General features: G+C 61.1%; 8 protein-coding genes across 17 annotated transcripts; 4 read left to right on the top strand and 4 right to left on the bottom strand.

The window, feature by feature from the left end:
* Positions 1-2,035: 2,035 nt before the first annotated feature.
* On the bottom strand, positions 2,036-12,304 carry TFAP4 (transcription factor AP-4). Its single transcript, XM_054081046.1, has 7 exons — positions 12,021-12,304; positions 6,893-7,058; positions 6,277-6,375; positions 5,572-5,742; positions 5,152-5,289; positions 3,311-3,469; positions 2,036-3,195 (listed from the first exon to the last, which is right to left on the bottom strand). The coding sequence occupies exons 1-7, from the start codon at positions 12,107-12,109 to the stop codon at positions 3,001-3,003; spliced, it is 1,017 nt and encodes a 338-aa protein (XP_053937021.1). The 5' UTR covers positions 12,110-12,304; the 3' UTR covers positions 2,036-3,000.
* Positions 12,305-19,967: 7,663 nt separating this feature from the next.
* GLIS2 (GLIS family zinc finger 2) lies at positions 19,968-29,775 on the top strand. The gene is made up of 6 exons (XM_054080185.1): positions 19,968-20,111; positions 25,299-25,665; positions 27,097-27,273; positions 28,410-28,543; positions 28,754-28,872; positions 28,976-29,775. Exons 2-6 carry the CDS (start codon positions 25,315-25,317, stop codon positions 29,761-29,763), a joined length of 1,569 nt encoding a protein of 522 aa, XP_053936160.1. The 5' UTR covers positions 19,968-20,111; positions 25,299-25,314; the 3' UTR covers positions 29,764-29,775.
* A 1,945-nt stretch (positions 29,776-31,720) lies between these two features.
* On the bottom strand, positions 31,721-33,895 carry PAM16 (presequence translocase associated motor 16). The gene is made up of 5 exons (XM_054080186.1): positions 33,765-33,895; positions 33,080-33,164; positions 32,396-32,535; positions 32,012-32,077; positions 31,721-31,877 (listed from the first exon to the last, which is right to left on the bottom strand). The coding sequence occupies exons 1-5, from the start codon at positions 33,765-33,767 to the stop codon at positions 31,791-31,793; spliced, it is 381 nt and encodes a 126-aa protein (XP_053936161.1). The 5' UTR covers positions 33,768-33,895; the 3' UTR covers positions 31,721-31,790.
* An 887-nt stretch (positions 33,896-34,782) lies between these two features.
* CORO7 (coronin 7) lies at positions 34,783-76,934 on the bottom strand. 2 transcript variants are annotated; one of them, XM_054080182.1, is made up of 28 exons: positions 76,778-76,934; positions 72,461-72,557; positions 71,871-71,945; positions 69,940-70,010; positions 69,417-69,600; positions 68,762-68,838; positions 67,433-67,483; positions 58,807-58,893; positions 58,539-58,621; positions 41,323-41,377; positions 40,595-40,652; positions 40,366-40,511; positions 39,077-39,172; positions 38,871-38,990; positions 38,619-38,751; positions 38,351-38,526; positions 38,169-38,277; positions 37,992-38,078; positions 37,736-37,878; positions 37,561-37,665; positions 37,378-37,463; positions 37,161-37,302; positions 36,958-37,047; positions 36,766-36,882; positions 36,549-36,684; positions 36,344-36,435; positions 36,175-36,261; positions 34,783-34,920 (listed from the first exon to the last, which is right to left on the bottom strand). In XM_054080182.1, the coding sequence occupies exons 1-28, from the start codon at positions 76,835-76,837 to the stop codon at positions 34,915-34,917; spliced, it is 2,769 nt and encodes a 922-aa protein (XP_053936157.1). In that variant the 5' UTR covers positions 76,838-76,934; the 3' UTR covers positions 34,783-34,914. The 2 variants fall into 2 exon arrangements, with proteins under 2 accessions (XP_053936157.1, XP_053936158.1); XM_054080183.1 differs by lacking the exons at positions 69,417-69,600; positions 69,940-70,010; positions 71,871-71,945; positions 72,461-72,557; positions 76,778-76,934 and adding an exon at positions 59,309-59,388 and having other exon boundaries at positions 68,762-68,829.
* On the top strand, positions 44,368-58,497 carry VASN (vasorin). The gene is made up of 2 exons (XM_054080184.1): positions 44,368-44,444; positions 48,898-58,497. The coding sequence occupies exon 2, from the start codon at positions 48,908-48,910 to the stop codon at positions 50,921-50,923; it is 2,016 nt and encodes a 671-aa protein (XP_053936159.1). The 5' UTR covers positions 44,368-44,444; positions 48,898-48,907; the 3' UTR covers positions 50,924-58,497.
* Positions 76,935-77,510: 576 nt separating the features above from the next.
* LOC104068174 (zinc finger protein 501) lies at positions 77,511-81,562 on the top strand. Its single transcript, XM_009571023.2, has 2 exons — positions 77,511-77,872; positions 79,547-81,562. The coding sequence occupies exons 1-2, from the start codon at positions 77,800-77,802 to the stop codon at positions 80,731-80,733; spliced, it is 1,260 nt and encodes a 419-aa protein (XP_009569318.2). The 5' UTR covers positions 77,511-77,799; the 3' UTR covers positions 80,734-81,562.
* Positions 81,563-82,551: 989 nt separating this feature from the next.
* Positions 82,552-92,823, top strand: HMOX2 (heme oxygenase 2). 3 transcript variants are annotated; one of them, XM_054080481.1, is made up of 6 exons: positions 82,552-82,653; positions 87,738-87,848; positions 89,121-89,238; positions 90,411-90,902; positions 91,868-91,988; positions 92,069-92,822. In XM_054080481.1, the coding sequence occupies exons 2-6, from the start codon at positions 87,766-87,768 to the stop codon at positions 92,194-92,196; spliced, it is 942 nt and encodes a 313-aa protein (XP_053936456.1). In that variant the 5' UTR covers positions 82,552-82,653; positions 87,738-87,765; the 3' UTR covers positions 92,197-92,822. The 3 variants fall into 3 exon arrangements, with proteins under 3 accessions (XP_053936456.1, XP_053936455.1, XP_053936454.1); XM_054080480.1 differs by lacking the exon at positions 82,552-82,653 and adding an exon at positions 87,484-87,547 and having other exon boundaries at positions 92,072-92,823; XM_054080479.1 differs by lacking the exon at positions 82,552-82,653 and adding an exon at positions 87,484-87,547.
* A 583-nt stretch (positions 92,824-93,406) lies between these two features.
* Positions 93,407-115,946, bottom strand: CDIP1 (cell death inducing p53 target 1). Of its 7 annotated transcripts, XM_054080483.1 has the most exons (7): positions 104,847-105,160; positions 104,156-104,766; positions 97,676-97,776; positions 97,000-97,093; positions 96,048-96,194; positions 95,178-95,442; positions 93,407-94,661 (listed from the first exon to the last, which is right to left on the bottom strand). In XM_054080483.1, exons 4-7 carry the CDS (start codon positions 97,082-97,084, stop codon positions 94,550-94,552), a joined length of 609 nt encoding a protein of 202 aa, XP_053936458.1. In that variant the 5' UTR covers positions 97,085-97,093; positions 97,676-97,776; positions 104,156-104,766; positions 104,847-105,160; the 3' UTR covers positions 93,407-94,549. The 7 variants fall into 7 exon arrangements, with proteins under 7 accessions (XP_053936458.1, XP_053936457.1, XP_053936462.1 ...); XM_054080482.1 differs by lacking the exons at positions 104,156-104,766; positions 104,847-105,160 and adding an exon at positions 115,692-115,946; XM_054080487.1 differs by lacking the exons at positions 104,156-104,766; positions 104,847-105,160 and adding an exon at positions 115,197-115,366.
* Positions 115,947-116,289: the final 343 nt, after the last annotated feature.

The following is a 116,289-nucleotide window of genomic DNA, read 5'->3' as shown; positions in this document are numbered from 1 at the left end:
CACCTCATCCTGGGCTGATTTTGGGGACCCTTGAGCCACCACTGGACACCAATCCTGGCTGTGCCATGTACCTCAAGGGCAAGGGGACAGGTCCCCTCCGTGTGTCCCCAGCGCCACACAGGCAGTGTGGCCCAGGGGATGATGACAGCAGGACTTGCAGGGTCACCGGGTTCCATCATCCTCGCTTGCGGGGGACGGCCACCCAGCACTGTCCCCAAAGCCTGGCCATGGCAGAGGGCACATCCTCAGCACCGGAGGAGCACCTCCGGGGGGCCCTGGCCCAGCTTTTCCTTGGGGAAGGGGCCAAGAACATGGTTTAGTGGCCAATAGGAACGGTTGGACTCGATGATCTAGGAGCTCTTTTCCAACTTAGTAATTCTATGATTCCATGAAACCGAGAGACAAACGATGCCTCCCCATCCCCTGAGCCCGGCAAGCGTGGGAGCAGTGGGAGACCCCAGCCCCAAGACGGGGGGCGGTGGGGAGGGGACAATGGCTGGGGAGCAGGCGGGAGCCGGCCTCGGCTGGCACCGCAGAGGGGCAGCGGGAGAGACCCACAGCTGTGGGGGATGCTGAGGGGTGGGTGGAGAGTGAGGTGTCCCCCCGAAAAGCCATCGAGAGAGATCACAGAATCATAGAATCACCAGGTTGGAAAAGACCTCTTAACTCATCGAGTCCAACCATTCCTATCTGCCACCAAACCATGTCCGTGACCACCGCGTCTATCCGCCTTTCAAAGGATGAGTGCCCCCACCCCAACAGAGCTGTGAGACACGCCAGGAACCCCGTGGAGAACCGTAGGGAGAGACGGGTGCCCCCTCCCCACGCGTGGGGGCATCCCCCAACCTGGGGCACCGCAGGGCTGAGGGGACACAAAGCCTGAGCCCAAACCCTCACGGTGAAGAGGCCTCACTGACTCCAGCCTCAGACCCACCCCCCATCTCAGCAGTGAGTTGAGCCCCGACACACTCATGGCACATGTCGGCAGCACTGGTGGGGATGAGCCTTTAAATACAGCCCAGATGCTCAGCAGGAAACCTCGCCAGGACCGGCATCCTTCTGCCTTTGCCCCCTGCCCACCGAGGGGCTGCAGATCACGGGGGGCAGGAATGGGATGAGGGGGAACAGTTTGGAGCTGACAGAGGGGAGACTGAGGGGAGATCTTGGGAAGAAATGTTTTGCTGTGAGGGTGGAGAGGCCCTGGCCCAGGTTGCCCAGAGCAGTGGTGGCTGCTCCATCCCTGGAGGGGTTCCAGGCCAGGTTGGATGGGACTTTGAGCCCCTGATCCAGTGGGAGGTGTCCCTGCCCATGGCACGGGTGGGATTGGATGGGCTTTGAAGTCCCTTCAACCCAAACCATTCCATAATTCCATGACATGGAACAGAAACGTGAGACAGGCTGAGAGAGTTGGGGTTGTTCAGCCTGGAGAAGAGAAGGCTCCAAGCAGACCTTAGAGTGACCTTCCAGTACCAGAAGGGGCTACGAGAAAGCTGGGGAGGGACTTTTACAAAGTCTTATGGCAATAGGATGAGAGGCAATGGGTATAAACTGGAGAGGGGCAGATTTAGACTGGACATAAGGAGGAATTTCTTCACCATGAGGGTGGGGAGGCCCTGGCCCAGGTTGCCCAGAGCAGTGGTGGCTGCCCCATCCCTGGAGGGGTTCCAGGCCAGGTTGGATGGGCCTTGGAGCCCCTGATCCAGTGGGAGGTGTCCCTGCTCATGGCAGGGGGTGGGACTGGATGGGCTTTGAGGTCCTTTCCAACCCAAACCAGTCCATGATTCCCAAAGCAGCCAGTGCTCCCCTGCCCACCCCGCAAGTCTGATGTCCCCGAGCGGCTGCATCCATCCCCCTCCCTGTCCCCCCCACAGACGTTAACGCTGGGGCCGAGCTTCTAAAAAACCAAGTACAAACTTTATTTTGTTTCTTTACAAAGGCACGAGCCTCTTTTTTTTTTTTCTCCACTTTCTTAACAAAATAGAATAGCTTCTCAATCAACACAAAGACCTGAAAATCGTAAAAAAAAACACAAAAAAAAACAAAAAAAAAAAGGGGGAAAGGAACCGAGAAAGAGCTGCGGCGGGGGGGGAACCTACCAAATACCACTGAGGCTCTACACACGACTGGCCTAAAACCCTACAGCCGGGCGGGGGGCGGCAGGGGCGAGGGGGGGACACACAAAGCAGGGACCCCCTTGCCCACCACAACAGATCCAAGCGACACAATCACAAAGTAGAAAAGCTCTTCCGAGCTGACGGACCCCGCAAACCGGTTTAAGTGCTTAAAGGAGGGATGGGAGCGGGATGGGGGGATAGGGATTGGGGTGTAAAAATCAGCCCCCAAACCATCATTCCCATGCCGAGGAGGTGGGCGGTGGAAACTCCGGGGGTGGCACGTGCCAGCCCTCCTGCCAGTTGTCTGATGGCATAATCCCAGGATGATTTTACTCTCCAAAAGGGTTTTCCCTGCCCCACGTGGGGTGCAGGAGCTGAGGTGGGGCTGTTTGTACCCCAAAGCCAGGGATGCCCATCCCGCATTTGCTGCCGTGTCACTTTGGCATCTCCCCGCTGCTTAGAAACTAACATTTAATTCAAAACAAAACACAAAAGAGGAGGGGGGGGGTGTGAAAAATTAAGATCCCAACTGAAGGCCCTATCCCAAGAGAAGGCCAAGGCTGCCATTGGCTTGGCAGCATTCCCAGTGGGTTGGCAGGTGGGGGGGCTGCTAAAAAGGGGTTGGGGGCTGTGACCACCCTATCCCTACCCCCCTACTGTGTCCCAAGCCCCCTGTTTCCCCACTGTGGCCCTCCTCGAGCACCCGCCCCCCGCCCCCCCAGGAGCTGCAGGGTGACCTTTGCCTGCCTCTAGCGCTCTGCTTTACAGTATTGGAAAAAGGTCATAAAAGAGACCCAAATCGCGTTGTATTTTGTAAAAATTTCAGCATATTCTCTGACGTTCCCCCCCTGCCCCGGCTCCCCTCCCCGTCTGCGGGCGGGGGGTGTCAGGGCAGCTCCCCATCCCCCGAGGGCTCTTCTTTGCTCTGGTCCATGGAGTCACTGTCGTTGCCCTCAGTGTCAGAGGCAGTGTCAGAGGCAGAGGGCTCGGGGCAGGCACGCGCCGGCGTCACGATGACAGCGCGTCTCTGCTCCTCTTCCTGCAGCTGCTTCTCCTGCGTCCCCTCGATGTGCTGGATCGCCTGCCGAGGGCAACCACCAGCCATCAGGACATCGTGTCCCCCAGCTCCGATGCGCTCAGTGAGGTTAGTGACCCACCAGAGCCACCACCACCACCCTCCCCAGTGCCCTCCTTACCTGAACGATGGTGTCCAGGTTTTGCCGGGATGTGGAGACCGTGTTGATGACCGAAGATGGGCCCATCGTGACCACAGTGACGTGATGGGAGGGAGGTGGTGCTGGAACGATCACGGTGGGGTGGTGGGTGGGCGCTGGGGGAGCATGTGATGGCAGGAGCTGGGGAGAGAAGCAAAAACAGCCCCCCGAGGTCAGCAGGGTCTTGGGTATAGCAGCGATGGGGAGAGCATCCCGCTTGCCCCAACTCTGAGAGCCTGTAAAAGCTGAAGCAGTAGCTCAGCTGCTCCAGTTCAGCCATCCCTCATGGACTCGAGAAGATGCCAACTGAAAGAGGGGGGGTTGAGATGAGAACTTAGGGTGAAAAGTTTTTCTGTGAGGGTGAGGAGGCCCTGGCCCAGGTTGCCCAGAGCAGTGGTGGCTGCCCCATCCCTGAAGGGGTTCAAAGCCAAGTTGGATGGGGCTTGAAGCCCCTCATCCAGCGAGAGGTGTCCCGGCCCATGGCAGGGGGTCGAACTGGATGGGCTTTGAAGTCCCTTCCAGCCCAAACCAATCCATGATTCGACGAAAGCTGCCATCACCTTAGCTTTGGCAGAGCGGATCAAGGATTCCTTGTATCTCGAAGGGCAAAAGACTTAAGGCTTTTAAGCCAAGAGAAGCAAGTGCCAGTCCTCCCATCACCTGCACAGCTGCCGCACCCCTTGGAGATCCTTGCTACAACAGCGGATGGGAAAATCCACCCTAGCAGGAGGCTAAGGAGAGTTCACCTAAAAATAGGCTGAACTTCCCCAGGAGGCGGCCAGCAGGGATCCTGCAGGGAAGCAGCTCCACAGAAGCCAATGCTGGGAGGAAGCTGGTTTTTCTCCCTCCCTTTGAAGCTCCCCAGGCTGGTGTCCCCCAGGCTGAGCTCGAGGGCAGCAGTGAGCAAGGACCGCGTGCCAGCAGCGAGCAAGGACTGTGCTGGCCTCCCTGCTGTGCCGGTGTGAGGCTCCCCCCACCGTCAGCAAATCCCAACTGTGCCGGGGGAAAAGGCTGCAGGCTCTCGTCCCTGCAGTCCTGCCACATCTGCCCAGTAGCACCACCTGCTCCCCTTTCCCAGCATGGTGGGTGACAGGGAATGGTTTGGGGGTCCCCAAAACTCAGCAGGAGTGAGAGATGAGCCTGGAGAGTGAGGTTGGCCTCCACGCTGCTGCAAACCACCTGCTCCGGCACGGGGAACACAACCTGCATCAACTGCTGGCAGCCGTGCTGTCGTGACTGCTGGCATCACCTGGGCAGATGCCCGCCCATTCATCACCCGGACGTGAGGAATCGTGTCTTGTGGGAGCAGGAGGAGGACTACGGCTCACCAGAGCCACCCTCCACCCATGCCCAGTGAGTAGCGGGAAGGAATATGGTGTCTGGGGGGATGAGTCAGGGGCAGCTGCATCCAGCATCTTCCGGCACGGCCTTGGAAAGCCCCTGGCTCAGTAGCACTAAGCTGAATCCCCGTCAACCAGAAAGCAACCTCCCCTGTACAAAGCCCAGAGTGCTGGGGAACGGAGCCACTTGGAAGCTGCTGGAGCACGGTCCAAGCCGCAACCACCTCCACGAAACAGAGGGTGCCTGTGAACGCAGCCCCCTGAGCACAGGGAGAGCTGCGCACCAACCCCTTCCCGATTTCCCAAGGGCAAGAGCTTTGCTAGGACGCCACTGTCCCTCCCAGCCAAGCCTAGAGGACAGGAGGTGCGAAACGTATCACTGAACCACACCAGCCCCCCGTATTTCACTGCCCACATGCCCAGCTGCACGCCTGGAGGCCACCGGAATGTCCCCATGGGCTGGGGCAGCATCCATGTGCTCACCTGGGTTCGGATCTGCTGCTCGCGCTCTAGCTTCTCCTGGTGTAGCAGCCTCACCTGCTCCTGCTGCTGCTGGAGCTGCACTTGCTGAGCGATCACCTTCAGCTTCTCAGGGTACATGTGGGCCTCCAAAGAGCGAACCTGTCAGCCAAAAGAGCCCCGATGTCAAAGGGGAGCCCAGCCGGCTCCCAGCATGGCACCCCCTGATCCCTGCTGGGCAGAGTCCCCACGGGGGACACACGGCAGAGCTGGGGAGCCCACGGCCAAGCGTGGAGCGCGGTGGCCAGAGCAGATGGCCCGTGACACCACAGCAGCACCAGTGTCCCTGGGGCACTCTAGCACGGTGAGCTTACCTCTGCGTGGCCAGCACGGTGCCACACAGGTGGCAGTGCCACAGCCAGATCTGGCCCCGTGTGTCCTCACCTGCTCCTCCAGCATCATGCGGACCGAGCGCTCCTTGTCCAGCTGCTGCCGGAGCTCGATCATCTCCCGCCGCAGATCCTCAGCCTTCTCGTCCTCCCAGATATCTGGTGAGCCAATCCCCTCATCTTTGTCTTCTGCTCGTCGCCGTTTTGGGGAGGAACCGCTGAACTCCTGCCACAGGGACATGGTTTCAGGGTACAGGGACCAGCTCCGATGCTCTCCCCTCCACCTGGACCACATCTGGGTTGTGCCAACCCCTTGGCCACCCCCAACGCAACTTCCTGCAGGGAAGGGGTTTCCCGGAGACATGGGCAGCGCAAGGGTCCCTGCTTGCGGATGGATGGGCTCCTGGACCCTGTATGTGCCCACTCTCTAGGTCCTCATCTCCCCCCCAGCCTTGTGCAAACCTGCTCCTCACACTGTGACACTCTGGGCTATCCCAGAGCCAGAGATGCCACCACGCCGTACCCCAATAAATCAAATGGAAAACAGGACTCCAGCCCTTCACCCCCTGCCCGGTAGGTGATGCTGGGTTGAACCACGCTTCCCAGCCCAGCCAGGAGGGTGCAAAACACCTCCACCCCCTGGCTTATTCGGACAGAGGATCTCGCCATCACCCCAAGGAACAGCGATAACATCCCCTTCCCAGCCAGCTGGCACCATCCCTTCCCATCCTGTCCCTTGGGACGCGCAGGCAGGCGCTACCTGGATGAACCGCTTGAGCTGGGTGTTCTGCTGCAGTAGCCGAGTCTTCTCCTGCTCCAGGGAGAAGATGTACTCGGCCGTCTGCTGAAGGATGGCTGCCTGTGGGAGAGCCAGGAGGGCACGCTGAGGCAGGAGAGATGCTGGCAACCCCCTGAGCCCCTCTCTTCCCAAGCTCCCTCCCTGCCTCGGAAGCAGCAGCACAGCTCCTTGCCCAGCCCCGGCGTCTCCACCCAGGGTCTGCTTCACCTCTAGGTTTTCCCTGACTCTTCCACCATGGTGAACCATCAATGCATCCACCCCAGGAACCCAACCTGCTGCTGAGTGCCACCCCCCTGCCTCACTCCCCATCGCAGCAGAGCCACTCTGTCGCCTGGGCACAGGCCACCCTGCTCTCGGAATGCTCTCACACGTACCCAGCCTGCTCCCTGACACCAAGTTTGCAACGCACACCCACTCCCACTGAGGAAAATTCCTCAGGAAAGACCATCAGTGAATTAGCATCTGCAAATACGCCCAACTACTCTCTCAGCTCCATCCTGCCAACACTAAAAACCAATACATGCAGGACTAGCGTCTGCATCCCACATCACCGCAGCCCTGGTGACATCCTGCTCACCTTGCTGAGCTTCTCCCCGTCCGTGTGTGGGATGAGGGTTTTCAGAGACTGGAAGCCAGCATTGATGCTCTGCATCCGCCGCCTCTCGTTGCTGTTGGCAATTTCCCTGCGTATCCGCCGCTCCTGGTCCCGCTGGGTCTCTGGAGTCAACGGGATGTTGGCCAAGCTGCGAGAGAGGTACAAGGTTATGGAGGTGGGGACTGCACTCCTGCCACTGTCTCAATCCCACCACATCCCCCTCACTTTGAAACGATGATGCCGAGCTACCAAAGGGATAGGAAACACGGAGGGGATGATGGTTGCGGTGCTGGTGGGCATGGAAGTGGGTGGGTAGGTTTCTCCAGCCCTGTATCCAATGCTCCGAGGGATGCATTGACCAAACGGTGGCCCTGCTGTACCCACCCAGGTCCACCGAGCTTGGCCACGGGCTGCCCAACGCCAAGTCCGGGCGAGGGGCGCCAAGGGGAAGGCAAGGCAGGGCAGGGACCCCCAGGAAGGCACAGGAGGCTGCAGGCCAGCCGGCTGGGTCCCTGTGGGGCTGGCCGGCGTGTGTGGCCCCGGGAAGGCGGCTCCCTCCCTCCCACCCTGCTGATGGCTTCCAGATGACAGCTCCCAGCAGAGAAGCCCCCGTCCCACCCCAAGCCACAGCTCCCGCCTGCTTCCTGCCGCCGCCCCCCGCGCCCTTGCCCCACAGATGGGCTGGGAAATGCCTCCTCGAGCCGGCAACGCCGCCGGCATCAAACTGGGACGGTAGTGGAAAGGGGTCTCTCGCTGGCCAAGGCGGAACCGTGGGTCCGTTGGTGCGGAACACCAGCACCATGAGCAAATCCCACTGCCGTGGGGGTCCAGCTTCTTCACCCACGCTCCGCTTCTTCCCCAAGAGCCCAGGGAGCAGCGAGGCCGAATCCCAACAAGGGTTTTGGATTGCGGGGACAGCGAGTGTGGCAGGCAGTGGCCAGCATCGGCAATTTATAAGCCGAGTGGCAGGGAGATAGCTGGCCGTTACACCAAACCAAGGTGACCACCAGCCCACGCTGTGCCGGTGGCCGTTCCTGTCAGCAGCAGCTCCCTCCCAAGCGCACACAGACACCCAGCACCCACGGGCTGCAAGTCAGGACACCAGCGCCAGGGACACTGCGTGGCACCAAAGACTAAACACAAGGGCCAGGCTGCTGGCATGAGGCAAAATAAGACAGGCTTCAGCCTCCCACCCGGGTGCCAAAAGGCTCCAGGATGGGGAGACAGGGCCATCATCCCACCCTGCACCTCCTGACACCAGGCTGGAAAGGCAAAGCCCAGCGTCCTGCCATCCTGGTGAAGCCAGGGAGGAACTGTGGAGGTTTAAGAGCCCATGGGTGAAAGCAGCAAACCAAGCCCTGCAGCAAAAGCCACATGCCCAGGCAGCACCCGGAGTCTCCCACAACTCCAAGACACACAGCGGTGTCCTAAAACGACAGGGAAGGAGCCCAGTACATCCTGGAGGGACGGGGAAGGAGCCCAACTCAGTCCAAGGGGATAAGGAGTGATCCCAGCTCAACCCAGAGCAACAGGGAAGGAGCCCAGCGCATCCTAGAGAGACAGGGAAGGAGCCCAGCTCAGTCCAAGGGATGAGGAGTGATCCCAGCTCAGTCCAAGGCCATGAGGAGTGATCCCAGCTCAGCCCAGGGCAACAGGAAAGGAGCCCACCATGTCCCAGAGAGACGAGGAAGGAGCCAAACTCAGTCCAAGGGGATGAGGAGTGATCCCAGCTCAGCCCAGGGCAACAGGAAAGGAGCCCACCGTGTCCCAGAGGGACGAGGAAGGAGCCAAACTCAGTCCAAGGGCATGAGGAGTGATCCCAGCTCAGCCCAGGGCAACAGTGAAGGAGCTCAGCTCATCCCTGGGAAGACATTTGTCCCTGCCGCCAAGGCAGCATCTCAGTGCAGGCTGGTGTTGGGTGCCAAGCACCTGCTGCACTGTCCCAGTGGGATCCGGGGGCTTTGCTCCACTCGTGGGGAGCAGCCATCTGCTGCGTGAAGCAAGATGGGCTGGCAGCAGGATGGTGGCACTGGGTTCCTCTCTGCTGGTGGCCGTCACCCATCTCCCTGGTCCTGCCAAAACCAGCCCCAGACTTGTCCCCAGAACATGCCAAACCCCAGCAGGTCTCAGGGACGCTGGCCCTCGGTCCAGCAGGGTCTCTCCCCTGGCACAGCAATGCCCGGGTGGGGCGGGGAGGTGGCTGGAGTGCCGCTCCAGGATGTCCAACCACCAACCACGGCTGTGCAAAGGGAATGGGATGGAGAGGCCCAGGACCAGGCAGCGCGGAACTGGTTTCTTAAATACCGGGGAAGGAGGAAGAGCCTGCTTCCTCGCCGGCAGACCTCCCGCAACCTGCCCCAGCTGCTCTTCCTGAGAAGAGACCCGAGAAGTGACAGCTACATATGGAAAGGGGGGAAAAAAAAACCCATGGATTCAATAGCCAGCCTGGCACCCAGCACCACATGGATGGGCAGGACAGAGGCAGGGGAGCAGTTGGCATCTACCAAAGCCCTGGTACAGGACAGAAGCCCCTGGGGTGTCCCCAGCCCCACACCAGCACTGTGGTTTGAGTCAGGTGAGCAGAATTTGGTCCATCTCGCCCCACCAGTGTGGCACCTCCCAGCACAGCCCAGTGGGGACATCACACTCACTTGGACTCGGAGAGAAGCAAACACATGGGGGTGTCAGAGCTTGGTGGGCCCATGGCAGGTGCTGCTCTGCCCACTCGTGTCCACTGCTGCCCACGAGGGCTGCGGTTTGTGCTGGCGGCCAAGGGAGGCACACACAGGCAGGGCGTCCCCAAGCTCATGGGCAGGGTGTCCCAAGCTCCTTGATGTCACAGCCAGGGTGTCCCTGAGCTTGCAAGCAGGGTGTCCCCAAGCTCGCTAAACTTGCATGAAGGGTATCCCTGAGCTCACAGGAGGAGCAGCCTCAAGCCTGCAGGGAGGGCATCCTGCAGCTCCTGGAGCCTGAATGTAAGGTGTCCCCCAGCTCCTGGATCTCAAAGGCAGGGCATCCCGGAGCTCCTGGGTCTCAAAAGGAGGGCATCCTCCAGCTCCTGGAGCTTGCAGGCAAGGTGTTCCTGGAGCTCAAGCAGGCAGGGCATCCTGAGCTCGAGCAGGCAGGGCATCACCAAGCTCCTGGACCTCGAGCAGGCAGGTCATCCTCGAGCTCCCACAGCTCCTGGACCTCAAGCAGGCAGAGCATCCCTGAGCTCCCTGAGCTCCTGGAGCTCGAAGACAGAGCAACCCTGCGCTTAGGGCACTGGAAGGGCAGCGAGGCTCCCTTAGAGCTCTGCCCCACGCCCAGGCTGAGTGTGGGGCTATGCAGCCCCCCAGCCCTGGGCAGGGCACCTGTGTTTCCCTGCTCCCGGTGCTTAATCTCCCTCCTGGGCCATAAGCCCACACTGGGCCACAGTCACCTGCAGTGACTACCATGGGAGACCCAGGCAAAGCTGCCCCACTGCAGGAGTTCCTGCCCCACAGACACGTCCTGTGGGGCACTCAAGTGTGGGTACACCCTGAGCATCACTGAGGACGCAGCCCTCTCGCCCCGATGAGAACCAGGATGCAGCCCCCCCCCCCCAAGCATCACCAGGATGCAATGTGTGTCCCAAGGATCACTGGGATGAGCCCCCCCTGTGCAGCACCATCAGCATGCAGCGTGTGTGTGTGTATCCCAGGCACCACTGGGATGCTGTGCGTCGGCATTGTCCCCCCAAGCATCACCGGGATGCAGCCCCCTCCTCAAGTGTCACAGGGATGCAGCCCACTCCCCCTTCAAGGTTGAGCTAGTGGGGCAGGGCCATGGGCCCCCCAGAGCCCCAGAACGCCCACTGGGACGCAGCCTCCCCTCCTCAAGCATCACCAGGATCCAGCCTCCGCTTCTGCAATGACAACCGGGATGCAGCCCCCCTCAAGCTGAGACGGTGGGAAAGGACTGTGGGCCCCGCAGTGGGATGCAGCCCCTTCACCCCCCCAGCATCACTGAGATGCAGCTCCCTCCCACCCCTCATCCCGAGCATCACCGGGATGCACCTCCACCCTAAGCTGAACTGGTGGGAAAGGACTGCGGGCCCTGCACTGGGACGCAGCTCCCCCTCTCCAGGCATCACCGGGATGCAGCCCCCCTAAGCTGAGCCCGAGAGGCAGAACTGCAGGCCCTGCACCGAGATTCAGCCCCCCCTTCCCTGACCATCACCAAGATGCGCCCCCCCTTCCTGAGCATCACTGGGATGCAGCCCCCCCCCCCCCAGGCATCAGCGGAATGCAACCCTTGAACCCCCCAGCATCACCGGGATGCAGACCCTCCCCCCCATCCTGAGCATCAGCGCGATGCAGCCCTTGACCCCCCCAGCACCACCGGGATGCAGACCCCCCCCATCCTGAGCATCACTGGGATGAACCTGTGGGGCAGGACTGTGGGCCCTGCACTGGGATGTACCCCCTCCTTCCCAGCATCACCGGGATGCCTCCCCGCCCTCAAACGGAGCCGGTGGGGCAGACCCATGCCCCCCCATCCCCGTGCCCCCCCCATTTCTATGTCACCCCATCTTTATGGCCCCCCCAGCGGGTCAGAGCCCGCCGAGGAGGGGGGGGTTCCCCGTGCCACCCCCATGTCGCACAGCTCGGCTGCCTCCCCACATGGCCTGCCCCCTCCCACGGCCCCACAGCTGCCGCAGAGGGGGGGTCCCCCTCTCTCTTTGTGCCCCCCCCCCCGCACTACATGTCCCGGCAGCCCCGCCGCGACCCGCCTCCTCCGGGCGGGCTGCACAGTCACGGCCAGGCCCTGCAGTAAACACCCCCCAACTCGCACACACGCACCCCCCCATAGGACCCCCCCTCTCCCCTTCCCCTTCCCCCCCTCCCACCCTCGGGGCCCCCCCGTAGGGCTCGGCGGTAGCTCCCAAACGCCGCCCCCCCCCCCCCGGCGCGGCTCCATGTGCGCGGCCGCGACCACGTGCGGGCGGCGGCGGCCCCGCCGCTCCCCCCCGGCACCCCCCAACCCCGGCACCCCCCAACCCCCGCTTATACCTTTCTCCCACCCCGCACCCCCACCCCCCCCCCGGTGCCGGTCCCGGTGCGCCCCCCCCCTCGCCGCCCCCCCCCACCTGCAGAGCCCGCCGATGACCTCCTTCTCGGATTTCCTGAAGTGCTGCAGCGAGGGCACCTTCTGGGCGGGCACCATGAAATACTCCATGCCGGGGGGGCCCCGGGCGGCGCGGGGCGGCGAGCGCGGCGGCCTCGGGCTGCGGCTCAAGGCGGGAAACAGCTGGGGCGAGCGCGGCTCCCGCCCGCGCCTCCCCCCGCCGGCGCCGCCCCCGCCGCACCGGCCGTAAACAAAGGGCGGGGGCGGGGCGGGGCCGGCACGGGCCGCCAGGGCCCCTCCGAGCCTGCCCCAGCCCGGCCGCCAGCGGCCCTGCGCCCTGCCCCGGCCGATCCCAGCCCGGCCGGTCCTGTCCCCATCCCGTCCTATCCTACCCCTATTCTATCCTATCCCTATCCTACCCTATCCTATCCCTATTCTATCCTATCCTATCTTATCCTGAACAGTCCTGTCCCCATCCCAGCCGATTCTATCCTATTCTATCCGATTCCTATCCCTAATCCTATCCTATCCTATCCCTATTCTATCCTATTCTATCCTATCCCTATCTTATCCTGACCAGTCCTGTCCCCATCCCATCCTATCCCATCCCATCCCATCCCATCCTATCCCATCCCATCCCATCCTATCCTATCCTATCCTATCCTATCCTATCCTATCCTATCCTATCCTATCCTATCCTATCCTATCCTATCCCATTCCCATCCCATCCTATTCCTTTCCTATCCTATCCTATCCTATCCTATCCTATCCTATCCCTATTCTATTCTATCCTATCCTATCCCTATCTTATCCTGACCAGTCCTGTCCCCATCCCAACCTATTCTATCCTATTCTATCCAATTCCTACCCCTACCCCATCCCATTCCTATGCTATCCTATGCTATCCTATGCTATCCTATGCTATCCTATGCTATCCTATCCTATCCTATCCTAACTCATCCCATTCCCATCCCATTCCTATCCTATCCTCTCTCATCCCATTCCCATCCCATTCTTATCCCATCCTATTCCTATCTCATCCCATACCATCCTATTCCTTTCCTATCCTATCCTATCCTATCCTATCCCATCCCTATCTTATCCTGACCAGTCCTGTCCCCATCCCATCCTATTCTATCCTATTCTATTCGATTCCTACCCCTACCCCATCCCATTCCTATCCTATCCTATCCTAACTCATCCCATTCCCATCCCATTCCTATCCTATCCTATCTCATCCCATTCCCATCCCATTCTTATCCCATCCTATTCCTATCTCATCCCATCCCATCCTGACCAGTCCTGTCCCCATCCCATTCCTATCCTGTCCCTATCCTATCCTATCCTATCCTATCCTATCCTATCCTATCCTATCCTATCCTATCCTATCCTATCTAGTCCTGTATCCATCCCACCCTATCCTGACCAGTCCTGTATCCATCCCATCCCTATCCTATCCTATCCTATCCTATCCTATCCTATCCCATCCTATCCCTATCTTATCCTTACCAGTCCTGTCCCCATGCTATCCCTTTCCTTTCCTTTCCTTTCCTTTCCTTTCCTTTCCTTTCCTTTCCTTTCCTTTCCTTTCCTTTCCTTTCCTTTCCTTTCCTTTCCTTTCCTTTCCTTTCCTTTCCTTTCCTTTCCTTTCCTTTCCTTTCCCTTTCCTTTCCTTTTCCTTTCCTTTCCCTTTCCTATCCCTATCCTATCCCTACACTATCCTATCCTATCCCTGCACCATCTTTATCCCATCCTATCCTACCCTATCCTGACCTGACCTGACCTCATCCCAGTCCTATCCTATCCCATCCCATCCTATCCTATTCCTGAATTATTCCTATGCTATCCCATCCCATCCCAACCCACCCTGGCTGAGGGGCCTGAGGGTGACCAGGGGGTCACAAGAGACTTGGGGACTGCCATGGGGCTCAGGGCGTTGGGAGGAGACAGGGGTGGTGTGGCTGTCAGGGGGCTGCTGGGGGTTTGGGGGGCTCTGAGAGGGCTCTGTGGGGCTGGCGGGGGTTTGGGGGGCTCTGAGAGGGCTCTGTGGGGCTGCTGGGGGTTTGGGGGGCTCTGAGAGGGCTCTGTGGGGCTGGCGGGGGTTTGGGGGGCTCTGAGAGGGCTCTGTGGGGCTGCTGGGGGCTTGGGGGGCTCCGAGAGGGCTCTGTGGGGCTGGCGGGGGGGTTTGGGGGGATCTGAGAGGGCTCTGTGGGGCTGCTGGGGGTTTGGGGGGCTCTGAGAGGGCTCTGTGGGGCTGGCGGGGGTTTGGGGGGCTCTGAGAGGGCTCTGTGGGGCTGCTGGGGGTTTGGGGGGCTCTGAGAGGGCTCTGTGGGGCTGGCGGGGGTGTGGGGGGCTCTGAGAGGGCTCTGTGGGGCTGCTGGGGGTTTGGGGGGCTCTGAGAGGGCTCTGTGGGGCTGGCGGGGGTTTGGGGGGCTCTGAGAGGGCTCTGTGGGGCTGCTGGGGGCTTGGGGGGCTCTGAGAGGGCTCTGTGGGGCTGGCGGGGGGGTTTGGGGGGATCTGAGAGGGCTCTGTGGGGGTGCTGGGGGTTTGGGGGGCTCTGAGAGGGCTCTGTGGGGCTGCTGGGGGCTTGGGGGGCTCTGAGAGGGCTCTGTGGGGCTGGCGGGGGGGTTTGGGGGGATCTGAGAGGGCTCTGTGGGGCTGCTGGGGGTTTGGGGGGCTCTGAGAGGGCTCTGTGGGGCTGGCGGGGGGGTTTGGGGGGATCTGAGAGGGCTCTGTGGGGCTGCTGGGGGTTTGGGGGGCTCTGAGAAGGCTCTGTGGGGGTGCTGGGGGTTTGGGGGGATCTGAGAGGGCTCTGTGGGGCTGCTGGGGGTTTGGGGGGCTCTGAGAGGGCTCTGTGGGGCTGGCGGGGGGTTGGGGGGCTCTGAGAGGGCTCTGTGGGGCTGGCGGGGGGGTTGGCAGAGGAGCCTGGGGACTCTGAGGGGCCTTAGGGGGCTGGCAGGAGGCTTTGGGGCTCTGAGAGGGTTCAGAGAAGCTGGCACAGGGGCTCCACAGCGTTGGCAGGGGGGCTTGGGGGGCTGGCAGGGGGCTTGATGGGTCTGGAAGGAGGGCTTTGGGGTTCTGGAGGGGTCTTTTGGGGGGCTGGTGAGGGGTCTTGGAGGGCTGGAAGGTTAGCTTGGGGGCCTGGCAGTGGCCATGGAGGGCTGGCAGGGGGGCACAGAGCTGGCAGAGGTCACAGGAGGGAGCTGGCAGTGGCCATGAGGGTGTGGGGGCTGGCAGGGGCCACAGGGGGCTGGCAGAGGGGTCTGGGGGCCGGCGGGGGGGGGGACAGGGCTGGCGGGGGGAGGCTGGGGGCTGACAGAGGCCATAGGGGGTAGCTGGCAGCGGTCATGGGTGGGGGAGGGAGGGGTCTGGCAGTGGAGCACAGGGCTGGCATGGCCATGGGGGGCTGGCAGGGGGTCTGGGGGCTGGCAGGGGGTCTTGGGGTTGGCAGAGGCCATGGGGGAGGGGGCTGGCAGTGGGTCTGGGGGCTGGCAGGGGGTCTGGGGGTTGGCAGAGGCCATGGGGGGGGCTGGCAGTGGGTCTGGGGGCTGGCAGGGGGTCTGGGGGTTGGCAGAGGCCATGGGGGGCTGGCAGTGGGTCTGGGGGCTGGCAGTGTGGTCTGGGGGCTGGCAGAGGCCATGGGGGGTTGGCAGTGGGGTCTGGGGGCTGGCAGAGGCCATGGGGGGCTGGCAGGGGGGCTGGGGGTTGGCAGAGGCTATGGGGGGCTGGCAGTGGGGTCTGGGGGCTGGCAGAGGCCATGGGGGGCTGGCAGTGGGGTCTGGGGGCTGGCAGAGGCCATGGGGGGCTGGCAGGGGGTCTGGGGGCTGGCAGAGGCCATGGGGGGCTGGCAGTGGTCTAGGGGCTGGCAGAGGCCATGGGGGGGCTGGCAGTGGGTCTGGGGGCTGGCAGAGGCCATGGGGGGTTGGCAGTGGGGTCTGGGGGCTGGCAGAGGCCATGGGGGGCTGGCAGGGGGGCTGGGGGTTGGCAGAGGCCATGGGGGGCTGGCAGTGGGGTCTGGGGGCTGGCAGAGGCCATGGGGGGGCTGGCAGTGGGGTCTGGGGGCTGGCAGAGGCCATGGGGGGTTGGCAGTGGGTCTGGGGGCTGGCAGAGGCCATGGGGGGCTGGCAGGAGGGTCTGGGGGCTGGCAGAGGCCATGGGGAGTTGGCAGTGGCCGTGCAGGACCCCAGGGAGCACTCAGCTCTGGGATGGGGTGGGTGGGGCAGCGACCCCCTACTCCCCTCTGCCCAAAGCCCCCCCAGCCCAGCCTGTGTGGGGCCAGACCCAGCCAGGGCCACCAGCCCGGGGCTACTGCGAGCCACCATGGGCGTGGAGGGGGGGCCCCCAATAGCCTAGAAGTCAGGGTGGGCGCCCCCCCTTCCCTGAGCCCCCCAGTGCGGCCCCTGCAGAGCTGCAGGACAGGTTTTGCCTGTCCCGGGGGGCCCTGCCCATCCCTAACCAGGGGGCCTCGTTTGGGGCGGGGGGGCTGCAGCCTCCCCCAGGATGTGGGGACACCTGTGTGTCCCCCCTCGTGTCCCCCCAGGCTGGCACAAACGGAGGGGGGGGGGGACACACCCCATCATGGCCTCTTCCATTCACCCCACATTGTGCCAAGCAGACAGGGGTGGGGGTTCCAAAACCACTGCCCCTGCCTGCCTGGGGGGGGTGTCCCCGAAGTGGAGGGGGGGGGGGTCCCTAGAGTGAGGGGGGGGATCCCCAGAGGTGGGGGGACATCTGGGATGATTTATGGATGTGGGGAGCAGGGTGATGTTGGCCACCAGAGATGGGGCACTGGTAGCCCAAAGGGAAGCCAGGTTGGGGAGGCATCCAAGTTCCCCCCCCCCGAGATGTGCTCAGTCATTTTCGGGGGGGGGGGGGGGGGCAGAAATATGGGGGTTCAGCCCTGCTCTTTACATTTTGGGAGGATAAACCCTCTAAAAAGGGGAATAAAGGATAAAAAAGTGGTGGCAACTGCCTTGCAGCCACTGGCGCGGGCGGGGGGGGGCACTGCTGGGGACACAGCAGCCCCCCCCGTGAATAAAAACACGGAGGAGGGTATGATTTCAGCCCCCACGTTGGACAAAGCTGCCACCCCCCAATAAAACCATGGATAGGGGGGTGAATTTGCCCCCCCAGCAAATAAAAACTGGGGTGGTGGGATTAATTTGCGCCCCCTCCAAGTAAAAACATGGGGGGGGGAACATTTTGCCCCCACAAATAAAAACACAGGGGGGTGATTGTGGCCCCTACGTGGGACAGAGCTGCCCCCCTCCCCAGATAAAAACACGAGTGGGGAATGATTTCGACCCCCCCAAATAGAAACACGAGTCGGGGATGATTTCTCCCCACCCCCTCCCCCCGCAAATAAGAATCTGGGTGGGGGTGATTTTGCCCCCCTCCCAAATAAAACCAGAGATGGGGGGTGACGTTGTCCCCCCCCGCCAATTAAAACATGAGTGGGGGGGATTATTGTGCCCCCCCGCTAATTAAAACAGCGGTTGGGGGATTATTGTGCCACCCCCCAAATTAAAACAGGGGTGGGGGATTATAGTGCCCCCCCTGCAAATTAAAACAGAGGTGGGGGGATTATTGTGCCACCCCCCAAACTAAAACAGCGGTTGGGGGATTATTGTGCCCCCCCAAACTAAAACAGGGGTTGGGGGATTATTGTGCCCCCCCAAACTAAAACAGGGGTTGGGGGATTATTGTGCCCCCCCCAAACTAAAACAGGGGTGGGGGGATTATCGTGCCCCCCCAAATTAAAACACGGGTGGGGGATTATAGTGCCCCCCCTGCAAATTAAAACAGAGGTGGGGGGATTATTGTGCCCCCCCCAAACTAAAACAGGGGTGGGGGGATTATTGTGACCCCCCAAATTAAAACACGGGTGGGGGGATTATCGTGCCCCCCCAAATTAAAACAGGGGTGGGGGGATTACTGTGCTCCCCACAAATTAAAACACGGATGGGGGGATTATCGTGCCCCCCCGCAAATTAAAACACGGGGGGGGGGGGATTCCGGCCCTCCTTGCAAATAAAAGCGGTGGAGGGGGGTGATTTCGCCCCCCCCAATAAAAACACGGGGTGGGGTTGGTTTTGCCCCCCCCAAAAGAACACGGGGGGGGATTCCGTCCCCCCCCATATAAACACGCGTGAGGGATGGCTCTTCCCCCCCCCCCCGGGAACAGAGCAGGGCGGTCCCGCCGCCGCCCCCCCCGGCCCCGCCACATCCTGCCGCCGGAAGGAGCCGCGGCCCCGGGACACCCCCCCGGCGGTGACGTCATGCGGGGGCCCCCGCCAGGCGTGACGTCAGCCGCGCGCTGTGACGTCACGCGGCGGGCGGGTTCCCCTCCCTCCTCCCGTGTGACAACACCCCCTCCCCCCCCCCGCCCGCCTCGCCACGTCCCCGGGGGGGCACGGGGGGGGGGGGCATGGATGGAGGGGGACTTGGGGGGGGGACAAGGATATAGGGGGGGACATGGATATAGGGGGGGATATGGAAACAGAGGGGGGAACATGAGCACGGGGGGGGCATGAACATGCGGGACATGGATATGGGGGGAGCATGGACACGGGGGGAGCATGGGGGGACATGGACGAGCATGGACATGGGGTGGGGACATGGATATGGGGGTCATGGGGGGACATGGACATGGGGGGGCATGGGGGGACATGGACATAGGGGGGCATGGGGGGACATGGACATAGGGGAGGACATGGACATGGGGTGGGGACATGGATATGGGGAGCATGGATGACATGAATAGAGGGGGAGCATGGACACGGGGGGGGCATGGACATGGGGGAAGACATGGATATGGGGGGGACATGGATATTGGGGGGCATGGACATGGGGGAGGACACAGACACGAGGTGGGGACACGGACATGGAGGAGGACATGGATATGGGGGGGACATGGATATGGGGGCATAGATATAGGGGGGTCTGGATATGGGGGGGATATGGATATGGGGGGGCACGGACACTGGGGGAACATGGATATGGGGGGGACATGGACGTGTGGGGGGACGTGGATATGGGGGGGGGACATGGGAACGGGGGGAGACACATGGACACACCCAGGGAGGAGACAAGAGGAAGGGGGGGGGGGAATGGAGGCACCGGGGGAAGGGGAGCACACGGATACACCCGGGGGGGACATGGGCACAGCGGGGGTGACACGAAGGGGGAGGGACATGGGCACAAATAGGGGGGCACACCCGAAGGGGGGGAAGGGGACACACACCGCGGGGGGGACACACGGACACACCCGGAAGGGGACACACATAGGGGGGACACATGGACACAGTGGGGGGGGACACGGACGGGGGAAATGGACACAGACGAGGGGGGACACGGTCACACCCGGGGGGAGAGAACGGAGGGGGGGTCACAGACACAGCGGGGGGGACACGGAGAGGGGAAACGGACACAGACTGGGGGGGGACACGGTCACACGGGGGACATGGACACAAACTAGGGAGGACGCGAAGGGGGTACCTGGACACAGCGGGGGAGACACGGGGGGGGGACATGGACACAAATGGGGGGGGCACAGACACCGCGGGGGGGACACGGAAGGGGGACCTTGGACACGACGGGGGGGTGACGGAGCCAGCGGGGGGGCGACACGAAAGGCGGACATGGACACAGCCGTGGGGGTCACGGAGGGGGGAAACGGACACACGGGGGGGGGGGGGGGGGGCATGGACACAAATGGGGGGGACACGGTCACAGCCGGGGGGGGACGCGGATGGGGGGACACGGTCACAGCCGGGGGGGCAGGGCGGACACCCCCGCCGCGGCGGGGTCCGGGCTGTGCCGCAGCGCCGGGGTGACCTTGCCGCTGCCGGGGGGTGTCCGGCCATGCCCCCCCGGCCCCCCCCGCCCCTCAGCTCCCCGCCGGGGAGGGGCCGCGGCCGCCCCCGCCCCGCCCCGCCCGCAGCGCCGGGGCCGCTCGGTGCGGGGCGGCCATAAATCAGGGCGGGCAGAGCCCCCGCCCCGCCGCCGCCGGGGGGGACCGGGCAGGGGGGGGGCAGAGCCCCGAGCCCCCAGCCCTGCGGAGCGGCCGGCAGCGGGGGGGCCGAGCCCCGAGCCCCCCGAGCCCCCGCCGCAGGTAACGAACGGGGGGGATGGGGGGGGGGGGATGGTGGTGCCGCCGCAGGGAGGGGGGGGACGGACGGGACCCTCCCGGGAAGATCCTACCCCGCGGGGGGGGGCACCGCGTCCGCGTTCCTGTCGGGTGGTATAACCGGGTCCCCCCGGGAGGTATAACGGGGGTCCCCGCTTCGCCCCCCCAGGGGGTATCACGGGATTCCCACTCTCCCCACACCCCTCGGTGGGGTGCGGGTCCCCCCGGGGGGGCAGCACGGGGTCCCTATTGCCCTCTCCGTTCTCTCCCCGGGGGGGGCAGCGTGGGGATCCCACCCCGGGGAAGGCATCGCGGGGTCCCCGTTCCCTCCCGGGGGGGGGCATCGCGGGGTCCCCACTCCCCCAGACCCTCGTGGGGGGCAGCATGGGGTCCCCACTCCTTCCCCAGGGGGTGTCACGGGGTCCCCATTGCCACCCCGGGTGTGTGTGTGGGGGGGCAGCATGGGGTCTGTGCTCCCCACTTTCCCACCCCGGGGGGAGTCAGTGTTGGGTCCTTATTCCCCTCCCCACATCCCCCGGGGGGGGGGGGGGGCAGCATGGGGTCTCCCCTTCCCCTCCAGAGGACATCATGGGGTCCCCGTTCTCTCACGGTGGGGGTGGGCAGCATGGGGTCCCCATTCTCCCTTTCCCTCCCGGGGGGGGACAACAGCATGGGGTCCCCCCTCCCTGCGGCAGCAGCGGGTCCCCACCCCGGGGGTACGGGGAGGGGGTGCTTTGGCTTGGCACCTGCAGCCCCCCCGCCGTGGGGAGGGGGGATGTGGCCCCACTGCCCCCCCCGGGGCACAGGGAGGTGTGGGGAAGGGGGGGAGCGATGGGACAGAGGGTGGGGGTGCAGAAAGGGGACCCCCCGCTGTCCCCTCCACCCGCTGCCCTGACCTTGGGTGGGGGCCGGGGGGGCTCTGTGTGGCTTTGCTGCCCCCGGGGACCCATTTGTGTCCCCAGTGTTTGGGGGGGGCTTTGGCGGGGGTCCCCCTGTCCCCATCCCTGGGGGTGTGGGGGGTCACAAATGATGCTCAGTGTCCCCAAGTGATGTCCCCTGTTCCTCCTCTTCCTCACGCCTTTGTGTCACCCTGCGGTGACCACATCCCCTAATCTGGGGTCCCTGTGTCCCCCCCAAAGGTGAGACGCCCCCCCCCCCCCCCCGAGGGGACAATTCCGGTGTGTCCCTGTGTGGTCCGGTGGTGTCCCCGCATGGAGGTGGCAGGTGTGGGTGCTGGTGGCACCGCTGCCAGCGTCCCCTCGGATGGATGGGAGGGGTGGTGGCACCACCCTTGGTTTGGGGACCGTGGGGCAGAGGCATGGCCACCCCCGGGGACGCCTTTGGGGGTGCGTGGGGTGACGGGTGTGGGGATGGTGACAAGCAGGAGCCACCAGCAGGATGTGACCCCCCCCCTTGACGGGGTCTGGTGAGGGGTGGCAGTGCCAGCGCCGGACGAGATGGGGCAGCGGGTGCCGCGATGGCCGTGTTCCGCCAGCGGCTGCGATGTGGTGGGTGCTGAGGGGATGGTGACAAGCAGGAGCCCCCCAAGGTGTGTGTCCCCCCCAGACCCCAGTAGGCACCATGGGCTCCGGGGAGTGCCAATCTGCCGTGGGGTGAGATGGGGCAGCGGGTGCCGTGGTGGCCGCGTCCTGCCAGCGGCTGTGGGGACGGTTACCCTGGTGGCAGCAGGGCCGGATCCTGCACCCCCCCTCCCTGTTCTCCGGTTCGGGGGGCTCCCGGGGCTGCCCGACCTTGGCGGCGGTGCCAGCCTGCTGCTGCCAAGAGCCGCGGCGGGGGGGTGAGCCCTGCCTGCCCGCAGCGCTGGCACCGCTCCCGGCTCACCAGGCCTTGGGGTCACCGTCCCCTCGTGGGGCCTGGCGTTGGCATCTCTGGCCACCACTAGCCCCGAGCTCCCCGTGCCCGGCGCTGGCATCGCCCACTGCCATCTCCATGCCTGGTGTTGGCATCCCTCTCCACCATCCCGGAGCCTCCATGCCTGGTGTTGGCATCCCTCGCTGCCGTCTCCATGCCTGGTGTTGGCATCCCTTGCCACCATCCCCAAGACTCCGTGCCTGGTGTTGCCATCTCTCACCAACATCCCTCAGCCTGGTGTTGGCATCCCTCACCGCTGTCCTTGAGCCCCTGTGCCTGGCGTTGGCATTGGCATCCCTCGCTGCTATCTCCATGCCTGGCGTTGGCATCCCTCTCCACCATCCCTGAGCCTCCATGCCTGGCACTGGCATCCCTCGCTGCCCCCCACGGCCCTGGGGGTTCTCTGCCCCACGGCCCTATTCCTGGTGGGATTTGTGCTGCAGTGGGGCGGAGGCTGAGGGGACCCCCCCGGCCATGGCGGCAGCTGGCACCGCGCCGGCTGCACCGGGGTCACCGCAGGTCCCCAAACGTGGGGGGTCTGGTGGCCCCAGGGGACCCCAGCCCAGCCAGCGGAACTGGGGGGAGCTCTGGACTGGGAAGCCGTGCGCCAGACTGGCTTGAACTGGTGTGGCGGGGGTTGCTCGCCGGCGGTAAGCGGGGTTGGCAGCGCCTGGCGCGGGCAGGAGGGGAAGGGGGGGCAGCAGGGGCCCCGCGTGGGGGCTGCAGGTGATGGGGGTCCCACCAGGGCCCCCCGATCCCGAGCGGGGATGCTTCCCAGCAGCGTCGGCGGCATCGAAGCCGCGTGGTTTGGCAGCTGCCCGCCTGCTGCCCGCGCTGCGAGCCATGGCCGCGGCACCCGGGGGCCCTCTCCCACCCATCCGGCACCACCCACACCAGGACCCCACAAAATCCATCCCCTGGGGACACGGCCACCACGTGGGACCAGCCCTGACACCTCCACTTAGGGGATTCCGGTCTCTGGGGGACTGCTGGGGCCCCGTCCCCCTTCCTCGGCTTGTGGGGGGGGTCACACTCCGACATCCCGTCTGTGGGGGGCTGCCCCCCATCTGTCCCCTGTCTGTCCTCCAGCTGTGCCACCAGGCTCTGGGGCACATGGCGGGGGTCTGGAGCCTGAGAACCAGGGTGGCTCGGAGGGGGGATGCCCTATGGGGCAGGCCCAGGTGTGGGGTGCAGGGTGAGGACACCCTGTGGGGCAGGGACACCGCTATGGGGCAGACGCCATGGCTGGGGGGGGGGTGTGGGGGTGTGTCAGGGAGATGCTTCCTGTCCTGCTATGGGGCAGACACTGCTGTGGGGCACAGGGTGAGGACCCTCTGGGGGCCAGGGACCCTGCTGGGGGGCAGACCCCATGGCTGGGGGTGGTTCAGGGTAGTGCTCTCTGCCCTGCTATGGGGCTGGCCTGGCTGTGGGGCACTGGATGAGGAACACCTGGGGAGCAGTGACTCTGCTGTGGGGCAGACCCTGCTGTGGGGCACAGGATGAGGACCCCTGGGGCCAGGGACACTGCTATGGGGCAGACCCTGCTGTGGGGCACAGGATGAGGACCCCTTGGGGGGCAAGGATCCTGCCATGGGGGAGACCCCACGGCTTGGGGAGAGCTCGGGGGGATGCTCCCTGCCCAGCTATGGGGCTGGCCTGGCTGTGGGGTGCAGGATGAGGAACACCTATGGGGCAGATCCCATGGCTGGGGGTCTCGGGGAGATGCTCTCTGCTCTGCTATGAGGCAGCCCCTGCTGTGGGGCGCAGGATGAAGACCCCGCTATGGGCCAGGGACTGTACTGTGGGGCAGACCCCATGGCTGGGGGTCTCCGGGAGGTGCCCCCTGCCCTGCTATGGGGCGGCTCCTCCAGCCGTGGGAGCTCAGCACACGGACCCCTGCCATGGGGCCAGCCCCACAGCTGGGACGGGGGCAGCTCTGCCGTGGGGGGGGTGCAGGCAGGGGGGTCCCCCCTGTCCGGGCCCCCACGCCCCCCGCAGCTCCTCCGCATTCCTCAGCGTCTGAGCCGGGCTGGACCCCCGCCAGCACAGGGGGCCCCGGGCAGGGCGGGGGGGGCCCCCTGGGGTGGGGTGGGGTGGGCGCGCTGCCACGCCTGCTGGGTGCCCCCCGAGATGGCCCCTCGGCCGCCCCCACACCGTGCGGGGGGACGGAGGCGCCGAGCGGGGTGCAGAGGCTCGGGTTTGGGCACCCACTGCTGCACCGAGCTGCCCGTTCTCAGCCGCCCGCCAGATGTGTGGCAGTCGAGCCGTGGGGGTGACAGTGTGGGGTGGGGACACAGGGGTGGCAGGAAGCGCCGATCGGGGTGCTGAGGGTCAGGTTTGGGCGCCCACTGCTGCACCGAGCTGCCCGTTCTCAGCTGTCTGCCAGATGTGTGGCAGTCGAGCCAGGGCGGGGGGGGGGGGTGGTGCAGTTTGGGGAGGGGACATGGGTGGGGACATGGGTGGCTGGAGGCGCCCATCAGGGTGCTGAGGGTCAGGTTTGAGCGCTCACTGCTGCACCGAGCTGCCCGTTCTCAGCCGCCTGCCAGATGCGTGGCGGCCGAGCCATGGGGGTGGCAGTTAGGGGAAGGGACGTGGGTGGGGACAGGGGGGTGGCTGGGCGACTGTGGGGCTCTTGGGGGGCTTGGGGTCCCCCACCGCGGCCTGGAAAATTGAGGGGGCTTGCAGGCAGCTCCATGCCGTGCCACGCCACGCTGCGCCACGCTGTGCCATGTGCGGTGCCGTACAGCCGGCAGCCCCTGCCTGGCCCCGGCGTTGGCCGGCGGCGAAGGGGCCCCAACTGGGGAGGAAGCTCTGCCGCCTCCGGGGCCACGGCCAACGGGCTTGGCCGCCCGGGTCACCGCTGGGCTGGTGGCCGCCACCGCCCTCCAACGCCGCTGGGAAAGGCCTCGCCAGGGCAGGCCCGTGGGGACAGACGGACGGGGGGGACAGAAGAGGGACACCGCAGCCCCATGGCCATGGGTGCCCGCGGGGTTTGGCAATCCCTGGCGGGTTTGGTAGCCGGCCAAGGGGCTGTGCCGGCTGGCGAGGTTGGCGGCACGGAGAGGACACACTGGGGACACTGTGGGGCCAGTGGGGGGGTCCGGTGCCGTGCCCTTTGCCCGCTGCAGGAGGGGGGCCCGCGGCAGGGTGGGACAACGCGGTCACCGTGCCAGTGTCGTGGCCGCCAGCACCCGCGTGGCCCCCCGGAGACGGGCATCGCCGCGTGGCCAGGCTGGGGCGATGCTGCGGGCGGCAGCCGTGCCCCCTATCCCTTCGGTGACCCCCGCGTGTCCCCCGCAGCCCCCACCCCGCCACCATGCATTCGCTGGAGGAGCCGCTGGACCTCAAGCTGAGCATCTCCAAGCTGCGAGCCGCCCGGGAGAAGCGGGGGATCCCTGGTCCCCGACCCCGAGCGCCCCAGCGCCCCGACGCCCCGCCGGCCGGGGATGGCCGAGGGGGCAGCCGGGGGGGTCGCCGTGCTGTGCCGTCTCCCAGCCTCCTGACACACTCCAGGCTGGTGGAACCACGGGATGGACGCTTCCCGGCCATGCCGGTGGTGGATCTCAGCCTCTCGCCCCGCTCCGGTGGGGAGTCTCCGGCCGGCAGCACCTCGCTGTCCCCCGAGCGCCAGGGCAGTGGGGACCTGCCTGGACCCCTCACCCCCCACGTAAGTATGGCCGTGTTGTGTGCCCCCACCCCGCGGTGTCCCCAGCGGTGGGAACAGTGCTCCTGGTCTCGGCATCGTGCCCGGTGCTGTTGGTGACACAGTCCCTCCGCGGTGTGTACACACACCCTGGGGTCAATGTCCCCCCGGGGTCCCCCTTCCTGTGCCCCACAACCCCAGCAGGATCCCCAGAGGGGCTATGGGGGGCATTGAGGGGGCATGGCGGACTCTGGGGGGGGGTTGAGGGGGGCATTGAGAGGGTATGGAGGGGGAATTGGGGGGCTGTGGGAGCATTGAAGGGGTATGGGGGGGCTCGAGGGGGGCATTGGAGGGGTGTGGAGGGGGAATTGAGAGGCTGTGGGGGGCACTGAGGGGTTGTGGGGGGCAGTGAGGGGGTATGGAGGAGACCTGGGGGGATATTGGGGTATTGAGGGGCTATGGAGGGGGTCTAGAGGGGCTGTGGAGGGAATTGGGGGGCATTGGGGGGTATGGGAGGAGGCTATGGGGGGGAATTGAGGGGCTATGGGGGGCATTAAGGGGGTATGAGGGGGTCTGTATGGGGCATTGAGGGGGTATGTGAGCATATGGAGGAGAATTGAGGGTCTGTGAGGGGAGTTGAGGGGCTGTGGGGGGCATTGAAGAGCTATGGAGAGGGCCTGGGGGCTATGGGGGGTATTGAGGGGCTATGGAGGTGATATGGGGGGGCTGTGGGGGGCATTGAGTGGGTATGGAGGGGGCCTGAGGGGCTTTGGGGGGAGTTGAGGGGCTATGGGGGGGGTCTAGAGGGGCTACAGGAGGAATTGAGGGGCTGTGGAGGTGATCTGGGGGTCATTGAAGGGGTATGGGGGGAGTCTGTGGGGGGCTACGGAGTGGGCATTGAGGGGCTATGGGCGGCATTGAGGGGGCGTGGGGGGGGGTCTGCGGGAGGCATTGGGTATGGAGGGGCCTGGGGGGCAATGGGGGGCACTGAGTGAGTATGTAGGTGATCTGGGGGGCATTGAGGGGGTCTAGGGGGGCAGTGGGGGCATTGAGGGGGTCTAGAGAGGCTGTGGGGGGAATTGAGGGTATATGGAGAGAGCCTGGGGGGCTGTGGGGGGAATTGAGGGGGTATGAAGGTGATCTAGGGGGGCATTGAAGGGCTATGGAGGGGGTCTAGGGGGGGCCGTGGGGGGAGTTGGGGGGCTATGGAGGTGATCTGGGTGGAGGCATTGAGGGGGTATGAAGGGAGTCTATTGGAGGCTGGGGGGCATTGAGGGGCTATGGAAGGGGTCTGGGGATCTCAGGGGGGCATTGAGGGGCTACAGAGGCTCTCGGGGGGGTTGTGGGGCATTGGAAGTCTCTGGGGTGCTATAGGGGGGTGGTTCTCGGAGGGTCTTCACCTACCTTGTCTCCGTCCCTTTCCCTTAACGCCCCCCACCCCGGGCTCTGCTGCAGGATTTCCAATCCCTGCGCTACATCGATGGCCTCCCCAGCTCCTTCCAGTTCTTCCTGCCGCTGGGGGCCGGGGGGGGCCTGCACCTGCCCCCCGCTGCCTTCCTGCCCCCCAGCAAGGAGAAGCGCCTGCCCCCCGAGCTGCCCCTGACCAAGCAACTCGTCTGCCGCTGGTCCAAGGTCAGCAGGGAGGCATGGGGGGGTCCATGAGGATGCTTTATGGGACTGGGGGGGGTGATGGGGGCGGGGGGTGCCATGCGGATGCTTAATGGGGCTGGGGGGGGGTTAAGGGGCTGGGAGGGGTGATAGGGGCTGGGGGGGGTTGTTAAGGGGCTGGGGGCCCATGCGGATGCTTAATGGGGCTGGGAGGGGGTTAAGGGGCTGGGGGGGTCCATGCAGTGTTTTAAGGGGCTGGGGGGGGTGATAGGGGCTGAGGGGGGTCCATGCAGATGCTTAATGGGGATGGGGGAGGTTAAGGGGCTGGGAGGGGTGATAGGGGCTGCTGGGTCCATGCAAATGCTTTATGGGGCTGGGGGAGGGGGGGTGATAGGGGCTGGGGGGGTCCATGCAGGTGCTTTATGGGGCTGGGGGGATGATAGGGGTTGAGGAGGGGTGATAGGGGCTTGGGGGCGGTTGTTAAGGGGCTGGTGGGCCCATGCAGGTGCTTAATGGGGCTGGGAGGGGGTTAAGGGGCTGGGGGGGTCCATGCAGATGTTTTTAGGGGCCGGGGGGGGTGTCCATACAGATGCATTATGGGGCTGGGGGCGGTTAAGGGGCTAGGAGAGGTGATAGGGGCTGGGGGGGGTTATGCAGATGCTTTATGGGGCTGAGAGGGGCAGTTAAGTGGCTGGGGGTTAGGGTTAAGGGGCTGTGGGGGTCCATTCAGATGTTTTATGGGGCTGTGGGGGCGATAGGGGCTGGGGGGGGGCATGCAGATGCTTTGTGGGAGTGGGCGGGGGTGATAGGAGGCTGGGAGATGAAGTAGGTGCATTGTGAGGGTGGGGGGAGGGCACATTGGGACACTTTGTGGCTGGTGAGGATCGGTGGGGCTGGAAGGCCATGGCAGAGCTCTGTGGGGCTTGGTGGGGGCCATGTGGGGGTGATGGAGAGCTGGGGGCCACACAGGGGTGCTGGGGAGGCGATATGGGGCTGGGGGGGTTGTGCAGAAGGCCATTCCCATCACCGCAGATGCTGGTGCTGCTGCCCACGGGGTGTGGGGAGGAGCTGGAGGTGTGGTGGGGCTGTCCCTAGGGGGGTCCCAGTCCCCTCTGTGCCCACCCCACCAGGCCCCCTCACCCCTAGCCTCCTGCCCACAGTGCAACCAGTTCTTTGACCTCCTACAAGACCTGGTGGACCACGTCAACGACTTCCACATCAAACCTGAGAAGGACGCGGGGTACTGCTGCCACTGGGAGGGCTGCGCCCGCCACGGCAGGGGCTTCAATGCCAGGTGGGTGGGGGGCTCTGGGCACCTGGGGGGCTCCAAGGCCCTTAGGGGGGCTGCTCTGGGTCACCTGGGAGAGGTCTCCATCCATCCAGCCCTCTGGCGTGGGGTGTGAGGTCCTGGGAGGCCGGATGACTGCGCTGGCCTGGATGTCCCTGTCCCCCTCATCCCATAGACAGGGCATGGGGATAAGGAGATGTGCCCCCACCCCGGCAGGTACAAGATGTTGATCCACATCCGAACGCACACCAACGAGAAGCCGCATCGCTGCCCCACCTGCAACAAGAGCTTCTCCCGCTTGGAGAACCTGAAAATCCACAACCGCTCGCACACAGGTCAGCGCCCACCACCGCGTTCGCCTGGGGCAGTGGGGAGGGGGACACAGGGGACGTGGCAAGGCTGGCCGCGCCCCGCTGACCCAGCACTGCTGTCCCACAGGCGAGAAGCCCTACATCTGCCCCTACGAAGGCTGCAACAAGCGTTACTCCAACTCCAGCGACCGCTTCAAGCACACCCGCACCCACTACGTGGAGAAGCCCTACTCCTGCAAGATGCCGGGCTGCCACAAGCGCTACACCGACCCCAGCTCCCTCCGCAAGCACATCAAAGCCCATGGCCATTTCGTCTCTCCCGACCACCCGGAGATGCTCAAGGTCCACCCGCCTCCCAAAACCCCCCTGGCTTCGGCGGAGGTGCCCTATGTTAACGGGGCGCAGCTCGTGATCCCCAACCCTGCCGCCCTCTTCGCTCCCCCGGGGTTGCCGGCATTGCCAATCCCTTTGGCGCCGGCACCGCTCGACCTCAGCGCCTTGGGCTGTGGGGCTGCCAGCGCCCTGCCCGCCCTGCCGGGCCCCATCCTGCCCCTCAACGGTGGCCCCTTGAACTTGGCCAAGAGCCCGCTGCTGCCCTCGCCCTTCACTGCGGGGCTGGGGCTGCCGGTCATGTCGCTGCTGGCCGGCGGGGCCAAGGCCGAGGGGCAGAAGGGCAGCGGGGCCGAAGGGTGGCCACCCAAGGTGGGCAAAGGGCCTGAGAGCCGGAAAGAGAGGGGTGAAAGGACTGAGCCGGGGCGGGCGCGGGCACCCCCGGAGAGCCTGGCGCTGCTGCCAGGGGCTGTGCTCGACCTCTCGGCCGGTGTCAGCTCGGGGGGCAGTCCTGAGGCGCTGCCACCAGGCTGGGTGCTCATCCCCCCCGGCTCCCTGCTGCTCAAACCCGCTGCCGTCAACTGAGGGGCCCGACGATGCCCGCGGCCAACCGCCGGCCCCACGGGCAGATCCTGCTCCCCAGGATGGGGGGCATCGTCCCCTCCTCGCCCTGCAGCCCCCCAGCCCTGGCGGGGCCTCGCTTGTGCTTTTAACCATCACGAAAGAAGAACGGACTCTTCTGAGAAAAGCAATAATCCCTCGGCAGCCGGAGCCAGCCGCGACCCTGCACCGGGGGCAGCCCTGGGGGTACAGGGGGTCCCCCTGCTCCCCTCGAGCCCGGGCAGCCGGAGATGCCACTATTTATTTCTCGACCAGCCCCCTGTTCTGACGGGGCCCCAGTTGGGCTCATCTGCTGCCGCTGACTCGGTGTCTCCCTGCCTTGGCACTGCCAGTGCCGGCACAGCCTCCCTCTGCAAGGACAGTGGGGTGACAGCTTGGGGACCGACCGCTCCCCCAGCCCCGAGCTGTGCCCGGCCGTGCTGTCCAACTGGCACAGCTGCAGGCAGCGCCGTGGCCAGGGCTCCTTGGCACGGTCCCTGCCATGCCAGGCCCAGCTGGCTGGGCACATGCCGGCCTGGCGCCTGCCCGCATCCCTCCCGCTCTGTGGCCGCTCTCGCCACCTCCCCGGCCCTTCCCCATGACAAGGCACACAGCCGCGTGTGCCGCTCGCCGCACCGGCTCCGTGCCGGGGCAGAGCCACCCTGTTTAGCTACGTTCATACCTAACCATGTACCGCAAGCGCATGCAGGCAGCGGGCAGGACTCCAGGCGGGCAGAGCCGCTGCCGGTGGCGCGTTGGGCTGGCAGGGCACCCGCTCCTCGGATCCCCTCCCCGGGACACGCTGGGGCGGGCAGGACGCTGCCACAGTGCCAGGAGCGGGCAGCGTTCCCAGCTGCTGCGTGGGCAGAGCCCGCAGCCTCTCCTGGCACACGCAGCGGTGTCCAACACCACCTCCCGCTGCTGGGCAGGACCCCCAAACCGGGGTGGAGGTCTCCCTGATCCTGCCCTTTTCCCGCTGGAAGGAGCCCCTGGCCACGCGCGCCCCGCGGGGAGCCGGTCTCCCTGCCCTCACCCTCCTGGGGCCGGAGCGCGGCATCACCCAGCGCTGCCAAAGCCCCGGCACAGCCGCGGGCCATCGACCAGGCCGCCCCGGCCGGTGTACGTCTCCTCGCTCCTTCGTCGGTTTGTTGTTGCACATTCCAGGACATCAGTATTTTAACGGTCTCAAAGTGCCTTTCTATCGTAGTTTCTGGGTTGTTTTTATTTTCCTCCTGTCGGGCTCCATCGCTGTTAGCGTAGCGTTTAAGGACTGCAGGCGTAAGAGATAAGCTAACAACTATAACACTATATTCCTCCAGGGGAGAGGAAGTTTATTAAGAAAACAATAAAGTGAAGTTGAAGTAAGTTCCTGTTTCAGTCCATGATAGTGGCGAGGGCCACAACGAGCCCGAGGTGGGGAACAAAGCCAGGGGACAGAAGGATGCGGGAGGTGACAGGTGCGATCTCGGGGGCATGGCTGGCTCTGCCTGACCCCTTGCACATCCCCATGCTCCCAGCTGGCAGCCTTGGTGCCAATGAAGCCCTGCCTGGAGGATGAGGCACGGGTGGGGACAGTGTCCCCACGGCCCCTCACCACTGCACCCTGACCCAGCGGCCATCCAGCAGCGGCAGAAGGGTCATGGCACAGAGCTCCCGGCTTTCCCTTGGTACGGAGCCAGAGCTATCCACGTGCTCAGGCCAAGAGCATCTGAATCCACCACAGAAATAGCTCCCGCAGCCTCCCTGTGTGCCATCCAAGCCCTGGCAGCCCTCGGTGCTGCGGGTGCCACCCCTTCTTCCGCAGCCACCTCCCTTCTCCTCCTCCCCAGGGCAAACCCAGCCCCACCAGCCCCTCGCAGGGGCTGATCCCCTCTGGGGCAGCAGGGAGAGGTGGGCGAGTCCCCTCTCCCTCCCCGGGGCGCAGAGCAGCCAGGCCAGGCGCTGGACACACAGCATTTATTGGCTACCTATAAGTTAAGGGTGAGGGACAGAGGGCGTGGGGACGGCAGGAGTCACGTCTCAGCTTTCCAGCCCTTCTCCTTTTCATCCCTGGCCTGGATGCGGAGCTCCTCATCCAGCCGCTCCTTGGCTCTCACCACCTGTGGGACATGGGGACAGGGTGACAGGGATGGACAGGACTGTCCCCTCCCAGCTCCACCTCACCAGGTTCTCCCTCTCCTGATTCCCAGGCAGGGGAAGGTGTTGAGGGCAGGGCTGGGGGCCCTTTGCTCACCTTGGACTGCAGGTAGAAGGAGCCTCCTACTGACTTGTCGTTCACCTTGAACAAGTGGTCGTAGTTCTGTGGAAGAGGAATTCCTGGTCAGATTTGTCCTCTCTGCCCTCCCTGGTGGCCTCCTGCTCCCCACAGCCATGTCAGGCACCTCCATGGAGCCCCTGTCCCCTTCCCTGAGCAGCGCCGCTGGGTAAATGCCAGGGCCAAGCCTGGCAGCCTGCGAATGCCTACCAGCTGCTCCATGCCACAGTTCCAGCTGGGGCTGGGAAAACACCAACTGGGATTAACTGGGTCCAGGACAGCACCCATGGTCCCTTTGGGAACCAATCACCACCCATGTGCCACCCTGTGCTGGGGTGTCCTCAGCTCCGAGTGAGCCTTTACCTTCTGGATCTCTTCTGGGTTGAGGCTTGAGACGTTGAGGATCTGCTGAGCTTCTTGAAGGCTGATGCCGGTGATCCTGGAGGCAGCAGCGGACTGAGGCCTCTCTGAGCGCCCTCGTGCATCTGCTGCTGCTCGGCTCGCTGCCCGGAGACACCGAAGGTGTGAGCCCCCAGGCCTTGGGCAGCGGCCATGCAGCAAAGCTCATGGGCTCCGAGGAGCTCAGATCCCAGTTTCAACCCTCCGCCCTCCTCACGCAGCCCATGGGGATCACTGGGACGAGGCCCCAGGTGCTGGGGGGGTGGCAGGAACTGGGGGGCACCTGTTTGCTGTTGGTGCCCACAGCGAGCCAGGCAGAAGCAGATGGGGAGGGCTGGGGCTGCTGTGTCCCAGGGAACCATCTCGCTCTGCCCTTTGGGGCCGCCGGAATGTCTTGGAGCTTGGCAGTGGTGCCGGCTCTGAGCTCGTGCCTGGGATGGCTGCAGGGAGTCCGGCTCGAGCCGAAACACCATTAGGTTGACACGAGGATGTGGGTGCCAACTGTCACCCTGCAACGAGCCTGGGAAACATCCCCTGTGGGAACAGCCCAGAGGAAGGGGATGGGGACATCAAGCAGAGCCCGATGGGGTCAGAGGAGTGGTGGGCTTGCTCAGCACAGGGAGTGGCGACCCCACACCAGGCTGGTACCTGCAAACTCCTGGCGCAGTGCCCGCACGAAGGCCCGTCCGACCACCTGGGCTCCCACCAGGATGATCTGCGCCAGGTACTTGGCCTGGGGGGATGGCCTGCTGTCACCAGCACTGTCACCAGGCCTCTCCCGGGCCCTGTGCGGCCAGACATGGCCCCTGGGACCCTGCCCAGCCTCTTCCCTGGCTCCTGTCACACCGTGGCCCTGCCAGCCCCGTCTGGTCCCCACTCCCCAGGCCCTGGCCCCCACCTTGGGCCATGTTCTCTCTCCCCAGGCCCTCGCCCCCTCCCCAGGTCCTGACCCCTTCACTAGGCCCTGTCCCTGCACCCTGGGCTCTGTCCCCCCTCTCCAGGCCCAGTCCCCCTGCCCAGGCCCTGTCCCTCTCCTTGGAGAACAGTTCTGTCCCTCCACCTTGCGTCCTGTCCCCCTCCCCAGGCCCTGTCCCTTCACCTTGGGCCATGTTTTCCCTCCTCGGGCCCTGTCCCTCTCCCTGGGCCCTGTCCCCCTCTCCAGGCCTTCTCCCTGGGCCCTGTCGCCCCACCTTGGGCCCTGTCCCTCTCCCTGGGCCGTACCCCTCTCCAGACCCTGTCCCCTCTTCCACAGCCATGTCCCCTCACCCTGAGCCCTGTCCCCTCTCCCCCGGCCCTGTCCTCCCCAGCCCCCGTCCCCCCAGTCCCCTCTCACCATGTCCCCCCGCCGCTTCCGCCCCGCGGTCACGTGATCCGGGAGCGAAGGCCGCCGCGGGCCCCGACACGGGAGCGGCGCCCCCTGGCGGCGGCGGCGAGAGCCGCGCCCCGGCCCGGCCGGGGGTCCGGACACGTGTGCCGCCGTGTGCCCCCCGCCCCGTGTGCCCCCCGCCCCTTATGCCCCCCCATGTGTCCCCCCATGTGCCCCCCGCCCCGTGTACCCTTCCTCCATGTGCCCCCCTCTGTGTGCCCCCCAATCCCATGTGCTCCCCCAGTTCCAGTTGCCCCCACCCCGTGTCCCCCCCGCTCCCGTGTGATCCCCCTCTTGTACCCCCATTCCCATGCCCCCCATTCCCATGTGCCCCCCCAGTCCTGTGTGCCCCCAGACCCCTATTTCCCCCCTCTGTGTGCCCCCCTCCCGTACCCCCAACCCCGTGTGCCCCCCAGCCCCATGTGTCCCCCTATGCTCCCCTTGTCCCCCCAATTCCCGTGATCCCCCCAATTCCCTCCTCCATGCCCCCCAGTCCAATGTCCTTCCAACTCCATGTCCCTCACAGTACTCCCCTCCAGCCCCATGTGCCCCTCCATGCCGTGTCCCCCCCAGCCCTGTGTATCCCCCTCCATGTCCCCAATTCCCGTGTGCCCCCAGTCCCCTATTTCCCCCCTCCATGTGTGTCCCCCTCCGTGCCCTCTCCAACCCCGTGTGCCCCCCTCCATGTGCCCCCATCCCCGTGTGCCCTAAGTCCCGTGTCCCCCCCATATGCCCCCAGTCCTAAGCCCCCCCCATATCCCCCTATTCCCAGTTGCCCCTCATTCCCAACTGCCACCCATTCCCAATTGTCCCTCATTCCTGTGTTCCCCCCATTCCTGTGTCCCCCCATTCCCAATTGCCCCTCATTCCCGTGTGCCCCCCATTCTTGTGTGGCCCCCATTCCCAATTGCCCCCTATTCCTGTGTCTCCCCCGTTCCCGTTGCCCCCCCATTCCCGCTGCCCCCCATTCCTGCTGCCCCCCATTCTCGCAGGCTTTCTGGGTGCAGGGCTTTATTTGCGGGTCCTGCCCGCGCTGGGCTCGGGGCCCCCCCTCCCCTCGGTGCTCCCCAACGGCTGCAGGGTCCTCGCCGTGGCTCTCCAGGTGCCGGGGTCCGGCTCAGTCCTGCGGGAGCTCCAGACAGGTGAGGGGACCCCCAGGACCTCCCCAGTCCCATTCCTTCCCTCGGGGTCCCATTCCTTCCCTCGGGGTCCCATTCCCCCAGTTACTTCCCCAGGATCCCGTTCCCTCCCCCGCCCCGGGGTCCTGTTTCCCCCACTCACCTCCCCATGGTCCTGTTCTCCTCCCCGGGGGCCCATTTCCCACCCCCTCGTTAGCTCCCCAGGATCCTGTTCCCCCATTACCTCCCTGGGGTCCCAATTCTCCCCCTTTACCTCACCAGGGTCCTACTCGCCTACCTGGGGTCTCGTCCCCTTCCCCATTCCCTTTCCAGGATCCCATTCCCCTCCTCAGGGTCCCATTCCACCCCGTTACCTCCTCAAGAGCCTGTTCTCCTTCTCAGGGTCCCATTTCCCACCCCCCCACCCCATTACTTCCCTCGGTCCCGTTCCTATCCCCAGAGTCCCATTCGCCCCTGTTATCCCCCTGGGGTCCCATTTCCCCCCCCCCCATTATCTCCCTGGGGTCCCATTCCCGCCCATTATCTCCCTGGGGTCCCATTCCCCCCCCCGCATTATCCTCCTGGGATCCCATTCCCCCTGTTATCCCCCTGGGGTCCCATTCCCCCCCCATTATGCCCCTGGGGTCCCATTCCCCCCGTTATCCCCCTGGGGTCCCATTCCCCCCCCCCATTATTTCCCTGGGGTCCCATTCCCCCTCCATTATCCCCCTGGGGTCCCATTCCCCCCATTATCCCCCTGGGGTCCCATTCCACCCCCCCCATTATTTCCCTGGGGTCCCATTCCCCCCGTTATCCCTCTGGGGTCCCATTCCGCCCCCCCCCCCATTATCTCCCTGGAGTCCCGTTCCCCCCCGTTATCTCCCTGAGGTCCTATTCCCCTCCATTGTCTCCCTGAGGTCCCATTCTTCCCCATTATCTCCCTGGGGTCCCATTCTCCCCTGTTATCCCCCTGGGGTCCCATTCCCCCCCCCCCCATTATCCCCCTGGGGTCCCATTCCCCCCGTTGTCCCCCTGGGGTCCCATTCCCCCCCCCCCCCCAATATCTCCCTGGGGTCCCATTCCCCCCCATTATCTCCCTGAGGTCCCATTCCCCTCCGTTATCCCCCTGGGGTCCCGTTCCCCCCCATTATCTCCCTGAGGTCCCATTTCCCCCCGTTATCTCCCTGAGGTCCCATTCCCCTCCGTTATCTCCCTGGGTTCCCGCTCCCCCCCCGAGGTCCCGTTCCCCCGTTTCCTACCCACTCATCCTCGTCCACCCCCTCGAAGGAGTCCTGAGGCAGTGGGTCATCCCGGTTGCCCAGCCGGGCCACCATGGCCGTCAGGAGCTGGGGGGCAGCAGGGCAGAGCGGTGGGGCTGTGCCCATCACCCCCAGCCTGGGTCTCCTCGCAGGGCGCCCCACCACTCACCTCCTCCTTCTTCTGCTCCTCAGACTTCTCCTCCAGGTACACAGACGCAGGGACGAACTTCCTTGCTGGAGCCTCCTTGGGTGCCTCGCTCACTGTGAGAACGGCGTTGCCGTGGGGCAAAGCCCTCCTGCCCCACGGCTGACACCCGCTGCCCTGTGCCCATCCCCGTGGGCTCGGGGCGCTCACCTTGTCCCTTGTCACCCACCTGGCCTCATGTCCGCTGGCCGCAGGCTGGCACGGCGCTGCTGCCCATCCTCGCCCACCAGCCAGGCTCTGCCACCTAGGGCTGGCTCCCACCAAACGCGGGTTAGCGGGAAGACATCGTCTTGGAAATACTCCTTCTGCAGGGACGAGGGATGCTGAGGGGGGTCCCCGACCTCCTGTCACCCCTCCCCAAACGCAGCGGGTGCCTCACACTCTACCTTGACGCGTGGCACGCAGAAAGCCACCGGCTCGAGGGTGCTCTGCCCGAGGCGCAGCGCACGGGCAAACTCCACCTCTCGCACCTCGCAAGCTGTTTTGGGCAGGAAGACGAAGCCCTGGTGGGGTGGAGGCGTGAGTGGGTCTGGCAGCGCAGGTGGGAGGTGTCAGGGAGAGGCAGGGCCCCCCTTTACCTTGTGGGGTTCGCTGGAAGTGAAGCTGTTGCACTCGAGGAAATAGGGGGGCTCGGGTGTCACCTCGTAGAGGAAGACTCTGGTGTCACCCTGGGGATGCAGCGAGATGGGAGCTGGCAGGAGGTGCGTGGAGGGTCCCTCCATGGGTTTGGGGTGCTGTAGGCAGGGAGCCCCCGCAATTTATTTGTGGGGCAAAGCTTCACCTTGCCGGTGAGGAAGACGACGCTGGTATCCTCATCGTAGAAGGGCAGGAGGGTTGAAGGGGCCATGTCAAGGCCAACAACAGACAAAGCTCCCTCGGACAGAGCCTGTGCCCGATACAGGAGGATCCTCCTCTCACTGCGGCTGTGGGGAGGTGACAATGAGGGGAGCACGGTGTCCCCTGGGGACCTGTGCCCCGGCGTGCGTTCCTCTCCTTACCTATCAAAGCCGGACACCAGGAGGTAGTCACCACCGCAAACCCAAACCAGGCGTGCTCCACGGCTCCCCTCGGGACCTGGACCCTCCTGCATGGGATGAAGGTCACTCAGCCGGCTCGGAGACATCTGGGGGCGCGGGCAGGGGCCCCAGCTCTCCCCCCCATCCCTACTGCCATGGTTGTACCTGCTGAGGCTGAGGACTGCGGCGGGGCTCGTAGAGTCGTAACCGGCCGTCCTTGCTCACCGTCGCCAGCTTCTTCCCGTCAGGGCTCCAAGCCAGACTGAAGATCTGGGGACAGGGATGTTGTGGCCTGGCCAACCCTGGCTCCTCGAGGGTCCCAAGTTGTGTCATCCCTTACCTGATCGGTGTGTCCCTGCAGGCACAAGGCTTCCCGCCCGGCACTCAGCTCCCAGATCCGCACCGTCATATCGTAGGAGGAGGAAACCAGAAGATCAGACGCCACAGGGTGGAAGCGGATGGAGTAAATCTTCTCCGTGTGACCTGGTAAGGTTTTGCAGTGTGTGGTTATCCCCACCTGCACCAGATGTGGACACCATCGGGCTGGCTTGTCCCCAAGGCGGGGTGCTTGCTGTGCCTCCCCACGCACCCCTCACCTCGGAGGATGGCTTCGGGCTCCTGCAGTGTCTCCTGCAGCCCTCCCTCAGGGATTCGCCACAGCCGGATCTTGGCGTCTTCACCCGCTGCGGCACCAAAACGGATGGGCAGTGGTTAAGCCAGCGATCTGGCGTGCCTGCTGCCGGGGAACAGCCCCTCGGGGGTGGCGTGCGTACCAACAGCAAGGCGCCGCGCGTCGAAGGGGTCCCAGGAGAGGTCGGCCACTGCTGCGCCGTTCTGGATGGTGGGCACGGCTGCATCGGGGAGACGGCCGGGCTTGGAGAGCTGCGGGAGAGAGCCAGGGCGGTCACCTGCGTTGTGCCTGCCAGTGCTGTGCTGGCCACCGTGCCAGGGTTACCTCGAGGATGGCGATCTGGCCGCCGGCAGAGAGCAGGGGGAGGGCGACGCGCTGGTGGTTGGCGCAGAAGCCGTCGCACTCGCCCGGCGTGGTGAGGCTGAGCCCCCGCAGGTTGGTGAGGTGGGTGTCGCGGTGCAGCACCCTGCCCTGCGTGTGTCGGAAGCGGGAGCTGGGCCCTGGCGCAGGCGGGGGACGGGTGAGCGCCCCGGGTTCCCCCTCGGCACAGCCCCAGCTGGGGGACACCGAGCACGCCCCACCGCCCGCTCACCCAAAATGCTCTGCAGCGACTTCTGGCTGGGGCTGCTGGCAAAGCCGCTGGAAGGGCCGGTGCTGGCCGAGAGGGAGGTGGTGGCACTGCCTGGCGAGGCCAGCGAGGACGGCGAGGAGTAGCCACTGCCCTCCTGTGGGAGAGAGAACAGGTGGGCAGGAGTGCCAGTGTCCCAGCCATCCCCCTTCCCTGCAGGACGAGGGTGGTGGGGACCCCCCCGACGCCTCGGCACCCCCGGCACCCCATGCTCACGCTCCGGTCGGCATCACCAAGGCTGGTGTCAGCTGCTGGCGGTGTGTCGGTGCAGGTGATGACAGGGGAGCTGAAGGTCTCTGTGGGTCTCCGGGCAGGGTGCAGGCTCACCCTTCCCACCTGCTGGCAGGCAGAGCGGTGGGAAAGGGGTGGTGGCAGCCCCGGCGATGCCACCAGCAAGGGCACCCCCCCCAGGTGACACTGACCTGCTGGTTGTCCCCTGCCCACCAGGCCTGGGCACCGGTGGCTGGCAGCATCCCCGCACAGTCAGGGAATAGATCCTCATGGAAGTCCTGGATGGACTGTGGGAGAGAGGACAGGGCAAGGTGAGTGTTCCCAGAACCCTGCAGCCCGTGTTCTGCTGCCAGCTGGCCTGGACAGTCCCTGGCACTCTGGCATTGCAGCCCTGTCCCTGTGAGCCGAAACTGAAGCTTGTAGGTGTCAGACACTGCCCAGTGCTGGGCTGCTCCGTGCACCCCTGAACACAGCCAACAACACCCAGCACCCCACCTCCCGCAGCCGGGATGTTTCAGCAGCCAGCATTCAGGATCTGGCACCCAGGATCCTGCCTCCAGCACCCCAACTCTGCTACTCAGCACCCCAGCTTCAGAAGCTCTAAGCCAACTGAAGCACCCAGCATTCAGGATCTGGCACCCAGCACCCACTGCACAACAGCACCCCGCTTTCAGGATCTACTCTCCAGCACCCAGCAGTTTGCACCTGGTTTCCCAAATGTAGCACCCAGTAAACTCAGTCTCCACTACCCACCATCAGCACCCAGAAGCCAGCACCCACCTTCCAGTCTCCACTACCCACCATCGGCAGCCAGCACTCAAATTTCAGCCTCCTGCACCCAATCCCTACCATCCAGCCCCTGCTACCCCTGTCAAGGCTCAAATTCCAGCCTCCAGCACAGTCATAGAATCACAGAATCACAGAATCATGGAATGGTTTTGGCCGGAAGGGACCTTAAAGATCATCCAGTTCCACCCCCTGCCATGGGCAGGGACACCTCCCACTGGATCAGGGGCTCCAAGCCCCATCCAACCTGGCCTTGAACCCCTCCAGGGATGGGGCAGCCACAACTTCCCTGGGCAACCTGTTCCAGTGCCTCACCACTCATTCTTCCTTATATCAAGCTTAAATCTGCCCTTCTCCAGTTTGTACCCATCCCCACCTTCCAGCTTCCAGCACCCACCTCCATTACCCACCATCAGCACCCAGATTTGAGTCTCCAGCACCCAGCATCCCCCCCACAGCCTCCGTTACCCTGTCAGCACTCAGATTTCAGCCTCCAACGCCCACCCTCCTGCTCCATTACCCTCCCTTAGCACCCAGGTTTCAGCCCCGAGGTTTCCCCCCTCTCCCCCCCCAGTCTGGGGATGGAGATCCCGAGATCCCCCTGCACCCGCGTGCCCTTCGCCACCCAGCGAGGTATCACCCATGAGATGGTACCAGGCACCCGTGACACAGTGCCACCCGCAGCCCCCCTTACCTTGCGTGGTACCACGTAGCTGATGGGGACGAGGGCGGTGTCAGTGAGCTGCAGGACACGGAGCACCTCACAGGCCATGACATCCAGGGCCAGGCGTGGCACGGCGGCCAAGCCTCGTGTGCTGCCCTCCGTCCGGCACTGGGTCACTGGGGATGGACAGGGCAGCTGTGGGGCAGGCAGCGTGGAGCAGGCAGTGAGGGCAGCGCAGTGCGGGACGTATCCTGCTTACCCTGTGTGAGTGCCGGCTGCGTGGGTGCCACCTCGAAGCAGTATAGGAGGTTTTCTCCCTGGAAGAGAGATGGAGGAGAAAGGGCATGAGCTGGGCTGTGGGGAACACCCCACTGTACCCACGTGCACCCTCCTGCACCCCACATGCACCCCATTGTAACTGCTGCACCCTCTGCATCCTCCTACCAACCTTGCACTCACATGCACCCTGCTGCACCGCCCCCCATCCTCCTACACCCATTGCACCCTTCTGCATCCTGCTGCACCCACACGGACCTCACTGCACCCTTCTGCATCCCACCCATATGGACCTCGCTGCAGCCCCCTGCATCTTCCTACACTCACTGCACCCTTCTGCATCCCGCCGCTCCCACAAGGACCTCACGGCACCCCCCGTATCCTTCTACACCCATAGCACCCTTCTGCATCATGCTGCACCCATATGGACATCGCTACAGCTCCCGCATCCTCCTACACCCATTGCACCCTCCTGCACCCCATTGCAATAACATGAGCCTCCCTGCAGCTCCCTGCATCCTCCTACACCCACTGCACCCACATGGACCTCACTGCATCCCCTGCATCCTCCTACATCCATTGCACCCTTCTGCATCCCGCTGTACCCACACGGATCTCACTGCACCCCCTTGTATCCTCCTGCACCCACTGCACCCCCTGCCTCCTCCTGCACCCCCCTGTATCCTTGCACCCCCTGCCGTGGGACCTCACCTTCCCCGCCAGCACCAGCAGCCCCGTGTCGGCGTCGTACAGCGGGATAGCCACCCTGCAAAGGAAGGAGGAGGGTGCTGAGCACCCATCAGTGCAGCATCCTGGGGGCCACAGGGTCAGATCCTGCTCCTTGCCCCACGGGTGCACCCGCCAAACCCTGCCCAGGATCAGGCCCTGCCAGCGGTGGGAGGTGCCAGGGGGTGCCCTTGGCATGCTGGGCTGCTCCCCACGGCACGTCCCTCGCTGTCCCACCCTGGGGTGACGGCTTTGCAGCCGGACAGCACCGCTGGCACCGCCGGCCGCTTCCAGCCCTGGCTGCACGGTGCCGGCTTCGCCCAGCCGCAGGGCACCCCGCTCGCAGCCCCGCACCCCGCGCTGACGCTCAGTCCCGCTCGGGAAGGTGCCGGCACCCCCAGGGGAGCCCCGGGGCTCGCTGGGCTGGCTCGGCCAGTTGGGGATGGGTGCGTGGCACACCCTGGCACGCCGCCTGCCTCACCCGGCACCCGCCGTGCCAGCCAGCCCCGGGAGCGCCCTGTGGCCGTGGCTGTGCCAGCTGGAGCGTGTCCCTGCTCCTGTCCTGCACCCTGTCCCAGGCTGTGACCCAGGGCTGCTTGGTGGCCGGAGGGGCTCATGGCTGGGGGGACTGGCAGGGACACCGACCAAGGGGGTGCTTGGTGCTGGAGGGGCCCATGGCTTGGCGGCTGGAGAGGACGCTGTCCTTCCCTCGGACGGAGCTCCGCAGGCAGAGGACACAAGAGCAATCTATTACTTTTGGGTTGACGTCTCTCCGGCTGTGCCGTATCAGTGTTTTACACCATGAAACCAAGGCTGTGCCACAGGTCACCATGGCAGCGACCCCCCGGTGCTGCCGCAGGACGGCACAAAGGACGGCCGCGGCCAGGACAGCGTGATCCTTCCCCGGGACTGTTGGCACAAGGCAAGCAAACACTGCCGGGGTGGCTGTGGCAGCCAGCAGGGTCCCCTGTCTGGTTGCAGTCACCGTCACCAGCACTGCCACTGCCGCTGGGGCCCAGGGTTGGGACAAGGGCACCTCTGGGTCCCTGGCGGCCCCAGCCCAGCCCATGCCATCCCTGCACTGCTGAACAGGAAGCGTTATCCTGTGGTGCTTGGCACAGCTCTGTCACGACCGGGGCCACTCACTGTCCCTGTCCCCCAGCGGACAGTGGCAGGGGCTCTGCGGATGCCAGGGGTGCTTGGGTTCCTGGTTATCCTGGGTACGCTGGATATGGGGGTCTCGGGGTGACGAAGATGCCCAGCCCCAGGTGGAACCAGGGGTGTTGAGGGTTCCATGGATGCAGGGGATATGAGGAAAATACCCGCACCCACACCTACACCCACATCTATGCACAGCAGGGGTGCGGGGATCCCAGGGTCCCCAGTCCCAGGGATGCTGGAGGTCCTGGGGGGGTGGGGGTGGTGTTGGAGGGTTTCAGGGGTCCTAGAGTGGCCAGGAGTCCTGGGGTCCCAGGGGTCCCTCTATCTCTGGGGGCTCCTGGAGATCCTGGGGGCTCCTGGAGCTGCTGGGGGTCCTGGCGGTTCCAGGGGTCCCTATATCTCTGGGGGCTCCTGGAGATCCTGGAGATCCTGGAACTGCTGGGGGTCCTGGCGGTTCCAGGGGTCGCTGTGGTTCTGGGGTTCCCAGAGGTCCTGTGGGTCCCTGTGGTTCTGGGGACCACAGGGAGTCCTGGAGGTCCTGGGTGTCCCTGTGGCTCTGTGAGTCCTGGGGGGTCCCGGGGGTCCCTATGGCCCTGGGGTTCCCAGGGAGTCCTGGGTGTCCCTGTAGCTCTGGGGGCTCCTGGAAGTGCCGGGGTCCCAGCAGTTCTGGGGGGCCCCAGGGGTCCCTGTGTCTCCAGGAGTCCCGAGTGCCCCTAAATCTCTGAGGGTCCTTGTGTGCTGGGGGGTCCCAGTCTGGGAGTCCTGGGGGGCCCTGGGGGTCCCTGTGGCTCTGGAGGTCCCAGGGGTTCTTGGGTGTCCCTGTGGCGCTAGGGGCTCCTGGGACCACCGACGGTCCCAGCAGTTCTGGGGGGGTTCCAGGGATCCCTGTGGCAAGAAGGGTCCCGGTGGTCTCTAAGTCTCGGGGGCTCCTGGGTGTCCCTATGGCTCAGGAGGTCCCGGGGGTCCCTATGGCTCTGGAGGTCCCTATGGCTCAGGGGGTCCCGGGGGTCCCTATGGCTTTGGAGGTCCCTATGGCTCAGGGGGTCCCGGGGGTCCCTATGGCTCTGGAGGTCCCTATGGCGCAGGGGGTCCCGGGGGTCCCTATGGCTCTGGAGGTCCCTATGGCTCAGGGGGTCCCGGGGGTCCCTATGGCTCTGGAGGTCCCTATGGCTCAGGGGGTCCCGGGGATCCCTATGGCTCTGGAGGTCCCTATGGCTCAGGGAGTCCCGGGGGTCCCTATGGCTCAGGGGGTCCCGGGTGCCCCTATAGCTTTGGGGTCCCCGGGATGCCTGTGTCTTGGGGGTTCGGGTGCCCCTACAGCTCTGAGGATCCAGGGTGCCCCTCTGTCTTGGGGGGGCCCCGGGGGTCCCTCTGGCTCTGGAGGTCCCTATGGCTCAGGGGGCCCCGGGGGGTCCCTGTGCCTCGGGGGGGGCCCTGGAGTCTCTAAGTCTTGAAGGACTGGGGGGCCCCTATGGCTTTGGGGATCCCAGGGGGTCCTGGGTGTCCCTGTAGCTCTGAGGGCTCCTGGAACTGCCGGGGGGGACAGCAGTTCTGGGGAGTCCCTACGGCTTGGGGGGTCCCGAAGGTTCCTGTGGCTCGGGGGGTCCCGGGTGCCCCTATAGCTCTGAGGATCCCGGGGGTCCCCATGTCTCGAGGGGTCCCGAGTGCCCCTATGGCTGTGGGGGTCCCCGCCCCCCGCCGGGCCCCAGGTACGCAGGGGGCGTGACTTGCGTGCCAGCGGAGCCCCGCCCCTCCTCCCGCGCAGCCAATAGAAACGAGGCGGGAGTGTAGGCCCCGCCCCTAACGCCAGGCGCAGCCAATGGCAGGGCAGCGTCTGGGCAGGCCCCGCCCCGTAGTTTTAAAGCCGCCCCCCGCGCCGGGCGCAGTCAGAAAGGGGAGCGCCCGCCCGGCCGCCGGCTGCTGCCATGGAGTGAGCGCCCTCCCCGGTGAGTCCCGGGGCTCGGGGGGGGGGCGGGCTGGGACCCCGGGGCAGCCCCCGCTCTGAGCAGAGACCCGGGGGCAGCTCCACTGCAGCCCCGCTGCAGGCAGGGACCCAGGGGGAGCTCCCACTGCAGCCCCCGGTCTGGGCAGAGACCCGGGGGCAGTTCCACTGCAGCCCCCGCTGCGGGCAGAGAGCTCCCACTGCAGCCCCCGGTGGGGCTCAGTGTGCCCCGCTCCCCCTGTGCTGGGGCACCCACCGCCCCCGGCCCAGGCTGGCGATGAGGCTTTGGCCAGGCTGGGGTGCCAGCCCTGCGCCGGGCACTGTCCTTGTGCCCTGTGTCCTGCATGGGATGCGCCAGGCTCTGTCCTGGGGACCTTGGCTGCTCTGGTCACCAGGAAGGGATGTCGCTGGGGCTGATGCAGAGCCCATCTCCCTCCAACTGTGCCTGGGTGGCTGCATCCCACTGTGCCAGCAGAAGGGCTCCAGGACCCACACAGTCCTGAGTTGGCCCCATGCTTTCTGTGTTGCAGCAGACGTGGCAGCAGGGCTTGCCCCTTGGAGCTCGGCAGAAGTGGGAGCTGCTGGCAGTAGTGGAAGGCTCAGTTGGGCTGGGATTTGGCTGCCCTGGCCCAGCCTGTCCTTGGGGGTTGGTGTCCTGGCTTGCTGACCCGCCGTGGGGCTGAGTGGGAACCCCGGGCAGTGCTGGCACCCTGGCTGGTGCAGAGGGATGGGTGACAGCACAGTCACCGGCCAGCCTGGCCGGCAGGGATGCCCACCTCTCCTGCTGTTGCCTCCTTGCACGCTTCATCGCCACCCGACTTGCGTTGGGTGGATTCCGGTCCTGTCACCCTCTCTAGGTGTGACTTCGGGCCCACCGTGGGGTCAGTGTCCCCTCTTGGTCCATCTGAGCCACAAGAGCCAGCGCATCCCAGCAGAGATGCTCCAATTCCAAAATCCCTCTCTTCCCAACCAAAACCCCAGACTCGTGTTCCTCCACACACCCACTTCTGCCGACGTGCCCCATGCCGGCAGGTCTCATCCTGCTGGGACTGGGACAGCTGGACTGGCCTGACCCAGCCGGGGCTGTGCCGCTGCCCACACGGCGCTGGGCAGTGCCGCCATCAAGGATGACACTAATTACTATTTTTCCCTGCACCACACCAAGGCCGAATGGCCTTGCCGGGTGGCCCTGACGCAAGCGCTGCCGGCCTGGCTGGCTCTGCCGGCGGGACGCGGCAAGAGGAAGCACTCGGGGACAGCCGCGGTCACCCTAGTCACGCCGTAGGAATCTGCCCGTGCTGCCGAGGACGCGCGTGGCAGCATCACCAGCCTCCTCCCAACTTCTGCGGGCGTTGGGGTTCCTCCGGAGGCGGTTTGGCTGCCCGTAAAGCAGCTCTGCTGGTTTTTCTCCTTGGCGGCACCTGAGCCGAGGAGCGCGGTCGGGTCAAAGGGGCAGAAGCGGGATGGAGGGGCAGGCGAGCACCCTGGGGAATGCAATAACCAGGCCTGCATTCCTCCGGGGCTGCTGCGGAAACTTTAATTAAATAGAGAGGGAGCCCGGGAGGAGGTGGGAGCTGCGGCGGCACAAGGTGGGTTGAAGGGGAGGAGGATTAAGGGCTTAATCTTGCATCCCTCTGGCTTGGTCTCGGGAGGGGGCACGTGCTGACATGGGTTTGTTCTGTGAGGCCGTCGGGGAGGGGAGCAGCATCTGCATCCCACCCGCCAAAGGCACCGTGTCCCTCCCTGCGGTGACAGGGACGGGGCCCAGCTTCATGCGGGCCTGCTGGCAACAACGGGGGCTTTGTTTGGCTGCGGGGCCTCGCTTACTGGTGCGGGAAAGGACATCCTGGGGAGAACAGCTGCATCCCCAAGTGACAGGGAAGGGCAGGGACCCCCAGAGGGCTCCTCCATTCCCTCTTGTGCCTGTGTCACCCTGCAGGGCAACAGCAGCATCAGACTTGTCCTTAAAACACGTGATGGGCGCAAAACGGGGTGTCTTCTGCTGAGTCCCTCGCCCTGGGCTGGCAGGGAGATGCCCAGACCCAGGGAACTGCGGGCAGGGAGCAGGGGATGCGGTGCTCCCACCCTGGCAGGGAAAAGCTGAGCTGGGACTGGGGGAATCCAAGCCCAGATCCTCCCCACAGCCGGAAAATATGAATAATTCGGCAAATATCTGCGGTGCAGGCGTGGGGGAGCCCAGCCAAGGCAGCAGCAGGCCACTGGCAGGGCGGTCCTAACACCTCCCGCAGAACCGGGGCCCCCTTTCCATCTTTGGGGACCCCCCAGAATTGGGGGTGGGGAGTTGTTCCCCCGTTTTTGGAGGGGTGAGCGCCCCACTGGGTTAACCTCTCGCTGCCTTGAGATAGTAGCAGGGTGAGGAGGTGGCAGGATGCCAGCGGGATGCTGGCGTGTGCCGGCGAAGTGGGTGATGCTGAGGCAGAGGTGATGAAGGCGTGCGGGTGGAGCAGCCGTGCCCGACGCTCGTGGCAAGGCGGGGATGCGCGGCCGAGGCCATGACCGGCTGAACCTGCCCGGAGCGGGGAGCCTGGCAGGCGGGGAGGGGAGGAAATGCCAGCATAATTAAAGGGACAAGAGAGACTTGGAGTCAGCAGCTGGTTGCAGCACGGGACACGTCAGCGAAACTCGACCCTGGCATTGCAAAACCAGCCCTGGCCTCGCCATCCTCCCGCAGCCCTGGCTGTGCTTTGGTGCTGCCCACCCGGCACGACAGTGGCGCCGTGGGCAAGCCTGGCACACTGTGCCTACCAGCCAGCACCCTGAGGCTGTGCCAGAGCCACCTCCAGGGCTGGCACGGTGTGACGGGTGCCCGGGCTACCTCCTGAGCCCCAAAATGTGCTTCACAAGGTCTCCACAATGCTTTTTTGGCTCTGTTTTGGCAGCAGTGCCCCAGCCGTGATGTGTAGGTGCGGGGAGATGTGCCAGTGGAGAGGGGTCGCGGTGACAGTGGCTGCCCGGGATGCCAGGAGCTCCTGGATGCGCCGAGGGGCTGACGGCACAGGTCACGGCGGGGCAGGGCCACTCGGGCCAAGTGACTCAGGCGGCTGCGGTGACCCTGCCCAGCAGCGCGGGCGCACCCCACCCTCGGGTGCTCCCCACCCGGCGATGAGGCGAAGATGGAGCCGGACGACATGTTAACCCTATCGAGCTGTGGGCAAGTGTGGGTGCCTCTGTGGCAAGGGGGGCTCTGCTGGCTGGGACATAGCATGGATCAAGTCCCTGTGGTGGCCCCGCACAGGACAGGGCCCCCCGTGGCGGAGGGGTGGCCGGAGCAGGCTGCACGTGCTGCTGCGTGACCCCGCAGCCCCCCACACACGGCGGGGGCCCCTTGCGAGCCACAGTGGGGGGTCTGCCTGGAGCTGTGAACAACTCGGAGCAGGAGATGGGCTGGCAGGGCCCCCTCACCTTCAGGATTTGCCCCTTCCTTGCCTGCAGAGCCCCCTTTGCCACCCTCACATATCCCTCAGATGAGGTGGCAGGAAACATCAGGTCCCCAGCCCAGCCCCAGGTCCCCCCTTGCCTGCACTAATTAAGGAATGTCATTAAAAGGGCTGAAAGATGGGGTTGAGAGAAGAGCCAGCTGCCTCCAGAGCAAGGACATGGGCTGGGGCAGGGGTGGTTACAGCCTCACTCGCCCCAAGAGCATCCTCCCTCCATCCCAGTCCCCATGCCAGGGGGACGAGGACCCAGCCCAGGGTGCTGTGCTGGGTCCTGGGGTGCCAGCAGTGAGGGGAACAGCAAGGTAATCCGTGGCTCTAGGGGACAGGAGCCAGCTTGGGGCTAAGCACGAGTCCTGGGACTCTCTGGGGATGCAGCCAGCTCTGAAGGGCACAGGGGGCACCTGTGGGGCAGGAGAACACGGGGCCACCTCTGGGTACCCCCATCCCTGAGGGGGGACCAGGCAGGAGCAGACCCAGGGCGGCGGCACGAGCACAGAGTTACATGGTGCTGGGTGCGCCGGGAAGGCCAGCCTGGCTCCGCACTTGCCTGGTGCCCTGTGCCACATCCCTCAGGTCCGTTTGCAGGTGGGGAGGCAGGGGTCTCGCCCTGCCGCAGGCTGGGGTCTCGGTGCCCCAGCGGAGACTGTACTAAGAGGCCAGGTCAAAGCTGGTGGGAAATGTCTCATGGGAGAGCCTGGGGTGCACAAAGGCACCCCGTCCCTAAATCCTGGGGCCCAGATAGAAGGGAGCTGGGGTGGGCAGCCCGTGTGCTGCTCCATTCTCATCTGCTCTGTCCAGGGCGCACAGAGGAGGCAGGAATGCGGCAGCGACTTTCCTGCTCTCTCCCAATCCCTTTGGGGCCAGAGGGTTCTGGGCTGGGCACGAGGAGACACCAGCAGCGGTGTGGGGGCAGCGGGGCGCTTTGAGGTGCCCCACGGCCCCCAGTGCCCCCCGGCAGATTCTGGTCCCTAACCTTGGCCGGGTTTTTCTCTCCCGCAGAGCTGACACCATGAGCCAGCTGATCCTCTGCATGCTGCTGCTCCTGGCGCCCCGGGAGCTGGCTGGGGCATGTCCCGCGGGCTGCCAGTGCCATGACCCCAGGACCATCCTGTGTGCTGCCAGACGGGGCCAGACCGTGCCCCACAAGCTGCCTCCCAACACCCTCTCGCTCTACGTTTTTGAGAACGGCATCACGACGCTCAGTGAAGACAGCTTTGCGGGCCTGCCCGCCCTCCAGCTTCTGGACCTCTCGCAAAACAAGATCACCAGCATCCAGAAAAATGTCTTCCAACCCCTGACGGAGCTCGTTAACTTGGACCTGTCCTCTAACCAGCTGCAGAAGATCACCAATGAGACTTTCCATGGGCTGCGGCTGCTGGAACGGCTCTACCTGCAGAGGAACAGGATCCAGCACATCGACGCTGCTGCCTTCGACACGCTGGAGAACCTGCTGGAGCTGAAGCTGCAGAACAACCAGCTCTGGGTTGTGCCCCCCCTCGACCTGCCCAACCTCCTGCTGCTGGACATCAGCTGGAACAAGATCCCTACCATTGCACCAGGGGCCTTCCATGCCATCAACATAGAGTCCCTGAAGATCGCAGGGCTGGGCCTGACGAGCTTAGACGAGGAGCTCTTCCAGGCCCAGAACAACCTCCATGAGCTGGACATCTCCGACAACCTGCTGGAGCGTGTCCCAGCAGTGCTGCGGCGCCTGGGAAGCCTCACCAAACTCAGCCTGGCCGGCAACGCCCGCATCTCCCAGTTGCTGGCAGAGGACTTCCACAACCTTCACAACCTCCAGGAGCTGGACATCAGCAACCTCAACATCAACACCATCCCTCGGGACTTCTCCAGCTTCTTCCCCAGGCTGCGGGCCATGATGGCCGCTGGGAACCCTTTCAACTGCATCTGCCAGATGAGCTGGCTGGTGCAGTGGGTGAACGCCAGTGGCGTGGTCCTCCGGCGGCCCGAGGAGACACGCTGCCATTTCCCCCCCAAGAACTCTGGCAAGCTTCTGCACCACCTGCAGTACGCAGACTTCGGCTGCCCCACCACCACCACCACGTTGCGCCCCACCACGTTGCGCCCCACCACGCTGCTGCCACCTGCGCCACTCCCCACCAGCAGCCGGCCGCCGCCGCCCAGCACCGCAGCTCCCACCGCAGTGGCCAGACTCCCCCAGGACAGCTCTACCCCTGTGCCCTTCAGCAGCCCCCTGGCCCCCACCAGCCCCCCGACGCCCCTCTGCCCCCCTCGCACCTGTCTGAACGGTGGCACTTGCCGCCTAGGGGCACAGAACCTCCTGGAGTGCCTGTGCCCGGTGGGCTTTGCCGGGACGTACTGCGAGGAGGAGGTGAGGACGACGACACTGTCCCCGGCCACTCAGGCCCCACCGCCCGGCCGGCAGATCAGCATCGCGCAGGTGGGCAGCACCTCTCTCAAAGTGGATTTGCAGAACTACATCCAGTCCAAAGTGCAGCTGAAGGGCATCCGTTTGAGCTACCGAAATCTCTCCGGGCCGGATAAGCGGCCGGTGATGCTGCGTTTGCCGGCTTCGCTCTCTGAGTACACGGTGCGGGCGCTGAAGCCCAACTGCACCTACCGCGTGTGCATCGGACCGCTGGGGGAGAAGGTCTCCAAGGAGGAGCACTGCGCTGAGGCGCAGACCTTGCCGGTGAGCCACCAGCAGCATTCCCCCGTCACCCAGAGCAAGGACAGCAACCTCGCCCTCATGATTGTCCCTGCGCTGGCCGCCGTCCTGCTGCTGGTGGTGGTGGTGACCGCCGGCACATACTACCGCCGGCACCGCCGGGCCAAGGCACACGCGGGCACCGGGGTAGATGCCAGTCCCCTGGAGCTGGAAGGGGTGAAAGCCTGCCTGGAAAATGGGGATTTGAGCAGCCACGGCTGCAAGGTGCCCGAGGCAGCGATGCTTTCTGGTGGCTCTGAGTGCGAAGTGCCACTCATGCAGTCGCACTACCCCAGCAACAACAACACCCCGGGACTCAAACCCTCCTATTTCTGAACCAGGCGGGACAGGGCTGCCGGGCGAGGCGAGCCCTGGACAAATGAGGGTTCAGGTCCAGCAGCAGCACGGGGCCGTCTCCCTCTGGGGTGAGGAGTTAGCTGAATTAAGGCAGAAAACCCCCAAGCCCCTAATGTGCAATTTCCGAGAGGCTGCCACGTGCCGGGAGGAGACACTAATTTTACTGCTCAGTGCCTTGATTTCTGTGACTACGTAGAACGTGGGTACCGAAAGAGAAGGGGGTTGGGATTTTTAATGTGGGGTTTGGGTGGGCTTTTGTTTTTAGCTACTGCTCAAAAGAAAGCTGCCGGTGACTCGGCTAAGGGACATTCACGTGCTGGCAACAAGGGTCCTTTAGCAGAGCACGGCCCATGAGTCTCGACTCCCTGGAAGCTGATGTGAGCAATAAAGCCCGGCCGAGGTGCTGGGACCCTCGGGACCCCCGGGCCGAAGGAAGCGCCGAGCAGGCGACCGGGAATTGAAGCTTTAAGAACTCTGAGAGAATATTTATATGCGGTTATTTCCCATTTCTTCTGGGAAACTTTTTTTTGTTTTTGTTTTCTACTACAGGTTTGAGTCCATCTCTTTTTGTAAGGCAGACCAAAAGCGTGTCTTTTTGTAAAAAAAAAAGAAGTAAAACAACAACAATGAAAACTCCTGCGCAGTTCCAGGTGCTATTGTGGGCGCTGCCCGTCTTGCCCTGTGCTGTGGGCAGTGCAGCGCATCCCCTGTGGAGGAGCAGGAAGGTCAACCGCATCCTCTCGTTGTTGTTGGCGAGTGCTGGGATGAGTCAGGGCAATGGAGGGGAGTTTTGGCGGCGCTTGGGAGGCGTCACCCCCCCCAGCGCTGCCCCCCACCACGGGCGCTAAGGAGGTGTTCCCAAAACAGCGGCCACGGGGTTCCAATCGGCCCCTGCCCTGTGCATCATCCAGCCTTACTTCATCCCTCCCCGCTTGCCAGATGGCCGCGGGGCCGCCTGGGGGACAAACAGCCCAGCCCAACCTCCGGACGTCAGCACCGGCGCCCCAAAACCACCCGTGACACGGGTCAGCCCCCCAAAGCAGGGGCTGCAGCCAGAGCCGAGGCTTGGAGCCCCCGTGGTTGAGCGCCCCCAAACACGGCCCCAGAACAGCCGCTTTCGTGCGCTGGCCTCGGCGGGGAGGGTTGGGAGCCGGCGCTCGGCAGGTTCCCGCTGCCAAGTGGTTTCTGCTCCAACCCTCTGGATTTAATCGTTTTCCAATCCTTTATCTTTCGGGCTGGAATTTTCCAGGTTGGGGCCCTGCCCGCTGAGGTATGTTTGATTTGGAGAGAATGAGCAAAAGCGGGGCTGAGGCAGCTGAGGGTCACCGCCGTGCCGCGCGCGCTGCCGGCTGCCCCGCTCTGCCGCAGGATACGGCCCTGACCCTGCGAGCACCCTGGTCCTGCTTGCCCGAGGCTGCTGGCGGGAGGGAAGGGCTCTGGATGCAATTAGGGGTGCGGGGTGGCGATGGGGGCCGTCTGGCGGGGCCCCCCGGCTCCCAGGTGGGCTTCCGGCAGGGCTGGCTCCCATTAGGGCCGTCGCAGCGGCACGAGGGGCCCCTTGCCGGCGCGGGCGGCTCGGTGTGATGGCCACGCTTGCCCGCTCAAAGGGCCCATTGTGGTCCTCTCCCCACAGATTTTTCAAATTAACATCCCAAATTCCTCTGAAAATTGCTGCTGTGTAAATATTTTCACTGCGAGCTTTGTATATTTTCCAGCCCCGTGAGGAGGAGAGAAGAAAAGTCCCTGGCGGAGCTGCTGCCTCGCGCTGGGTGTCTCCGGACGGCTGCCACCGTGGCCCCTCGAGCCCGCCTGGGCGCAGGGGCAGCCCCTGCGTGTCCCCTCCCCGGCACCGGGCAGCAGGGACCTTAGAATCATAGAATCACCAGGTTGGAGAGGACCCACTGCATCATCCATTCCTAACACTCCCTTAAACCATGTCCCTCAGCACTTCATCCACCCATTCCTTAAACACCTCCAGGGAAGGCGACTCGACCACCTCCCTGGGCAGCCTCTGCCAGTGCCCAATGACTCTTTCCATGAAGAATTTTTTTCTGATAACCTCCCCTGGTGGAACTTCAGGCCATTCCCCCTTGTCCTGTCCTCTGTCACTGGGGAGAAGAGCTCAGCTCTCTCCTCTCCACAACCTCCTTTCAGGCAGCTGTAGAGAGCAATAAGGTCTCCCCTCAGCCTCCTCTTCTCCAGGATAAACCTTGCAGCAGCCCTGGAGCTCCTTCCCTCCTGCTGCTCGGCTTCATGATGTGCCCTTGCCCTAAGGAAGCTCTTTCCCCACTTGCAACCAGATAGAGGTTGGCAGAGAACTCCCCGATCCCAGGTGGGTGCTGGGGACACCCACGACCCCTTGGCAGGTCCTATTGCTCCCAGAGGACTTCCAGCAGCTCCAAAGTGACTACATGTGCATCGGAGATGCCACACCGGCTGCCTGGGCATGGCAGGAGCAAAGCAAGGGCTCGGCTTTGGCAGGTGCGGTGGAGCCGGGGAGCCCTGAGCCGAGGTTTTCAAGGCAGGAGGTGCGGGGAAGGGGCTGGAGCAGCACAAGGAGGGCAGCGGGATGGACCAAGTACCCATGTCAGCACATAGGTGGCTCCATGGGAGCTTGGCAGTGCCCAAAATGTGCCTTTCCAGGCCCTGAGCCCCCACGGCTTCCTAAATCTCAATGCAAAAGACCCTGCTGGCCACTGCCAGCCCCGGTGCGTGCCAGGAGCAGCTCGGAGCGGCACAGCGTGCGGCTCTGCTAATTCCTCCGAGCTGAATCAGGATTGCAAAACCCCCTGAAACAAACCCAAAAAAAAGTGCCTCTCGCTACATGATCCAGCGGGGCCGGTAACCGAGAGCCCCCGCCAGACACCACCAGTGGGATGGTGGGGCTCAGCAAGGAGCCACAACTGGAGGAGCCACCGGCTTCACCAGGGCAAGTCCAGCTGCGCCTGTGCTGGCCCAGCATCCCGCTGGCACCCCGGCGTCTCTGGCCTCTGGAAAGACATCCCTGGGCACAGGCGTGGCCTGTGGAAACCAGAGCTGGGTCTCCTGGGTTCCCCGGGTCCCCACGGCCGCAGCAGAGCCCCGTGGGGACACACTGGGGGTCCCTGTCCCCGCTCCCCCGGGCACGCATGTGCCCATCCCACAGCATCCCACGCGCTGCTGCGAAGCCTCGGCTGCCAGGAAGAGTTTGCTGAGAGGCAGAAATCCCACCAGCTTCCTGGAAAGCTGGTCGGCTGCGGAGGCGGCGGTGGGCTGAGGCCATGGCCCATCTGGGAGCGATTTCGGAGCGGCTGCCGCTCGCCGCTTTCCCGCCTGAGTGGCCCCATACGAGGCACAGGGCTATTTTTACACGGTGTAATTACCAGGCAGGCGGCACGGCCGGGCGGCTGCCCCAGCGTTAACCCCTTCGTGCGGCTGCCTAGGAGCATCTCACCCCATGGGGATGCGTCCCACTGGGATGGCATCTGATGGGGTGGCCTCTCCTCGCCTCATGGCTGAGGTTGGCAGCCAGGCAGGAGCAGCAGGAAAAACTCCTTCCCTGCGGATGGCGAGCAGCCACCAGCCCACGCACCTGAGGGAGCAGGAGGATGGGGATGGGGACAGAGGTGGACCTGTCCTGCTCAGGCCTCTGCCACCAACACCTGGCTGCTGGGCTGGGTGGTGTCAGAGACCCCCAAACTACCCAGCCCCACCCCAAAGGGCTGCTAAATCCCAGGAAAAAGCAGCACCTGGGGCACTGGGGCCAGGTGGGATGGGAGCACGCCCGTCCATCGAGGTCCCATCGCAGCTGGTAACTGGGGACAGGATGGTGGGGTGCCTCGGTGTGCCTTCGTGCACACGAGAGCTGGAGCCAGGAGATGCCGGGGCTGCAGGCCTGGCCCCCATGAGCCGGCTCAGCCGCAGGCTTCGGCTGGAGCAGGGGCAGCGTGTGGGTGCTGGGGGTTGAGTATTCCCAGGCCACCAGAACCGCCCAGGCCCCTTCATGTCCTGTTCCAGCGCTGGGTGAGCCAAACAGCCCCAAATCCCTCCGCAAACATCCTGCTGGGATGGCTCTCCGCTGCCGGCAGGTCCTGGGTCCCACACCTCTCCGCATTGGTGGACTTTGCACCATGAAAAGCAGTGGGGATCCGGCCATCCCCATCTCCGAGCCCACTCTTGACCATCCTGCCCTGTAAGCATCTGCCCAGCACATGCCATGGTGACACCAGAGACCTTTTCATTCCCGGTCACCTTGTCCCTACGGAATGAGCTGCAGCCCTGAGCCAGCCGCGGCGCAGGCACGATGCTGCGTGCACCCGTGCTCGGCAAGGAGGCACCTCCAGCCTCCCCAGGGACATTTTTGGGACACCAAAAGATGCGGCAACACAAGGGAGCCGCTGTTCTCGCTGGCCCCACCGTGGTGCCAGCCTTGTCCTCGGGCAGTGCCGTGGCGGCCGCCGGGCGCGCGGCAGCGGGGTCTGGTGGCTGACCCCAAGTCGGAGCTGGTAACCCAACCCCGACGGTGCTGGTTACAATTTAGGGCAACAATAACCTATTGAGGCCCCTTCCTGGCTCCTGCCCCACTGCTCCTTGATCTAATTAAAGGGAGGACGAGGGGGAGACAAAACCTGAGTCGAAGGGAGCGGCGGGTACCTGAAGGCGGCACGATGAGGACCGCGGTGAGGAGAGGGAGGTCTGGTCAGCTTGGCACAGCCCTGGCGCAGCTGGGATGCTTTAAAAATGAGGTTTTCGCAATTGCAAAGATCTCACCTGCTCAAGGTTTGGGATGGAGGCCCCAAACGCACTTGCTGTTGTGGGGTGAATGGGGCCAGTGCCCCCCACTCTCCACCCGCTTCCCCTGGGGATGCTGGGCAGGGGTTCGGGGTGGCTGTGGGCACTGGAGCGGGCACGCTGGTGGTGTCCCCCACCTTGGGACACGCCATGGTCCCACTCTGGAGTGCCACAGGGTGCCTGGGATGAGCGGTGCTGGCTTGGCAGGGCGCGGTAGGGCCGTGGTTGCGGCCATGATGGGGCTGCGGGCTCCCCTTCCTGACGGCCTGGCGTCAGTAATGAATGGTATGAGTTTCCTGCCCGCCCACTGATTGCTTCCTCAAAAAGCCTCAATGAGCTGCTGCTGCTGCTTCTCCCGGCTCCGGCACTCGGCTCCCAGCATGGACACACCGTAGCCCAGCCTGCAATGGCCTGTAACCGGCACCTACGGCTATGCCCGAGAGCCACAACCGGCCCCCCGGCCTCCCAGCTGCTCTGCCATCCCCTGGGTGCCAAATTACCGTCCCCTAGTGCCGAACCACCATCCCCTGGGTGCCAAATTGCCATTCCCAGGGTGCCGAATTGCCATCCTTGGGTTCTGAATCCCCATCCCTGAGGTGCCAAATCCTCATCCCCAATGTGATGAATTGCCATCCCGGGGGTCCTGAATCGCCATCCCTGGTTGCCAAGCCTCCATCCGTGGGGTGCCGAATCGTCATTCCCTGGTTTCTCATTCGCCATCCTCTGGGATGCCAAATTGCCATCCCTGGGTGCTGAATCCCCATCCCTGGGCTGCCAAATCCCCATTCCAAGAGTGATGAATTGCCATCCTCAGGATACTGAATCGCCATCCCTGGGGTGCCAAGCCTCCATCCGTGGGGTGCTAACTCGCCGTCCCCTGGGTGCCAAATCACAGTCCCCTTGAGTGCCAATCGTCATTCCCAGGGGTCTGAATTGCTGCAGCATCCAGCACCGAGCCTGTGGCTCCCCTGCTTGGGCACTGCCTGCTGGCAGACTCGGAGACCCCCAAACTCTCCTCCCCCCATTCCTAGCTGAACACAGCACCCCCCTGGCCCCCAGCTGGGACGGCTCTGCCGGAGGGAGAGCGTATCCCCCATTCCCTCCGCTGGGAGCCAGCCCAAACCCCCCTCCATCATTTGTCATCTCTGTGAGATTTACAGGCAGGGAGCGGTTGGGGCTGGAAGTTTGGCTGCCTAAAAGAAGCACCTCATGCTCTTTGGCAGCTCCTCGGCACAGGGGGGTCCCTTTCACCCCCAGCCCCTCTCCCTATCGCCCCGCCACGCAGCCGCAACCCAGCAGAGCTCTGGCGTGACGCGCAGGCAGCGCCCGCCAGCTGCATTCCTGGCGGCTGATAAACCCGGCAGCCAAAATAACTGCAGCCTGCGTAAAGGGGGCAGAGCACAGCCTGGCGTCTGCATCCAATTTAGCCGGGCTGGCTCACCCCAGCCCAGCGCCAGTGAGGAGGCCCACGCATGCGGGCTGCAAGAAGCACCGGGATTTAGCGTAATTCCTGCAGGATTCTCCACTGGTAGCAACTCAGGACCCCGCAGTGTCCCTTCGGCACAGCCTTTTGCAGGGTGTTGCACACCCAGCATCCCTTAGGGGCGTTCACTCTGAATACTAATGATGGCTGGTCACCAAGGCTGGATGTGGCAAGCCCGTGGTTGCCTTTGTCTGTCGTGCTGACAGAGCTGGGGAGCAGGAGAGTTGCTCACCCCGGGAGATCACAGGAGGGAGAGGAATCAGCCTCCCTGCCTGCTCCCACCCGGGGCTGCTCCCCAAGCCACCGTGTCAGCACCTCCCCACTGCACCCGCAGCCGATCCTCTCCCCTCCTGTGCCAAGTGCCAGCTCAGAGATGACACCTCAGCGTGGCAGACACCAAGGTTTGGCCCCGCTGTCACAGCTCACCCTGCTCCTTGCCAGAGATCCCATATCAGTACCCGGTAGCCGTTGACCCTGCTCTGGCATCCTGGCCGCCACAAAGCCAGGCTGGTGTGTGGCGGGGGTCCTGGCATCCCCGTGTTTTGCCAGCAGCTCTGGGGAGAGCCAGCGGCTTCCAGCGCAGCCTGGCAAGGACTTTACCCCAAAATGCCATCGCCTTGGCAGGATGAAGGGACTGCCTCCTCCTCCTTCTCCCATTCGCTCACCCACACCGTGATGCTGGGTGGCAGGGGAGAGGCCAGGCTCGGTCTCCCCAGAGTGCTGCTCACCTCAGTGGTGCCCCACAGGCAGGAGACGGCTCCATCGAGCCTTGAGAAGGGGTGCTGACCCCTTATGGCCACCAAAGCTCCTCTTCCACTTCCCCAAGAGGCGCCTGGGGAGCAGGGCTCTGCCGCCAGCCTGGCCACGGCTGGCTGGGCAGCCGCCACGGCACCACGGCACAAAGCACTGCAGCCCCACCACGAGCAGGGGCTGGGGCCGAGATGCTCCAGTGCGCAGGTAGAGCCAAAAGGATTCACTCACCCGCAGCATCTTGTCGTGCCGCCCCAATGCACGCACCCTCCCAGCTAGCAGCCACCTCAGCCACTGCCGGTGCTGTCCCCAGCAGTGCCACCACCCACCGCGGAGCACTCGTCCCACCCCAGCGCCACTGGGGACACCTCTGTGTCATCCCCAGCACTGCCACCACCCTCCTATCCCACCCAAACGTGATGAGGACATGGCCACGCCATCCCCAGCCTTGTCCCCAGCTTCATGGCCAAGCGCTGCCGGTGCCAGGAGCTCTGTGCCACCTCCTGCTCCGCCACCGCCATCCCCGCAGGTCTCAGACAGTGGCACTTGCAACGCCCACCCTCCCGCCGCACGGCGAGTCCCTGTCCCTACCCAGGTGAGGTGTCCAGCGCCATGGTGAGCATCGCCTTGTTGAACTGCCGCGTGTCCCACAGCTTCACCTCCCGCTCCCGCATCTGCAGGGACACAGAGGCAGCGTTGGTGGGCCCCACGGCACAACCTCCCCTCTGTCCCCAGCAAGGGCCAGGTCACCGTCGAGGGGACATCCTGCTTCCTCAGGGGACAGGCCACCCCTGGCAAAGCCACCACAAACTGGGACATCCCAGTAGTGCCGGGGCCACCTTTGCGGCGAAGACCGTACCTGGCTGAACCCAACAGAGATGAGGCAGTCGCTGGAGCCCACCCAGAGCAGACGGGAGTCCTTGTTGTTCTCATGTCCTGGGACACTCTGCAAGGCACGGGAGACACAGCCATCAGTATCGCCACCGGGCACGCTGCACGGCACACGTGTGTCACCGCTGGAGGATGTGAACCACCCCGGAGCCGAGTGCTGGCTCCCAACTCTGCTGAGCGATGCCAACGGTAACAGCGCATTGGGGACAGCTTGCAAGCGGTGACAATCCGGAGCCCCAACCCTGTGCCCGTGCGCCTGTGGTTGCTTTGTGGAGTGGCCAGCCTGGCTCCCAGGGAGGAGCGGAGCGTGGCAGAAGGTAACGTGAGCGTGAGGGGGCACAGAATGGCTCCCTGGCCCCCAGAGCTCTCCCCACTACAAGCGAGGGGGACAGTGTGCCACGAGAAAGCTGCTCCATGCCGGCAGGCACAAGAAGAGGCTTGACCACAGCCATGGTGACAGAGGGACTTACTTCCCCAGCTGCATCTCCGGGCTCTCCATCCATGCCAAATCGCAGCTGCAGGGGCTGGGTGCCCCGTGTGAGTCCAGATGCTACCGAAACACACAGCAATCTGAACCTGGACACGCTCCCCACACCGCCCTGACCCCCTGCAGCCCTGCTCTGCTTCTCCCCGGGGCTCCCTGCAGGGCTGAAACCCTCAGCTCCCGCCACCGCCTTGTCCTGCCCCCCATCCCCGCAGCCCGGTCCCCCCGGTGCCGCTCTGCTGAGGAAGGGAAGGGCAGAGTTACCGTGGGGCTGGTGGTGGCTGCGTGCCGGCTCCCATGTGGCCCCCAGATGGGTCCTGTGGTTCCCGGCATCCCAGCGGGAGCCGGCAGCCAGCGCTCACTCCACGGCACAGGCAGCTCTCACAGCCCCCTCGCTCTTGTTTGCAAAGTGCCAATAAAAGAACTGCTAACAACTTCAGAGCTGGCAGGGAAAACCAGGGGGTTCTGCCAGCGCTAAACCTGGACGGAACTCCTGGCACCTCTGCGGAGGGCAGAGAGGACCCGGTGTGGGCACAGGAAGGATGGGGTGGGCACAAGAGGGTGCCCATCATCCGCAGCTCTGGGCTGGCACACACACGGTGACCCCAGTGCCCGAGGAGCCACCACAACTGCGCTGTGACGGTCACGCGAGGGTCTGCCGCTGCGGCAGCCCAGCGCAGGGGCACAGAGGTGCGGCATCTCCCACCTCCTCCAGCAGAGAAGCCCCTGTGGTTCCAGCGGGATGACGGCTCTCTGGAGAGACTCACAACCGGGGTGGGAGAAGGCACACGGTGCCACGCTCATCCTCGCCCTGGCTTCGGCACACGGGTCGCCTTGCCAGCACAAGCACAGCTTGGGAGAGGCAGTGCTGGCCAAGTCGAGCCATGAGGGCAGGATGTGGGGCAGGAGGGGCCCATCCCCCACCTCCCATCTGCTGGCACCGGAGCTGCCTCCTGGGGGCCTGGGGAAGAGGCTGTGTCCCAGGATCTGTGCCGAGAGGGATGGAAACCCCAGGAACCAGGGCCAGACACGCTCGTCGGCCAGGAGAGCGCTTCTGCACCTGAGTCGTGCGGCTGCGCCAGCCAAAACTCAACAGCTGGAGATTCAATAGCACCCGTGCCGTCCCCGCTGGCTCCTGCGCACCACCAGCGCCCTGGACCATCCTGCACAGCATCCCGAGAGACGGCGCTGAGTGGCAGCCCCCCAGGCTGGCCGAGAGCAGGGCACAGCCGCTCCCAGCCCACACCACGCCAGCTGTGGCGCAGGGCCATGTTTTCTGCATTAGTTCCATCCCGGCTGAGCTGTACGTATGGCAGCAAGTATGCGAGGAGGCCGGGGCGCTCCGCTTTCACCCAGGGTAGATGTTGACAGAGGTGAGAGCGCAGTCCGGACAGCAGTCAGTGCCGGGGCGCCCTGGGGACCTTCCAGCCTATGTCATCTCCATGTGGAGATGGTTCAGTCAGAGGGGAGCCCCGGGGTGGCCATGGGGCTAACTGTGGGTCCCTGGGCTGGCAGAGCTGGGCAGGGACCCTGCCACGCAGCCAGGGCAATGCTGGGTCCTCCCGTGGCCCTGGAGCAGGGGATAAGGTGCAGCCTGCAGGATGGGGTTCCTTCCTGAGCTGCATGTCCCCCCAGAGGAGCCCACCAGCTCCGGGTTGGCATGCAGGGAGCTAAAGCGGCGTCCCAGCTCCCCAGCCACGCCAGCACCGAGGCAGCCCAGCCTCCTCCAGCCCATTGTGCGGGTCCAGCCCAGCTGGTTTGAGGCAGCGCAGGCTGGGGGAAGCCTGTGCTCCCTCCTCTGAACCAGATCCCTGCATGGGGAGGGTTTCCCAGCACCATCCCTCTTCCCATCTCAACCCATCCCTGCCAGCACAGCTTGGGATACAGCATGGGTAGCCAGGGGTCCTACAGCCCTGCTCCCTGTGCGCCGCGGGACATGGAGGGGATACGGGGGGCCAGCACCAGGGTGTGGGATGCAGCTGTTGGCAGCGATGCTGCAGCAGGGCTGGGTGAGGCAGTAACAGCTGCCCACAGGGAGCAACCGCCTTTGGATCCTCGGCTGCCTGGGAGAGCCCGACACAAACCAAACACTGCTCCGGTGCTGGGGAGTCTCCGTGCAGAGCCCTCCCCTCGGCTGGGAGAGCTGGGGATGGGGAGCCCAGGGCAGGAGCTGGGGGGAACAGTGCCCAACTCTGCCCTTGGCTCAGACCCTGTGGCTGGCAGCGGCCAGGACAGCGCAGTCTGCCCAAGCCTGCGGCTGCCAGACGGTGGGCACGGCTGGCAGACCACGAGCACAGCAGGCAAACCGTGGGAAGCAGCCCCGGTGGAGGGACCAGCATGGGCACGGGAGGCACAAGAGCCAGGCTGAGCCATCCTTCGCCAGCGGGCACTGGGGCAGGAGAGGTGTCCCCAGGCTGGGGCACTGGGGCAGGCTCTGGGGACGGAAACCTCCTCACCATATGGCAAAGACGAGTCCATGCATGTGGGGAAGCATCGCTCCCTCCAAAGCCCACGAGGTGGTGGGCGTAGGAGGAATGGCTTCCTCCAGAGCTGAGGGGGTTAACCACGATGCCGCATCCTCCTCCCGGCACAAGAATGTGAGGGATCTCCCTTCCTTGCCAAATCCCAGTTACTCCGAAGGTGGCCAGGAGTGCAGAGCAGCCTCTCCCAGGCCAGCCCAGCTCCTGGTCTCTGCTCCAAGAGCCTGAGCTGCATCCCACCCCAAGGAAGCGCAGCCACTGGACGTGACAGCAGCGATGCTCCAGCAGCCGTCACGCTGCCACCACTGTCCCCTGCACGGTGTGGGATGTCAGTGAGTGGGGTGAGCCTCCTCCCGCCCATGCTGCCTTCTGGCCTGGCACCACCACCGCTGTGCAGGCTCTGCCTCTCAAACCCCACATCCAGCACAGCGCCCTGCCTCCATCCAGCCCCTCTGGAAACGTGCCGGAGGATGCTCCTGGCCCAGCAAAGGCAGGACAGCGAGTGGGCGCCCACCAGAACAGCCCCCATGGCTGCAGAGGCTCCCACCTCGGCAGGAACGTTCCGGCGTGGGGCCAGGTGGGCAGGGCAGCCTGCAGCACTCATCCCTCCTCTCCCACATCTCATCTCTTCTTGCAGCCACCAGCGCTATGAGGCTATTCTTAAATCCCCAAAACATCTTTGCCTACTTGACTACGAAGGATGGGTGCCCTGGTTCAGGCAGCAAGCTCCATGCCAGAGCCCCAGCCCTGGGAAAGCAAGGCATCAACCCATGCCCTCATGCTTGCACACGGCCAAGCCGGCGAGGCTATACCCAGGGAGACAGAAGGGTGCAAGGGCGAGCCGGTGCCCTCACATCCCTCACAATGGTCCCGGCTCATCCCGAATCCTCCTCGACTTCCCCATGTCTGCAATACCAAGCGGCATTCCAGTGAAGGACGTCCGAGGGGGAAGCAGAGCAGAGGAAATATAAACAGTCCCGTGCAGCTACGCTGGGGAACACAAGCATGAGAGCACTGAGCGTGCGGTGCTATAAATAGGCAGCCCAGAGCCAGGCCAACTTTTTCAAAGCTTCCCACGGTCTCCTTGGGAATGTGGGATGCTGTGGACCTTCCCCCAGCCCGGAGGAAGCCGCTGCCGAGGCTGGGAGTCAGGTACCCCCGGGGTGACCCCAGCGTGGGATCCCGCGCTGATGGGGTGGGCGGAAGGAAGGCTAAAAGTCACTGTGTCTTGATGCTCCTTCCCCTGGCAAGTGGTCCACAGCCGGCCCCGCGCTGACAGCCAGGTCCTGGGCAAAGGAGACACACTGGGGACCGTGGGGGCCTGGCCGTGGGCACAGCCGGGTCACCCCAGCCTGTTCCTCCACCTCGCCGCGGCACCGCCCTGCCACCACAGCCACGCTGCCCATGGAGGTTCTCTCCCACCGTAGCAGAGGCTGATGTGGCCCATGGGATGGTGGCCACGATTTCAGTAAGGGCCTGGAGTCCCTCTCCCACCGTGGGGTCATGGGGGGGACAGCACCGTCCTGCCCCACCCCAGCTGTGCTTGGAGGGCTGCGAGTGCTCCGAGGCACCAAGCTCTGCCCTCGGCTTGGCCCACGAGGTGGGGGGACAACCACGGTGGGGATAAACCCATGGGGACATCCTTCCAGCTGTCCCCAGGCGCCCTGAGCCTCAGTCCCACTCATTAAAAGAGAGCTCATTAAAAGGTGAGCAGGAGCGTGCGCTTGCCCGGCACGCGGCCGTTCCCTCACCCCCGGTCCTGCCGAAACGCTGGCGGGGGAAGTTTCTCATGAGAACAAAGCCGGCTCCTCTCCATCCCACACTGGCCACGCTCAGCAGCAGCCCCAGCACCGGCATCGCTCACTCTGACTCCAAACTGGGAGCCAGGTGCTGGCCAGATGTGCAGCGTGCGGGGGCAGGATGTGGCCCTTCGGCTCCGCGTGCCACCAGCCCAGAGCGATGCTGTGCCAAACCGGGGCACAGGCTCACGTGCGACCACACCGGCCACATGGTGTGAGACAAATCCCTACCACGTAGCAGCTTTCTGCCCCCAGGAGCCACCTCTCCTCTTCCCAGCAGCATCTCCAAGAAGTTTTGGTCGCACACCCCCGCCAGCAGACATTGTGGGGGTTGCACCCCCAGGAGATGTGTAGAGATTGATGGATAAACAATATGCACGTACAGCCAAAGGTCTCATATTTCCCCCCTGCTCCCCCATGGGTTGCCGTATGCATCCCACTTCGCAAAGCGCTGCTTTAGAGGGCAGGGAAGACCCCGGCTCATGCATGCAGCCAGGGTGCTGCGTCCCCATCCTGCTCCTGCCAACCACAGGGACGCAGGGTCTGCAGAACCCAGCGGCTGGGGCAGCAAGCAAGCAGAGATGCCACCTTAGTGCCCTCCACCATACCCAAAATGCCGACCTGCACTGGTCCTGGTGAGCCCTCTGCGGTGTCAGCTGAGGTACGGGCACCAACCCAGCACCCTGTGCCCCAGCTCCGTCCCCTCACACCTGAAGGGCCGTGGTTGGTGCACGATGCACCCCAAGGGCACGTTCCAAGGGCAGGTGGGAGGGTGTTTTTGTGGGGTTTGCCCAAGCAGCACGGGATGGGCGAGAGCGGGAGGAATGCTGAGCCACGGCAGAGATGAAGCCATGAGGGAGAGGATGTGACTCGCTTCCAACAAGAAGGTCAAGGCAAGAAGGTGACCACCAAGGCAGTGTGGCCTTGGTGGGGAAGAGGCAGAGGATGGGACTCATGGGACCACTCCAGGACAGCAGTACTCTGACCCAGCCCCACTCTGGCAGGGGGAGGCACAGCAGGACCTGTAAAGGGGTGGCCCTGGCATCTCCACTGCCAGTTTAGGGACCCCAAGAAGGCAAGCTGAGACCTCATCTGGAGTACTGTGTCCAGTTCTGGAATCCTCAACATAAGAAGGATATGGAGCTGTTGGAACGGGCCCAGAGGAGACTACAAGGATGATCCGAGGGCTGGAGCACCTCCCGTACGAGGACAGGCTGAGAGTTGGGATTGTTCAGCCTGGAGAAGAGAAGGCTCTGAGAAGACCTTAGAGTGACCTTCCAGTACCTGAAGGGGCTGCAGGAAAGCTGAGGAGGGGCTGTTCACAAAGGTGATAGGATGAGGGGCAATGGGGATAAACTGGAGAGGGGCAGATTTAAGTCTAGACATTAAGAAGAATTTTTTCACCATGACAGTGGTGAGGCCCTGGAACAGCGAACTTGTGGCTGCCCCATCCCTGGAGGTGTTCAAGGCCAGGTTGGATGGGGTTTGGAGCCCCTGATCCAGTTGGATGTGTCCCTGCCCATGGCAGAGGGTGGAACTGGATGAGCTTTAAGGTCCCTTCCAAACCAAACTATTTTATGATTCTATGATTCCATGTTGAGCAGCAGCAGGGTGCAAGCGCTGCCCTAATGCTCTCAAAAGGGTTGCTGCAGCTGTAGCTCCCTGCTCCAGGCCAGACACAGCAATGAGGGGCTGGGGGTCCAGCAGGATAAGGCCACTGCTCTCCTAAGGGAGATGGTGGCCCTGGGTGTGTCCCAGGCACACCGGGGTCACTCAGACCCTGCTCATGCTGCTCTCGCTGTGTCACACGCTCCTGCCCGCTGTTGGGATGCACTCAAAATAGCTGTGACGAACATAGCCGACCAAATGGGGGGGGGGGCATCCCCTCCTCGAGGGCACGGATGTGGGGTGCGGGCAGCCTGCCAGGCAGACATCGCACCCTCCTCACATCCATCCTTCATCCCCAGCCCCGTGCGTGCAGCATCTGCAAGACCCGAGAGCACCGTGGCACAGCAATCCCTCCTCCCTGCTCCCGAGCCTCTTCTTTTAGCTCCTTCTCATCCTTTTCCCCTGCTCTGAAAAGGAATGGTTTAATAAGGCAGGCTTGGCAAATTAAGAAACCCAGCCAGAGGAGCAGCCCTCTGCCGAGGTCGGCTTCGGCACCGCGTGCCGCAAAGGGAACAGGGTGAGCCGGCGGCAGAGCCCTTCGCCTGCTGCGGATGAAACCCAGCCCGCAGTGCCAGAGGGGCCAGCCCAGCTGGAAAACCCATCACGCTGCTCACCTCGCTCACCGCTGCAAAAAAAAACAGGTGACTTCAAAGTTGGGAGGTGCTGGCACCGCACGGCGGCCCCGGCATCACCCGGTTTCGTAACCGCACTGGCGCTGGGGGAGAAGGAGCCTTTCCAACTAACCCAGCCCTCCAGCAAGGGGAAAAGAGAAAAAACAAAACACAGGAGTGTTATTCCTCTTGGCTAAGCAAGCCCTGTACAAACTTCCAGAGGATTTATGGCATTTTAAAGTTTTCCCCTTCAGCACAGTACTTCTCCAAGACTAAACATCTTCATCATTTCTCAGCCGGTCGGGGTTTGGGCTGTGGCGCGGCAGCGCTTGGCCGCGGCAGTGAAGGTGCATATTTCTCTTGGCAAACCCTTGAGCGCTGGCCCCCGGCTGGATCAGACAGCAGCGGAGGGAAGCGAGCTGCCTGCTTTGAACGGCCACCATCATTCACAGGTTATTTTTAATAGCTCAGCAAGACAGAGTCCACCCTCCCCAGGAGGCTTGGCTGCAGCCCATCGCGCTCACAGCTTCGCCAAAACACCACGATACAGCCGACAGGTCTGGCCGGGGAGAAGCGAGGGGCAGGCAGGGAGGGGAGAGCGCCTGGGGCTGTCGGTGAACAGGCGTAGGATGAAACTGGGAGCAGACTGGTACTTTCCAGCCACACCAAGTGTCACCCGGAGCAGGGGAGCGTCACAGGGGCCACTTCAGCACTTTGCCCTGGCTTGCTTGCACGTGGAAGCGCTGGATTTATATTTACACATTGTGGTGGTGTGTTTATGAGGCTGGCTGGAGGGTCAGGGCACTGCTCCTACCTGCAGAAAGCACCCAGGGACCTTGTGGGAGCTCAGCAGCCAACGGCAGGAGAGTCCTGGCGCAGCACAGCACCGGAATATGAGCTCCCTCTGGTTGGTGCCCAAGCACCAACACTGGAGATCATCGTCTCCCAGAGCCCACAGGCACGTGTAGAGAGGCACAAGGAGCAGCAGAGCCCGCTGTGGCCATTTCACCCTGCTCTCCATTGCATCCCTCCCCTCCCAAAGGCTTCCAGCCCCTACTGCAGCCAGGGATAGTGGCTGCCAGCAGCCAGAGCCCCCGAGCCACAGGAAACCTCTAATAAGAGGCTGTTTAAACTCGACGTCAAGGCTTAAGTCCTCTACTTATTTCCTAATCGTTGTTATTTGCTGAGCTGTGCGGATCCAGCTGCCCAGCCCTCACCCTTGGCAGGTCCTCATCCCCAAGAGCCTCTCGCTCAGCTCCCACACGGCCGGCACAGAGCCCAGGCGCTCGCAGCCCCACTGCAGCCCGCGCGCCCACGGGGTTTGGGATCGCTGCTGGTGCACTGGAGGAGCTCGCTGGACTTGGCAGGAGGGCAGGGGTGCCCTGTGCCGAACCCCACCAGGGCCGAGGAGGAGGCTGCCCGTTTCCCCTGCCCTCAGCCTGTACTATCACGTTGCCTCTTCCCAAGCTGGGGCAGTTTGGGGCCCCACAGCGAGCACCGCGGTCAGGCAGGGCTGCGCCACCTCACCCAGCACACCCGGGAGAGACAGTACCTGGGAGGCAGCTGGGCTGGCTCGTGGGTCAAAGATTCGCAGTTTCTTGTCCTGTTGAGACAAAAAAAACAAAAACAGAGGAGGGTGAAGGACCCTGAGGCCAGTGGGATGTCAGGCCGTGTAAGGCAGAAGGCTGGAGTGAGCGACCCCCTCCTTCCAGCCCATCACTCTCCTGCTTGCAGTGCCTACTCCTGCGCACGGCTTGCACAGTGTGGTCTGGTCCTGCCCCACATCGCGCACAGGGGCACCCCAGATCCCAGCACCCTCCAAACTGCTCCCAGAGGAGCGGGAAGAATCCAATGTAGAGACAGGGCTGGAGCCCGACACTTTGACACTATCCCATCAGTGTTCCCCAGTATCCAGTAAGGAGGGGAGCGGGTTCTCTCCTGCTTGGCACCCCACAGCCAAACGGGGCAAGGGATCCCCTGGGACATGGCTGGCTGGGACGCAGAGGCAGCAAGGAGGTCCCCCAGTGCCATGTGGGGAGCACACAGCATGCCGGCTATGTTCCCACAGCACGGCAGCGTGCTGGGAGCCTCGGGGACTGACCCGCACCCCCACGGCACAGCTCGGGGTCTGAGCCTCTGTGTTCAGCCTGGCGCTTGGTATGGGGCTCCAGCCACTCGCTCAGCCCATGTGCTTTGTACAGGGCTCCAACTGCTCCAGGCAAGGCTTGCATGCTTGGCCTCCACGCAGGGTCTGTGTGCTTGGCCTCCATGCAGGGCTTACACGTTTGGCCTCCACGTGAGGTCTGTGCGCTTGGCCTCCATGCACAGCTTGCACACTTGGCCTCCACACAGGGTCTGTGCGCATGGCCTCCATGCACAGCTTGCACACTTGGCCTCCACACAGGGTCTGTGCACGTGGCCTCCATGCAGGGCTTGCACACTTGGCCTCCACACAGGATCTGTGTGCTTGGCCTCCATGCACGGCTTGCACACATGGCCTCCATGCAGGGTCTGTGTGCTTGGCCTCCATGCACGGCTTGCACACGTGGCCTCCATGCAGGGTCTGTGTGCTTGGCCTCCATGCACGGCTTGCACACGTGGCCTCCACACAAGGCTTGCACACTTAGCTTCCAGGCAAAGCTTGCACGCATGGCCTCCACGCAAGTCATGCGCACACGCTGCACCCTGGCGTGTCCAGCAGCGCGCAGGCAGCGAGCGGTAGGCGCCATCTAGTGCTCCCATGCTCCTCAGCTCACTGACCCCATTTCTGCCCATCTCTCCCCAAAACGGGGTCAGCGGGTGCCCCCCGGGAGTGCGGTGCTGCTGGCAGGCAGCCCGGCCGTGGCGTGGCACACGGAGGTCGCCCGTGCGAGCCGCTCACCTTGCAGGAGGTGCCGACAAGGCGGCCGTCTCGCTTCCAGGCCAGGCTCTGCAGCTGGTCACCGTGCGAGTCCAGGGCTGGGGAGGAAAGCAGGGATCAAGCAGGGTCCCTGCCGCAGATGAGGCAGGAGCCATCGTTCTCCCATCCGTGAGCACCGGAGAGCTTCCCAGGAATGATCCAGCCTTTCTGAAGGGCTGGTGGCAGCCAGAGTCGGGCCAGGACCCACTGGGATGCTCCCGTGCCCATGCAGGGAGCATTCCTGCACCGCTGGCCACTCCATACGAAGGGCCAGAGCCCTGGGAACGCCACGGGGCTGCCTCCCAACCTCCTCACCCTGTCAGGTTAGTGAGGTCTGGGCAAAGCTGGTCACCCACAGCCCACGGTGCCCACGCACGGGGACACACAGGGGAGGGACCTGTCACCCCAGGGGATCCCCAGCAAAGCTGCTACAGCCACCCTGGGCAGTACAGGAGCCTTTTACACCAGCCTAGAGGGGCGCAGGGAAGGCTGTGCACACACACGAGGGGCTGTGGTGCTCCCAAATCCACCCGTGCTGGCTGTTTGGTGACACTGAGGTCCAGACTCAAGCCCGTTGCTTGATCCCAAGCACCAGCAAGACGGAGATAACGCACCATGGGCAGGAGGTCATGCCTACCTGTGAGCGGCTGCTGCTGCTCCAGGTCCCAGATGGTGACTCGCTTCCCTGCGCCACTGGCCAGGACGCCATCCGCCGTGGGGTGGAACTGCAGCACGTCCAGCGGGGCCCCCCCAGGCCCCAGGGTCAGCCCCGCGCTGCTGGGTATGTCCTGTCCGCTCTCAGGCAAGCGCCACACCTTCACCTGCAGCCCCAGGGAGGAGTGTCAGCTGAACCAGAGCCCAGCTTGCTGCTTTTCCAGGCTTTGATCCCCAAGGATACCAGGCAACCCCTCATCGCAGCTCAGTGGGATCAGAGCTGCAGGGATTCCAGATGGTAGAGGGCTGATCCCTGGTTGATACCATCTGCCCTGTCCCCTACAACCTGAGGACATCCCACACTGCTCCCCACGGCTGGCATTCTCCTCCCCAGGCTCCTCGTATTCCATCACTCCGGCTCCATCTCCCCAGGCTCTACGGTGAATCCCCCACGCTGGAGGACACCAGGTGAGTGTCCCCTTGGGACTGTGGCACCGTGCACTCACCGTCTCATCAGCAGAGCCTGTAGCCAGCAGGAGCTGATCAAAGGGCGAGAAGTCAAAGTCCGTCACCACATCTGAAAGGAGAAGGGCAGAGGTTTGTCCTCGCCTTACCCCTGCAGACAGCATCTGCCCACCTTCGCCCTTCCCCAGCCCCTTTTCACACTCACAGGCATGGGCAGTGGGGTCAGATCCAGCCCCACCGAGGGGTTTTGGAGCAGCTCAACTTTGCTGTGAGAGCCTGAGCCCCTCGACACTGTCCGTCAGGGTCTTGCACCCCTATATCCCCTTCCTGGGAGGACAGGAGCCCTGAATGGTAACACCACGCAATCACATCTCCCTGTCTATCCCACCGCCACACAGGTTTGGCAATGATTTCAGGACAGGCATCCCCGGGAGGCACAGGGAGAAGCACAAACAGCACAAGGGCGTCTGTGCCGGACTGCATGCCAGCGAGCGAGGCCGCGGCCAGCTGGGGCCATGCTGGTAACAAGGCTCCCTTTGTAACGCCCCAGCTTAGCACGCCGGCGGCAGGGATGCTCCTCGCAGCTCCGGCAGCAGCGCCCTGCGGGAGAAAGGCTGGCACCGTCAGCAGCAGCCTCTCGGATGCATTTGGCATGCTCGGAAAAGTAGGTCACTGAGTACTTTTCCGCTTCCAGGAGGCTGTGAAGAGACAGGCCCGGGAGGCAGGAAAAGCGAGAAGCTCGCACTGCTGCACTTGCCCTGGGAGGAGAGGAAAATCCCTACTTTGGAGGCATTGCCCAGCCCTGTGCCACGGGGCAGCGATGGAGCCGAGCAGAGGCAGCAGAGGCCGGGCACGCTGTGCAGTCCTGCAGCGATGCCAAGGCACCACAGGCAGGAAGGTGGCACCAGGACTGGCTCCTGTCTTGCTGCTTTGGTGTCGTTTTTGGGAAATGGGTGGTCAGAGCCTCCCATGCCGGCACGGCTGCTCCAGCACCACGAGAGGGGCACCCTGAGCTCCTCACCACTCCCACCCTGTGCCCGGGCAGGAGGCAGAGCCCCCCGCCTCCATGGTGTGTGCTTCTGTGCCAGTGGCAATGCTGCCAGCCACCTCTTAGAATCATAGAACAGTTAGGGTTCAAAGTGACCTCAAAGCTCATCCAGTTCCACCCCCTGCCACAGGCAGGGACACCTCCCACTGGATCAGGGGCTCCAAGCCCCATCCAACCTGGCCTTGAACACCTCCAGGGATGGGGCAGCCACAACTTCCCTGGGCAACGTGTTCTAGTGTCTCACCACCCTCATGGTGAAGAAATTCTTCCCAATGTCCAGTTGAAATCTGCCCCTCTCCAGTTTATACCCGTATATCTTCCCTCTCCATTTATACCCATATATCTTTCCCTGCAACACTCGCTCTGCCCACATCACGGCTGCTCAGAGCCACAGAGCCACTGGTCCAGCCTGTTTCTCCCAGTACTGGATCCAGGTACACCCACAGTGATGCCATCCCCAGCTCCTCTGCCAGCCCGGCACTGGGTGTACTGGGAACTTCAGGCTGCGCAATGAGTAACAAGGGAAGGGTGTAATAGAGGAAGAGCGTGAGCAGGAGCTACGTGTCCAAACCTCCCTGCAGCATAAAAGATGAAGGGACGTGGATCAATTCGGCTCCTCAACGAAAGCCCAGACTGGCAGAGCCCACGTGGGCAGCATGGCTGCAGTCAGCTTCAGCCTCGCAAGCAACTGAGACTCATCAGGTGATGGGCCCTGGGGATTCCAGCAGCTCCCTTCCCCAGGGAGACAGTCCAACACGGCATCCGGGGCTGGGATGCAGCCTGTGAGCCCCCCTGCACAGCCCACGCTGGGCCAAATGCCTCCTGGGGGGGCGGGCAGTGACACCCGACTTCTCGGTGCCCTGGTGCTGAGCGTGGAGGAGGCTGGAAACGAGCTGGATCGATGCTGGCAGGCACCCAGCTCACCTGAGTGGCAGCAGAGCTGAGACACGGTCCTCTTGCCTCCATCCTTGCCCTCCAGAGGCACGATGCCCAGCACACCTGCCGGAGAGGACACAGGAGCAGGTCACCAGCCCGGCCATTGCCCCCACGATGCTCCCAGGAACCCCACAGCCCAGGACATGCGGGTACCACCGAGCTCTGCAATGAGAGCCAAGAGGTGTGGGACCGTCAGCACACTGAAGCATCGGCACAGCATCGCTAGAGATCCTCAGCTCCCACGAAGATGGACCTGGCACTATCCGGAGGCTGCCAGCACCAAAAAGTTGTGCTGGAGGCTCCTTTACAGCATCTCCTGGAGGGTGATGGCAAGGCAGCTGCCCAGTGCTTCCCAGTGGGGGCTCCAGGGCCAGCTTTGCAGGAATGGGGACCAGGACCATCCCAGTTCTGCCTCTCCGTCCTGATCAGCACCTTTAGAGGAATTCAGGGAAAGCCTCCTCCACTCGCCCTTGTGCCTCCTGGGGTCGGTGGGGCTGACCCAGTCTCACAGGGACCACAGAGTCAAATCCATCCCATCACTCCCAGCTATGCTCAACACCCCTTCTGTTGTGTCTCACCTGCCGCTTCAGCATTGAATGCGATCCAGCGGCTGCTGGCCTTCACGTGGTTCGCACAGGAGGCGACGGAGCCTGCTCGGATACCCCCGATCCAGGCCTGGGGTGGAGAGGGAAAACCCACATCAGGAGATGTCTCTGTTTTGGTGAGGTCTGATGCCGTGGCCAGCGTACGGGTGCAGAGGAGGCAATGAAGCATCGGCACGGCATCGCTAGAGACTTTCAGCTCCCATGAAGATGGACCTGGCACTATCCGGAGGCTGCCAGCACCAAAGAGTTGTGTCGGAGGCTCCTTTACAGCATCTCCTGGAGGGTGATGGCAACGCAGCTGCCCAGTGCTCCCCACTGGGGGCTCCGGGGCCAGCTTTGCAGAAATGGGGACCAGGAGCATCCCAGTTCTGCCTCTCCCCTAAATCATCCCACCTCTGCCACGGTGGGAAGGGCTCAGAGGACTTGGTCATAAACTGATGTCGGGGAATTTGGAATGGGACAAAGGCTCTTGGGGTGCAAAGCAGCACAAGGTTGGGCCGTGGCTGACTAAGGCAGATAAACACCTCTGGCAGCACGCTTCCCGCATGGACAGATGAGGAACTCCAAAAATGAACTCCCGTTTTCCAGTGTTTCCCACTGCTACCCCACAGCCAAGCACTGCACCCGGGGGCACCAGGGTGCCCTGCATCAGCCGGACCCGCTCTGGGTGCCACAGACACCTGCCTCAAGCGCCCATCGGAACGAGGAGCTCCCTCGCACGCCCAGGGCCAAGTCCAACCCTTGGCAGGTGTTTTACAGCTGCCACCGCGCCCACCGGCACCCACTGGCATCGCGGGGAGCTGCAGCGGGTGTCCGGAGCGGCAGACACCCCACAATCAGCCCTTTGCAGGGAAGGCAGTTGCATATGCAGCCCAAAAAGGACCAAGCCACAAGTTTCCTCTCGTTGCACAGCTTCCTTTTGGGGCCTGACAGAGAGCAGCAGTTCCTGCAGCACTTCCTCTGGTCCCTGTCACAGCAGCCTGCTCCATAGCAAACCTGTTAACCCTTCTCCTGCCAAAGAGAGGTTCCTCTCCCCCTCACCCGGCAGGTGGGAGTGGGGAACAGATCCAAAGCGTGACTGAGACCCAGGAGGAAGGGTCCCACCATCTGCGCCCCATCGCCTGGCTCTGGTCCCTCAGTGAGGGGGTCACCAGCCACATCTGGCCCTCAGCACCCAGGGGTACGCAGCGAGGTTTTGCAGAGCGGGTCCATCCCAGCCCCGCAGCATCCCTGCACGCAGTGGGAGGCCTAAGGGAAGTGATTCTTCCCATAGTGTGCCAGGTCACCTGGTAAAGCATAAGGAAAAGTGACTCAGACCATAGAATCATAGAATCATAGAACAGTTTGGGTTGGAAGGGACCTCAAAGCCCACCCATTTCCAACCCCCTGCCATGGGCAGGGACACCTCCCACTGGGTCAGGCTGCCCAAGGACCCATCCAACCTGGCCTTGAACACCTCCAGGGATGGCACAGCCACCACTGCTCTGGACAACCTGGGCCAGGGCCTCACCACTCTCATGGGGAAGAAATTCTTCCTAACGTCCAGTATAAATCTGCCCCCCTCCAGTTTATCCCTGTTCCCCCTCATCCTACCACCACAAGCCTTTGTGAACAGTCCCTCCACAGCTTTCTTGTAGCCCCTTCAGGTACTGGAAAGTCGCTATAAGGTCTACTCAGAGCCTTCTCTTCTCCAGGCTGAACAACCCCAACTCTCCCAGCCTGTCCTCATATGGGAGGTGCTCCAGCCCTCCGATCATCTTCATAGCGCTCCTCTGGACCCGTTCCAAAAGCTCCATCTCCTTCTTATGTTGAGGATTCCAGAACTGAACACAATACTCCAGATGAGGTCTCCCAAGAGAGGAATAGAGGGGCAGAATCCCCTCCCTCCCTGCTGGCCACGCTGCTTTGGATGCAGCCCAGGATATGGTTGGCCTTCTGGGCTGTGAGCACACATTGCCGGCTCAAAACAAGATGCGATCCTTCTTGTTTACACTGCGCTTCCTGATCCGGCCTGGTCAAGCATCTGCCTTCACCTCTGTAAACAAGCTGCTCTGCTCCACGGGGACACAGTGTTTCCTGCTGTGACACCTGAGATGGTTTTGGAGACAAGGTGTCCAGCTCCCACCTCCTGCCGCGCAGAGCTGGGTGATGTGGCCTCGCTTCTCAGGGACACATTTCATGCCTGGATGGGAAATGCCTTGTAGAAAGGCCACCTCCCATGTGCTGAGCCCAGCGTGGGCTGCTGGAGGCAGAGCAGATGCCTCCTCGCACAGCGAGGCAAGAGCACAGCATCCCACAGAGCTTTCCCACTACAGGAAGCGACACTAGGACAGCAGCAACAGGGATGTCCCTGCCTGGAAGATGCCACCACCGCTCCAGACAGGCATCCCAGCACCCACACAGCACAGAAGCGCACGCTTCCCAGGCCGGCTGTCTGCAGCAGCTCTGCTGCACCCCTAGGGTCGCAGCCAAACACTCGATCGGGTGAGATTTGGTGACCCACCACCTGCTCTGCAGACGCACCGAGGCTGGCGATACCGAGGAGCTCCGGGCCAGGAGCCACCATGTCCCCTCCTGAATGGGGGATGTTTTAGGTGCTTGACGGCCCTGCAGAGGTGAGCACAGGACAAACCAGCCTGGCGTGAGGACAGCTTGCCGGTGAAGTTATAGCGAAGGAGAGTGCTAACATCCAAGGACTGAGATAAGAAAATTTTAGCGGACCCAGGGGCCTCCAAATCCTTTCCAAAGGTAGCCAGACGCAATGACATTTAACAGCATCCCCTGTCCAGCCTGAGCCCTCTACTTCTGGCCGAATCATAGAATCGTAGAACAGTTTGTGTTGGAAGGGACATTAAGCCCATCCAGTTCTACTCCCCTGCGATGGGCAGGGACACCTCCCACTGGATCAGCCTCCCAAGGCCCATCCAACGCCGCCTTGAACACCTCCAGGGATGGGGCAGCCACCACTGCTCTGGGCAACCTGGGCCAGGGCCTCACCACACTGATAATGAAGAAATTCTTTCTCACGTCCAGTCTAAACCTGTTCCTCTCCAGTTTATACCCATTGCCCCTCATCCTATCACCCCAAGCCTTTGTAAACAGCCCCTCCCCAGCTTTCTTGTAGCCCCTTCAGGTACTGGAAGGTCACTCTAAGATCTCCTGGGAGCCTTCTCTCCTCCAGGCTGAACAACCCCAACTCTCTCAGCCCGTCTACGGTCTATGTCGAAGGGTACTGGCTTCCCACAGCTGCATGCCATCCCAGTATGACCAGTAACCAGAGCAGCCAGTCCCACGCAACTGGCCAAGCTGTCCTTTCCCCACACAGGGACCCTGCTCCAGCCATGGCAGCTCCTCTCCATCCCATGGGCTGGGAGCCTCTGGGCAGGATCCCACCACCCGCCTACAGCCTCACTCACCGCCACAGGGATACTGCGAGAAGGGCGCGCAGCTTGGGGACCTCTGGGAAGGGCTACACGTCCCGGTGACGCACCCCGGTGTGGCTCACCCAGCACAACCCACCCCTGACCAGTATCACTTCATGGGCTGAGATGGATCCCTGGGATCAGTGCGGCTGGGAATGGTTATTGGTGGGTCAGAAGTTGGAGTTGGGCACGACAGAGCAACAGAGCTCTGCAGTGGGAGGGCAGGGTGAGGGGGCTCGGGATCTGTGGCAAGAGGACAGCGTGATGGAGACCAGGCTTTGTGGTGGGAACACAGAGCGACGGAGCCTGGGAGGGCAGGGTGATGGAGCCCAGGCTCTCCATCAGGAGGGCAGGGTGATGGGTATTTGGCTTTACAAGAGGCAGACAGGGTGACAGAGCCCAGGCTTTACAGTGGGGCGACAGGGTGACAGAGCCTGGGCTCTCCAGGGGGAGGACAGGGTGACGGAGCTCAGGGTCTGCAGCAGGAGGGCAGGGTGATGGAGCCCGGGCTCTGCAGCAGGAGGGCAGGGTGATGGAGCCCGGGCTCTGCAGCAGGAGGGCAGGGTGATGGAGCCCGGGCTCTCCAGCAGGGAGGCAGGGTGATGGGGCACAGCACCATCGGTTCCCATCGGTTTCTCTTTCCCTGCGGAAGCGGGGCGGCAGGCGGGTGTGCGGGGAGCGAACCCCGCCAGGCTGAGGAAAGGAGAAGCGGGGGCCTCCTGCCTGTCAGCCGCAGGGTACAGCCCGGAGCAGGGACCAGCGGCACCGGCTGGGGGGGCTGCACCGGCAGGAGACTCGTTTCCCTCCCCCTCCCCCGCCCCGCCGCGCTTCTACCCGGTACCGCATGGGACCGCCCCGCGGCGCTCACCTCCCTGCGGGGCAGCCGGGCCTCGGTGTGCCGGAACTTGGATGCCTTGAACCGGTTCATGATGCTTCGATAGCACCGAACCGCGCCGAGAGCAGCCGCGCCCGGGCCGAGGCCACGCCCACTTCCCGTGGACACGCCTCCGACACGAAACCACGCCCTTTGGTCACGCCCCCTTCCCTTTTGACCACGCCTCGTGTTTACGCCCCATCGCTTAGCCGCGCCCCCGCCTCTTGGCCACGCCCCCCGCCCTGTATTACGCCCAGTGATTGGTCACACCCCATCTGTCGGCTCCGCCCCTTCACTTTGGGCCACGCCCCCTGTTTAAACCACGCCGAATGGCACGACACGCCCTATCACTCGGTCAAGCCTCTGCCCCACGCCACGCCCCCCGCTCTTGAAGACGCCCCGCCATTGGCCACGCCCCATCGCCCGGCCACGCTGCCAGGCCCAGGTTGCCCAGAGCAGTGGTGGCTGCCCCATCCCTGGAGGGGTTCCAGGCCAGGTTGGATGGGGCTTGGAGCCCCTGATCCAGTGGGAGGTGGATTTCCGTGGCAGGGGGTGGAAATGGGTGGGCTTTGAGGTCCCTCCCGGCCCCGGGAGGAGCCTTGTCCTGAGGACAGAGCACGCATAACCCTCGCGAGCAGCCTTCCCTGCGCGGAGAGCCCCCGCGCCGCCATTTTCCCTCCTTTTCGGAGGGGAAGGTTCGGCCGCAATTGGGCGCCGCCATCACGTGACCGCGGTAGTCACGTGATATATGCAAACATCGGCGCGTCGCCGTCACGTGATCGCGAATGTCACGTGAGCGACGCCAACACTGGGCGCCACCGTTGTCACGTGACCTCCGGGGCTGAGAAGGGGGTCCGGTCCCTGAGGAGCCCCCGCAGCCCCGTTATCAGCCCTGGGGCGGTGAGGAGGCTCCTGTGCAGCAGGGTCGCGGGGCACCGGGGTCCAGCGCAGCGTCGCCCGTTCCCCTCCGCAGCTCCCGACCCTCCCGTTTTCTTTCCCGGAGCCGGAGACCGAGGATGATCGCCCACAGGGACCCCAAGGAGGAGCTGTGGCTCTCGCACCTCGGCGCCTGCGAAGCGACCGGTGTAGGTAAGGGGCTGGTGCAGTTTCCTGCGAAAAACGGTGGGAAAAGTGGCTCCAACGTCCCTAAAATCCGCCGGGATGCGCGGGAGTGGTGGCACGGGGCTGGAGCGGGTTCCTGCCAGCTTTGCCCGCTGTGCCTGAGACCCCGGGAAGAGCAGACAAGCGGCGGTGTTTCCCTGTGTGCTGTCCCAAGCAATCCATGGTTCCGGAGACTCCCGAGCCAGCCCTGAGGTGTCTCGGCCTCTTGCAGCTCTCTCTGTGTTTCTTCGCCTGCTGATATTGTGTCGTAGCACCCGGTCAGCTCGCAGCAGGGATTCCACAGCTCATCCTGCTGTTCCGGAGTCGCTGCCGCCTTTGGTTTGCTTTGGAGCCACCTTCTGGTAGTTCAGTTGATGTTATAGAATCACTGTTCGAGTTGGAAGGGACCTCAAAGCCCATCCAGTCCCACCCCCTGCCATGGGCAGGGACACCTCCCACTGGACCAGGTTGCTCCAAGCCCCATCCAACCTGGCCTTGAACACCTCCAGGGATGGGGCAGCCACCACTGCTCTGGGCGACCTGGGCCAGGGCCTCCCCACCCTCACAGCAAAACATTTCTTCTCAAGATCTTATCTCAGTCTCACTTTTTTAAGCTTAAAACCATTCCCCTCGTCCTCTCCCTGCACTCTCTCTGATCCAGCTTCCCTCCCCAGCTTCCCTGGACACCTTTCAGTCCTGGAAGCTGTTCTAAAGTCTCCCCACAGCCTTCTCTTCTCCAGGCTGAACAACCCCAACTCTCTAATCCTGTCCTCATCCAGGAGGTCCTCCAGTCCTCAGATCATCTCCGTGGCCTCCTCTGGACTTGCTCCAACAGCTCCGTGTTCTCCCTGTGCTGAGAACTCCAGAACTGGATGCAGGGCTCCAGGTGGGGTCTCACCAGAGCGGAGCAGAGGGGCAGAATCCCCTCCCTGGCTCTGCTGGTTCTACTGCTCTGGATGCAGCCCAGAACACGGGTGCTTCTTAATGTAGAACAGACTGTGCTGGATGGATCCCTGCCCATCCCACTTGAGGTTTTTATAGCCCATCCAAGGCAGGAGCTGCCGGCTTCTTCCTCTGCCCTTCCTTCGCCCACTAAGCGGGTCAGTGGTCATAGAAGGAGATGGGGTTGGTCAGGCAGGACCTGCCTTTCCTAAACCCATGAAGTATAACCCAGGCTCCAGACAGTCTCCCTGTCTTGTGCCTTAGGGCCAGCGTCTCCTTTGTGTATCTTCTCTCTCTGCAGTGCTGGCAGCGTGGGTGCAGAGGCTGGATCTGCTGGGATCCCAGTAACTTTGTGCTGAACAAGGCAGCTCTTTGTGGCCTTGAGTGTGGCTCTGACTCCGTTTCAGCTTCTGATAACATTTCCAGCTGTAATATCCTGCGAGAGCAGCTATGTGTCCCATTTGAGCACTGAAGTTTCTACCTCTAATAAGCTGATAATTCAGTAGATTCAGGTTCTGGCAAAGCACACGGGGCTGTTTCCAGGGTTTGTTCCTGTGGACACTCTGGAAAATCCATTGAGTGATTTGGAGGGAAATACCAGAACTTTTTATACGTAAAATCAATCTGCCAAATCTTTACAGTTTGTCCCCTTTCAATCTCCCTTGTCCAAAGTTTCCTGTCCTGTCTGTGACTCCTCTCTGGATTCTCATTTTATTGCAGACGAAGATGGGATTGTGAGCAAGGAAGAGGAAAATGCCCACCAAGGCGTCCCTGGGGCAGCAAAACGTGAGGGTTTACTCTCAGGACTCTCCAAGGAGAACAGTTCCCAGAGTCCCACAGAGGACCCACTCCTCCCACGCCAGTCAGGAAGGGTTCCAAGACCCCTGCAAAAGAGGCAAAGCCGAGTGACGCTTTGTGGGAAAAGTTTCAGGAGGCTGCCAGATATTATGCAGCAGAGAAATCCTTCTGCAGGGAGAATGACGATATGTGGCGATTGCGGGAAGAGCTTCCGGGTGAGCTCCAACCTCGTCCAGCATCGGAGAATCCACACTGGAGAGAAACCCTTCGCTTGTGCCGAGTGCGGGGAGAGTTTCCGCCAGCGGTCGCATCTCAGCCAGCACCAGCGAATCCACACTGGGGAGAGGCCCTACGAGTGCTCTGAGTGTGGAAAGAGCTTCAGTATGAGCTCGAAGCTGATCCGGCACCAGGTAACCCACACCGGGGAGAAGCCCTACAAGTGTGCCGAGTGCGGGAAGAGCTTTTCCGGGAACTCACAGCTGGTCCAGCACCAGCGAGTGCACACTGGGGAGAAACCCTATGTGTGCAGCGACTGCGGGAAGAGCTTCAGCGTGAGCTCAGCCCTGACGCGACACCAGCGGGTCCACACCGGAGAGAAACCATACGAGTGCAGTGACTGTGGGAAGAGCTTCAGCCAGAGCTCTGAGCTCATGAAACACCAGCGCGTGCACACCGGGGAGAAGCCATATGGGTGCTCCGAGTGCGGGAAGAGCTTCACTGTGAGTTCTGCCCTCATCCAACACCGGCGGTTCCACATGGGCGAGCGTCCCTATGGTTGTACTGAGTGTGGGAAAAGCTTCACTGTCAGCTCCCACCTCATCCAGCACCGCCGCTTCCACACCGGGGAGCGCCCTTTTGAGTGCACGGAGTGCGGGAAGAGCTTCCTATGGAGATCAGCCCTGCTCCGGCACCACCGGGTACACACAGGGGAGCGGCCCTATGCCTGCGCTGATTGTGGGGACAGCTTTCGGCAGAGCGCCCACCTCATCCAGCACCGGCGCATCCACACCGGGGAGCGGCCGTATGCCTGTGCCGACTGTGGGAAGGGCTTCACCGTGAGCTCTGCGCTCCTCCGGCACCAGCAGATCCACAGGGGTGGGGAGCCCTAGGAGGGGTGACTGGAGGAAGCAGTGAGATCCGATACCCTGTGAGCACCGCTGCGGAGCAAAGCCCAGCATCTCTCTCTCGTTGCTCCACCGACCGCCCTGTCTGTGGAGGGTGAAAGCTGTTTTTATATTTGGGAAAACGATTCCTAAAAGAGAGATGGAAGAAGGGGAGAGTCAGTGCAAGGAGCAGAGTTGGAGGTTTGAGGAAGAGCCCATGCCACGACATGGGAAGGAGGTAGCGTTGTGAGGGATAGTTCGAGGGGGAGGACGGAAGGAGGCAGCTTGAAGAGGCTGAAGTATACTTGGTGGTGCGTTGTAGAGAGGAAATTATGTGGCCTTTTCTCTGTGCATGCACTTCAGACAGTTTCTGGACGTAACAAACTGGACCAGCTGGGAGCCTGCGATGCTCTGATGGAGCAAAAGCTCTGGCCTTGCTCCCTGCCTTGCTGTTGGCAGTGTTGCCAGGTTCCCGTCCCCAGGCTGTGGGCTGGGCTGTGCCACAGAGACAGCAAGGCTTGGTCCTGGTCCTGGCTCTGTAGCTGGAGCCATCACAAACCATCAGCATGAACGGGCGAGGCCGAAGCACTCAGCAGGAGCTGAAAGGTGGCTAGTGAGAATCATAGAATTGTTTGGTTGGAAAAGGGCTTTGAGATCATCGATTCCAACCATACCTGTCCACTATTAAACCAGATCCTTAAGCACCGCATCTGCCCATCTGTTAATCCCCTCCAGGGATTCCCAGGGATGGGGACTCTCCCACTGCCCTGGGCAGCCTCTGCCAGGGCTTTACCACTGTCAGTGAAGAAATCTTTCCTAGTATCCAATATGAACCTCCCCTGGCACAACTTGAGGCCATTTCTTCTCATCCTATTGCTTGTTACTTGGGAGCAGAGCCCAGCACCCACCTCATTCCAAACTCCCTTCCAGGAGCTGCAGAGAGCAATGAGGTCTCCCCTCAGCCCCCTCTTCTCCAGCCTAAACAGCCCCAGATCCCTCAGCCGCTCCCACAACCCCTGTTCTCCAGACCCCTCCCCAGCTCTGTTCTCTTCTCTGGACACGCTCCAGCCCCTTAATGTCCTTCTTGTGGTGACTCCTGGAACAAGAGTCCTGCACTGGGTTCTCTTGCTGGTATGGGGAGCTGAGCTCCGGGAAAGCTTGGAGGTTGAAGGCCCCTTGCTGTCCCTGCTTTTCCATTGTTGGGTGGAACAAGCATCTCATTCAAGCCAGGCACTGCCTGGCACTCCGACGTATCCCATACATCAGCCTTAAGGACCTGGCCCTGCTCCAGGTGTTCCAGGCCCAGCAGGACCCTCAGGGCAAGCACTAGCTCTCTGGAGTGAGGGCAGTTTGATGTCCAGAACCGAACCCAGGGTTTGATGTTTGCTCCAGAACTGAACCCAGGACTCGAGGTGCAGCTTCAGCAGCGCTGAGCACAAAGGGGCGGCCCCTGCCCTGGTCCTGCAGGCCACACCACGGCTGATCCAGGCCAGGATGCCACTGCCTTTCTGAAGGACCACTCGCTGTGTCCCGCACAGCCAGAACATCCATGACTGTCACTCCCCACCGCTGCCATTTTCCTTCCCCCTCACCGCTTTCCCGCCTCCTCCTGCGCACGCGGGGGGCGGGGGGCGGGGCCTCGCGCGGCGCCACTTCCCATTAGCCGACTGCGAAGGGGGCTGGGCCTCTCGCAGCGCTGTTCTGTATGGGTGTGGGCGTGGCTTCTCTCGGCGCCTCTTCCCATTGGTCAGTGGCGAGAGGAGGGCGGGGCGAGTGCTAGAGCCACGCCCCCATCCAGAGGCTCCACCAATGGGCGGTGCCGGCGTGCGCCCTCGGCGGTTTCTGATTGGCCGCGCCGCTCCCCCTCTGTGTTCATAAGCGCGGGGCGGCAGGGCCGGGGCTTTGTCTCGCGGCGCGGGGCGGTGGGTAAGTGAACGGGATGTGTTTCCATAGCAACGCGGCCGGGCCTGCTCTGCCTTTGGGTACCGGATCCCTCTCTCCATCGCCCGGGCTCGGGGAGGGAAGCCTGGATCTCCCCAAACCTCTTCCCCGGTACCGGGAACCCGCGCGTCGGGCCTAAGGCAGCTGCCGATACCGAGTGGGCCCTGGGTTCGTGGGATCATGGATTGGTTTGGGTTGGAAGGGGACCTTAAACCCATCCAGTTCCACCCTCTGCCATAGGCAGGGATACCTCCCACTATCAGGGGGAATCAGGGGCTCCAAGCCCCATCCAACCTGGCCTGGAACCCCTCCAGGGATGGGGCAGCCACCACTGCTCTGGGCACCCTGGGCCAGGGCCTCCCCACCCTCACAGTGAAACATTTCTTCCCAAGATCGAATCTCAGTTTCCCTTCTTTTGGCCTCAAACCATTCCTCCTTGTCTTATAGCTCCATGCCCTTGTAAAAAGTCCTTCACTGGGTTGGAAAAGGGTTTTGAGATCATCAAGTCCAACCATCCCTGTCCACCACTGAACCAGATCCCTTAGCACCTTGTCTGCCCATCTGTTAAACCCCTCCAGGGATGGAGACCACCACCATCCTGGGCAGCCTCTGCCAGGGCTTCACCACTCTGTCACTGAAGAAATCTTTCCTAATATCCAATATGAACCTCTCCTAGCACAACTTGAGGCCATTTCCTCTTACCCTATTGCTTTTTACTTGAGAGAAGAGCCCAGCACCCACCTCATTCCAAACTCCTTTCTGGGAGCTGCAGAGAGCAATGAGGTCTCCCCTCAGCCTCCTCTTCTCCAGCCTAAACAGCCCCAGGGCCCTCAGCTGCTCCCACAACCCCTGTTCTCCAGCCCCTTCCTCAGCTCTGTTCCCTTCTCTGGAAATGCTCCAGCTCCTCAATGTCCTTCTTGTGGTGACTCCTGGAACAAGAGTCCTGCACTGGGTTCTGCTGGTGTGGGGAGCTGAGCTCTGAGAAAGCTTGGATGGTGAAGGCCCCATTCTGTCCCTGCTTTTCCATCGTTGGGTGGAACAAGCGTCTCATTCAAGCCAGGCACTGCCTGGCACTCCTATGTATCCCATACAATGGCTGTAAGGGCCTGGCCCTGCTCTGGGTGTTCCAGGCCCAGCAGGACCCTCGGGGCGAGCACTAGCTCTCTGGAATGAGGGCTGTTTGATGTATTCCTGGGTGCAGGGTGGGCACTGGCTCTCCTTGGAGCGAAGGCTGTTTGATGTATTCCTGTGTGTCTGCTGCCCTGCGTGCCTCCTCTCCCAGACCAAACCCTGTCCGACCTGTCCCTTGCGCAGCTCTCCCAGCAATGGGAGCACCCCCGATGTGCTGCCTGCCACAAGGGTCACATCTGTGAGTGCGAAACTGGGTGAGAACTTTGAACACCCCTAGAGTTTCGATCCTTGGTGGATTTGTTGTGATGCTGAACTGCAGCTCAGGGGGACAGAAGCAGCATTTTCTAGAGGTGTCTTAGCCTCAAATTGTTGCCAGACTTTAGGCCGTGTCCTGGTGAAGTCTGAAACCTACCTGGGACCAGGTAATTGGTAATTTATTCTGTGAGTCTTCATTTCCAGCAGCTGGTGCCAAATCCCTCCCCAGAGGGAGGAGGAGAGATTTACAGCTCTCCTGATGTTCTTGCCAGGTCACCTCTAACAACTCTTCACGTTGTTAGGCCTGGAGTTGTGGGTTTGCCTCTGCTGCAGTGGTGCTTAGGTAGGTCCATCCACACGCTGCTGCTGGTGAAAGCAAAGATGTAAGCTCTGTGTATGGGGAAATACGTTGACATTTCATCCAGCAAACATGAACTCTGTCCTGCCTGGGTATTAGTGGGTGCCCAAGCGTAGCCAGGGCTTCCATAGAATCACAGAATGATTTGGGTTGGAAGGAACCTCAAAGCCCATCCAATTCCAACACCCCTGCCGTGGGCAGGGATGCCTCCCACCATTGACAACTCTTCGAGTGTGACCTTCCAGCCGATTCCTTATTCTCAAAGCGGTCTATTTGTCAGATTTGTGTCTCTCCGTTCTAGAGACCAGAATGTTACGCAGGACAATCTTGGATGCTTTGCACAAACCTGGGTAGCTGATGTTGGTTTTTCTTCCCTTATTCACCAGTGCTGTAGCCCATCGTAGAAGGCCACCAAACTCATCAGGCATGATTTGCCCTTAATGAAGCCATGTTGGCTGTCACCAATCACCTCCTTATTTTCCATGTGCCTCAGCAGAGTTTCCAGGAGGATCTGCCCTGATCTTGTCGGGTGCAGAGGCAAGACTGACCAGCCTGTAGTTCCCCAGATTGTCCTTTTTTTCTCCTTTTTAAAATGGGGTTATGTTTCCCCTTTTCCAGTCAATGAGAACTTGACTGAACGTTCAGTCCTACTTCCCTGCAGCAGCAGTATCTACTTCCTTCAAAAGGCACAGGATTGTTGGTATTGTGTTTCCACACCAAGAACAGCTGTGCATCCTGAATGTGAAGCTTACTGTGGAAATGTGTGTAGGGGCAAACTAATTGCTGGCTGGATGAGACAGGGGTGTTCTCTTGGAGGGTTTGAACATCATTATTGGGAAAGAAATGTTTGCAGTGCTGAGATGTTCTGTACCAAACCCCTCCCTTCTCCATCCCTGTTATTCTGACTCTTCTGTAGCTGCTGGATTTTTCCCAGGCAGGCTGTTGTCAGAGCCTCAGGGAGGTATGTGTTTACCCTGAATGTCAGCCAGGGTCTTGATGAGCAGAGCTCCTTGTAGCAAATGAAGCGGGGTTCCAGGCTCTGCCGTGGAGGTAGGCAGCTGCTGGAACCTCCCTCTCGGTATGCAAGACACTGCCTCTTTCAGAGGAGCAGAATGCCCTGGGAAAACAGGGCTTTGAGGAGTGACTGTGTTGTGGGCTTTCAGTTGCCAGGTTTTGAATAACAGCAAGGATCTGTGGTGGTGAAAGAGAAAATTTTGGTTCCCTTCCTCCAATATCTCAATACTGCAAAGGGCAGGGGTTTGATTTGTGCTGACTTGTCTCTTGGGTTGTTGTCTCATTGGCTTCTCAGGGAGGTGTTTGCACTAGAGATGGCATTGGGAAAAAATCTAAGCTTTCATCTTTTCCCATGTGTGCACTGTTCTCGCCTCAGGCTAAAGGGGCTGCTGTTGTCACTGCCCTGCACGTTGCTGGAGAGAGGATCATGTAAGGCTGAGCCTTTCCACAAAAAAAACCAAACCTGGGAGATACAGGTCTGAGAGCACACCAGGATCCCTAAATGGCTATTTACATGCTAACCCCTTCTTCCAACAGCAGACAGTGCTGCTGAAACAGGAATTCACTATTCTGAGTAGCTGTTCTTCTACAATGCTAGCAACGGGCTTGGGTAAAGGCTGCTGAGACGCTGCGAGATGTCCCCTGCGTAGCACGGAGAGCAAAGCTTCTGTGTGCACTGTGAGGTGTGGGCATGGAGGCTCTGAGGAGTGAGTTAGCAGGGCTGTATTGTACAAGGATGACCTCAGGAGCTGCACCACGCGTGTCTGGCTGCTGGGAGCCTCTGGCCGTTTCTGCCACTAGCTGCTGGTTTCTGAGGTTTGATGTGGTGTGCTCCTTCGGGTTGGATTTAATGTCAGCCTCTGGCCTCTTCCAAGAGTTGAGCATGCTGAAGTGCTGCTATTTGTAGCTCTGTTTGGTGCCTGTCACAGGCCTGACAGCATGCAGAGGCAGCACACCCTTCCTCTGGGACTGTGGTTCTGGGAGATAAATCAGAACCAGTTCAGCTAGTTTAATTTTGGAACCTGCGTTTCTTGAGTAGTTCCTGGCCTGAAGTAAGGTGAGCAGAAAGCCAGGGCATCGGGAGGGTTCACGTGCTTGTATTGGCAAGAGGCTCCTGACTGTGCTTTGGGGCAAGCAGGCTGTTCCCGCTGTGCCCATGGCAGGCTCCTGGCTCAGCTCGCACAGGGTTTGCATCTTTGCTTTGGTTTCCCTTCCCCAGGGGGGGCATTTCCCAGTGTTTGAAGCTGAAACTGTGTGATGAGTGGAGGTAGGGCGCTTCTGCTGGCCTGGTGTGAAGGTGCTTGCGGTTCTAGTGAGTGACACAGCACAGAATCACAGAAGGGAATCCCAGACAGTCAGGGTGGGAAGGGCCCTCTGGAACTCATCCACTCCATCCCTGCTAAAGTGTGGTCACCGCAGCACGGTGCGCAGGAATGCATCCAGGCGGGTTTGGATCTCTTTGGAGAAGGAGGCTCCATACCCTACCTGGGCAGCCTGTTCCAGTGCTCCAGCACCCTCACAGGAGAGAGATTTTTCCTCGTGTCCTGGTGGAACTTCCTGTGCTTCAGTTACTTCTGGTGTTTGAAATAAAGCCTGTTAGGCAGGAGAGGAGCGTGTGGGTGGTAGCAAGAACTTTCTGCTGCTCACTCTAAGTGAAGTGTGGCTGCTTTGACTCTTCATGGAATGCAGCCTAGGGAAGGCAGGGCAGTGAAATCTGCCTCTGCTTTGGAAGTTCCTCTTCATCTACTCCATTGCCGGGAAACCTTTTGTTTCCCCTGCATGCTGCTTGACTTACCTACCCTAATTCAGAGCTGCTTTCTTCCAGAGGAGGCTCTGAACTGCTATGGAAGTGGTTCGGTCTTCCTCCTGACCAAAGGAGAGGTGCTTCCCTTTCCGGTTACTCTGCTTTGAGTCTAACGTTGGATGCAAGGGTTGGTTGTGCCAGTGGGAAACAGCTTGCTGACAATTCTCGTGCAGATTGCTAACGTGGAGGACTTTGGCCACTTTCGACCGGCAGCCATCCTGGAGGAGGAAACCTGACGCAGGTTGCCTGCTGTGTTGTAGGTCTCCTCTGAGGTTAATGTTTTGTAAACTGGGTATTAGTGTTGCAGTTCACCTGAGGTAGCTGAACCAAACAAGCCCTGCTTCCTTGGAAGTGCCTGGCGTGCTGTGGAAACGGCCAGTGGCTGCTTCTCACCGCCTGTGTGCTGCGGCAGCTCAGAGGCTCGCTGCTGGACTGTGCAGCATTCCATACCCATCGCTTTGCCGAGGCAGCTTCCCTCTAAGGTCCCTCACTAATTTTGTCTTTCAGACTGTCTAATCTCCAGCACCGACCAACAATGCCATCAGCTATGGAGGGCTCGGAGGCGGGAGAAGAAGGGGAAATCTTGCGCTATGAGGAAACAGACGATGACAACGTCAGGTGAGTCACATCTCACAACGTGGCACAGGGAGAGTGTTGTGCAAGGCAGAAGGCCTTCCAGGTAAAGCAGTGATCTTTCTCCTCATCGGAAAAGGAGTGAGGGAACCCAGTAGGTGATTAAGCAAATAAACATGCAGTATAATCTGTTTAATCAAACTCTATTGGAAGGGATGGGGAGGAGGGATCTGCCTAAGGCTGACAACAAGCAGTTATTTTCTTGGTCTTTCCTATCAAGCTCACATTTCATAAGCGCTTTAACCATTTCGCAGTTGTGTTTGTGCCTTCCTAGTCAAGGTGAGCCAATTTTCCATGGCTTGCTGGGCAGTCTCATGTGATAGCAGCTTCTTGTTTTGAAAAATGACCCTAGAGGTGAACTCTACTCCAGTGAGCAGCCTCTTTTGCCTTCCAAAATACCCCCTGGCCCAGGCAAGATCTTTTCTTCGAGGTTATGTGTATGAATTTGTTTTTTAACTTGCTCAAAAAGCCAAGGCTTCACACTTGGAAAATGGGAAAGGCAAACAGGTTGCTTCCTGGAATACCTAGATTGGCATGTCTAGGTCTGGAGTGTTTGAAGTCTGTCTCACAGCTGATAAGAACGTGCTGTCTGTAGCACACGAGCCATAAAAACTGTAAGGTGCACTTTGGCATAATTTTGAGCAAGTGTTGATGTTGGTAACTCTGTGCTAAACTCCGTGTGGGTAGAGTGGCTGTAACCTAGTATCAGGTTGTTTTTTCGGAAGGACAACTTGTGGAAACCTGCAAAACCAGTGTAATTCAGGATAAATAAACTTTTAAAGGGTGTTCATGCCTGTTTTGCCATTCAGCTCTCATCGCTTCTCCAACAGTTGATACCCTGAAGTCAGAAAAGCTAGGGTCCTGCCTGCCTATGGATCTGCTCTTACCTGAGCCTTTCTCCTTCTCCAGAGTGACCCTGGGGGATGCCACCAAGGCTTCTGTCCCCTTTAGACTGCCCTGGTAGTGGCGCTTCTAATGCTCCAGGCCTCCTTTTGTAGTGTTGTTGGATAAGAAGCACAAGTAATGATGCAGGGTTCAGAGAATCCTTGGCACATGGGTACTGTGTCTCCAGAAGGAGCCTCTGGCTGCTGCCACTCCGCTGCTTCCTCCTGCGGGGCTGGCCTGAGAGATCCCACCTTCTACCTTATCCCAAGTGGCCCTGAGATGGTAGGGAGTGGGGGGATCCTCCAAGCACAGCAGAGACAAACTCATTCCTGCCTCTGGAAGTGGGGTGAAAGGAGCTCTCTTTGTCTGCAGTCCCACCGACCTTTCTGAGCTGCTGAAGGAGGGGACTAAGGAATCCCATGACCGTGCGGAGAACACTCAGTTTGTCAAGGACTTCCTGAAAGGACGGATCAGGAAGGAGCTCTTCAAGGTGGGTGCTGCCCTGTGTGCAGGGGATGGGGGAATCCAGACCAAAGTGTCAGAACTATGGGAGGGCACTTTCCTGGGACTCTTGCCTGCTGTATCCTGCAGCTGGGATGAGGAGGATGAGGAGCATGCTGGCCCACCATGGACCTGCTTAGGCTGTTCAAGGCAGGTGTGGCTGCAGCATGGATGCTGGTGGTTTAGGATTGAAATCCTGAGATTACAGTACTTATTCCATCCTCTGAAGACAAGGTTGTTTTCCATAGACTTCAGGTTGGATTGCTTTCTCTTCTGGTTTGGGTCTGATAGCCCTGTCGGATCCTGAAGGTCTTGGTATACACAGTAGTCTCTGTCAGCCCAAGGCTGTTGGTGCCAGTTATACTTTTTAGACGAAACTAATCCCTGTGTCCTGCTCTCAAGGTGACAGGAGACCGAGAGCACGCAGCTGGCAACATCAGACTGATCATAGAATCACTGAGTCATAGAATCATTAAGGTTGGAGAACTCTAAGTTCATCCAGTCCAACAGTCAGTCCAACACCATCATGTTTGCTAAACCACGTCCCCAGGTGCCATGTCTACATGTTTTATTAACCCCTCCAAGGAAGGAGACTCCCCCACCACTCTGGGCAGCCTCTGCCAGGGCTTCACCACTCTATCAGGAAAGGTTTTTCCTAACGTGCAATCTAAACCTCCCTTGGCACAACTTGAGGCCATTTCCTCTCATCCTATCACTTCTTACTTGGGAGAAGAGACCAGCATCCATCTTGCTACAACCTCCTTTTAGCTAGATATAGAGAGCAAAAAAGGTCTCCTCTCAGCCTGCTCCAGACTATGCAGCCCCATGTTCCTCAAATGCTCCCAGAACGCCTGTTTTCCAGACCCTTCCCAGCTTGGTTCCCTTCTCCAGATACGCTCCAGCCCTTCAATGTCTTTTCTGTACTGAGGGACCCAAACCTGAAAACAGTACTGAAGGTGCAGCCTCACTCATCCTTTGCTTGTGCTCTGCAGGCAGCTTTGTTATGAACTTGGAGAAGAGCCTCTGGTCCTCCAAGGGATGCATTCCTGGTACGGGCTATCCAGGCTGCCTTTGTGTCAAGCCCCAACTCTGTTTGAGGGGAATAGTTGGGAAGTGCTGATGTGATAAATGGCTTCTCACATGAGCTGTCTTTGCCCGCAGCTGGCCACCGTGGCACTTTACTTCACATACTCCGCCCTGGAAGAGGAGATAGATCGCAACAAGGACAACCCAGTCTTTGCTCCTCTGTATTTCCCCCTAGAGCTTCACCGGAGAGAAGCGTTGGTGAAAGATCTGCAGTATTTCTATGGAGAAGACTGGAAAGAGAAGATCCAGTGTTCTGAGGCAACTCAGCACTATGTGGACAGAATCCATCATGTGGGACAACACGAGCCAGAGCTGCTGGTGGCTCACGCTTACACACGCTACATGGGCGACCTCTCAGGTGGCCAAGTACTGAAGAAGGTAGCCCAGAGGGCCCTGAAGTTGCCCAGTACTGAGGAAGGGATCCAATTCTACGTGTTTGACAACATTTCCAATGCTCAGCAATTCAAGCAGCTCTACAGAGCAAGGATGAATGCTCTGGACTTGGACAAGAACACCAAGGACAGGATCGTGGAAGAAGCCAACAGAGCCTTCAGGTTTAACATGCAGGTACTAAATCCCTTGGGCTCCTGTATGTGTGGGTGCTGCTGCTTCCACATCTGGACCAGCTCTGAGGCCCGGGTTAATCCAGTCAAACTGCTCACCCAGGCAAGGTAGTTTGGGTCTGAGAACAGGGAGCCCTTCTGTCTGGCAGGCGTGGACTCTAGTTTGTGTGGCACTTCTGCTGCCTTCTGGAGCCATGGCTGGTGTTGGGCAGGAATTCCTCCCGTGCTCTAGCACCACAGCCAAGCCATTGATTAGGGCAAAAGAGAGGTGACTTCACTGCAAGATTTCCATGGGCTCTGTGTCTCTGAAGCAGCAGGGAGAGCTGGGCTTTGGCTCTGGGACAGTCTCAATGGGTTTGAGCAGTTGCGCCACACTGGTTACAATTTGGCTCATGTCTGAGGTGTTGACCAATGGCCAAAAATGTCTGTAGCCTCTTGTTCTTCCCCATAGCGTTTGCTTTCATGAAGCCTGACTGAGCTGCCTGCCCACCCCAGGGGAACGAGTGCAGTCTCAGCTACTGTGGTGAAGCTTCAATCTGTGCTGCCAGCTGGTCCTTGTAGTTTAAGCTGGTCAGAAACGTGGTGGGATGTGGTTGGCTCCTTCATCAGAATCCTTACAGAAAGCCCTGGCTACCTGACCACTGCACAAATGGGAGCAGTGATTCCCAGAGAGGATCTGCAGCAGCGAGAGCTCCTTGCCTCCTCCTCCTGCCCGCTGCAGGCTGGAAGGCAGACGGCAGGGTGATGCTGCATCTGTCCTGCTCCAAGGGCTGACCTGATGCTCTTGGAAGCCGTAGTGTGTGCTGGATGTCACCGCAGGGCCTTCCCAATTGAGTGACATGTGCTGTCTTTGGGAGGAGGGAAGCATGAGTGGTTCTTGCCTGTTCTTTGGATCTTTGGGGGGGGTGGGGTCTGGATGAAGGCTGCTCAGCACTGCCCTCTTTGTGTACTCACTGTGACCGCTTGCAGGTATTTGATGAGCTAGACCAGCTTGGCAAGTCGCTGACAGAAGAAGCCCAAGACGGAGACCTTCCAGTCCACGATGGAAAAGGAGATGTGCGCAAATGCCCTTACTATGCAGACAAGCTGGGTAGGTCGTGGGCAAAGACAGAGCTGCCCCATGTGCATGGCATGAGACTCACAGCGTTGACAGTGCTTTCTGTGTCCCAGCAGGCCAGATGGGACCCAGCTGCCCCTACCACGCTGCTGTGGCCCTGGTGAAGCAGCCGCTGGTGCAGCTGATCCTGGCAGCCTGCATCGCCGTGGCAGCTGGAGCTGCAGCCTGGTACGTGATGTGATGGACGGGGAGAGCGGCACGGGGCTTTGGACAGTGGCCAGGGAGAGGTGAACCCTGTCTTCCACACCATGCCCGTGCTGCTGGCAGTGAGTTGGCTGCAGGGTGAAGTAAGAAAATAAACAAGAATCCTACGGGACTGTCCAGGACTCTTTGCGCGCTGGTAACGCACGTGCTGTAATGTAACGTCTTTAGCTGACTAGTGTCCAGGACTGACGTGGTGTGAGGCTCCTTTGGCACTGCCCTACCCAGGCTGGGGCAGGATTTAAGGCTAGAGGTGCCTTGTCCTGTACTGGCAAGGGCTTCACCTGCTTGGCTTTTCATCTCCTTCCTGGAGCCGTGACTGGAGGGCGTTTCCTGCCCTGGTCTGCAACCCGAGAAAGTGTGACCAGGCTTTTTGGTGAAGATCACTGTTTCCTATCCCAGCAACTGAAGTTCCAGCTGTGTGCCACAGGGCCCTTTGCTCAAACGAGCAGCCTGCTCGGGGCCGTGTCCCAGGAACAAAGGTCTCGGTGTTGGAGGAAGCTCCTTGGGGTGAAGGTGACCAATGTGCATTGTGCAATGTTGGGGTGGTGGGCTGGGTTTTTTCCTGAAGCTTTGACCAGAATAAAAAGTTGTGATGCTGTAGCCGGGGAAAGCCAAAGGCACGGCGCTGGGAGAGGGAGGAAACTATGCTCTGAGGTGTTGGGCTGGAGTGTGTACGGACTCCATGCTGTTGTCGGACTCCTGCCTGACCCTGTGCCCTCCTCTTGGGTTCCCCCAGCTCCTGAAGGGAGGGGACCCACTGCCCCGGCTGCGCTAGCTGTCCCTGCTGAAGGGGGCTCCTGCACTGCGGGGAAATGCTTCCCCAGAGGCAGGGGAGGTCCTGGGGGTCACAGAGCTGTGTCCTTGCTGGCACTGTCCTGGGCTTGGGGACAGGGGTACCCCCCTGCCCTCCTCTAGCCCAGTCTGGAGGCGCTTTTCTCCTCTTCAGCCAAGTGCTTGGGCATAGTGAGGGCAGCTGCTGGGGGGCAGAGCTGGGGCAGCCCCACTGCAGCTCCTGTTACTCCCAGAGCTTCTGCTGCCCTCCCTTGGTGTAGGGAAGCTGCTGATTATCCCCCAGGGCACTGCTGAGCCCTGACCCCCTGCTGCCGCCATCCATCCTCATCCTCGGCTCCTCTGGGGGTCGATCTGCTACAGGTTTGGAGCAGGGGAGAAGGGAAGACATACGCAAGTTCAGGGTCTGTTATTTATTTACATAAAAACACAGACTAGTGCCCCAGTTCCCCCTCTGAGCAGCCACTCGCTGCATACTGAGAGATCTGCTGCCTTGTTCCAAGAGGGAGGAAGAGCAGCCGCAGCAGCCTTGGAGAGGCTGAAAACAGCTCCCAGGTCCTCTCGTCTGTCATAGTGCTGGCAGCTCCTATCGATGCCCACTTGCCCCCTTCCTTCTGCCTTGTATCGAGTGAGCTAAAAAATACCCCCTCACACCCACATGCAGGGAACCCTCGGGGTGCAGCTGCGGTGGCAGCAGGTTGGGTGCTGCGGGGTGTGTGCCCACAGACCCTGCCGGGCTCGGAGCGGTGGGCATGGGGCTGCGTCGGAACTGCAACCTGGCAACAAACCCCACTAATCTACAGCGCCGGGGCAGGGAGCGCCATGCCGGATGCGGTTTCGCTGGCTGTGCTGGGTGGGTGAGGACCTGCCAGGGGCTTTCCTTTCCCCAAAAGAGCCATAGCAGGGGCGCATGCAGCCGTGGCTGCGCTTGCAGGACGGAGGTGCTGATGAAGGGTGCAGTGCTGCTGCCGTCCTCCCACACCATTCCTCAAGCACAGCTCTGCCTGGGAAGGGGCTTTGCCTGCTGGCTGCATGCTCACCTGGCTGCAGAGGGCCCTGAACCACCCTCTGCGTCTGCTCACCGCTGAGCTACAAGCAAGCCCTGTCCTAAAAGCACCCCAGGGGCTGTGCCACCTCTCCTGTGTGCGCTGCTCGGGTGCCCCTGCCTGCAGCCAGGCACCCCTGTGCCGTGGGGCAGTGAGTGGTGGGCGCATCCAGCAGCTGCAGCTCTTCTCCAGGTTGCTCCAGCACCCTGGCGCATAACGGGGTGCAGAGGGATGGCTCCCCCACTCCTGTGTGGCCCTACACGGCCTCTGGGCCTGCGCCCCCCCTCCCCGGCACACCCATGTGGCATCGCCAACCCAACCATTCACAGGGAGGAGCGAAGCCTAGGGAAGGTGGGCAGCTCTGGGTGGGAGGGAGCGAGGATACACGGACACACACACACCACCGGAGGGTGAAGCGAAGGAGCGTTGCACACGCGTGGATGAGGACAGAGCGGGAGAGAGGCTGGTGTCATTCCTCAGGCTCCCGGGGTGCTGTTAGCACATGCGCTTGTACGTGTAGATATAGGCCTTGCAGTTGGGACATGTGTGCGTCACATCCTTGAAGTCATCGAAGAGGCAGGGGATCAGGCAGCAGCAGAGATCACACCTGGAGCACAGGGAGGAGCAGAGCTGTGAGTGGGGCGCCCCAGGCAGCCGTGGGCACGTGTGGGGCAGGGGCAAGAGGGGTGAGTACTTGCCCTGGGAGCCAACTGCACCCGCCACCGCTGCGAAGGGCAGCACAGAGCGCCCTGCCCGTCAGGGAATTGCTTTGTTAATGAGGAAAAGGACAGTTTGGGGAGAAGCATGCAGGTGACAAGGCTGGAGCTTCCTCCAGCTGGGGCAGGGATGAGTGTCCCTTCCTTGGCTGCGAGGAGAGGCCGTGGCTCTGCGGTACCACAGGTTCTGGGACTGGGATGGACAGCTCCTGAGCTGCGGCTCCACAATGGCCACTGTCCCCTCCCCTGGCAGGAGCCCTGTCACCCCAGGAACACCTCAGTGCTGAAGCCCCTGCAATGCCCAGCAGCTCAGCCAAGGCCACCAGCATTGGGGCCACGAGGAGCAGGGCAGGGCAGCCACCATCCCCGTGGGGCTGGCAGCAGGGAGGCCCTCGCTCTGCACCTACCCCACGAAGCAGCAGAATAAGCCAAGAAGGAAGCTCATGAGCCCGATCTCGTAGGTGATCTTGGTAGTGATGGCTTGCTGGCAGTGGGGACACACGGTCTGCACCGGGGCGCCCTGGAAGATCTCTCCCTGCAGCACCGTCACCGTGGTGGCCGCCCCGGACGGGACAAGGACAGTCGCTGTGTGGCCTCCAGGAGAGGGGTAGTGGCCCGGGGCAGGGTAGTAGCCCATGTGGGGGTGAGGGCCTGGAGGTGGGTAATAACCTGCTGGAAATGAGAAACGGGGGGCAAGTGAACATCAGAGAATCATAGAATCACTGCGGTTGGAAAAGACCTTTGAGCTCATCCAGTCCAACTGTGCCTGCTGAACCGTGTCCTGAAGTGCCATGGCCACGTGTTTTTTGAACCCCTCCAGGGATGGGGACACCCCCACTGCCCTGGGCAGCCTCTGCCAGGGCTTCACCACTCTGTCAGTGAAAAAATCTTTCCTAATAGCCAATCTAAAACCTCCCCTGGTGCAGCTTGAGGCCATGTCCTCTCATCTCATCCTTTGTCACTTTGGAGCAGAGCCCAGCACCCACCTCACTCCAACCTCCTTTCCGGGAGCTGCAGAGAGCGATGAGGTCTCCCCTCAGCCTCTTCCAGGCTAAACAGCCCCAGCGCCCTCAGCTGCTCCCACAACCCCTGTTCTCCGGATGTGGCAGGACAGGCCGGATCCTGCTGGGGGGCTCCCTCCGCTGCGGGCACTGTGCCCCCAACCCGAGAAGCCCCACTGCCCCAGAGAGCAGCCCCAGCCCCTGCTGTGTCCCCCTGCAGTCCCCAGGGCAGTGGGGTCCTTGCCCGTCACACCCCTCGTGCCCCGCAGCACTCACCGGGGGGCACATAGGGCGCAGAGCCATCTGTGGGCATGTGGGGGGGCATGAACCCGGGCTGCGAGGGAGGCTCGTAGGGGGGTGGCCCGAATTCAGGAGGGGGGACGGGAACCCCCTGGGGTTGTCCCACCACAGGGGCGACACCATCTGAAAGGAAACAGAGTCAGCAGCCAGGGCAGGAATGATAGAATCACCAGGTTGGAAAAGACCTCTTGGATCATCGAGTCCAACCATCCCTATCTGCCACTGAACCGTGTTCCTGAGCACCTCGTCTACCCATCTTTTAAACTCCTCCAGGGATGGGGACTCGACCCCCTCCCTGGGCAGCTGTTCCAGTGCCTGATGACCCTATCTGTGAAAAATCTTTCCCTGATATCCAGTCTGACCCTCCCCTGGCACAGCTTGAGGCCATTCCCTCTTGTCCTGTCCTCTGTCACTTGGGAGAAGAGCCCAGCTCCCTCCTCTCCACAACCTCCTTTCAGGCAGCTGCAGAGAGCAATAATGTCTCCCCTCAGCCTCCTCTTCTCCAGGATAAACAGCCCCAGCTCTCTCAGCCGCTCCTCGTAAGACGTGTAAGGAGGCGGCAGTGCTGATGGGGAGACAGCGGCTTGGCAGGGTGGGTCCCACTGGGGAGGGGAGACACGAGGTGGGGTGCTGGAGCACCCCAAGCCTCAGCCTCTGGGCTCTAAGAGGCCCAGGTTCGCCCTTCATTGCCCACAGCAGCGAATGGAGGCTTTGAGCAGGGAGCGCTTTCTGCTTTCCTCACTCCCCCAGGAGCTCCTGCGTCCCCGGAGGGTGACACGGCGTCAGCTGAGCATCCCACCACCCTCCCAGCGCCCTGCACGCCGCAGGGCAGAGCCGCCAGGGTTCTCCCGGGGAAACCACACTCGCTCAGCTCCTGCTCACTTGGCAATGCCACCCCAAGCCCCAGAGCGGCCGGTTCCCCCCATACCGGCCGCGGGGGGTGGGCCGTGCTTCTCTTCGATCAGCGGTGCCGAGGGGCCGCCTGGGTAGGGTGGCGGGGGGTCGTTGGACATGGCGTGGCCCTGCAAGGGGAATCATAGAATCATTAGGGCTGGAAAAGCCCTCTAAGCTCATCCAGTCCAACCCTCAGCCCAACCCCATGGTGCTGCTAAACCATGTCCCAGAGTTTGTAGAACCCCTCCGGGGATGGGGACTCCACCCTCTGCCAGGGCTTCACCGCTCTCTCAGTGAAGAAATCTTCCCCAATATCCAATCTAAGCTTCCCCTGGTCCAACTTGAGGCCATTTCCTCTTGTCCCATCGAGAAGCCTTTAGCAGAGACACCCGCCCGGAGCTCTGCAGCGCTTGGGGAAGGAGATGTCGGTAACGGAGGGGTTCTGGGGTTGTGTCATTGCTGTGCTTCCCCACCCCAAGCTGCCACGCGCCTCGGCCACAGCGGTGCGGGACCAAAGATGGGGAAAAGCTGCTCACATTGCCCCCAGCGTTGTGTCCTGAGGGGATGGCAGAACCCGCTGAACCTAAAACACTAACTCTGAGGCGGAGGGCGCAAACCCACAGAGCATCTCTACGTACACCCACTGAGTGAGTGAAGGTGAGAACATCTGTAACAGCTGGAGACATTATTTCACCTGGGGTAAAATTTACCTGTCCTCTTCCTCACAGCAAGGAGCTCAGAGGCCTCGGCAGAGCCGGGAAAAGCAGTTCTTCTGAACAGCGCAGGTTGGAAGCCGGTTTCCCCCACCAGTCTGCGTGGAAGGAGAGAGCAAGAGTGAGGAAGAGGAGCCCCTGCTGCAGCGCTGCCTCGGCCACCACACCAAACCCCCTCCTCGGGCGTGAGGAGCTCAGCTCTGGGCAGGAACGTCCCCACGTGTGCCCCTCAATGGCAGCCACGAGGCTCCGCGTCCTCAGCGCGTGGAAAAGCCCCACCGACACGCTCTGAACACCGAGGAAGTGCAACGACATGAAGAAACCCAATTTCCCTGTTTAGTCTGGCTCGGTTTTAGCTGGAAGGACGCGACTAAATTGGGAAACAGAAGCGAGAGGCTGTTTGCTCGGTGCTTGGGAAGCTGCCATCAGGCATGGGACGCAGTGACATTGCTGTCGCAGCCCGGGAAGCAGCGCTAGGAGCTCCTGTCGGGGTCTCACATAGCTACCCAAACCCCCATCCCTCAGATGCCCCGTTCCCCTTGGTCTCCTGCTCTCCTGGAGGCAGCTGGGCTCACTGGGAGGGTGGTGCTTTCTTGGTCCATCCAACAGATCCCACTCCAGGCTTGGCGGGCACCGGGCCAGCGAGCGCTGCCCAGCACTGCCTGCATTGCAGGTGAGTCCGGAGAGGAGCACGGCCACCTCCGGCTGCTGGGCCAAGCGAGCCAAGGCCTTGGCAAGCACGGGAAGGTAGATCCACCCTTCCCCAACCTGCTTGGCTTTGCTTTATTCCGCTCCTGCTTTTCTAGCTCACGCTCCGAGCAGCCTCCTGCAAGGTAGCAGGGAATCTAATCAGGTCACAGGTCCAGGGAGGAGCGCCAGAACCCCTCGCTGATCCCTCCCGGAGCTGAGCAAAGACACAAGGTCTCCTGGGATGTCTGTATTTACTGGCTAATGTTTCTCCCCAGGGGTCTGGAGGGGCGTGCTGCACACACGGCTTCGGAGCATCGTATGGTGGAGGTCATCTCCCTCCAGCTTCTCTCTCCAGCTTCTTCCTTCCGAGGCGGGGGAAGGTGAGCCCCTGTGCAGCCGGCAGAGCAGAGCTGCGCAGCACCGAGCGCACCCAAAGTGCAGCGCTGCAGAGCCCTCCTTCTCCTTCAGTGACCTACAAAGCTACAAACTGGGCTGTGCTCCTTTTAGCTTCACTTAGGTTGTAAAGAAAAGGAGGATTTATTCTTCTGAAAGCAGCCAACCAACCTGCCCAGAGCACCCAAGAGCCTCAGACCCCTGTCCCCACACCTCCTGTGTGAGCCCAGCCCAAGCGGAGCATTCCCAACCCTCCGCCTTGGGACACCGGCCCAGGGGGAGCTTTCCTCGCCCTCGCAGGCCAGCTGAACCCAGGGCTTTTCTAATGTCACAGATCTCCTCCCGTTACTCCTTGGATGCTGTCTTTCCATCACACAACGCCTTTCAGCACCCACAGGCCTTACTGCCCCCGTCATCAAAGCAGCTGGCGAGGAAACCCAGGAGACCAAGAGGCTCCCACGCTGCACCAGCTGCTCTAGGAACAACCGTGAGAGGAGGCAACAGCCCCGGGCTGAGCCAGCCATTAATCCTGCTGTCCCGACCAGCAGGAAAAGCAACGGCGAGGGTGATGGCCCGTGGATCCGAGCGCCACGCGTGCACTGGGGTGAAGGAAGCCACAGGGGCTGCAGAGCTGTTCTGCTCGTGCTTGGCAGACTCAGCCACCCTTAATGCAATATTCTGCTTATTAAAACAGATCCGTAACGAGCAAGATGTTGGCTGTGTGCCCTTCCCGGGAGGAAAAGAAAGCCTGTTGCTGTTTAAGCCTCTTAGAAGCCATTCCTCCCGCGCTTTCCTTTGTCTTAAAGTGAGAAGCACAAACCCTGCCCCAGCCGATTTGGAATCATAGAATAGTTTGGGTTGGAAGGGACCTTCAAGACCATCCAGTTCCAACCCCTCTGTGATGGGCAGGAGCTCTGCCAGAGCGCTTCGTGGGGAGCAGGAGGGCACGTGGCTTTCCTGGCATGTGGAGTTGGGAGCTGCCCCAGGACACCCATCACTGCCCTGGTACGGATTCCCTTTCAAAAGCAACATGGGCAAAGCAGGGCAAAGCAAAGCAAAGCAATCCTCGGCTCACAGGGCAGAGCAGAGCAGCAGCCTGGCTCTCCAGAGCTGGTTGGCAGCCCCACTGCACAGAGGCAAAACTGCCCTGAGCAGGAGAGTGCGGAGCCCGCAGTGTGTCCTGCCCAGAGAGCCCTTCTGAGCTGAGCAGGGTCGTGCTACCCGGGCACAGGGAGCGGAGTTGGGAAGATCCAGCCACTAAACAGAAGCATTTTGCATCCAAACACAATCCCAGAAGCACAGAACAAGGACTCCCGCTGCTGGTCTTTCTTGGCTTTACCCACTATTTTCGGCAAAGCCGACTTTGCTCCCTCTGTCTTGCAAAGGAGAAATAAAACTTCTCTGCCCATGGCACCGCTGGGGCTTGGAATCTGGTGGCAGAGACTCCAACGGCACGCGGAGCCCAGTGTGTGCTTCCCAGGGAGGACACCCCGCAGGCTGCGCTCTGCCCCAGCATCTCCACCACCCACAGCGGCGCCAGGAGCCTTTGGGCCAGTGCAGCACAAAGCTGTCCCACGCTCACCGTTGCTGGTTTAGTAAAGCCTTTCTGTGCCACGGAAACAGCTCAAACCAAACTAGCTGTTCTCATGTGGGAAGAGACATTCCCCAAGGCTGCAGAGATCGCATCCATGCTAGGGCTTGCTGGAATAACGACGTTTATAGATCAGGAGAAAAATAAAGGCTTTAGAAATAACTTCAGCCAAGTTTACTGGGCTTAAGTTCAAGATCTGATGGAGTCACCAGCGTCCAGTGGAGGCCCTGTGGGAGCAGGGACATGTGTAACACTTCAGTGGAGTTGGTTACCAGTAACAGGAAGGACAGAGGAGATGCTGCTTCCAGTTAATGATGCAGATCATTTCTTCTCGACTGGAAGAACAGAGTACAGCTTTTCAGGCTCCTCTACTTTAAGTACCCACGGAACATGAACCCACCACAAACATTGCTTCTATGAAACGCAAGAGCCCAGCCAAGGGCCCCACGGGCTGGCAGCCTGACCAGACACGGAGCGGAGGACAGGGGGGACCCGCTGGATCAACCCTTCCTCACGTCCCTCCCTGGGGACAACACCACACCAGCGATGCGTTGGCCATCCTGCTCCTGCTATTCCCGTGGGAAGCCTGTTCCCCCACAGCTCTGACAGCCTTACCGTATCTAGTTTATTTGTAGCCAGCTTACACCCATCTGTCCTTGAGCCTGAGCAGCTTTCCTTCACTCCCCGTGTTCTGCAAACAGCCCCCATCCCTTGACTAAGGCTTTGTTTTGCTGGGAACACCCCGAGCTCTGGCAGGGTATTTCTGCCCGGCATTTCCAGTGCCAGCCATCCTCTCCCTCAAGCCTGGATCACAAAATCATTAAGGTTGGAAAAGCCCTCTAAGCTCATCCAGTCCAACCATCAGCCCAACCCCACCGTGTCTGCTAAACCATGTCACAAAGTGCCACGTCTACACGTTTTTTGAACCCCTCCAGGGATGGAGACTCCACCACTGCCCTGGGCAGCCTCTGCCAGGGCTTCAACCCTCTCTCAGTGAAGAAATCTTTCCTAATATCCAAACTAAACCTCCCCTGGTGCAACTTGAAGGCATTTCCTCTCATCCCATCCCTTGTTCCTCGGGAGCAGAGCCCAGCACCCACCTCGCTCCAACATTTCCAGGAGCTGCAGAGAGCGATGAGGTCTCCCCTCAGCCTCCTCTTCTTCAGGCTAAACACCCCCAGGGCCCTCAGCCGCTCCCACAACCCCTGTTCTCCTGACCCTTCCCAGCTCCTTTCCCTTCTCCAGACGCAGTTGGTGTCCTTGTACTGAGGGGCCCAAAACTAAGCACAGGATTTGAGGTGATCAGCAACCTGAGGTCGTGCTGGGCTGTGGGAACGGCAAGCACTGCCCATGCTGGCACGCTCTCCAGCACGCGCTGCTGCAGGATGGATCCCAGCTGTGGCTGGTCTCACTTTTGTATCAGAAATGGGGTCACCAGCAGGTCCAGGGAGGGGATTCTCCCTCTGTACTCAGCACTGGTGAGACCGCACCTCGAATACGGTGTTCAGTTCTGGGCCCCTCACCACAAGAAGGATGTTGAGGCTCTGGAGCGCGTCCAGAGAAGAGCAACAGAGCTGGTGAGGGGGCTGGAGAACGTCTGACGAGGAGCGGCTGAGAGAGCTGGGGTTGTTTAGCCTGGAGAAGAGGAGGCTGAGGGGAGACCTTATTACTCTCTACAACTACCTGAAAGGAGGTTGTGGAGAGGAGGGAGCTGGGCTCTTCTCCCAAGTGACAGGGGACAGGACTAGAGGGAATGGCCTGAAGCTCCGTCAGGGGAGGTTCAGGATGGATATCAGAAAAAAATTCTTCACAGTAAGAGTCATGGGGCACTGGAACAGCTGCCCAGGGAGGGGGTCGAGTCGCCTTCCCTGGAGGTGTTTAAGGAACGGGTGGATGAAGTGCTGAGGGACATGGTTTAAGGGAGTGTTAGGAATGGTTGGACTCGATGATCCAATGGGTCCTTTCCAACCTGGTGATTCTGTGATTCTGTGGTCCCTCTAGCCCTGCCAGAGCACAGCAGCATGGCAAACACGACCAGGAGAGCACGACTCCATCACAGTCCCAAAGACAAAGAGGACCTGTCCCATCCCAACTACAGCTTCGATTTATGTGCCCTCTCCTAGGACTGGCTCTGTGCTCCCTCATCAGCTCAGAGTCCTGTCCCAGAGTGAGGAGGAGAACGAACAGCAGGTCTCCGGATCACCCCAGACCAGAGTATAACTCCCAGCCCCGAGAGGTCTGTCCGAGGTGTCTCTGCAGCCAAGAGCTGGTGGGGTAGCACGCAGCCCTGCGCGGAAACACGAGGCTCCTCCCCATGCTCAGAGCCCCGGCTCGAGTTAATTAGGGATCTCAAGCTAATTAGGGATCGGTACCTCAAAACCCACAGTTCCCATTATTGACACACCACAAAGCTCTCCCGGCTGCGCACAGCGATGATGAGAGGAGATGATGTGTTGCCATCCAGTGTTCCCTACTGGCGGCGTTTCCCTCCGCTACATCACAGAGGATCGTTGCAGAAGCAGCTTGGGATTCCAAAAGGAAGGGTCTGCCCATCCTTCCTGCTCTCCAAAGAGGCACAGAGGGCACCGTTTGCCAAAAACGACCAAGTAGCGGTGTGCAGTGGGAGCAGGGAGCACCACTAACACACCACAGAACAGATAAGGAGAGGACAGGCAGAGAACATTCCTGCACTGCCTGCAGACCCAGAGGTTTGGTCTGTTAACACCATCCTGCCCGGGCAGCAGCCGCACATGTTTTAAGCTGTTTCCTCCTTCTGGACAAAATCACCAAGGTGAGACAAATCTGAGGATGGAGCAGATTGCCGGCAGGTCTAACTCACATTAGACCGTGAGCTGACCCTGTGCAGCTGAGTCAGCCTCCCAGCAGGGCCGAGATCCATTCCCACGAGCAGAAACACGGCCTGCGTTGTCCTCGCTCCTCCTGCATTTGACACCTGGAGACCCACAGCGATTCGGCTTTGCTTTGTCTACGTGAGCCGTGGCTCCAGCCGCTGGGATGGGAAGCAGCATTTGTTCATAGTCAACCACAGTCACTGATGCTGACACTTCAAAAGCTGCTCCTGCACAGTTTTGGAGCTCTACCTCCACAAAAAATAACTTTCGATATTTAGACTAAATTCACACTAAAATTAAATGAATAAATATACGAATATGACCACCTCCAGCTTCGTTGCACACCAAATAGACACAAATTTCAGCTTCCAGGCTTTTGTAAGTGCATCTTTAAAACCAAAGTCAAGAGGTCAGAGGAAGCTGGGCTCCCTCCCTGAGGCCAACCTCTCCTTTGTGAAAAAACAAGTGTTTGTGCTGCTGTGGCCACCACTGGGGTGGTGGTGGCCACACTGTCTGTGTGCCCTGGGCTCTACCTGCTCCGGAAACAGGGAAAAATGAGACTAGGAAGGCAGATAACTATGAACACAGAAGGTACATCAGATGCTGACAAAACATCACTCGACTGAAAGCCTGTTACCTTTAAAAAGGGTTTTAGGGGTAGGAAGAGGACAGTGAACCAAGCAGAGGTGGACCAGAGGTGGACGGAGCCATGCCCTGACTGTGACGATGACAGTTGCCCTCCTCCACAACAGCATTTCTGAGCAGCATCTCTGAAACCCAGCCTGGAGCCACTCTGCAGCGAGTTCTCCACGTTCCACCTGCAGCAGAGCCCCTCGGGGACGCTGCCCTCTCCGCGCGCATGCCCGCTCCCACACGCAGCTTGCAGGGATGTGGCTCAACTCCTGCTGCTCCTGAAAGCACCACATGCAATCCACGGCAGACAGCTCTTACCTTGAAAGGAAAGACAGCAAAAATCCCAGCTGGAAAAGCAGTATTTGGTTGTTACCTCTGCCTGGATTTTAGGTGGAACGGAGCCAAACTTCCCCCTCAGCCTTGCCTTTTCCCACGCGCATTTGCTGCCTCCAGCTTGCAGTCTCCCCAGAGCCAGGAGGGAAGGAATAAACAGCAGACGGTGTTCCAGCCTCCTTTACAAAGAGGATGCCCTGGCAATCCTTGGCCAGGCTGTGCGTCCCCCCTCCTGCACCCTGCTGTTAACCCCAGCAGCTCCTCCTCAACTCCTCATCCTGGTCCTGGGCAAGACGACGGGAGGGCGCATGCCCACGGCACGCTCACGCCAGGCGTGGATGGAACCCCAAGTTAGGGAAAGGTCTGTTGCTTTGCTGAGCGGCTCAGCTGCGTCTCCCCCAGCGCCAGCCCCACGCCTCCGGCACTGCAAACCCACCGCGCAGAAACAGGCAGGCTGCTCGCAGAACAGCAGGTTTCTCCCACACTCCTGCAGTCAGATCTCAGCTGCAGAGAACTGCTTCTTCCAGGAGGATCAGGCTCTTCCTTGGGTGCAGGGATGGAGAGCTCTGCAAGCAGCAGTCCTTTAAAACAAAGGGCTGCGGAGGAGAAGGTTATTCGCCGTTCAATGCGGCTCCGTCAGGCTCCCCACTGCGCTCTCCCCATGGCAGTCGGTTACCTTGGGACCTCGGATATGTTGTTTGACCTTCTGTGTGCCACCGTAACCCAGCAGGCAAATCGCCCGAGAGCCTGATCCTCGCTGGAAGCCAGGTCCTGTGTCCAAAGCAAGATTTCTCAGGGCATTAAATCCAAAGCACCATCAGATAATCTCCACGCCACTGCCCGGGCTCAGCTGTTCTCAGCCAGAGAGTCAAATTACTGCTTTGCACAGCTCCTCTCTATGGATATCGGGAAAACCAGACGCAAAATCTGCCCCGCTTAAGGCAAGGATGGTTTATCTGCAACACCCACAAAGGGTTACGTGCGGGAGGAGCGCTTGTCAGGACCTGCTGCCGCCTCTGGGATTCTCTCCAGTGCCATTCGCCTCCAGATGGGCTGACCAAGCGTGTTGGCTCTCCACGCTGGGGCTGCAGAAACAGCACTGCCAGGACCCACTTCAACTGGACACTTAAAGAAAAACCAGCCCAAATAAAACGAATAAACTGGGGGAGCTCTTGGCCCTCTGCCGCAGGCTCCCAAGCTGCAGCGCACGGCTGCGGGAAGCATCACGCGTCTGCAGAGCTCACCGTGACATCCAAAAAGAGCCAAGAGCCTGCGAGCTGCCAGCGAAGAGAGGCCATTACCCGGCAGCTCAAAAGCAAACCCCAGCCCTTACACACTTAGGAGCACTGGGGAAGCCTCAGGAGTGCACAGAGCACTCTGGATCACTGCAGCAGCTGAACTCAGTCCCCAAAAAGTCAGCTTTCAGAGCATGGATCAAGCACAGAGCGTGCTGCAGCCAGGCTGGTCCTGGAAACATACCGCGTCCTGCTCCGGAGGTGCGTTATGTTCAGATGTTACTGGCTGGGAACCTGCCCTCGTGGGAGAATCATAGAATAGTTTGGGTTGGAAGGGACGTTAAAGCCCATCCAGTCCCACCCCCTGCCATGGGCAGAGACACCTCCCACTGGATCAGGGGCTCCGAGCCCCATCCAACCTGGCCTTGAAGAGAGGTGCAAAGATGCCATTTAGAAGAAACATTAAAGACAAAGCTGAGCTCCTCTGCTCCTTAGCAATCCGCTCCAGGGAGACTCAGGGGAGAAACGGAGGGTGCCGCAAGCCAGATTTCTAGTGAACCAGAAAGCTTATCCATGAGACTTTCCCTGCAGTTCACCAACAGCCCAAGCTCACACTTGATAACGTCCATGGGAAGGCACCCAGCGCTATCAGCAGCTGCTGCCTGGAGTCCTTAGTTTGTCACCCAGGAGGATAAATACTGCATCACATCACCCGTTTCATAACTAGTTAATATTGTGGATAACACAACCTGCAATAATCCTGAGCAACGAAAACCAAGCTCTGCTCCAATCCTAGCGTTCTAACAGCACCAAATTATCTGTGCCACATGACTCTCTGTTCACTTAAACAAACAAAAAAACACAGCTCAAGTAGCTTAAGAGGAAGAAGTCCCAGAGGAGACTGGGCAGCAGCTTTGCACTTCTTTGCATTAAAGACAGCCCCAGCTCCACTCAGGATTTTCATAGAATCGTAGAATAGTTTGGGTTGGAAGGGACCTTAAAGATCATCCAGTTCCAGCCCTCCTGCCGTGGGCAGGGACACCTCCCACTGGATCAGGCTGCCCGATTTTATAGATTTCCTTCCCAAAACTACACTAAAAATACTTTATTCCTTTACGCACCTCTTTTTTTTATCATTACTCCCTCATTCTATAGAACTTTTTGAGAGAAAGCCAAAGAACACAGCTATGTCACTGCTGAATCCAACTGACCAGTGCATGACTTCCATCAAATAACACTGCAAGCTCCAAAGGAGGAGGAGGAGGAGGTTGGAGTCACAGCGGATTGGCACTTTTGTGGAGATGTAGCTGCATTTCAGAATTAACCAGCGCCCGAGAGATCATTCATAGAATCGTAGAGTCACCACGTTGGAAAAGACCTCTTGGATCATCGTGTTCAACCATTCAGAATTCCCTTGTCAATTTTGCGACACAATGGAAGTATTTTGAATCCATCGGTGGGGATTCCAGACCCATTTTCCTTCCGAGCAATGTACAAACCACACAACACGGTGCTGATGTTTTCTTATCCCAGGCACAGCACCAGCTTGCCATGGTACCAACTTGAGTCTCTGAGAGCATCAGCCTTTTCTGTCCTCACAAATGCTCCTTCCTCGGCACCAGAGAAGCTGCTGACACTCAGATTTAACAGGTACGGTGTCAGCTGCCTTTTTTTTCTGTTAGGATTAGTGAGAAGAGCTCTATGCCACTCAATTTTATTCACGGCCGTGGCTTTCTCTTTGCAGAGCAGTGTGGTTTGGGGTTAAGCAGGAGTGTCTAAGGTCTGACATCTCTTCTGAGTCCTATTGTTAACAATGAGGACCCAAGCTCATCCAGAGACACGTGCCCTGGAACTCCTCCTCCATGCTGAGGTCACTCCTGTTATCGTACTCATCTTCTCGCTCCCGTGGTGTGACCAGACCTTCCTGTTTCCAGACCAGGACCTCCCTCAGGCTGGCTGGAGCAGGGCTCGCTCACCCATTGCAGCTTCGTAGAATCGTGGAATGGTTTGGGTTGGAAGGAACCTTTTACAGGTCATCCAGTCCAACCCTCTTGCAGAAGTAAAGACATCTTTAACCAGGTTCCTCAGAGCCCCATCCAGCCTCACCCTGAATGGTTCCAGGGATGGAGCCTTCACTGCGTGGCATTTCATCGCCCTCAATGTAAAAAATTTCTACCTAATATCCAGTCTAAATCTCCCCTCTCTTACTTTAAAACCATCCCCCTTGTCCTGACACAACAGGCCGTGCCAAAACGTTCCTCCCCAGCTTTCCTGGAACCCCTTTCAGTACTGGGAGGCTGCTCTAAGGTCCCCCTGGAGACTTCTCTTCTCCAGGCTGGATTCAAAACATCCCTAGTCCACAGCAACGCACCTTCTCGAGTCCCTGCTCTGAGCTTTTCTAAGCCCTTCCGTCCAATTAAAAGCATCTCTTGTCCGAGGGTCCTGAAAAGCCCTACGTCTGGGGCTCTGCTCTCCCAGCAGGGGATGAGACGGGTGAAAATTAAACCATAATACCAAGGTGCCCCCAGGGCAGGTAAATAGCTCAGCTGGAGGGCTCAGAAGTGAAATCCTCTCCTGAGGCTGGTGAGGACAGAGCAGCTCCCACAGCTGCACCACTAAACACTCTGGGAACCGGTTTCTCTCTCATCAGAACAGCCCAGGAGCCACTTCAAAACTGATCTCCCACCGTGTCAACGCATCCTGAACCGTGGCACGCAAAAGGGGGGCTGAAAGGCCAAAATATCAACACCTGTAGCTTGAAGCCAGGACCTTTGGGAGCACATTCCTTCCCCAAACGTGCTCCAGATGATGCCCCTGTGGAGGATCTATAACACAGCCAGGGGAGGAGTTGATATTTAACGGCAATGGTCTCTATTCCCAGCTTCACTCTGTTGCTCCAAGACTACGTTAAGTTTTTGGAGGAGCTGAATGGTCACAGCGGAGCAGGAAGGGCAAGCTGAGCCTTCACATACCCACGCCTCCTGCGAGAGCTTCTTTAGACACCACAAAGGACAATTAAGGCACAAGGTTAATTAGAAGGCAAACTGAACACGCCTTTAAGAAAAGGGCAGCACGCACACACGAGCAGCAGCTGTTTATCCCGCGGTCAGTGAAAAATGTGAGCCCAAAGGAGAAGGCAGCAGCATGGAAATGCCATCGGCACTGCCTTTCTCCGCCCTGTGTTGCAGTCTTTGTCCTCTCCACCAGCGCAAAGCTCCAACGCTCCCCTTCTGCCACGTGTTGGGTGACGGGGACCCTCGAGGACTTCAAAAGCATCCCAGGTTGGAGAATCACTGCATGGGTACAGTGCTGGTGTTAGTCTATGATTCCCCCTCAAAGTGAAGCTGTGCTGAACCCCAGGGGTCCCTTTCTCTCTCTTAAAAGGCTGCCCTGCTGCTTATTCAGGTAGAATCAAATCAATAAAACACAATGGGCTGATTCTCATTCAGCAGCAGCCAGAAACCTAATCTCAAGGCAACAGCACTCCGCTGAACACAGCGATTGCATCTATCATTTAAGTTATCCACTGTGGGCACTTGCACATGTGGATTTAAAGCCACAGCGAGCGGGGCTGCCCACATCATAACGACTAATTTATTCCCAGAAAGGCTAATTTAATCTGGCAGCGAATGTTCTCAAAGCCTTCTCACACAGAAAAGCTTTTATCTTGGTTGGCTTAACAACAACACAGCATATCCAAAACCGTGGAGGGATGCTAAGGAGGAACACTGCTACCCTTGTGTTTTCAGTCCTCCCGTACTTTGGTCTGAGAAATTTCTCTTGGTAACCAAAGATTTCGAGAAAGCACGGGGTGCCTCTGGTCTCTAAACAGCCAACAATGTTTTCAAGGCAAAATACACAACAGCTCAGGCTACTTTCCCTCACATACGACTGTGTCTTGAAGGAATGAGCTGTGCTCTTAATAGAACTAAAAACCAGCAAAGATGGGTTAGTATCACGCACTACGTTCACTTCCAACCGTGTATCAGCACAGCGAGAGCGTCGGAAGGCACACCTGGCCCTGTCCTACCTGCCCCGGGAAGGTGACCTTCCCCAGCCCACACTACGGAGGAATGAACTTCAGAAGAAATCCAAAAGCATTCCGTGTTAAGAAGCTGCGTAACTGCATCACAAAGCATTTCAGAGAGAGCGCCCTCCAGATCTCCAGGCCCTGCCACCCATGGGGGCAACGACTAAGGAAGCAGAAAGCTTTTTGTCGTTGTTCTTAAATCATAGAATCATGGAATGCTTTGGGTTAGAAGAAACCTTAAACCCATTCAGTTCCAACCCCCCTGCCATGAGCAGGGACACCTCCCACTGGATGAAATTGCTCAAAGCCCCCTCCAACCTGGCCTTGAACCCCTCCAGGGATGGAGCAGCCGCCACTGCTCTGGGCAACCTGGGGAAGGGCTTCCCCACCCTCATCGTGAAGAATTTCTTCCTAATTTCAAGATGTTCAAGGCCAGGTTGGATGGGGCTTTGAGCCCCTAATCCAGAGGGAGGTGTCCCTGCCTGTGGCAGAGGGGTTGGAACTGGATGGGGTTTAAGGTCTCTTCCAACCCAAACTGTTCCGTGATTCTATGAATTAGACGGGTTGAAACAAGGGGTTTATACGGTTTACAATAGAGATAACCGTACCAGTCCAACCCTCCAGGCTCGTAGGAGTGTCACCACCACTCTGCTGCAGAAGAAAAGTGCTGTGCAAGGATCACAGCCTGGGTCACGTCTGAGAGGGCTTCTTTGGTACGAGGGCAAGAACACAGAATCACAGAATCACAGAATCACAAGGTTGGAAAGGACCCATTGGATCATCGAGTCCAACCGTTCCTAACACTCCCTAAACCATGTCCCTAAGTACTTCATCCACCCGTTCCTTAAACACCTCCAGGGAAGGCGACTCGACCACCTCCCTGGGCAGCTGTTCCAGTACCCAATGACTCTTACTGTGAAGAATTTTTTTCTGATATCCAACCTGAACCTCCCCTGACGGAGCTTCAGGCCATTCCCTCTAGTCCTGTCCCCTGTCACTTGGGAGAAGAGGCCAGCTCCCTCCTCTCCACAACCTCCTTTCAGGTAGTTGTAGAGAGTAATAAGGTCTCCCCTCAGCCTCCTCTTCTCCAGGCTAAACAACCCCAGCTCTCTCAGCCGCTCCTCATAAGACTTGTTCTCCAGCCCCCTCACCAGCTTTGTTGCTCTTCTCTGGACACGCTCCAGAGCCTCAACATCCTTCTTGTGGTGAGGGGTCCAGAACTGAACACAGTATTCGAGGTGCGGTCTCACCAGTGCCGAGTACAGAGGGAGAATAACCTCCCTGGACCTCCTGGTGACCCCATTTCTGATCCAAGCCAAGATGCCGTTGGCCTTCTTGGCCACCTGGGCACACTGCTGGCTCATGTTCAGTCGGCTGTCAACCAGCACCCCCAGGTCCTTCTCTTCTGTGCAGCTCTCCAGCCATTCTTCCCCCAGTCTGTAGCTCTGCATAGGGTTGTTGTGCCCCAAGTGCAGGACCCGGCATTTGGCCTTGTTGAACCTCATCCCATTGGTCTCGGCCCAGCAGTCCAGCCTGTTCAGATCCCTTTGCAGAGCCTCCCTACCCTCCAGCAGGTCGACACTTCCTCCCAGCTTAGTGTCATCTGCAAACACGCCTCAAATGATGTCCAGAATTTCAGGGTGATTCAATAATTTGGGAAGAAGGACAAAAAATCAGAAGAAAGCAGCTCGTTAAGATAGGCGGGAGGAGAAAAAAACCCAGAGCAACACAACGCTCCCCTTGTTCCTATCTGCCAGGAACCACTGTCTCAAGAATAGCCTATTCAGAAACCAGGAAACTCAGGGAGCTGCAGGGAAGGGCTGAGTCATGGCCATTCAGGAAAAAAAAAAACGACAACAAAACAACCCAAAAGGGAAAGAGGAAAAACATGGACAGCAGCTGCTCTGGGTCTTCAAGATAGGAACAAGTCAATCCAGAACATATAAGCCAATCTTTATTTTTAAAGGCTCTGCAAACACATGGTACTGCCATAAAAAGCAGCCGACCCTCCCTCTGCCCGCGGGAGGCAAATTTAGCTCTGGCTGAATCAGGGGAAGGTGGTGGTGCTTCCCAGCACCAGCCTCAAAGCGACTACGAGAACACAAATCCCTTTACGCCCTAAGCTTTGCTTTTATTTGTGCCTCTCAGCATCCCAATAGCACACAGACTTAGAGGATGGGCGAATGCTTTCCAGAATCACGGAATCATAGAATCATAAAATCATAGAATAGTTTGGGTTGGAAGGGATCTTAAAGTCCATCCGGTTCCACCCCCCTGCCATGGGCAGGGACACCTCCCACTGGATCAGGGGCTCCAAGCCCCATCCAACCTGGCCTGGAACACCTCCAGGGATGGGGCAGCCACAGCTTCCCTGGGCAACCTGGGCCAGGGCCTCTCCACTGTCATCGTGAAGAAATTCCTCCTTATGTCCAGTCTAAATCTGCCCCTCTCCAGTTTATACCCGTTCCTCCTCATCCTATCCCCACACGCCTTTGAGAACAGCCCCTCCCCAGCTTTCTTGTAGCCCCTTCAGGTACTGAAGCTGCTCTAAGGTCTTCTGGAAGCCTTCTCTCCTCCAGGCTGAACAACCCCAACTCTCTCAGCCTGTCCTCATACGGGAGGTGCTCCAGCCCTCACATCATCTTTGTAGCCTCCTCTGGACTCTGGACCAGAAGGGCAGAGGGGACCATTCCAGCAATGCTGTTATTGAAGGGCAGGGAGCCAATTCCCTTACCCACACTGGAAGGGCTCGAGGGAAAGCATGGATGGGTTTCGACTGTGTACGAAGGGCTGAGCAGCAGACAAGCGCTCCCACCCCGCAGCCAGCCTCAGCGCTGCCCGTCCCGCCCCAGCAACGCCACGCTACAGTTCAGTTTTGCTCAAGCCTTCCCACACAACAATCATTGTTCTGTGACCTCAATGAAATCAATTTTACAACCAGTAATCTCTCAACTCACCCATAATCTAGATTACACCTGCTCAGTAGCTGCGGGGCCCTGGGAGGAAGCACAAGGGATTTCAGCGAAACAAGGGCTTATTTTGATGATGTGATTGAGAGCAGCCCTGCAGAGAAGGACTTGGGGTGTTGGTTGATGAAGAGCTTGGCATGAGCCGCAGTGTGTGCTCACAGCCCAGAAAACCAACCGTGTCCTGGGCTGCACCCAAAGCAGCGCGGCCAGCAGGGAGGGAGGGGATTCTGCCCCTCTATTCCTCTCTTGGGAGACCTCATCTGGAGTATTGTATCCAGTTCTGGAATCCTCAATATAAGAAGGATTGAAGTGGGGCCTCGTGCAAGAGATGCATGCACGAAGCAGATCCCTTCCTACTTCCATCCTCTCCCAAAGCCATGATCAGGTCAGGCCGGCTGTGCTCCCCAGGCTCTCAAACAGCTCACCAGCACAGACACAATGCATTTCAGACTGCAACCATGAGGCAGCTCCGAAGGGACGAGCCCAGAGCAAAACTCCAACAGCAGCCAAGAGTTTCCCTAAGCGTTTCATGCCAGAAGTAAAAACTGCGCTCCCCCAACCTCAAACACTTCATACCGTTGAGAAAATCGATCGCAGTTTCCTCTGGCATCTGTTCTAATTGTGTTCCCTTTTATCAGAGATGGAGATACAGCCATTGCAGAGCATACAAAGACCCTGACACTGCTTATGAAAATCACACGGCTGCTCTCCAGTTGCGAGATGGATACCGAGTGTGAACTGGGAACAACAGGAAAAAAGCAAGGTGAGCATCACATCCCGATGCAGAAGTTGCTCATCAGGTTGTTCGGAAGAAAAAAAAACCCAAAACCAGTTGCAAAATCAGGTCCAGGAAACAAAACCAATGAAAAACCTCTGACGATTTGCAGACCAACGGAAGTTCTCTCTACAATCATTGCTTCTACAGCATTGGGAAGAAGGGAAGCCCATCCTACAATTAAAATTAGAACATAGAATCATAGACTCATAGAATCATAGAATAGTTTGGGTTGGAAGGGACCTTAAAGATCATCCAGTTCCACCCCCTGCCATGGGCAGGGACACCTCCCACTGGATCAGGGGCTCCAAGCCCCATCCAACCTGGCCTTGAACCCCTCCAGGGATGGGGCAGCCACAAATTCCCTGGGCAATGTGTTCCATCCACATCACTGACTGCTGCTGAGGGCCACGAGGCCCACCAGCACCTGCCTGATGTTCTCCATCTCTCCTGCCCTCCTTGTGGTCAGCACCTTTGCACCAATCAGTCTGGGAGAACATCTCCTCAGTGCAGTTGGACGAGGAGCTGGCACACCTGTCTAGAAGCTCAGAGGTACACTCAGTCCCGCTGCCTTTGTTATTGGCTTAATCTCCCTATTATGCAATTACTCTCTCCTCCTCATCTCACCTGGCCACCCTCAAGTTGTCCCTTGGATTGGCGCAAAGCTGGGTGAACGTGAGCCTGTGCACAGGGAAACCATCGCAGTGCTGAGAGGGCACCACCACACATCCCAAGCCAGCACAAGAAGCACAAGAAGCCTGCACAGCCCTCTTGCAGGCCCTGCAAAGAAAGATATTAAAGAGTTTAAAACCCTTAGCTTCTTTCCATCTATGATATTCTCCCCTGATTAAAGCACTTACCAGGCTGCCCCAGCCCCATCCAACCTGGCCTGGAACACCTCCAGGGATGGGGCAGCCACCACTGCTCTGGGCAACCTGGGCCAGGGCCTCCCCACCCTCACAGTGAAGAGATTCCTCCTAATGTCCAGTATAATTCTCCCCCTCTCCAGTTTATACCCATTGCCCCTCATCCTATCCCCACAAGCCTTTGTGAACAGCCCCTCTCCAGCTTTCCTGTAGCCCCTTCAGGTACTGGAAGGTCGTTAACAGATCTCCTGGGAGCCTTCTCTTCTCCAGGCTGAACAACCCCAACTCTCTCAGCCTGTCCTCATATAGGAAGTGCTCCAGCCCTCCGATCATCTTTGTAGCCTCCTCTGGACCCGTTCCAACAGCTCCATCTCCTTCTTATGTTGAGGATTCCAGAACTGGACACCATACTCCAGATGAGGTCTCCCAAGAGAGGAATAGAGGGGCAGAATCCCCTCCCTCCCTGCTGGTCGCGCTGCTTTGGATGCAGCCCAGGACACGGTTGGTCTTCTGGGCTGTGAGTGCCCATTGCCGGCTCGTGTCGAACTTCTCACCAACCAGCACCTCAAGTCCTTCTCTGCAGGGCTGCTCTCAATCACATCATCCCCCATCGTGTATTGAAATCGGGGATTGCCCCTATCCAGGAGTAGGATCTTTGCACTTGGCCTTGTTGAACCTCATGAGGTTCTCCCAGCCCCACTTCTCCCACTTTTCCAGTTCCCTCTGGATGACATCCTGTCCTTCCAGTGTGGCGACTGCACCACTCAGCTTGGTGTCATCCACAGACTTGCTGAGCGTACTCGATCTCACTGTCAATATCATTGATGAAGATATTGAACAGCACTGGTCCCAGTACAGACCCCTGAGGGGGGATCTCCATGTGGACTTTGAGCCGTTGACAACTGGTCTCTGAAAACAATCACCCAACCGATTTCTTATCCAACAAACAGTCCACCCATCAAATCCATACCTCCTCAGTTTAGAGGAAGGATGTTGTGGAGGACCGTGTCAAAGGCTTCACAGAAGCCCAGATGGATCACACCAGTTGGTTCTCCCGTGTCCACGGCCACAGTTACCCCATCGCTGACCGCCGCTAGGCTGGTCAGACAGGCCTTGCCCCTGGTAAAGACGTGTTGGCTGCCACTAATCACCTCTCCGTCCGTCCTTGCGAGATCCAACCTTGTTTCAGCTCCTCCAAGACGGGCTCATCGCTCCCGACCGCTGAGCTGCAGCCCAGGAGCGCCTCTCCCGCGCAGGGATGACGGGAACCCCGCGTGCCCTTGTGCCCAGGCCCGGCGCCCTCCCCTCTCTCAGAGTAACGGGTGTTATCTGCTCTCCTCTCAGCTGTGTCCCCCTGGCAGCTCCCAGCTCTCCTCTCGCCAAGCTCGGCACGACCTCAGCAGGGCCGCAGCGCTCGCCTTACACTGCAAAACCTCCTCTCCTCCAAAGTACACGGCCTCGCTTTCCATCCGATTAAATTTCAGCCCATTCCACCGCCCCAGCCCTTCCCTGAGCTGCTGAAGGCTCCAGGCTGGAGCTCTGGGAGCTCTCAGGAGCGCCTTGCAGCATTTTTTTGGCCCTACGGGGCATTTTTTTTGCCCCGGGGACCGCCCCGAGCCCAGCCCCACATTCCCACCCTTCCCTACCTCTTTTCCCAGGGATGCGCAGCTCGCGGCGAAGGCTCTGAGCTCCTCTCGGCTCCGCCCGGAGCAGCGCGAGAATTAACGGGGTGTTATCTCCATCCCTCTTTTCCAAACCGGAGCTCCTGGAGGAGTTCCCCGCCTTCCCCCGGGCTCGGTGCCCGGTTTGCAGCAGGCACGGGGCTGGAGGCACCGGTCCCGGCTCGCCCGAGCTGCCTCTGCCTCCGCCTCCGCAGCTCCAGCGGCACCGGCTGCGGCGGGGCGGGACCGGGCTGCGGGCACAGCCGGGCAGGGGCGGCTCCCGGGCTGGGGATGGGGGCTGCAAAGCCTGCTAGTGTGGGTCTGGGGGCTGCAAAGCCTGCTAGTGAGGGTCTGGGGGCTGCAAAGCCTGCTAGTGTGGGTCTGGGGGCTGCAAAGCCTGCCAAGTGTGGGTCTGGGGGCTGCAAAGCCTGCTAGTGTGGGTCTGGGGGCTGCAAAGCCTGCTAGTGAGGGTCTGGGGGCTGCAAAGCCTGCTAGTGTGGGTCTGGGGGCTGCAAAGCCTGCTAGTGTGAGTCTGGGGGCTGCAAAGCCTGCCAAGTGTGGGTCGGGGGGCTGCAAAGCCTGC

The sequence above is a fragment of the Cuculus canorus genome, chromosome 15 (assembly GCF_017976375.1).
Source record: "Cuculus canorus isolate bCucCan1 chromosome 15, bCucCan1.pri, whole genome shotgun sequence".
NCBI classification, from domain to species: Eukaryota; Metazoa; Chordata; class Aves; order Cuculiformes; family Cuculidae; genus Cuculus; species Cuculus canorus.
Note: the sequence above shows the minus strand (reverse complement) of the source record. Positions and strands in the feature narration are given on the sequence as shown.

Bases quoted from the DNA above. Each gene is read 5' to 3' on its own strand.
- PAM16 (XM_054080186.1), bottom strand. The intron at 32,536-33,079 runs GTACCAGCCTGG...GTCTCCGGGCAG, and splicing joins ACTGCGCCAGGAGTTTGCAG to CGAGCCGAGCAGCAGCAGAT. The intron at 32,078-32,395 runs GTAAAGGCTCAC...CCTCTTCCACAG, and splicing joins ACCCAGAAGAGATCCAGAAG to AACTACGACCACTTGTTCAA.
- VASN (XM_054080184.1), top strand. From the start codon at position 48,908: ATGAGCCAGCTGATCCTCTGCATGCTGCTGCTCCTGGCGCCCCGGGAG.
- LOC104068174 (XM_009571023.2), top strand. From the start codon at position 77,800: ATGATCGCCCACAGGGACCCCAAGGAGGAGCTGTGGCTCTCGCACCTC. The intron at 77,873-79,546 runs GTAAGGGGCTGG...ATTTTATTGCAG, and splicing joins CTGCGAAGCGACCGGTGTAG to ACGAAGATGGGATTGTGAGC.
- GLIS2 (XM_054080185.1), top strand. From the start codon at position 25,315: ATGCATTCGCTGGAGGAGCCGCTGGACCTCAAGCTGAGCATCTCCAAG. The intron at 25,666-27,096 runs GTAAGTATGGCC...GCTCTGCTGCAG, and splicing joins CTGGACCCCTCACCCCCCAC to GATTTCCAATCCCTGCGCTA. The intron at 28,544-28,753 runs GTGGGTGGGGGG...CCACCCCGGCAG, and splicing joins GGCAGGGGCTTCAATGCCAG to GTACAAGATGTTGATCCACA.
- CORO7 (XM_054080182.1), bottom strand. From the start codon at position 76,837: ATGAACCGGTTCAAGGCATCCAAGTTCCGGCACACCGAGGCCCGGCTG. The intron at 70,011-71,870 runs GTGAGCTGGGTG...TTCTCCTTTCAG, and splicing joins TCAGCTCTGCTGCCACTCAG to ATGTGGTGACGGACTTTGAC. The intron at 36,883-36,957 runs GTAAAGGGGGGC...CCACCCCACCAG, and splicing joins CTTCCAGCGAACCCCACAAG to GGCTTCGTCTTCCTGCCCAA.
- HMOX2 (XM_054080479.1), top strand. From the start codon at position 87,507: ATGTTTTGTAAACTGGGTATTAGTGTTGCAGTTCACCTGAG. The intron at 87,849-89,120 runs GTGAGTCACATC...CTTTGTCTGCAG, and splicing joins ACAGACGATGACAACGTCAG to TCCCACCGACCTTTCTGAGC. The intron at 89,239-90,410 runs GTGGGTGCTGCC...CTTTGCCCGCAG, and splicing joins TCAGGAAGGAGCTCTTCAAG to CTGGCCACCGTGGCACTTTA.
- CDIP1 (XM_054080482.1), bottom strand. From the start codon at position 97,084: ATGTCCAACGACCCCCCGCCACCCTACCCAGGCGGCCCCTCGGCACCG. The intron at 95,443-96,047 runs GTGAGTGCTGCG...TCTCATTTCCAG, and splicing joins TGCGCCCTATGTGCCCCCCG to CAGGTTATTACCCACCTCCA. The intron at 94,662-95,177 runs GTAGGTGCAGAG...CCTGTGCTCCAG, and splicing joins TTATTCTGCTGCTTCGTGGG to GTGTGATCTCTGCTGCTGCC.
- TFAP4 (XM_054081046.1), bottom strand. From the start codon at position 12,109: ATGGAGTATTTCATGGTGCCCGCCCAGAAGGTGCCCTCGCTGCAGCAC. The intron at 7,059-12,020 runs GTGGGGGGGGGC...CCTCTCTCGCAG, and splicing joins GTCATCGGCGGGCTCTGCAG to CTTGGCCAACATCCCGTTGA. The intron at 3,196-3,310 runs GTAAGGAGGGCA...TGCCCTCGGCAG, and splicing joins ACCTGGACACCATCGTTCAG to GCGATCCAGCACATCGAGGG.